The following is a 144,179-nucleotide window of genomic DNA, read 5'->3' as shown; positions in this document are numbered from 1 at the left end:
ACAGATTATAATTGCTGTACGCGATTGCATGTGATATACATTCAGTCATGTAAGATTGATACCCACGACCCGACCTGTGAAGCGGGCATCCTGCGCAGCGCTACTTTCAAGATGAAAAGACATCGCCCGGTCTGTGCGTTACTAGTGATCTTTAAAGATCACATGCTGCCCTATTAGCATGAAACTAAATGCGCACCATGATTAGCTCTCATTAACATGAGGTATTTCTTAACAAGGTTGTTAGCACATCCCAACCCTGTGCTTTGACCCCTCAATGCAGGTGCTGTCATTGCACCAGATCAGGCAGGTAATTAGGCTACTTAAATGTGTGTGTGTGGAGGGGTTATTAGTGGGGTTCATTAGCCCACCCTCCCACTTATCTACCCTTTTACCCAACCCAGTTGATCTTTCCAAGACCCCACCTCCCCTTTCTTTCTTCGCGTCCTCTCTCTTATCTCCAGCTGCATTACCCCTGACCCCCTCCAGCCCCCTTATTCCCCCCAGTGGTGGGTAGGGTGGTTAGGGGTGTGTGTGGAGGTGGACGGGTGCATCCATTGGGGGCGGCTGATCAAAGCCTCGGGGATCCCCAGGGAGGACATTTTCAGAGGCAGGAGGGAATTTAAACAGCGGTCTAAGCCAGGAAACCAGAGCTGAGGTGAGGGGAGTTATTGTGGCTGCTTCTCACCCAGGAAAAGGGCAGCCCCGTCTTTAATCCCCCTAATGAGGGAGGGGATCTCACCAAGGCTGCTTTCACCTGTAAAGGGCCCTAATGTGGTTTGCATGGTGATAACCCTTGAAAGCTATTGGTTTTTTAAAAGAAGTGTGAGATGTGAGAAATCTCTGGATTTGTCAGAGCAGCGTGAAGTGTATTGAGGATGACAGAAGCATCAGAAACAACAAAGTGGTCTCCAGAGGCTGGTGTGTGTGTGTGTGTGTGTGTGTGTGTGTGTGTGTGTGTGTGTGTGTGTGGTGTGTGTGTGTGTGTGTGTGTGTGTGGTGTGTGTGTGTGTGTGTGTGTGTGTGTGTGTGTGTGTGTGTGTGTGTGTGTGTGTGTGTGTGTGTGTGTGTGTGTGTGTGTGTGTGTGTGTTGTGTGTGTGTGTGTGTGTGTGTGTGTGTGTGTGTGTGTGTGTGCGTGCGTGCGTGCGTTGATGCGTGTGTGCCTGTCTGCTAAGCTGAGCCTCTTTTTGACAGTGTGCATGTTGCAGGCCGCGATGGAGCTCGGTGTGTGTGCGCGCCTGTACAGTCTTCATGTGTGTGTGTGTGTGTGCGGGGATGTCTTTGGCCTGTTGTGCGTCTGTGTGTGTGTCCGTGTGTGTTCTGTCACGTCAGAGACATGACAGGCGCGAACGCTGATTCAGTCTGGCGGTGGAAGCGTCTCAAAGCGCCAGGGAACCTACCGGGAGCAAATGATATTCATTGGTCTTAAACGCTCGGGTTGGCCGGCCGGCCTTGTTGCAACCGCTGGTGTCATGTTACATTATGACCTGAAGATGACGGGGGACGACACCGCTCCAAAAAGAGGAGAGAGAGAGAGACAGAGAGAGAGAGAGAAAGAGAGAGAATGAGGCGGCGATGCAGGCAGGGAGGGATGAGGAGTAGTGGCTGCTCAGCTGAGGTCATTTTAAACCCTGGTCCACAGTTTGGTCTGCTATGTGCATTGTGGACTGACACAGATAGATATTCATTTTTTTTTCATCTAATAAAGTTTGCTGTATATCTAATCTTTAAAATAAAAACGTTTTTGAGAGTGATATTTCAATTGCTAGTGGGAATGCAAAGCTTTTATGGACTATATAGCTTTAACCTTAAAGGTAGGGTAGGTAAGAATGGAGAAACCAGCTCGAGTGCGCGAGAATTTGAAAGTACGTAACCGAAAAAAATCTGCCCCTTCCTTCAGACTTCCTTACAGAGCCCCTCCTCCAACACACACGAACGCGCACATGACCAATGAGGGCACGAGATAAGTGTGTGCACGAGATGGAAGGCTGACAGGCAGGTAGGCCATCCAGTTATTTTAGCCGGGCCGGCTCAGATGATTGGTCGTGCTTTTTACAGCGCCACGGCTTCCACAGATGACATATTATGTATGTATTTATTGTCAAAGCATTTAATATATTCATTGCTATCGGGATGTTAAGAGCATTCCATGGAATATAACAAAAAGTGTTTCTGAAGAGAATTACCTACCCCACCTTTAATGTTGTCGCTGACTCTTGAACATGATTTATTCAATTAACACAATATATGATGAGGCAAGGACTTCTTTTTAATATAGCACATTTCAACAGCATTCAATTCAAAGTGCTTTACAAAAAACCATTAAAAGCATTAAGACAAAGGGCCAAAAGCAGCAATGATATTAGAAAACTACAGTTAAATACATTGATTAAAAAGTTAAGAGAATATAGGTGCAAAAAGACAGGTAGAAATTACAAGAATGAAAGTTACAGTGCAGTTTAAGATACGAATAGTTGTTTGATTGAATACAAAGCATCAGAAAATGGAAAAGTCTTCAGCCTTGTTTTAAATTAATTAAAAGTTGCAGCAGACATATAGTTTTCAGTTTGTTCAAGTTATACGGTGCATTATAACAAATGATATTATGAAATATAAATAAAGCCATTGTTGGGAAATATCACATCAACAGGGGGTGCTGCACAGCAGTTCATTGGATTGTTGCTTTAGCTTTTGAGAAAATTTCAGAACAAAGTATTTCACTGGTTATTCACACATGGAAGCGTTTGACTTCTAATCTATCTTTAGATTGTCTTTGCATCCGTCATGTGTGGCTTATTCCACGGGTGTGGCCTTCCCTTTCTCCTGCTCTCGCTGTGTGTGTCCGTGCAGAACCAAAACATGGGTTTGAGGTCCGTTTGAAGTGTCTGGAATCTTCTGCATCTCTTTCAGAGCCTAAACTTGGCTTTCATATAAAAAAAAGATGAACCCGATAACATTTTCAGATAGCATTGGCTAGTTATTAGCAGGGTAAGTTTTGCCTCTTTGAAAGGACTCTTTGAATTCCTAGCTGAAGTTTTGATTATGTTGTTTCACAATAAATGACTAGAGATGACACTTGTAATGCCATTGGGCGTATTGTCAGTAGAGACTTTACAGAGACTTTTAGGCATGAGTACAAAATGAGATTTTTCGATAGCTAAAATAAAGTAGAATAATGTTTCATGTAGTTTTAGCATTGGCATGTTCTGTAAACTCGCATAGCTACGTGGATCAGGGCGACTACACAAGAAAAGGAACAAAATATCATCATTGTTGAAACAAAAAGAGGAAAACTTCGCAACTTGGTTGGAAACAGAACAAAAAAGCGTCTGTGCCAAAGAAGACAAATCTTTATGAAGACCAAACAATGGTGTCAAGCTAAAACAAAGGCAGCGTTTATTTGTTTGTGGCACTGAATGGCAGAGGTTTGATTGTGTACGGAGGGGAGGGGGAACAGCTGTGTGTCTTTACAGTATGAAGACGAGACACTGAGATCCTTTATTGTCACTCCATACCTTGGGCATGGATCAGTTTTGACAAAGCACCATTATTCGTCGTCACCTTGCTCTCGTCGTCAGATAATGAGGATGTTTTCACAGGCAAACAGAGAAACAGACTGAGAGAGTCATGAAATAAAACAATGTTATTGTGGAGCCAGTTGCAGTTGTAGAGGCAGAATGAATGGATTTGTCTCTTTTTTGTGGTGATGCAGTTTTTCTGTGGATTGTTTGTGCCTGTGCCAATGTTGACAGCTCAGTTTCAGTCCCGGCCTTGGCACGACTTTCTGCCAAAGCTTCTGCTGGAGTCTATTAAAGCGCTGCTCTGCAGGACCTTTCACCCGCAACCATCAGCTGTACTGATCCAGACATACACTGAAAACAGAGTGGGATTTTGGGGTGAACGGAGTAGGCCAATTGAGAAAATACAATATTTACAGAAACATATTTGACTTTTTGGATTTTTTTTTAACTTTTTGAGTAGATAATAATGGTAGCTGATCCAGTTTTTGTGGCTGCTTTGGACAACTTTGCATGTTGGCAGATCCAAATAAAATAAATTAGAACGTGTTACAAAAATGCCAGAAATCCTATTATGTTCTGCTCTGACTTCTTTGACTCTTGCGGATGCCAATGTTTAACAGAGGGAAAACAAACATAAATATGAGTTACGTTTTGTAGACAAGTTGCTGCTTTAAAGTACATTTTTCTGTTTCTGTTGGAGAACTAAAGCAACCACAGCTGGCTAAGAGTGTGTGTTGCAGTCCAACTTTGTGTTGAAGGCAAATGATGAGGGATTATACATACAATCATATAAAGTGGATCTCTTAATGCCTTTAATCTAACTTATCATGCACTTCAGTCTGTACTTGACTTCTTTACTTTTTCTTCACTCGGGCAGATTTGACCCCTGCCTCGACCTCTAAATCAGTCAGGTGGATGAGCTAGCTCTACAGCTAGCGCCGCAGTACCCCTCTCACAGTCTGTGCACGTCTTACGCTAGCCGTTAACCCGGGCCTCTCTTCTGCGCTGCAGCTGCGCCAACATCTGTGCTCTGTGTCTTCTTCGTCCGCCCCATTCCCTCCAATAACCTGCCATCCCTCTGATGGGTATGAATAAAGGAGGGAACAATCTGGATACTCTGTTACACAACATGCCGCTGGGACCCAACACATATCAATAATAGATTACCCAGCATTCACCTTCTCCTTTGGTCGCTTTTGCATCTTATTTTGTCAATTGGGAAGAAGTTTATATAAAAATATACATTATATAAATCCTTTAAAGTGCCTTTTTTTTACTTCTGCAGCTCGATCCTTAGCCCTGCTTGAGGCTCGCAGCTCAAGGCTAATTTAGCTGCTAAGTAGCATAACACTCAATCTTTGAGCGATAGATGGTGCATTGACGATAATGCAGGTGATGAGTTTTGACAAAGTAGAAAGAAAGGGAAAATGTTGATAGATGTCCTTGTCAGTCACCCTCTCTGGTGTCTTTGACCCCTTCCGATTGTATTGAAGTCTATGAATAAACAATCCTATTTCTCTCTTGATTTGTTTCTTCGGTAAACAAATCACTTGATTGTGTCTAATATTAGTTCCTCTAAATATGGCAATATGTTCCTTTTGTAAATGATGGTCACATTTAAGTAAAAAAGACCATAAAGCATGGTATGCTTTAGGGCGTGGCTTGTGATTGACAGGTTCCTACCAGTGTGTTGTTCAGTTTTGGTGCCATCCATGTTCATCTTGAAACATTGAAACTTTTACACATGCTCCACCCTCTCAGGTCCCTTCTGGTTTAAAAAAAAAATGATATGGTGAACACCAAAGTGCCAGATGTGAGCCTTGAAAACTGAAATCCACAAACCAATGGGTTACAGTATGACACATGCCCCTTTCACACCAACGCGGTTCCCGTTCTAGCTCCGTGCTAGAGCTTTTCTGGTTCGGAACCGGTTTTTCTTTTCAGCCCCCGTTTTGTTCACACCGCCCAGAGCCTGGACTGGTGCTGCCGCGGCTGCGTCATGACGTCACCGGTTACGTCGCTGATTTTCTCCCCAACGGCGTCGGGTCGATGATCGTGTTGCTTTTAATCATACGAAGCCAGATTAAATTAAATAACGACTTCTCCAACCTTATACTTTTCTCCAGAGTGCCGTGGTTCATTGTTTATTAATGTGTTTCAGCGGCATTTACCGACCACTGTGGTGCTGCCCGCTGTTTGGCATCACAACGCTGTTATGAAAGTTTCTCTGGTATAAAATGGGTGATGTTAGCATAGCAACCGAAGCTAAACTGACTCTTGACTACTTGTTGCTATCCTATTGTGGCATAAGCCGGCACATTTTAACGGCGTATTTTTCATTATGATTTGTTAGGATTTCTTAAAACCCCGAGACCAGGATAAACTGAAAAGAGCCCAAGGAAGCTTATAAAAGTTAACAGCATTTAAAGGTGGGGTAGGTAAGTTTGAGAAACCGGCTCGAGATACACTTTTTGTTATATTCCATGGAATGCTCTCAACATCCCGATAGCAATGAATATCTTTAGTGCTTTGACAAAAAATCCATAAAAAAATGTCATCTGTGGAAGCCGTAATACTGTAAAAAGCACGACCAATCATTTTAGCCGGCCCGGCTAAAATGACTGGATGGCCTACCTGCCTGTCAGCCTTCCATCTGTGCACAAACTTATCTCGTGCCCTCATTGGTCATGTGCGCGTTCGTGTGTGTTGGAGGAGGGGCTCTGTAAGGAAGTGGCAGATTTTTTCCAGCTGTGTATTTTCAAATTCTAGCGCACTCGAGCTGGTTTCTCCAAAATTACCTACCCCACCTTTAATTAAACAAAATAATGCAATGATATACAAATGAGACTCTGCTTGGAGGCGCTCTCCCCATTTAGCTGTTGCCTGTCGCGTGTGGGTCAGCTGGGGTGAAAGAGATCGATTCTTCCTGTCCATCACGAGTTATCAACTGTAGTCTTCTCCTATTGGCCGGTGTCGACGGGGGCGTGTCCAATGCAAATCCTGCCGTTTTCTGTTGCTAAATGACATCATTCTAATGTCTGTGGTTATTTAAACATTCCCTAATAAACGTTTTGCAGCGTCAATAAGTGAGAGTTAAAGACAGTGTGTTTAGTGTACAACACCACATGTCATTTCACCTTGAATTCACTGTTTGAAAACGTTAGCCACATGCTAATGCTAACCGGAAATGAAGAATTTTCAGAATAAAAGTTTTAAGTTAAAAGTTAGTGTGAACTTCCGCTTTTTCAGAATAAAACAGCTTTAAATTAAAACCCTGTATTTAATTTAAATTACGCCATATCAACATTGATTTTAATTTCTTACAGATTCTACTTGTGATAGTCGGACATGACAACCTGTGTAGCCCATGTATTGATTCCATCCGATAGCTGCTATAATACAAAACAAAACGTCTGCCTGCTCTCCACAATGATCAATAACAGCGAACGGATGGTCAAAGTAAGGTACAAATAAACAGAATCACACGAAGCCTGGTTAGTGTTGCCTGACTTTATAAAGTGCGTTTTTTTTAACAAGTGTGTGGTTGCGTTCTAGTCACTTTGCTCAGCGCTACTGCTTGTTACAACTTTCATTTGCCGTACTCGCCATCAACTGTTATTGCTCAGGTTGATCCCGCCCCCGCCCCCGCCATAAGCGTGACGTATGCGGTTCTTGCTTCTAGACCGACCATTTTTTTGGGGCTTGAAAAGCTCCGCTGCGGTGTGAACAGGAAAACCGGTGCTTTTCAGGCTCTAGCTCCGAACCGGCCCTGGAACCGCGTTGGTGTGAAAGGGGCAACAGTGACTTCTTCTTGATCCACACTAAGCTACTGTATAGGACCATGCTTCCTACAGTTGTTGATCCCTCACTACTCTTTTGAATTTGCTTTTTAATCATCCTATAAGACAGCTCTATTAGAATTTGAGGGTTTAGTTACCCTTTAAAGGCATGTGAATAAACTGCTGAGCTGCTGTAAAATCCTGTTTGGAAATTATTTGTTTGTTGAGCGCCCGAAAAAGCACATTCTTGCCCTACATGATACGGCACTTGGTAAGGTTACATGCTGAAAAATCCCTTTTAGTTACATCTTGGCACTGCACAAATTGGCATGTAGGCGGGACCATGTTAATATGGTGTGAGACTGCTAATGTCTTTATGATTGGATAATTAGAGGAAGGTGGGTAATTAGGAGTAGTCTGTGCTTGGCTTCCCTGTTGGAGTGAGTAGGAACAGGAAGACTCCCTGCTGGCTGTTGAAGGGTGTTTATGTGTGTGAGCGGGTAAGTGTGTGTTTTTGGATGTCATTGCCACTGGCTAATAGTATAAATCCTCGCTGTGCCAGTTTAGGATTCCAGACATTAAAATAGGGTTGTGGTGAGTCGGAGAAAACTAGAGACTGTGGCTTTACCGTACGAGTAGCTAAGCCCTGATGTCCATATACATTTAATTTATACAAAAGGCAAGGTTTCTGGCTTTTTGCCTTGACTCAAGCTCTTGCATTTTACATTTTTATTTTATGTTTTATTTTGTTATACATATTTATTTCCTAATTGTGATTTTTAACAACATTTTTGTTAAAGGTGGGGTATGTAATTCACTTCAGAAACACTTTTGGTTATATTCCATGGAATGCTCTTAACATCCCGATAGCAATGAATATATTAAATGCTTTGACAATAAATACATACAAAAATGTCATCTGTGGAAGCCGTGGCGCTGTAAAAAGCACGACCAATCATCTGAGCCGCCCCGGCTAAAATAACTGGACGGCCTACCTGCCTGTCAGCCTTCCATCTTGTGCACAAACTTATCTCGTGCCCTCATTGGTCATGTGCGCGTTCGTGTGTGTTGGAGGAGGGGCTCTGTAAGGAAGTCTGAAGGAAGGGGCAGATTTTTTCCGGTTGTGTACTTTCAAATTCTAGCACACTCAAGCTGGTTTCTCCATTCTTACCTACCCTACCTTTAAGGTTTCTCTCTGAGTTGCTATGTGATGTTGCACATAGTTGATTTTGTTTGAGAGAAAAACAATAAGGGTAATAATTATTATTAATACTAAATAAATAAACACTAATTTTTATTTTAACACAATTGAATTTTAATGGTTGTCTTTTTAACCCAAAAATATTCACTTATATGATTATTCGTCTTCTCTAAAGCAGACAAATACACGATACGACAGCCCTCAAATCAAGAAGCATTTTTCAGATTAAAATGATCTCATACCACATTCCTCCTGATGACAATATGATTTAGGAAATTCTCCAAATTTGGCAGAATTTCACATTTTCACTCGTTCTGGTCCCTTCCAATTCTCTGGTCCAGTCTGCTGCTTTAAGAGCGTGTTTTTTAATCCTTGAGAAAATGACTGTGTAGCTAACGACTTCTCCCTCCGCCCGTCCACCATCTCCAGACATCATTAAAGCCAGGCTATAGCTGCAGGCTGCACATGAACCCCTTCTTCAAACTGTACACTTTATCCATAATTCAGCTATCTTCCCTGAATTATTCAAGCAAATAGTGGGGAAAATAATGGAGTTCACTGAATCTTACTTACACATAAAACTATTTTAATGTTGATTTGAATTTTTGAGGCTCTCTGATGCGGGGGGGGGGGGGGGGCTTAAGTAGCACACATGGCCTCAAACCTGATCAGGGGAGGATGCGTTAGCTCATAACCACATTAGCATTGTCTGGTTAAAATGTTTAATTTGAAGTATAAAGGTGCATGAGTGTAGACACACATTCAAGAATAAACAGAGAAACATGCAGGTTTGAAAGCAAATGTCCTTTATTTTTTTGCTTTTCTCCTAAATTTGCTGACCCAACATTTAGTTTGTGCCTTATAAAATATATATAAAAGGAAATACTAGATGGGTAATCCAATCAAAGTTTCCTCAATGCTAGAAAAGCTGACCCAACAACTTCATATCAGTTTTTAATGCGTGATGATATGTAGCATGACACGCAGGGCTCCCTCTCTCTTCCCCTGGTATAGCCTCTCCTTATGTTTAAAGGGGACAGGAGGGTAAATGTAGCAATGCCCCTCACTTGATACCCTATCAGAAAAAAGGCTGAATTAACATTAGTTGCTTACTTACCATACCGTAAGCCTCGGTGTTAAATCATTTACTCCCTTTGGAGTGGGTAAGGCCATGCAACTTTTATCACGGGAAAATAATCAGAATTCCCCGGAAAGGAGAAGGGTGGCTCATGCATAAATAAAGCATACAGTACATGTTAGCACTATAACCTTGCTCAGGGGTTTCGCTCCAAGCACAGAGCGCATTACTGAGAGGTTTTTATACGGTATCATATAAAAAGCTGTAAGCCCGTGCTTTATAAAGGGGCCTTTGGAGGAGAATGCATCGGAGGCAAACTCAGGAACTTGGGAGGACACACGGGAGAATATCCTTAGGTCATACACACCATCACACTCCTGTGAATCCCCTCTTGTGTTTACTTGTATTCACTGTCCTGTCTATCTTCTTTTTTTCATCCAAGAGGACACATGTACGCATACAGACACTTACTGTACACTGTAGGCTACCCTAGCTACTGAAAGCATCTGGTATCATTTGATTCCCCCTCTTAGCTTCAGCACTTGTTACATTGCAAGAAAAATAGGTCCTTTAATATCTTTGGATTTATTGTGAATGAGCCCCAATCGCAAATCAAGTTGTTTCGTATCACTAGAAGGAAATGTTTAAATTAACCTTTCCTTAAAGGTAGGGTAGGTAAGAATGGAGAAACCAGCTTGAGTGCGCTAGAATTTGAAAGTACACAACCGGAAAAAAATCTGCCCCTTCCTTCAGACTTCCTTACAGAGCCCCTCCTCCAACACACACGAACGCGCACATGACCAATGAGGGCACGAGATAAGTTTGTGCACGAGATGGAAGGCTGACAGGCAGGTAGGCCATCCAGTTATTTTAGCCGGGCCGGCTCAGATGATTGGTCGTGCTTTTTACAGCGCCACGGCTTCCACAGATGAAATATTTTTGTATGTATTTATTGTCAAAGCATTTAATATATTCATTGCTATCGGGATGTTAAGAGCATTCCATGGAATATAACAAAAATTGTTTCTGAAGTGAATTACCTACCCCACCTTTAAGGTCTGAAATACTGCGTTGTTCACTGGCTAGAAGTATTCTTATTGTGTTTCTTGGCACCTTACTGGTGGAAAACTGAAATTGAATGCAGGCAAAATTACTCTACCTCAAAAGACAATCTGAGAAAAGCAAATAAGTTGTAAACAAGCCCATTTCGTTTGATATAGGGTAGGCGGTTTGTTATTTTCAAAAATTCAAGGAAAAGAGAAAATATGATGTTGTAGATTAAGCATCAGATTAAGTCTCATAATATTTAAGCCAGAGATGAACCTTGTAGTGCCCATGCAACAGAAGCAGAGCACTAATACGTTTCCTTTTAAACAAGTTGATATGACAATGCACCTGCTGTGTACCGACATTCAGGTTATTACTGCGATGAGCTAAACAATGCTCCTACCTTCTTAACTACTGGAAATACCTCTTAAAGAGACTCAAATATGTGAATCACACAAAACAAATGTTCGGATTAAGATCTACCTCTGTCCCGGAACGGCCCTTCGGTGTAGATATATGAGCAACAGATGAGCTTGTACCTTCATCCGCACTTTTATCATTTCATCTCATCGTTGTATGTATCTATATGGCTGTATAGGAGGAGAGAGAGACGAGGGACAGGGTCACAGGAGGAATGGAGCGCTGTGTGTGGGTGGATTGGTGGATAAGACTGACTGGGGTGTAAAGAGCAGCGGAGAGAAGGGAACAAGAGATCACAGCAAGGTGGAGAGGAATGAGGCCCAGACGTGAGAACTCATTTGACACATTTGCCCAGAATTCCTGCACCGTCTGCCACTATCAACACATTTACCCTCTTTGTCTTGTTATCGAGGGAGATGAGGCCTCTCAGGTCCAGCATTGACCTATGCCAGATCAGAGAAGGTGCTTTTCCAATAGAGGCAGTCATCCAAACACTCATATGAAAGAGACAGAGAGATAACGCTGAAGAAAAGTCAGTCTGACAGTCATTTTCCTGTACCAGGTAGGGGGTAAAACGTGACTAAATGGTATTTCACCGTATCGGAAGCACATGAGGTCTGGCTTGGTTTCTGCCTAATGTCTGTTTTAATCACATCGTGTCAGATTTTCTTTTTCTTTCTTACCTGTCTGAATGCTTGTATTTGTTACGGTGTTTCAAATCACTTCCAAACTTCATTTAAAGGAGTCGTAACAGCAATCTCTGATATCCTTTTCATTATTATCACGTATAACTTCCATTTAAAAGTAAAGCGCAGTGATGATGAAGTCCATTAAGAGAGTGTTAGGAATCCAGATGTGGATATGTTTTGGATTTAAATGACTCCTTGAATCACCTTCTTTCCCCTCATCAGTTTGGTGGTTTCATGGTGCAACCTGGAGAGCTGCTGAAATGCCATCTAACCTTAAACTATGGTGACCAGTATTCACAAGGTCACCACAGGCTCTGCATCAGCACTTTGCATTGGCATGTGTTCTTATTCCTTATAAATAATGCTTGAATTATGACCTCATCATGAGAAGGATATTATAGGGAAAGGTAGGTACTGCAGGCGCAATGGTTCATCAAACTTCTGACTGAATGCGTGTTGAAATAGAAAATAAATTAGCTACAGTACAAGAAACCTCTAAGGAGCATTTCCCAGCCTTTACAGTACCTGTTTTTTAAACTCCTTTCATGTTAAATAACCACAGCTAGTTCCACTGTGTGCACACCAAGTCCCCAGGAAGTGCGCCGGACTCTGAGGAAAATATTCGTTGTGGCCAAACGGCGGTACTACACTTCCGTTAGGTTGCTGGGCCCGGAAACACTTTTTCCCATTGACTTACATTGGGAAAGAGACGTCTGTAAATCGTTGGATATTTTTTTTTAACTAAATAAACTACCCAGTATGAACATTTGTATAGCCCTTATTAAAAACATTCGGTCCTCAAGTTGTAAAATGTGCTAATAACGTTATTCTGAGAGTTATTTTCCTCGGCATTATGAACGCGCATCTGAGAGTGGGAGCTCGGGGGCGGGGCTTAAGGGGCAACTCAACTGCGCATGCTCTATGAGCGCACATACGGGTACTTCTGCTCTGACAGCCAGGCATGACGATGATGATAACATCTCAAAATGTCAGAAAAAACTACATACGTGTTACACCTTGCAGTTAAATGTGTAAATTAAAATACTGTTTGAACCAGATAACCAACATGTTGGACAAATTGAAATATTGACCTGATGATGGCGCTGGAAAAATGGGATAACATTATTTGAATAACAAAGACTAGAAGAAGAAGAAGAAGACACACTTTATTAATCCCTTACAGGGAAATTTCTTTCCCCACTCTGTTGTGTTTACACACATTACACACACAGGGGAGGATATACATGCACAAACACAGAGGATATACATGCACACACACAACCACATGCAGATCGGAGAGGTGGCAGAGCAGAGAGGCTGCCAGGTACCCGGCGCCAAGGGAGCAGTTTCGAGGTTAGGTGCCTTGCTCAAGGGCACCTCGGCAGTGGCCTTGGCGGTGAACTGGCACCTCTCCAGCTACCAGCTCGCTCCATCTTTTTTTGGTCCGATCGGGATGTGAACCGGCGACCCTTCGGTTCCAAGACCAAGTCCCTACAGACTAAGCCACTGCCGCCCCTATGAATGTTTGCAGCATATTGCATGGAAGTCAATCTAACCCTTGTTGCTACTTGACGAGTCACAATATATTAACAATCAATCAAATGATTGTTAAGGTATTTCAATCTGGTCCAAAGTGGTGGAACCAACAAACCATCCATATAGCTTTTAGCATCTCTCAAAACAACACCAGGATGTTAGCTCACAGAAGCAGATATTCTTACAAAGACTTACCTACGGTATGTATCCCCAAATCAAACTCTTTAAATACCATAAAAAAAATCTTAGTGTACTTTTTGTGGATACTACACTGTTACATTATTAAGGAATTTAAGTGCAACACAGTCAGTCCAGAAATATCGGAGCTGCTTCTGAATTCCACGTCTGATTACATCCAGACTGGAACTGGAGGGGCTTTGTCGCTGCAGCTACATTTCCTCGCTAGCCGAGCCTCCTATTAGCAACCTTTGTCTCCCGTAATGAGATATTCACTGTGAAATGTTAATTACTAAACACAGGGCCGAGTGGCTTCCAGTGCTGACCCCATTCTGATTGAACTTGATAACAATTACTGTAGCTCTCTGAAAAAGTGGGTTATGAGAAAATTAGGTTGTAAAGTGGCAAGAAACTCAACTATTGAAACAAAGGAAAAATACATTGTCCAAGTTTTTTTCAGTTCACTGTGACTTAATCATTACAACAAGCCAATCATGAGGAGATAGGTTGAAATTATTTTGTGATGACACTGTTTATACAGGACTGACAATATCTTATTGTTGGTTTAATTGCTTGCACAAACATATTATCATTCCTGTGTAAGGGATAGACATAAATCATTTGTTTCTGCAAACAACATGTGTAGGTCTCAGTGAGTGTGTGTGAGAGCTACCAGGGGAAGATCGGCAGCTATTTTCTCCTGTTTGTATAGCTCTAAATCCACACGTATCTGCATGAATCCGGCCCTGTGTGCTTCTTAATGGCGAAGACCTTCTCTGTTGGCTCAGCTATGAATAACAGTAATTGTTCAACCCACTCCCCGTCTATTCCCTTTGTGCCCCTGCCAGCTGGCATCTGGTGCCCGCCGACAGTAATATTCACCCTCCACCCCTGCCATCATGTCCCCTCCACACACACACACACACACACACACACACACACACACACACACACACACACACACACACACACACACACACACACACACACACACACACACACACACACACACACACACACGCACACACACACAGTAATACATACTGCTATACATCTGTGGTCACATGGCCCACCAGCTGTGTCTATACTCACTACATGAGCTTAGATGACGTTTAGTTACGATACTCTCATATACAAATACATTAACACACACACACACACACACACGCACACACACACACTTCATATACTGCATAAGATGTAAGATTGTACACCCATGCATGTAGAGTATGCTTTTAAGAGGCCTACTAAGGCAGAACACCTGTAAATACACACACATGCAGCTACACACACATGCATCCACACACACATGCATCCACACAGATGACTTTTTACACACTTCACTTATACACACACACACACACACACACACACACACACACACACACACACACACACACACACACACACACACACACACACACACACACACAGACATACACACACACAAACACACAGCTTCCCTCCCCATGCTCTCAACCCCCAGTCCAGCGTTTTCCAAATGATCTCATCAGATTAGCCCCAGATTGCTACCTATTACAGCCTCCCTACTTATTTAGCAATTTAGCTAGGGGGAAAATTGCCCCCCGCTTGATGGCTAATTTTCAGAGGTGACATTTTGCTACATTGGGCTGCAGTGCTGAGGGGCCTGTTGTTAGATAGACAGGGGGTCCAGTTGTAGTGGAGCCATTAGAACTAAATGATCCCCTCTGACGTGATTTACTGACAGCCGTCTTCACATTGTTGAAAGTGTGGACGGAGCAGTGTGGAGGTGAAGGAGCTGAATGGTGCTGCTGTAGCTGTTCAGACCATTTCTGGATCAAGCGCTGCATTTTATGGCTTAATGTGACTCAATTTCGTGTTGGTCATGTGATATGGGGGCTATAATGACAAGAGGTCGCAACATATTTTTTCATTGGGCTTTCATTAACAGAATGTGTTAGTTCAACATTCCCAATCTTAAGGAAAAAGTAATATTTTTATTGTCATTTAAAATCTTATGGCCCTTTACAAAATTAAAATAATAATTTAGTGCACTATATTGAATTGAATTTTCGACCAAAAATGAAAGTTCGTTCAAATGTCTTTGTTTTTCAGTCTGTATTTTTCAACTGCACTTAAAATAACCAAACTAGAGGAAATTGAAACATAAGACGTGTGTTGTATAATAGCTAAAAGTGTTTTGGTTGTACAGATATAACCTTTTTTATCCTGATTCTCTCAATCAATACTTCTTTCCGTAGATTACCTTGACTGCACTTGCAATAGCACTACAGTATATAATAGGCTCCCCGTTATTAATAAAAGTATGTAACTGATAGGTGAAACACAGATTCTTATCATGACATCTGGCCAAATAGGCCATCTGCTCTATAAGGTCGGTATCATCTCCCATACTGATTCCATAATTTAAATGTAAGCGTATGTAAAACCCCTAAACTTTAATGATTTCATCTCTAATACAAACATGGGTCACATAAGGTTGATATTTGTCTGGCAATTGTTTGATGTACAATTTAAAAAGGCAAGGGCCAATGTGCCCAAATTGCAGGTGCATCAGTAAATTGCAATACAATTATTTGATATGCCATGGAGAACAGTTCGGAAAATCATAGTAATGAAATTGGAACGTAATTTGACTGACCTGTATGTTTTGATTTAGTTTTAAGTCTTCATAAAGTGCCTAGGTAATTTTTTTGTACCCCAAGTGCGACACATGAATATGCATATACATACAGTGGTTTGAGTGGTAGAATAAACCCTGCCAGTTTAGTGGTTTGATTGCCCTTGCAGCCTTCCACACTGAGGATATATTTACCCCTGATACTCTTAAGGGGCATTGGCTAATGGCATCTGCTGCACCAAATGGGAAATGTTATGCTGATGTAAAAGTGCATCAATAATCCCTGGTGAGTTATGAACTGACCATGATTATGGCCCTGCAACTGCAGGAAATCCGTTTGAGGCAGTAAAATATAAAACCATGACATTATAAATATGCAGGCCGTTAACAACAGCCAGCTGACATTGCCAAAAATAACCCTGAAATATGGATTATCGTCTAATGCAATACAATTCTCTTTATATCGTCATGATGTGGAAAACTCCCTCTGCTCCCATTTACAATGAATGGATAAAACCTAAGGATGTCCATGGGGGGGGTCTGTGTGTGTGTGTTTGTGTGTTTTTCCGTATTTCCTTTGAGATTATTTGTAAATGGGGATCATATTTAGAGAGTAGGTACATTGAAGTATCCAAGACTCAACTAATTTCATTATCACATAATTAGTATTGTCTAATTAATCCATTGTTGAACACGGGACAGAAAGAAATATTGTGTAAAAAAACATTGTGCAAATTAGAAATCCTGTGCAAAAGTTAAAGTGTTCATACAAAAGTACTTGTTCCAGTCTTTAGCCATAAAAAAACGTGCCACAGTGGAACATATACGTTATCTTTTAAAAAGTATTTTTAAGTACAAATGTTATGTTCTGTTGCCAAACAGGATATTCAAAATCTAAAGGCCAGATCTTTGTATTTCGAAAAAGACAGTTATGTTATGGTTTCGTGGAGTACACTTCTACAACAAGGTTCAGCAAACACAAGAGTCTTTTGAAGTTGTTTTTTGTATCATTGTTAGCCCTTGATTAAAGGTAACAGATTGAACACCAGATCTCACCAGAAGATCCAAGATATTTTCAATGCCTTGTTAACACAAAGTTTGTTGAATCAGAAAATGTAGCTCCCCAAAGAATCTCGTTCTTATGGTTTTGTATGCAGGGCTTAAGTGACAACCAGCAAATTCGATCAAGCTTTGTCAATGAGTGCAAAGGTTGGAGGGTAATTCCTTAATTATCTTTGGTCCTCCTCACATACGACTTGTCCCCTGTGAAAAACAGAGAAAGGAGTAACCTTTTTGCACACGGATTATCCCGGCTGAGGCATTAGCAGAAGCAAAACAGCAGCATTATGGCTCTAATGATGACCAATTTGAAGACCCCTGAGGACCCCAGCTGTGTCGGGGGCTAGACATATTGGCTCATGATGGGCTAAACCAAGCCTATTTACCCATGCTCTTTCTCCCCGGCCACTAACAGCCAGCCACACGCAAACACATATGCATAATGGAGAAATAATGGAATCTTCTAATAATTTGTTTGGGCCAGGGAGGAAAGCAGAGGGACTGAGAGTCGGAGGCTGGATTTCTAAATGACATGCCCCTGTGGCTTAACACGATTAGAATTTAAACTATGAGACCAGCGAGCCCTTCTTCAGGGGTCGAGATGAAATATTGAGATTGACGCCCTGGCTTTTCGCTCTTCCCGGCTTCCCGCGACATTCCCTCACTCTGACACTTGTCTGCCAATCAAAGTGATGGACAGCTAACACGAGGAGAACAAAGGCGAGGTCCGCCGAGCCAGTTTGTTTTAGTCGGTTTGGTGGTGAAGGAGGTTGAGTGACACCTCGACGCTTGGAGACACAGTGCTTTACTGAGGGGATGTTGTGCACTTTATTTAGTGGTAAGATCATGTGGAGGAAATGTTGTCGGGCTGAGAGTTCATGTGCAGGAACGTCTGTCAGCTTTATTTACTACCAAAGAGCAATAAAGTATTCGTACTTTTGTTGTTTTCTTACTCCAAAGAACTTGACATTTGCAATCTGAAATGCCATAGAAATAATTCAAATGAATATTGTTTCTATTTCATTTTGTTTTAGTGACAATGGTTTTCTCAGCATATGCAATGTTGTTGTCGTCTTGACATCATTTAATGTAATTTAAACAAAAAAATGTCTGGTCAATCTTAGGTGTAATATAGATGAATATATAGTGTGTTGGTGGTTATAATTTATCTCTCTCTCTGTAAGAGTATTAACCATAGAAGCAGTGTTTGGCAGAAGCACATAATTATTTGAATATTTTCTCCCTCATGAATATTACAAAATATTGTGTGTGTGTGTGTGTGTGTGTGTGTGTGTGTGTGTGTGTGTGTGTGTGTGTGTGTGTGTGTGTGTGTGTGTGTGTGGGTGTGGGTGTGGGTGTGGGTGTGGGTGTGTGTGTGTGTGTGTGTGTGTGTGTGTGTGGTAGGTATGGTAATCCCTCCATATTTTTTGCATGTGTGTTTTTTTTGCAAATGTATAAGTTTTATTGCACATATATGTGTGTGTGAGAGTGTGTAGAGGTTAAAAGGTTGCCAGCTTCCATTCTCCAGGGTTCTTTGCTGCCAGTGAACATATGTTTGTCTCTGTGATCTCCCGGCCCAGCAGCCTCGCAGTGTGTGTCCCTTCAGACTCGCCACTGCCAGGAGAGCAAACATGTTGCTGTGAAGACGCTCCCAAAGACAAGCTGCAGCAGCAACTTGGTGGGTAGATGCTTCAGGTTTAGAGCCCTCATCTGCTGTGTGCCTTAAAGTTGTGGTCCATGTAGTAATGTGTGATCCAGATTAGATTTTCAGTCATGGCGGGGTCTAGTCCATGAGCTACTGGGAGCTTACTGTAGAGCAGCGGTTCCCAACCTTTTTCAACTCTGGGCCCACTTAAGAATCCCAAAACGTTTTTACCTTTTCGGTTTGCTCACACTGGTCTCATAAACTTCATTTCCAGATACCTCACAGAGCGGTTTCCAGCAAAACATTTGATAAAGCCCTTCTAAGCTATTACACTAGCACTAAAGGCAGACTGATACAGGTAACTACTAGCTAGTGAACATAGTGGAGCATTAAAGATCAGAATACTTTCCTAATGAATGAGTGAAGACCAAACCAGATCTACAAAGACAGTGATAAGGGTGTGGTCAGCAATGTACTTGTTAAAAATGACTCTCTAATGCCGAATAGTAATGTCCAAAACTTGTACAAGCAATGGTTTGTTTATTTTGTTTCATTTATACCCTGTCATCTTCATTGCAATTCTTGTCTCAAAGTTGATTGCTGAAATCAGTGCAAATGTTTTTCTTTGGTATTTTACATAAGAGTGTGTTAGGATGCCCAACAGCTCATAATACAGCTTTAATATATGCAATTGGGAAGTGCCAAGAAGGGTGATGTCTTTGAACCATGGAAAGTACTTGAATAATTAGAAAGTCAAACTACACTTGCCACAAGCTGATGGTTGGCGTTGGGATTTTACATGTTTAAAGATCCTTCTTGACAGACTAACTTGTGATTTTCTGACCATCACGCTGCTCGCATTACTCTGTAAAAACAACAGAAGGAAAATAAGTGCTGATCAACGATTACTTTCACATAAGATGATAGTCCTGTGGTTGTAGATGTCATTACAGTTATTTTAGTTTGGTCTGCAATACGTGAAGAAGGCTCACTGGCGGTGGAAATCTGATTTTTAAACCACTTTTGGGTACACAAGAGGGGGCTAGGATAAATATAATTGTCCATTTCTTACTGAAACTTTGTCAAAAAACAATCCAAAACCAATTTAAAAAAGGAAATAAAACACCAGAGAGAAGCTGAACTTAGGCTCAAATGATTATTTTCTTTTAGCAGTTTATATTTCAGTGTCAAAGTGTTTAATCAGCATTGTTATTGCACTTGAGTTTACTGGTCTCATAGGAACCATAGAGTGGGTCAGAAAAACGTTTTTTATCCCAGAACTCCTTTCCAAAACTGAGGCACTCGCCCACTTCAGAAAGCTGTTTAGATAGAGACATCCAGCCCGTTTTCCGTGAAAGTCATGTCTCATTTGTGCTAACTTGGCCTCAATATGGTCAGAGAGGAAGGGAGGAGGGGGAGATGCAGGGCTGGAAGAAGAGAGGAAGAGAACGGCTGAAGGATGGCCAGAAGACAAGGAAAGAAAAGAGCCGTTTCTTATTCATCTGATTCTAATTTGGATGTAAATTGCAGGCTGATGTCACGGCGCAGAGGCATGTTGCTGGGTAATCACAGAGGAATCCAGGAGAATGAAGCCAGAAAAAAGAATTGAGCTGGACAGGTGCACAACAGAGCCGCTCAATAGAGCTGTCGTTGTATCTGCGCTATCTATCTGGCAGTGGACAGAACATGAGTTGCATACAGCGGCTCCAACACGCTGCCTTACAGTACAAACCTCCAGTTCAATCTGGATCATTGAGGTCTGAGCAGCTGTTCCTGCCAACAGCTCACTCTCCTTCCTTTCTTCTCCTTCTCACTTTCCTTCTCTCGTGCGCACACTCCCATACAAACGCTTCCCCACCCTCATTCTCATTCTACTCTTTCACCCGTTTCTTTTTCTCCCTGTTCCTTTTTTGCCTTTACTACAACCCATTGGCCCACATCGGCCCACTTCTGGGCAACGTTCCACCGTCACCTACTGATTGTTCATTATCAATTAATAATCCTGACTGTTTTATTAGAGCCAGGGTGAAAATCTGACGTCTAATTGTTTACCTCGTGTGTGATGTTGCTTTCCCGCCGACACACGCATTCCTCCGCCCTGTCCCCGTTTGATGATGTCAGAGGTGGATTGTGGGTTTTTTGGTTTAGGGGGCAGCGTATGGCTAAGTGACTGCGAGAGCCCTCAGTAATCCCTCTGTTCACGATGGGGCCCGCTGGGGCCCAATGAAAGATGTAATAGGATCCCTCTGTATGCCTGCTTCCCCTGCAGGGTCGGAGATTAACACTAGTGTCATATTCGGCTCTGATGCCAGAGATGGACCTCTGTGTCACACTCCTAACAAGCCTGAACATTCACAGGCTTGGGAACAAAAATCTACAAAGAGTATTTCAGTGTTTCTTCAAGCTTGAGAAAAAGCATCAACATTTATATTTGCTACTTTATGCAAGGATTTAACGATAGTCGACAGATTGAGAATATATATTTTATCAATTAAATATAGTAAATTGGCTTTAAATAACATTAATATCCAGCACAGATTAAATGAAATATGCAAAGTTGGAGCTTTAACTGCACTTCATATATTGATGTAAGCGAACAACCTTCATACCTAAAAGGCCTCCCTCTTGTGTCGTACTTATTTTTCCAGGTTCGCCTTCTCAGCCAGAGAGCAAAGGGCCTACAACATCATTTCCTGAAGGCTGGTGACGTCTGTGGAAAAACAGAACAACAGGAGAAGAAAAAGGCGTTGGTTGAGGGTTAAACTCTGGAGAGTAACGGTGACTGTCCCCAATGTGACGTCACGAGGCTGAATGCACAGGACGGACTAACGTAAGTGTCAGTCATCCAGGGTTAGTGTGAGGGCTCACACTTCCATACTTTGGATGCCAGTTGTCTGAGTGAATAAAACACACTCGCGTCGTACAGACCCAGGCATGAAGAGAAATAAAAAGTAAGGAGATACAAGGCTGCCAACATTCACTGCCAACAGCTCTGGAGCCGCTGAAACAGCTTTGACCAGTTCCAGTGGCAGCAGTGACAGAGAGCTGTGGCTTCTGAGTAGAAACACAGTCTGCTGCAGTTTGGCAAACCCCCGGACCTTTACAGTGCGAATGTGTGTGAGCTTGCTTGTGTGTGTGTGTGCGCAGAGTCTCCAGTGCTGGAGAGGCTTCAGAGAAAAGAGAACGTGTGTGTGTGTGTGTGTGTGTGTGTGTCAGTGCACGGCCACAGTAGTCTGGCAACCTACCATACATACGTGCACATAGGGACTTAGTGGTGGGAAAACTCCTCTAACATGTGTGTATGCACGCACACACACAGGCGTGCACACACAGTCAGGAGTCAGCTGTCTACCCCTGCTTCTCAGCTCATTAAACCAAATCCCAGGGACTGGACTGAAGAATTTAAATGAGACCCCCTCCTCCTTTGAAGTTTTGCCCCTTTCAGTTCACCGTAGTTGCGCTTCTAGCCTCAAACAGGTACAACATGCCCACTTTGTCAATACTTCGTGTCCCTTTCTTCCGTATTACGTGTGGCCTTTGCTGCACCGTTGGGTGTCACTGGCAGCTCGTGCTGGCGAAACTGACGGCCCCCTTTTTGCCTTGGCTCTGACCTTGGGGAGGGGGAACTTAGTTTCAAACCCTGAAATCGTATATATGTGTAAATCCGACAAAAATCCCCCGCCCAGCCCACGTTTGTCTGTGCCTTGTAGCTCCAGGTCCCCACGGAAACTGGATAACTGCAGTGTTTAGAGGAGATCTGGATTCATTTGGGATAACAGGGCTTTCCCAACAGGCTGAGGGTCCGGCCGTGGTCTCTTGCAACAGTAACCAGAGGGAGAGGGGTGTAAGAGAGAGCAGATTAGAGGCTTAAAATGGAAAGACTAGCAGTAACTGTTTTGCAAAAGAGGCTGATCCTCTTGTTTACCTCACTGCCACTAACCCTAACAACAAAAAAACACAAGTGCAGTGCTTGATTTTGTGTGTAGAGAGAGTTTCATGACCCTTGGGTAACATAAACCTGTTCACACCCCTCTGTATCCTAAACTTTGGGAACCAATTAGCTTTTATTGGGTTTTACTTGTGTTATACTGCTATATGGTTCATCTCAACCCTTAGATGCATAAGTGGGTCTTTTTTGACCCGGTGAGGTGGTTTTCTTGAAGTATCTTTGTAATTACATTTTTTTATCATTTCATATTCCAGCTTTTCCTCAAAAAACATGTTTTGGATATAATTGTATACATTTTAAGAAATTGTAGTTTTTGTATTACTACCCCAAGCTTCCATAAGTGGGTGAAAAATGACCCGCATACATTTTCTATGGGATCCTCTGGGAACCTTTGATTCTTATCACCTGTTGCTGTCAGGAATACATTCACTGTATACCACACAGACTACATCACAAGTGACACCTCTCAGGAAGATTATTTTACACAGCAAGATCTGATACCTGTCAGTATAATAATAATAATACATTATATTTGTATACGGCTTTTCAAGGACTCAAAATCGCTTTACAATATAAGGGAAGGTTAGGGTGGGGGGTATAGGACTATCAAACTTGATCAACCGGCATGGATTGATGGGGGGTGGGCTATGAGTAGACAAGAGGAGAATAGATGAGTTTTGAAAAGGGACTGGAATACTGTGAGGGTCTCAGAATAGCGGAGATCTTTGCATCAATATGTTCAAAACTGTTTTTTTTCAAAATGTAAAAAAAATGTCTAAAATTATAAATAGTGAAAAATGTAATATAAAATATTTCTAGTGTGAACCAACATATAGTGATTTTTCTTAACCAAAATGACACAAATGGCATAAAAACACATATTATTCTAATACGGGTCCTTTTTGACCCACTTATGGAAGAGTGTAGGGTCCAGTCACTCGGGCATCTAAGGGTTAAGGAGGAGATGAGAAAATACTTCAAATGTGGGTTTATGTCAATGAAAAGACTTCCTTGTAGTTTTCAATGGGCATCCTGATAGTTTTGACAGCTGTAGAAGTCGTCAAAGAAGACACAAGTGAGCAGTTGTCTCGAGCAGAAATGCAAAAATATTCTCAATATGATTCTTGGATTCAAACCTTGATGTTTCCCGCAATGTCCTTTAATTCTTTGCGTTGCTTCTTGGCTTTCACAGACATAATGTAAAAGTCTCACAAGAAGCAGCTGTCTAACAATCTGTGTCTCTATTTGATTTTTTTTTCACTGTCTCCAATTCCTTTGCCATGAACTTCCCAAGACACCCCTCCCCCTCCTTCACACGCGACCTCCGACCCAACCTTGATTCTTCCATTTTCACCGTTTGCCAACGTTTTTGTTTTCCTGGAAGAGGCCATCCCTGGCTGTTTTTCTATAGAACTATCCCACCCCTCTCTCCCCCCCACCCCCCCTCAGCCAGGCATCATCCAGCAGCCCTCACTCTCTGTATCAGCTTTTTGTCAGGGATTTGCCTCCTCAATCCCACAAATCAACAGAGGATAGATGCCTATTGTGCCTAATCAAAGCACTTCCTCCTGGGGGTAATCCCTCAATTTGAGCAGGAAGAAAAGCCCAGTGAAGGGGGGAATGTTCTGGATCAATCCTATGAAGGGCCCATATTATACACTCTCATTTAGACTTCACCAAAGAGACACAGCCAGCAAACGTTCTTAACCCCCCTCAAGCCTCCCCTCCAAGCACCTCCGACTGCTCTCCTTTTCTGCTTGTGTTCATCTGTATTTTACTCCCCTTTCTCTCGTTTATTAATCTGTTTTTCCCTTGGTGTTATTGTCAGCGAGTGTCCTGGCGTGGCGGCTGGTTCGCACGTGGCGGCTCTTTCAGCGCTGCTTGTTTACCGGAGGAGGGTTGAGGATGATTGACTTGTCGCTGGCGAAAGCTTGTTCGTACAGTGGATGTAGGATGACAGGAGCATCAACCTAGATGTTTCAGTCAGCCTGCACACAAAGGCCTAGCCAGCTTTCGCTTATGCATAGGAGATGTTAAGACATGTGTCAGGTTAGCTTCATTGGGAACTGAGCATGTCATTTTGGTCATTCATGCTGAGATAAGTAGGAAATGTTGTTGCATCGCTTCCATTTTGGGTGCTATTTACTTCCCTTCTCAATTTATCAAAGACTCAAGATCACATGGAGGATATTTAACATTCATTATAAACCCGATATAGGAAAACCTGATATCCTTCAATCAATAATTTATACCTAAGATGATTCTGTTCCCTGTAACACAATCAACCAGATGGAACAATTTCAAGAGGACTCAAACATTGATAGAGGATTAACCACATCTGTCAATCATGGATAGCACCATCTTTGGCATCCAGTAGAAAGCTTGCTTCCAACATACATAAGACTAGGAAACAGAACCATATTTTTAAAAATAATATGGGTGTAAGGTGGATTTACATATCAAACATGTGATGGTATTTGTAAAAGTGTAACAAAGTAAACTGTACTTGAAGATGGATGGGAAGGCAAACTTGAGTATGTACTGATGGCCAAACTCAAATTCTGGTTGAAAAGCAACCACAGAGAGCAGCTAGACACAATAATGTTACAATTGTGCTTTCTTTCGCACTGTTGGAAGTCATAGTGTTGAACCTGGTTGTAGAAAAATTACAACTAGTCATGTAAAGAAAGCTTTAGCGAACAAAGCATATGTGCATATAGCTCGCTTCTTCATCCAGTGAAAGCTTGCCAATCGCTGGCTGCAAATTTAGATTGTCCGTTCTGGGAAGTGGTAAAAAGAAATCGACAAATGCAGCCGCACCCAATTCTGAACTCGTGAAGGGAGTATGGGTTTTTTTCAGACATCATTCGGCCAAATGACCAGCACTACTATTGAAGCATACTGACCCCTTTAGTGCAGATTTAGACCTTAAACAGCTTTGAGTTTGCAGGGGGTAACATTTGTGACGGCATGTTGTTTGAGTTCTGGTGAGACAGGATGTCTTGAGTCCAGTTGGAGTAACATAATAATGCATTTATTTAAAGGCCTCTCAGATGCCAAAACATCGAACAACTGTTTTTAATTCTAACAGACAGGACTTTAAAACTCTGGAAAGTGACCATGGCAGCACAGTAGAAATACTGCGTTCATGTTACAAAATAATCCACCAGGAATGTGCTCTTTGACGTGTGTGATTGGCCATTGAGCGCCTCGCCGAACGACCCTGCGTTGTTTTGTCGGAGCCTTCTGTATTGGTAACTGCACTGATGGACTGCCGCCATTCACATTAATGAGAGGGTTGTTTTTCTCAAGCTGAGAAAAGCTGGTCTGAATGTGGCAAGTCGTTTGTCTCTGTTCAGGAAAACTCTGACTTTTAGCTTAAGTCACCTCAATTAAACTCAGTTAGCTGGCATTGTTGTGCGACTAAAATAAAAGGCAGTTTGGGGTTTTGTGAAATTCTCATTTTGGAATAAAATTAGGTACTTCACAAAATTACTTTTTTTTAAAAACTGGAGTGAAGCCTTGCATACTGTACTGTGTTACTGCGTGTGCTGCCAACAGCTCTGCAATAAAGCACATCAAAATATGTCTATTTTCATTCTCAGTGAAGGCGCTGCAGCCTTGTCCTGCTTTCAGGCTTTCTTGATAAGTTGCTATGTCTAGACAGCAACAGATGTTCCTGTTGTGTCTGTCAGATCTTTAAGTAGTTGTTGTGTTAAGTCTTTAGGACAGCTGCCGTCGGTTTCTGTGCCGTGTCTGTCTTGAGAAAAGTTTTCTCCGCTCGGTTGACTAACCAGGATAAATAAAAAAGTTATAAGAATATAATCTTTAGACTCCATCTGTTCCTTCTCCTTCTCAGCTTCTTCTAATGCTTATATAATGTCACATTTCTCTCTATTTTGACGCCTTTGATGTTAAAGTCTTGTCTCTGTGGAATATCTCTTTTCTCCCCTCCGATGCTGTGTAACCCAAACTCAGGGTTTTGTACATGGGAGCCGCATCAATAGATGTCATTGAACAAAGCTGACAGAACATGACCTTTACCGGAGTTCTGAGGTTACTGTTCTCCAGCGGAGGAAGTCAAAATAGATGAGTGGATTAAGTGAGAGCCGACGTCCCCGGAGACTCATTAGAATAGGGGAGAGGAATAAGGAGAAAGAGAGAGAAGGACCGATCCCAGCTGGACCGACTTCCCGTCACATCTGACCTCATCACAGCGAAGGCTTCATGGACGTCCATCTGGTCAGGTACCCAGAGCAGACAGCAGAAGAAGCTGTGTTGTATTTAATATCTTTCATGTGTTTGTTTTGTGCAACTACAACTAATGATATTTCATTTACACTGATCTTAAATCAATTAAAAAACACATTCTTATTCATTTTTAAGCTGGAAACCAATGACTTTTGCTTCATGAACAACTTAAACATCTTATTGCTTATGAATATAGGTCGGCAATTCAATAGATAAATACCTAATCATTTAATTTGGTATATTTCTGTCCAACCCAATCAGAATCTTGATAACATTTTGTCATGTTACTTCTTAATACACATATGCACAACACATTCTCCAAGTCGGCTTTTCGCAAAAACGTCATTTCAACTATTTGAATTTCAATTGTCCATGACTGTGCATGGTTATAACACATTTACACATGTGAGCTACTGTATTACTGTACCGCCACAACCTTCTGCTATTGGCCTTTAAACAGCTCGACCATTGTGAGGCTTCACTTCATCAGCGACTCTGCTTCTATACGCTCCAAGTTTAAGGACAAAACTTCTCACAGAGCCCAGCCGTGTATCTGAGGTCCAGTGTGAGATGGCAGCCATGTGTGGGCCACATTGTGATGATGTGATGGATGATGTGAGTAATTCTCATTAACTGGGAAATGGCACATTAACATTTATTACTTTTGAAATACCTGCGTGTGCACTGGTTAAACACAGCCCTGTGTGCAGACACTTTAATTCCCAGATTACGCTATCCTCATATATACGCCTTGTGAAACAGAACACACGACTGCTTTATTTTCCTGCTAGCTGGCACTTCCAGTAACTGCTGTACATTTGAAGTCCAACTCCAAGTGTTATTTCTTTCTCCTTGCACCAGCAACAGAACATTTTTCGAGCTTTCGTGTGTGCATCTACTCAGCATACTCTCCTCTACTGAGTCCGGCTCTCTCTGCTCTCTGGGGCCCACAAGTGTCCCAATCCCTTCCTCCGGCCTCGCTTTCTAACCTAGATCAAATGTTAGGCTTTAAAAAGCTAAAGTTTGATGTGGATGAGCAACTGCCTATGAAACACTTTAATCCGCAATGCTGTAATGTATTTAATTTCACACCCTCTGATGGTGTTGCCCCTTCTTAGGATTACCCAAGGGAAGAAGGAGGTGGGGGGGCACAAGGGCATGGCGAGAGAGGAGGAGGAGGAGGAGGATAGGGGGGGGGGGGCAGTCACTGAAGCCCTTCGTAAGAGAGAACAAGACTTAAGAAAAGCCGAGAGAGGGAGAGGCAATCAAGGGAAGGTGGAGAGTGAGAGTAAACAACAGGAAAAAGATGCAAGAAAGGAATAAACAGAGAAAGAGAGTGAGAGTGAGAGTCAGGAAGAAAAGAGTGGTATGTGAGGGGGGGAAAAGCATTTCCTAAACCGAAAGAAATCTCGCCACGGAGCTGGCTTCACAGAGGAAAAGAAGAATGCCACTTTACAATTTGGAATGCTTGTATTCAAATAGGAAGTCGGAGCTTTGGAGCCGGAAGAATGCAGCTATATCTGCATTGTCACCCCCTCCCCCCCCCGCTTGGATAAGGGGAAAAGACACCCTAGCAAATCCCATTGTAGAGCTTGGGAGCTTCATAAAAGTTAAGGAGCGATGGATATAGTCTTGGCCCCCTTATGAGATGAGGATCTATCTGGCCTGGCTTCGGAAGCCCCAGACGCAGACGCAGGGATATTGCAGGCAATAATTCCCCGGGACGGGAGCACACACAGGCTCCTTTATATCGGCCCCTAATATCCAATTTACGGGCTCAGGCCCTCCGCCAGAGCAGCCCCCGAGAACTTAGAATGCACAAACGCCAGCGTGAGATGGAATTAGGGCCAAGTTCTCTTTTCTTCTGTTTGCCAAAAGTTTGAGGCTTACAGAAATATGAAACTGTTTTTTTCCCTCTCTCTCTCCCTCCCCCTCCCTCTTCTGTCCGTTAACCCAATTCATCCATTAAATAGACAAGGAACTGAAAGCAATAAATAATTTGGGCCTGGGATGGAAAATGACTTGATTTTGTGTGCTTTTGGTTAATATACGGCAAGCTTGTTCCAACACGGTGAGTAAGAAACAGGCATCACTGATTGGAAATAAGACGCTGTTGTTTGGTTTACTTTGAAATCTGTCAGGCTTCGGGTGTTATGGCTGTGCCAATAAGGGAAGTATGATTATCTAAAGGACAAATGCAGCGGGGTGAGGGGAGGCTATGCTCAGATGAGTGGGGATTTATTTAGGTTTTGGGTGAAAAAGTAAAAGTTAGAAAGTGTATACATGCTTAAGAGGCGTGATGTTCCCCCTCTGCTGATCTCCTTATCCTCTCCTTAGCCTCCCTAAGCGGTATGTGACACACACACACACACACACACACACACACACACACACACACACACACACACACACACACACACACACACACACACACACACACACACACACACACACACACACACACACACACACACGCACACTGATTTTCCCTCTGCCATTGCTGGATGAATCTCCTGTGAACCTTGCCAGCCTCTCTTGCCTGTGGATGTATTTACTCATAACAAGGGCTTAGGCCAATAAGAATATATGGTGATTTATACTGTGACCAGCAAGGGATTGTGTTGCCCTGATGCTTTAAGTATTTTACACTTTACTAAACTCTCTGACACCTCCATGGATAAATACCCCCATTTGTACAAGCCCCATCTCCGCCTGCTCACAACTCTGCACAAAGCATCAACTAGACGAAACTGTGATCAAACCTCGAAGCAACACGAGGCGAGATGCAGCTTACACTGAACAGCTCCATGTAATGAAAGCAACAAACTATTGCATTGGTCGTTTCAACAACTGCCCCGAAATGTTTACGTTTAAGTGGCTTTAGGAACAAGACTGTCGTCAATGGGAAGTTAAGAAATAAAGTAGTATTAAGGAAATCCAGTTACTATAAGTCCATAGATGGAAGAGGTCAGGGTGGATTGAGGTAACAACAACGTTTTGGACTTAAACATGGCAGACTGTATGGTTAAATAAACCAATTGGTTATTATTTTAGCCATGTCTACACCGTTCACCTAAGGTTAACGGTGTAGACATGGCTACATTTTTGCGACGCACAATAAAACAAGCAATTTAAAAGCATAATTTTGCTCTCTGTGGTAGACTTTTTCACAATTGTATAACATTTGTTGATCAATTCATGGAAAAAAACGTCATAGTAAATACGAAAAATAATCATTAATTGCCACCAAGTAAAAAGCATTGCCCTTACAGTAGATAGTTCTAGACTACAACACAGGTATACTAATATGTTGTCTCATTGGAAGGAGTTGTACGAGCCCATTTGATCTTTAAATATCACCTGAAAGCCATCATCTAATGCCTTTAATAAGGTAACCAGGTTCATTTTATCTTTGCTTTACACTTTGGTATGTCAACCAAAGACAAGACTGATCTCATTATATCCATTTTCTGCTGTCATTCATTTTGTAACTGAAGCCAAGTAGTTTCCACAAGGCTGATAATTAATTTTGTAGAGACTCTTCATATTTGATCCTTTACTTGACACCGAGAAGTAACTCTAGGCTACCTCTCATGGCGGCTATTCATCTCCATCAAATCTGTCTGTGTCTTAATTTCCCAGGTCATTCTGGCCAAACTCTCCAAATGGCATCGCATTCGAGAACACGATGCGGATATCATCTATCTACCTTTCTCCCAGAAAAGGTCAAGCAGAGTGTGCCTGATTCATAAAAAAAAACCCCATCTCATTATTTGAGCATTTCTCCGGCCGGTGGCAGGGTGCAGTGCAGTGGAAATGGAATGATGTATCGGAGCTGGTCAATAGTCGATCTATAATGACTGTGTTGTTGGGCTTTCACTTTAGAATAATTTATATCCCCGTTGATCAATAACTAATCTTGGGCATAGTCAGCGCTGAAATAAAGAGGAGAATGATGATGGCATGGGGGGGAGAGGCTCTGCTGGAATGTGTGGGAAACTGATGCCCCCCACCTCCCAACACACACACACACACACACACACACACACACACACACACACACACACACACACACACACACACACACACACACACACACACACACACACACACAGGCACGTACGCAGGTCTCTGATCCACCCAGACACAAAAAACCTTAAAAGTTGGGTCAGAAAGTTCACTTTTTGGAGAGATATTGTCGATGTTGTGTATAATAGTTCTGATTTAAGTCATATTATAGAATGCATCTTATAACTATTTTTGTGTGATCGTGTGTGTGTGTGTATATGCATGTTCAAACATCTTTGCATTTTGTCCATATGTGCGAGTGCATGAATGTGCCAAACTTTCACGTTTTTCTTTGCGTGTTTACATGCCGAAAGCATTTATGTGTGTACCTGGTTGTGCGTGTGTGTGTGTGTGTGTGTGTGTGTGTGTGTGTGTGTGCGTGTGTGTGCGTGTGTGTGTGTTGGCCTGTGGAGCTGAGGGGGCTGAACCCTCTGCCCTCAGATTAGCCCCTGGTTGATAGGATTAGGCTCTAATGACTGGGACTTGGAAGACAAAGGGAGTTTCTGCAAAGAGGCTTAGATATGGAAGAATTAGCAGCAACCTTCCATTGCTCTTTCTTTCTCTTTTTCTCTTTCTTGCTTTTCTTCTGCCTTGTTCTCTCCTTCTCTCCCTCTTCTTCTTCTTCTTCTTCTTTCTTTATGACCTTTCCTCTCATTGTCTCCTACACACACATTGTCTCTGGATCTTAATCTAATGCTTTCTTTTAACTGTTTCCCTTCTGGTCCTCTGACAGATTAACGCACCTGTCAAAGTGTTAGAAGTAGTGATACTCTCCATTTTCTACATACCTAAACCTTCATTCAAAAGATTGAAGTTGTAGAGGTTAACACATTGCCTTATATTTAAAGTTTACAGATAACTTTTAACCACATCTCTGTGCCTGCTAACAGTTCGGGTTTTATCGCCATTTAAAAAAAGATATGCATACCAGTTTTGGTGTTTGAAATGTCCTCATACATTTTCCATTTATGTCCAAGTTTCTTACATGACAGAGGAAGGCTATGTCCTTTTTTCATTTCTACAGCTGGTTCTACAGTATAGCAGTTTCTCTTAAAGACTTGCCAAAAGACATTGGACATTTAAAAATATATCACGGGAACAGATGCGAGTCCTTGGAGATTGAATTCCCCGCATTGACTCCAGAAAAACGATCCCAATGCGAGCTCTCCCTGGGAGAATCAAACATCTTGAAGCTCTTTGATACGATTCAGTGCCGTCAAATCACCTTCAGCGCTGCAGTGCCAATAGGTCTGTGCGTTTCTCGATAGCCACCCTTATTAGCCTCTATGCTAAATGGTCTGATGCCCAAAAGGCCCCGCTCAAGTTATAATTGCCTCTGGTCTCAGATGCTCTTCGAAAGAGAGCACTCGCCGAGACGTAACACAACAACGGCAAAAGAGAGGGATTTAGGAGATTTTCTGCCAGCTTACGTAAGAAGAGAGGAGAGCGGCTCCTTCTTTTAAGGCTGCATGTGTGTTTATTCGGCAAAGATGAAACCATTGGTGGATGAAACCATTAGAAGAGTATTGCTCAATAAGCCTTGGTGTTTTAATTTGGAGCAGGGCGTGTGTGTGTTGTGTTTGGAGAGCCTTGTGTGAGTTGCAGTGGAAGGCCGTGTTAGCGAAGAAAGAAAGCCCAAAATAAAGGCGGGGTGGACGTCGAGATTTGTTTGGGAAGTCATGTTTGGTGGTGTGAGTCCGAGGGCCGAGTGTTGGTTTACTGAGCCCCAGCTGGGCACTAATCCGTCCGACTTTCATAAACCTGACTGGGCAGAGCAGGCAAAATCACTCACATTAGCACGAAGGAGGCACAGTGAGGTTGTCCTCAAGCCAATCTCCTGTCAGTCGTAATCCCGTTATTGAGCTGTTTATTTAGTGTGTTGCCAAAGCCATCGTCTGAAATTCATCATTTAGAAAATATAAAGGGCCCTAACTGAATATATCATTTACTAGTAACATATTGATCTTTTTAAAGCAACATTGGAGGATGTTTGATTCAGCACTTTGTTTCTCTGTTGTAGCAAATGTCCCAAATATTCCTTGAAACTTAATGAAACACACACTAAGTGACTAATAGGTTGACTAATTTGACCTGATGTGTTAATACTTCACTTTGATTCTCAGTAAAAAAGTTCAAAGCCTGGATGTGGAGGTGGGATCTGTGAACCAGCCTCGGCGCACATGTCGGACTGCACAAATCCTCAAAGCCAAATCAACGGCGTTTACAGTGTAATAACGGTGACATCATGCCGTTTTCCTAACCATCCCCTGAGTCATGTTGAGTCCAATTTACCCTAAAATGCTTACATACATGCACACACACAATAGTCACGTATGTGAACATGAGCACACACACACACACACACACTTCTCCCCTGCGTTGTACACTCGCTGCCTCTTGGCTTTTATCTTGCGCTGGCCACTAGATGAGGACCATATGCCGCCGCAGTGCAATTACAGTGTGGCGAATTGGTAGAACAACAAGAGGGCGTTTTAACGGAGCAGTAAATTCAGGTAAAGCTTTATTAAGACGGATCAGGTTGCACTGATGTTGTCAGACGTAGACTGACTCTGAGACGGGCCGCGAGTGTGTGTAGATTTGTGTTTGCCAGCAGGATTATGTCATGTGCTTTGGAAAAACAGAGAAAATATCTACCTGTTTTACTTTGAGTTACTTTTGGTTTCAAACGGCCCGACAATGTGACTTTCTGCAAAAGCCTGCGCCACGCATGCATACAATTTACCTGTCTGAATGTCTGAGGGAAATTGCTTGTGATGTGTAATGGTTTTGGACGTGTAACCCCTACCAGACTTTTTTCTTTAGTGCCTTATAGGTTAAAGGTCAATCTCTAAAATGTTTATGCGCTGCCCTGTGATGTTGACTCCCTCGGGAGACTCCGATTAACCCGCACTGCTCCTAAACCACCGGGAGATTTTGTGTTTCCACTGGGAGGAACAGGGAGACTTTACAAGCACAGGTCAGAACATATTTGCAAATAATTCTAGCACTTAGTCCGACTAGATTTGTGTCACAGGCGGGCATTGGCAGAGAGGTTCTCAGATATTTCACTTATTTAAAACGAGTACTGCAGTCCATGTGAAAGTCCTGCAAGCAAGAAAATACTTCAATATCTCCACCAGAATATACTAGAAGTAAAAGTACTAATTTTGCTTATTTTTTGATTGTTGTTATTGATGCATTAACGTGAAGCTTCAATTTAATGTTAAAGTTGTTTGAAGCGAGTCATTTTTGCTACTTTTTGTGATGTTGTGTGATTTAATCTATTAAGATGCATCATATTTTGTTTGTTTATCATACAACATCTCAAACTAAATTAAAGCAAATTATAATGTAGCGTAAAATAGTTAAACGACAAGTTCCTCCATTTTTGTATTTTTGCCATATAAGCTAATTTACCTCCACCACTGCAGATGGTTAAAGTTAGCTATATAATGTGAGACTAATTTATTTCTTATTTTATGATTAACACTGTAAGTTGTCCTGATGCAGTAAACTCACTTATCTGATACTTGAGTGTTAAACAAATGCCACAATAGAGTTTGTCAATACTCTATTGTTTATATACTATTACCACTGCAGTCTACATCAGCTTATGGGTCCCATGCTGTGAGTTTGTGACACTTTATACGTAGAGTTAATTAGATTTTTGTTTTTATTCCAGGATTTGGTGAAAATAACAGGAAGTGGGGAGTTAGAGCCGCTGCAGTGGTTTGGTGGTGAGAGCAGATCCAGGACCAGCGTAATCACAGCTCACATGTCAATCAGGACTGATTCATCCTGTCACTGTTTCTGCAGGAAATCTCAGTTTTCCCCATCGGAAAGCACAGCGGTCGGCCGCAGCCGCTCCGTTTCTCTCTTTGTGGAACTACAGCAATACTTAGTCTGTTTTCAAGTTTAGTTATGTTTACTCAAAAACTACTAATCAAAAATAAATTGAATTTGTATAACTCAGGTCAGAGAAAAACCATCTGTAAGATTTTTGATGAGTGTTTTTTGAGTAAATAGTATTTGTTATTATTTTATATTTAAAATGTAGAAGCTACAAGGTTTTTAGTGACAGACACTACCACACTGCTATTATAGAGTCCTTTTGCATTCAATGAGACTTTTGCAAGTAGGTTTTGCTGTGTTTGTGTAGGTATTTACTTAAATAACTTTTGGTCATGTCTTTAAATACCCTTAAAAAAAGCTTGAATCTATGAAAACACCCTAAGTTCAGGCAAAATGTTACATTCTTTGAATCAGAAACATCCATCCATCCATCCATCTTCTCCCGCTTATCCGTGGTCGGGTCGCAGAGGTAGCAGTTCCAGCAGAGAGCCCCAAACGTCCCTTTCCCTGGCCACATCAACCAGCTCTGACTGGAGGATCCCAAGGCGCTCCCGGGCCAGCGAAGAGATATAATCCCTCCACCTGGTCCTAGGTCTACCCCTCGGTCTCTTCCCAGCTGGACGTGCCTGGAACACCTCCCTAGGAAGGCGCCCAGGTGGCATCCTTACTAGGTGTCTTGTGATAGTGGTGGTCTAATGGATAGTGAGGTGGGCTGAAGATCGGAAGGTTGTGAGTTCAAATCCCGCCGGGAACACCACCACTAGTGTGCCCTTGAGTAAGGCACTTAGCCCTCAGTTACTCCAGGGAGAATGTCCCTGTAATTAGTCATTGTAAGTCGCTTTGGATAAAAGCGTCAGCTAAATGAAATGTAATGTGTCCGAACCACCTCAACTGGCTCCTTGCGACGCGAAACAGTCAAACCAAATCTCTAAAGATTCGGAATCAGCTGAAGCATGTCTGTTGTGCCAGACATTGATTATACAAATGCTTTTACAAACTGAATGTAATGAGGGTATTGAACATTAATATTTCACATTCTTGGAGGTTGCTACTCAGTTTAACGATTAATAAAATACTGACCTTCTCCATTTGTTGAAAATAAATGCACTTATAATCTTAGTTGTAGAGGCTAATTTCCAACGTGAATGAAAAAACATATCCTACTCTTTCAAAAAGATGTATCGAAAACTTTACAGCAAGGCAGGTAAAGATCCTCTATAATTCAGGTTATCTTAATCACAATGTTATTACTTTTTATTTTCCTTGCAGAGTCGATGCAGAGCATGGCTCTTGGAAGAGAAATGTTCAAATGTACACGTTCACGCTTTTAGAAACTCAAGGACGACGCAAAAAAGTGAAGAATAATGATGTGAGGCAGGTGTTGTATAATGTGTGATAAACACAGAAGGGAAGAAAGAGAGGCAGAACAAAGGGTATGAAAATAAAAGTGTCAAACATTAGAGCACGTCATGTCGTCTGTTGTTGTCTTTTGATGGTTGTGACACTTGTGATAATTAACAAAATCTAAGTGGAAATTTACAGCAAGCCGTTCTTCCTTGATTCGTTGACAGTTAGCGTGTGGGTGCAGGAGAACTTTTTACAGAAAACAAGTTTGTGTCTTATTGTGGAATAACTGCTTCCATGTATTGCCTCTGTATTTGTACTGTATCTCTGACATTTGTTTTCATGACAGGAATGTATGCTTTGAAAGCTTCTTTATTGGGACTCTGCGAGGTCGTACAGTATACGAGGGATCTTAGACGAGATGATGTGACCGCTGACCTCTTCATGAACTTCGGTAGTGATAACTTTGTTTAGGGGAGATGGCTGTAGGTCCACTAGCGACCGCTGCAGTCAATCAGTGTGTTTGGTAATCTGATTCAGTGGGCGCCCCTCCGCTGAACTGCTGCGCAACTATCTGACCTGACGTGTATATATATGAAGACAAATATTTGTATCAGTGTCGTCTCAACATTTTACACACTGATTCTAATTTACTTTGAGGTTCCACAGTGTAACTTTCCCTGAACCTGCCTTTCATTTTAGGAATATTATCAAGGTGTCTTAGAGGTATACTGAAAGATATCATTGTTGTTATTGAAGTTTGTATTATTGCTATATTCCTATTTCCCTTTATCTGTTAATCTATTGCATTTATTAGATGTTTTAGCGGTTAAATGTGAAAACCACTGTTTTACTGCAACAGAATAATTTACCAAGCCTCTCAAAGTTAAATCTGAAACCGTTCCCTCTGCGCTTGTAAAATAAATGCATTAATTGGTCAACAGCATAGTGTAAATCAATTTTGTTGTTTAATACTTTGAGTACAGCACTGCAGTTTTGTGGTGTGTGTGAGTGTGTGAGAGAATGTGAGTGTGTGTGTGTTCCAACTGTACTTTCATGGTGTCCGTGTGTTTTCTGCAGGCTGGGAGATACAGATCAGCCACAAGCCAAATGCCGCTCGTGGTTCAGACTTTTTATACTCCTACCAGCCGCCTGGGCAAGAATGCGGTCATCATCTGGAGGAACGGTTTCACTCTGAGAATCCAAAAAGAGTCATTGTGGCACAGTTTGGCCGTAAAGCCGGAGGAAAACAGAGATATCCATCATCTGAATTAAAGAAACGTGCGAAAACAACACACAAACAACGTGTTGGGGGTTATTTAAATCCTCGGTTTCCAACATAAAAGTCCTTTTTCTGACCAAAATGAAAGATCAGCTGCCATATATTGAACACCCAAGTTGAATGAACACTTACTGTATTTTTATATTGTGGACATGTATCAAACCATACAGGAAACTTAAATTAAAGGAAGTATTACTTCCGTTTAAATCTGCACTAGACCTTGCGTATATTACTGTTTATTGGAATATTCATTCAGCTTAATATTTCTTTTTTTAATTTTTAATTTAAAAATTATTTATTTATTCTGTGGAATTTATTCTTAAATTTAAGAAAGTATTACCGCGAAAACATTTTTTTATTTAAACTACAACCTGCCTCATTGGCTGTTTTTATGGTTTATTGATTTAACACTTTAATATATATTTTTTAAATATATTTGTATTCAGATTTTGCTCACTTACTTTTTTTAATAAATAAATATATATTTAAAAATAAGTACATACATCAGGCACAGAGATACACATGTTACAACGTCATTCACTGAGTGCTACTTGGACACACTACTAAAAAAGTAAGAATATTAGATTGTAGAATAAGATAAAATGAAATAAAACGATAAATAAATTGCAAATTGCCTGGACCCCGTGTTGACCACAGATTTCAATATGTTAGTTTTTGCACATTTTAAGATCAGACGTCAAACTAACCAAACAAAATATAAAAAAACCTCACAGCACAAAACAACAACCTTTGAGACTTTCAACACGTACGGTTGTAACAGCTGTAATATTGAATTATTGACCATGGAGTTCAGTAAACACGTCCCACACAGACTGAATATTACATTTGGAATCAAAGCCCCTCGTGTGATTCCCTTAAAGCTCATAGTGGCTGTTTTCTGCTGCTTTATTACCACTAGGCTATGCTGTGCTCCCAGACCACTCTCACACCCATCCAGGAAAAGATGAGTCTTCACACCTCCTCCCCCCTCTCCCCCCTCACTATCGCTCCCCCTCCTGGTTTTATAGCTGGGCTCCAACACCCAGCTTTTTCCACTTGTTCTCTCCTCATCGTCATCCTTCATCCTTTTTCTCACTTCCTCCCCTCATCTCTCTCTAAGGTGCTGATCAATTCACAGTCTCCCTGGGAAGTGTGAGAAACCCCCTCCTCATCCTCACCCACTGCCACCCTCGCCCCTCCAGCTCCACCCTGACTGGCCGACACATGACTCCCCCCACCCAAATCCCTCACCCCTGGATTTTTGGGCGTCCGTGTGATGATGATGATGATGATGAATTCTCTCCATCTTTTCTCTCTTTTCCATCCTCCCCTTTTCACTCCCCCAGCAAAAGTGTCTGCGATGCCATTAGCACACCTGAAATAATAGCGGCGGTGACAAATGCTGCTAGGAGGGGAGGGCGAGAGACATTGAGAGTGTAGGAGAGAGACAGAGAGAGAGAGAGGTGTGTGAGGTGGTGTATGTGATGGAGTGATGAGCTCTCTATCCGTGGGGTTAATTCAGACTCGGCAGCTTTTCAGAGTAAAAGTGGAGCGGCTGACCCGGTGGCCGGTGGCAAGATGTGAAAATTGACTGGCAGCATTCAGCAACTATTATTGCTGTGTGTGTGTGTGTGTGTGTGTGTGTGTGTGTGTGTGTGTGTGTGTGTGTGTGTGTGTGTGTGTGTGTGTGTGTGTGTGTGTGTGTGTGTGTGTGTGTGTGTGTGTGTGGTGTGTGTGTGTGTGTGTGTGTGTGTGTGTGTGTGTGTGTGTGTGTGTGTGTGTGTGGTGTGTGTGTGTGTGTGTGTGTGGTGTGTGTGTGTGTGTGTGTGTGTGTGTGTGTGTGTGTGTGTGTGTGTGTGTGTGTGTGTGTGTGTGTGTGTGTGTGTGTGTGTGCATACATGTAACGATATGTGTGCATCTAATTTCACACACTTCTCACCATATAGGAAAGCAGCTGTTCATCACATATGTCTCTATAGGTGTGATGCAGGGACCTGTCACATCCAGCAGCGCTCAGATCTGTTCAGGTTCAGTCGCTTCTTTATCATCAATCCACATGTTATCGTTAATGTAACACCTGCATATGAAGCGTTCAGCGAGACAGCTGAAGTGGTTTTCTTACTTTGAGACACTAACAGAGCCCAACAAAGCTTTGAATAACTTGTGTTTATTATTAACATGTATAGATACCAGTCTAGAAAGAAGAAATGTGTTTTATTGTAGTATAGTTGGTGCACCAAACTGAATCAAATGCTTAATTGTGCCCATCTTTTGAATGTATTACCTATTTTTTTATGTTTGTAGATCAGCTAAATCTCAAAGGTTGATCCTAACAACATTTTTCTTATGTTACTTGTTGTAGTAAATGCTGATTTATTTCTCTTCACAGTGATTACATCTAGTGTAAAATAAAACAAACTGGAAAAATAGACACCCAAATAGACATTTGCAATAAAAGGCAACACACCAAAAGACAACCACGCTTTAATATCTTTTATTAGTATGTTAAATTATTTACAGGAGCAATAATCATGAGCAAAATAACAACCAATTCTTACAGAGTATTCTGAATTCAAATCAGTTGAAGAAATAATAATAAAAAATATGTATTATTGCAGGATGTTTTTTTTACTTAATTATGTGAGCAGGACTCTTCCTGTCTTTCTGCATCTGGTGTAATTTCAAACACTTCCGGTAGGAGGCGCACATGATTAAGCATTAATGTGTGTGAGCAACATTCACATTTGAGCCAAACAGCAGAAGTAAAAACTCCCAGAGGAAAGCGTTACCCTTGATAAAAAAAAATAATCATGTATTATATTTAATATTAAGACACTACTATTGGCATTATATTGTTTTCCCCTTCAGACAAAAGTCAAATTATTTACTAGGACGTTTCTTGGTAATTCTCCCGAGATATTGAAGCTATTATTTAGTTTTTTTAAACCATCAAACTTTCTAATATAAATAAATAAAAATAACACACCTAATCATACTTTTACAATAGTTTGAGACACTTAATGTACCTTTAATACACTTAACAACAGTGTCAACGATATGATCAGACTATAATTTCTAATATGACACTCAATAATACCTGATAGCTAATTACACTAAAATAAATCTCGAGAGAAATGATTTGCTTGTATAAACTTTCTTTCTGTCTGAATAATTTCAGCCCGGAGCTCCCTGCTGGATATTCTGACAGGCGATAATATACTAGTAGTTAGTTTCATATAATTAGATGATCTGTGAAACCGTGCAGCAGGTCTATCTGAGCTGCAGCAGCGACACAAAGCAGAGAGCCTCTCTTTGCGGATCCCAACACGTTTTGGCGCAGAGCTGCGGGGCTGCAGAAAGTTTGACCTCAGTTTGACTCCCGGCTGCAGCCAGTTGCTCCATGTTCCTCCAAACAGCAACAGACAGGCACACATCACAAAGACAAGGACTCTCTAACCATGGAGATGTTGTCATTTATTAAAAAATGCACGTATTTAAATGAATATTAACATTTGCATTATTCATCAGAACGTTTTCTGGCCTAAAAATAACTTACAGAGACTTAAAATAGAAATATATAACATTACACATCCTAGGCTTTGTGTGATTTAAGCCAACATAAAGTACCTTTGTCTCATTACAGAAACAAACAGGCAGAAATCACAAAGACTAGCACCCGTGAAACCATGGAGATGTTGTCTTTATGTATCATTTATTTGTTTAACTTTTATTTATTTGAATTAATATTCAAATTTGCAACATTATCTGACCTTAAAATGACCAAAAGATACCTAAAATAGGAACATGTAACACTACACATCTTAATCTTTGTGTTTTAAGGCAACATAAAGACTGCAAGTTGTCTTTGTCTCCTAACAGCACAGGTCACGGCGCACAGGCCGTCTAATAACACGTCCATTTGTTTCGGCAGTCAAACATGCTGTCAATTTACATTCAGCCGTTTGAAAGTAATACCTGCTGATTTTATTGGAACGACTGAAAGCATTACCGTCATCGCAAAGCGGATTAAACAGAAATGACGGTATTTGCCCCCCTGCTCTCTTTCGGGATGCCAAAATGCGCTGACCCTCACGAAGGAGCAACTCCAGGAGAGAAAGTGGAGCTGCAGTTTGCTTTTATAGACGCTAATTGAGGTAGCTTAATTGCTTTATAATGCCATTGTAGTTATTTTACAGTGGTCAGGCGCTGATGTGGTCTCCTTTCATGTTAATGTAGCTTTGCTTTTTCTCAATGACCCTCTACATTTTAGTGTGCCTTGTGGTGCAGTGAGCTATATAATCCTGTTTACGTTTCACTAAACCAACACATTTCTCTCAAAGTGGATTCAAACAGCAGCTTCTCAAAAATAGCGTCCCTTTAAGAACATATCAGTGACAATAATAAGCTTTTAAATTATTTAATAACACCATAAAATAAAAAAATAATGAAGAAATTAGAGGTTATACTCACCAATAATTAATTGACATAACAAATTCGACCCAAAGGCTGTTTATTAATTGATCCGGAATCTCTGTGCGTAAAAGTCCGTGCGTCCTGTCGGCTCCGTGGCTCCTCTGCTGCCCGCGCCCCGGAGCGTCGCTGGCCGGACTGCACGAGGCTTTGATTGTAATTTTATGCTTGTAAATGTCTCTCCTCGGATCCCATCGCTCGGGCTTTACCACAGGAATCACCGCAGAATGTGTGAAGCCGCATTATCGTGTTATGACACTGTTTCTGGCACCGGGGGCAGATGATCAATGAGTGGACGGGCTGCACGAAAAAAAAAAAAAAAAAAACTTCAAACAGGCTGTCACCGACCAGCAACACCTTATGAGCATAATCAGGAGATCATGTGGCTCTTTTACACACACTCTTTTACTAGCTTCACCTGTGATGGGCTGAGAAATAAATGAACAGTATAGTCGATGATCATCATGTGGAAAACAACTAGAAAAATAGACAAAAATCCACTCAAATATTCTGGAAATCCCTCAGCGTCTTACCTTAAAATTTAGTCAATCCACGTACTTTATCCCGTTTTTACAAGACTGCATATGCCATGAACTATATCATAAATATTGTATGCAAATGTTGAGGCAGTTATGCTCTTTTCTTAATTAAAAAAATATTGAATGACTAAATTAAATAAGATTTCTACGCCTTTATATGCCAGTGAAGAATGAAATATAACGAGTGAAAGTTGTAAATCCAAACTATTTTGTTAATTTACATCCACACATTACTCAACGATATCATTACTTCTTTTGGGAAATTACTGGAGAATCTATAAGTTTCCCCTCCACAAATTAAAGCTCATCAATATTTGACCAAACTTTTACAACCTCTGCTCTGCAAACCGTGAAATGTTAATTATTAAGAGACAAAAGTTGAACTAATAACTTCTGTGGAGAGAAGAAAGTTGTGTTAACTGTTTGGTTTTGAGTCGTTTAGTCAGAGTGTGAGTGCACTTAGAAGTTATTAATGAAGTTAGAGATGTGAAAATGTGTGTTTTTCCGCGTGTGTGTGTGAGAGACAGAACGAGGGAGAGAGAGAGACGTCTTGGTTATATCTATATATGTATAAAATATTCTCTATTTCAGTGAATTTACAGGCTGTAGAAGTTGACAGAAAACACAGAGTGTGTGTTTTCTATTCGCAGACGATGTTTTGTTTTGTGCCTCGTCGCAAATGTGGCCTAAAACCGATCAATCAGCCCCGGATCGATCATGAGGGGAGCCAATAGGGGGCTCCCATCCCTGAGCCTCTCTGCCATTGGACAGCCCGGGCAGACTGGAGCGACCCATTCAGCGCTGCAGTGGGGGAGAGGGACGGAGGACATGTGAACTGTTATTTAGACCTGAAGATGTTTTAATGACTTATTTCAGCATAGCATGATCCAAATGTCAGTATGTTGACTTATTACTGCTTTTACACAGATAACACCCCTTTGTTAAAAAGCAATATAAACAGTGATTCCTAATTACTTGAAGAAAGTTGTATATGTTGTCCTTTCTCTCTGAAATGTGGCACTTTACCAAGCAGTTTATGCTGTGTATTTCCAATATTTAACATTCTGTACGTTAGGGAGTAAAAAGGCTGTATTGAAGTAAAAACTGAGTCCAAACTGTGTGTTTGGCTCCAGCCTCCACTGTGGATATCATGCAGACATGCTGTTGACAGAAGCTGAACATGACTTTAAATCTGTTTTAATGAACTACTTTCACCTTATGTTTATAAATAGGAATACACACAAAGTTAAATCCAGTCTTATTTTACAAATCCAACCATATTAGCTGTTGAAAACATACCTGACAATATCTCACATCAGAGTTGAAAGCAGGTCGTTAATAAACTGTTTACAAGAAGAGAAGTGGATGCTGCGCGTAAATCCAGATAAACAAGAGTTTTTTCCGGTATATTAAAACATCTCCAGAGTGAGAATTAGAGTCAGTTTCTGAGAAAGAGACATGAAGCCGGAGTCAAAGGTGTGTATTCGCGGTTTATCCCCGTGTTGTTGCAGCTCGCGGTCTCGCTGGGTCCTCCCACCCCCCCTCCTCTCCGCACGACTTGCTGCAGCCCGGTGCGTTGTGTAAGACGCGACCTGTTATGGCCACCACTACTTCCGGGTTTCAGCAGTCTGGTCCAGATCCTCCGCTCCTCCTCAGCTCAACACACACATCCATTGTACACAAACGGGCAGGCGGCTCACGCATACACATGCACTCACACACATGCACACGTATATACGCACACACGCACAGCATCGATCGTGGCTCCTTTAAGAAAAGCCTAAGCCAGAATTATCACCCCACCTCCTCTTGATCTCCTCTAGTTGCGTTTGCATAAGAAAATCAAGCCGGGAGCCGAGAGTGATCACAGAAAACCAGAGGAGAGCAGCTTCATTTTTTAACTGTGATTGTGACCATTAACATTTAGCTGGTGCCGATCCCGTGGAGACGCGCGTCGGACCATCATTCATCCGGTACTTTTGACAAGCCCTCGCGTTTTGACTGACAGGCGGAGTGACAAAAAGCCATGAGAGTCGCCACTTTTGTTTGAGGGGCTATTTTATTTTCCTCCTGGTTTCGGAAAAGGAGCCTGGCTGCCGCTGCCCCGAGGATAGCCGAGGACCTATTCGCCGCGCCTGGGCTAAACTTGCGCAGAAAGCGGGGGCTGGCTCACCGTTCCGTGGAAGAAGAGGCATACGGGATTTTGTTGCTGAAACATCTTCCCATTTATTTGGATTTTCTTTCTTCATTTCGTCTCCACCCTGGCCTCAGAGGGGATTTATCTAAACTGAAAGGACGACCAGGGAGTCAGGAGGGTTATGGCGCAACGGGTACGTAGGGCAATCCCCCTAAAAAAAAGTTTCTCCAAGTCTGCTGTGCCTGAATGCGATCCTGCGCTGTAAAACGTGGCTTAATGACACACGGACATACACTCGTAGCGAAAGTTTCTGTCGTCCGTCTGACACATGGTGACACAATTTCAATTTTTGCCGTCTTTTGGCACGGTATTACGCACGGCCGCACTCGTTCGCTCCACAAACCGGCCCGCTGAGGGACATTGGAAGCGTGATCATATCTCACATCGGCTATGTTTTTTAGATTAGTTATGACAGGCCAGTTACTGGAAGCGAAATGGGGGAGGGCATGGAGGCAAAACAAATCTCCACATTTCTCCCTAGACTGTTCCATCATTATTTCATATTGAGTGGAGCATTTTTTAACAAAACAAAACTCCTTATTTCACAATCAGTTGAGCTTCGTCATTCAACTTTACACTGCCAAAAAAAGCTAAAACATGCAATATTAGCATAATGTCAGAGAGGCAGTTTTTAGTAATGAGCTGATGACAATCGCTTTGATTCATACACTGGGATCTTCACAGGTTAGTAAACAGTGTAAAAGCAGAGATGTTGGAGACACTGGACATTTAGCTTCTTAGTTTGACACTGGAGCTGCAGCACACTGGGGTTTGCACCTCTTTGCTCAGCTTTTAAGTGATAATGCTTTTTACTCGGCACTTGTTTGTGACTTATAGAGAGCACGATCAATAATTCAAGCCTCTTTTTTCATCTGTAAAAGTAGCAAAACTTTTTTTTAAAGCCCTTATTTAGTCTTTTGCAAACCTAAATCAACACGTGTGCTTTTTAACGCATCATCTAAGTGTTTAAAAACTATTAAACCACAATGTGGACGGGAGATTGTATAATTCAACTTAAAACTTGAATACAAAAAAGTTAGAAAATCTAGTTTAACATCGTCTAGAAAACACTAAGCGTTTCCTTGCGTTTGTTGCATTCTCACAGCGTGCTTAGTGGGTGAAAACATGTTGCACAATTATGGGCCTTTAAAATTAGAAAACACTGCAATTAACAAGTTTAAGACATTTGTTGTTGAACACGGACAGAACACAGTAAACCAGACTGGTGGGGTTAAAATAGCACTTATAATGATCATAATAATAATAGATTTTTTGTTCTCCCAGTGTTTTTGAACGTATTGGATAATTATTATGTATTTGAGCTACAAGGGTCACTGAAAAAGTTTAAAAGAAAAATAGTTTTAATGTTAGAATAAATGCTGTATTCTTTCAACTGTGAATGTCCTGCTGAAAAACACATACACATCAGTCTTAAAACGTATGTTTTCGTAAACAAGTATAACATTTTAACGACCGAGATAAATGCATTTATCATGTTTTTCAGTGTCAGTATTCTGAAAGAAAGCAGAAAAAGGGCAGCTCAGTTCAGTTGTGTCAGTAAACCGATTTGAATTAAGAAAAACGTTAAAACAAGTCCATTTGTTTGGAAATTAATGAAACTATTTCGCCGTGTTGGCAGATATTTACTTTTTTAACAGAAGAAACACATGACTTAAACTCTCACTTTTGCTTCTTCAAAAATATATTCCTAACTTGTGGTTTTATAGCAAAGTTATATCCAGAGTTTAACACATTATTGTGCATGTTTTCACTGTGGACTGTGTTTGTTGTGTGCAGTACGAAGACTTGCCCCACTACGGGATGGACGGGGTGGGCATCCCGACCACCATGTACGGAGACCCGCACGGAGCCCGCTCCATGCAGGCGGTGCATCTGAACCACGGGCCCCAGCTGCACTCCCACCAGTATCCGCACACCGCCCACACCAACACCATGCCTCCCAGTATGGGCACCTCTGTTAACGACGTTCTCAAGAGAGATAAAGACGCTATATACGGGTAGGTGTCCGCGGGGAAACTCGCTCTGTGGCGGGCAGGCCTGGAGGGGGCAGTCGGGGTGGGCTAGTGGTGCAAAGTCTGTCCCGTAGCAAGAAAAACACCGGCTCCATGCCCGGGAAGCGTTTCAGCAAAACACTGGAGCCCAAACTGCTGCAGAAAAAACTAACTGCAGCCTTTTTGTTCTCCAAACAGTTTGTAATGTTAGGCTTTTAAAGTCAGTCGCTTTAATTGCGCATGAACAAACACTAAATGAGTAAATAAAGAAATAATACTTTTCTTATAGTGTATTTCTTACGAATTTGCTGCCATTTAATTCCCTGAAAATTGTATTTTGACTCTTAGGAATAATTATGACACAAAACCACTTTAATTAGAACTTCTAATATTTTCAAAAAAAATGTAGCTTGCTTAATTTCTTATTAAGTTTCATCGTTTATCACGTGGCAACAAAATAATTAACTCCTCTCTTTCACCCATTTTAATTAATTGTGTGTAATGTTCCAGGCTTCAGCAAATTAAAAATATATCATGTTTAAAGGAAATCCCACATAAGCATGTCATTTATTAATTTACAGGAGTTAATTAAAAATTCTAAGCATGATGTCTTCACGGTGGCTTAACATGCCAGTAACAGTTTCTTCATATTGTCCCATACTGACATAACTTTCAACACATCACCAGTCTAGACATATTTACTCTGCTGACTTAAACAATAAATACTAAAACACAACTGTGCGTACACACGTAGTTTCAGAGGCTCTCACCAAACACACACACACACACACTGGGATCCAAACGGTGTGCAAGAAATTGTTTGACTGACTCTAAAGCTTTTATGCTATTAGGCGCGCCTAGATTTAATCACAGAAGTCTGCCCGCTGTTTGCAGCCTTTCTCCGAGCTCTGCATAATATAATAGCCCGGGCAGCAGCAGTCCCCATGGGCGAGTTGTTGGAGAGTAGCATGGCTGGCTAAACCTAGCCCGGAGTAGTCTTGACCCCGGCGCTGTTCTCTCTGGTGACATTTGCTATTGTGTGTGTTCCCAGGCACCCCCTGTTCCCCTTGCTTGCACTGATTTTTGAGAAATGTGAATTAGCGACGTGCACCCCCAGAGAGCCCGGGGTGGCGGGCGGAGACGTCTGTTCATCGGAATCTTTCAATGAAGACATAGCAGTGTTTGCAAAACAGGTCAGGAAACTTTGACTTTTTTTAAATCTGCATGCTCGGGCTGGTTCAGCTCTCACCTGCATGCATTATGCGTAGAGCTCTTTCTTATGGACCTAAAGTTGATCTTGCATTTAGAGAAAATAAAATAACATTGCCTCGTAAAAAGTTTTTTTAAATGTTTTAATTTCTTACGCTGTTGCTGTGCGTAAAGTATACATTAACACGACACCATGCCAATACTTGCATGTCATATTTAATCTACGTTATAAATATATGTATTAATATAACTTATATATTATATAAATATATTATACTAATATATTTTGTAAACATTTGTTTTTCTTCTAGATTCGGGCAGAAAAGCCTTTATTTTCATCGAATCCAGAATTGGATAATCTGGTAAGATATACATATATATTTATCTTGCATACATGCCAACTAAAATGTGCTTATTTTCTTGGAGTGTCTTGGAGTACACCAGCTGTTGTTTGCCTGTTTATACCGGGCTGTAGGTGTCAGAGAGCCCTGTGGTTCTGAACCGTCAGGATGATGCTCCTCTGTTTGGGCTGTTTGATTCCATGATGGCCCCCGGTGTATCTGCAGATGAAGGGCCGCTGTTAGACAGCTGACACAAACCTTTGAACTGTGCCTGGGAACTTATTCTCTTCATGCTCCTCACTTTGTACAGTTTGATAGTGTGACTGTGATGTGAGAGTAACGTTTTCCTCACGAGTATCTGTGCTAATAGATCTGACTGAGGCTTATTGCAGCGCCAGCCTGTAGCCTACTGTATGTCTGCTCTCCATATTGCAATAACGTCCAAGTTTAATATCTGTTCCACATAAAATCCATTCATATGAATATTTTTCCTCGTCTGCAGTTACTTGTATTGAGAAAAACGTGCCTGTTTAATATCAAGAGATGTGAGCAACTCATTTTTTATTGTTATTTAAATTTTTCAGATGATTCAAGCCATTCAAGTTTTACGATTTCATCTTCTGGAGCTGGAGAAGGTAATATTCCCTCACCATTTCTCTGTCCAGTGCGCCACTTCAGACCTAGGGGCTGTATTTGCAGAAATGTATTTTTGCTAGTCGGTTATAATTAGCGTCAAAATCATCATGGGGCCATTTCTCTTCCGCGTTTAATCACGATGCAAGCTGTTACAACTGGAACGGATATCTCTGTGCCCAAATCTCCCTGCATGTTTTAATGAAGTTTAATGCTGGCAGAAATTGCATACAAGGTGAAACATATAGGCGAACTCTGCGGGATTTTAGAAATAATTCCTCGTGGAGGGCAATAGGCCCCATGCAGCCATCTGTGGATAGAGGCAGCAGTGGGTGTACAACTCTGATTTGTTTCACTATCAGATGGAATACAGTAGCATGTGCAAATTAGCTTTAACCTATGGAACATTATCAAAACTGTTAAAGTTTTAAAAGTTGGTTATCATGCCCTTTCTTGGATAATGTGCTTTAAATAGATAGTAAACTGTGCAAATATCAAGAAAATGTTAATCAAGTTAAAGCTGGTTTCTCTATATTTCTCTGCCCATCTGACATTTGTTCTTCTCGGGCGACACGATGCGCATTGGCAGTGATAATGTAATAAGTCTGCGAAATTAAACAGTTTACCTTAAATGTCAGTCATGCGGGTCATCCTGCTCTAATGGCCACTACCCGGGGCTCCATGATGAATTTAACACGGGTGTTGAGTGCGTTGTAGCCCCTGAGCCCTCTTGTCACTGTCAATTTTCGACGATATCTCTATTTTGAGAGGAGACAAAATTAAGTTACTATCACAGTCCGGATGGAGTGCACGGGAACTGGACACACTTTAGCCTAAAGGAGTCCAAATGTATCTTATTTCAGTTTTTACAATTTAAAATCAAAGGTGAATCAATTTAAATGTGCAAAATAATAAATAAAATGTGAGTTTTTGATCATGTTAGCCAAATAATGTATCACAGTGCCAATACGTTGTCAGAGATCAGTCACGCTTCATGTTTAAATATTTTAGATGCAACAACTGCGCTGTGATCTTCGGGTCTGCCAAATTGCCTAAAAACTATTTTGCATGTCAAAGGCTGCCATGTGTGTGTGTTTGTGGTTGCACATGTCACTGTTGTGTGATGATGTCCTCTTTTTTGGGGTGAGTGTGTGACGCCTCTCCTCTATCTCTCTGAAGGTACACGAGCTGTGTGAAATGTCTGTCACGGTACACAGCGCTTGAAAGGAGCGAGTGCCCATCAACTTGGACAGCGAAGAACCGGTATCCAAATAAGATCATAGGCCCTGGAAACTCCAGACATATCTCTGAGGCATATAAGATCATCGTCTATGATCTAAGAACTCTCTTGAGGGAGTCATCTCTCTACCTCTCTCTTTCGTCTATCTTCTCTCTCTCTCTCTCCGCTCTCTCTATTCTCTCTCTCTCTCTCTCTTCTCTCTCTCTCTCTCTCTCTCTCTCTCTCTCTCTCGTGTGTTTCTTCGTGTGTGTGTGTGTGTGTGCGTTCTCCCTGCTGGCTATTCAGCTATTCTGGGTCACTACTCCGCTGCGCTGTTATTTGCATATGATTAAGGCTGTTTTACATTCCGTCCATCGGAATGAATTTTTTTCCTGGATAATGTTATTGGCCCATTAAGAGTTGAACCCGGAACCGACCTGGGAAGATTAGCTCGAAAAAGCATCGCCATAAACTTGACCTGTTTCATGTCGATTTTAATTTAGTGCTTCTCCATTTTCCCCTGTACTCTGTGTGTCTTTTTTTGAAGCGAAGCGTTATCGGCTCCTCTGTGTAGATGAGGTATGATGGGCTTCAGTCTGTGGTGGAGGTGCCTTGGTTTCTCCACTGTGGAGTTCACGGTTCATTACGCGTCTTGTCAGTATTTTTCCTTAGACATGAGTGCACATTGCTTATCGAGACCCCTCTTCCTCTTCCTCCTATATTTCGCTCTGAGCGCGCTGATTCAGTTGCAGTAAGAAGGTTTTATTTTCCAAAAAAGCTACAGAAGCAGCGGGCATCAAAGGTAGATTAGGGGGTGTTTCCTTTTGTGCCGATATCAGAGATAACCCCAGCCTTCATTATGTGCTCCACTGACTGTTGGTACTCCGGAGACATTGTAGTGTGCGCGCAGGCATGACCCTAATGGCCCGTACACTGCCGTTAAATAATGATAACAGCAACCAATGATTAGAATTATGCAAATCTGGATTTTTGACCAGTAATAGCTCGAGTCATTTGTGCAGGAGACAGCGGAACATGTTTCAATAAGTTAAACTATCCCAGAGTTTTAAGGAATGGTTTAGGAAAGCAGCCTATGGATACCGATGAGGGGAAAAAATCAAGTGGGCAAATTAAAGGGATTAGTTGGATAGTCCGACATAAAAAGTAATGAAGCGATTAGGCTAAATAATTTAAATCCGCGGACTTCCATATGGTTGAGTGGCTGGTCTGAGTAGAGAGAGGCAGCCACCGGCTTTAATGTTCAGGCTGAATGGCAGGACTGGGAGCGGACTGGGAAGCCTCCCCCCCCCCCCCCTCCGCGCATGCACTCCAGCCCTTATGTCTGATTATGGAAATGAGAAAGATCACCCGGAAGATTATACTTCATTTAATCCGGGAACAGAATTAAATAACACAGACGCCACTTGTGCATTTAAGTGTCTCTTTGAACGGCTTGTTGTATACTCTCGGGGATTCAGTTGTCAAAAGTTTTTTTTTTTTTAATAGATAGGTCAGGACATAGAATGAAGTCTTATGGTATATAGATATGGAAATAGACTTTGTTAAATCCCATGGGTTTCTAGGTATATGAAGAAAATGATGTTGTGCTTGAGGCTCTGATGCAGATCTTTAATTGACTGTAAGATGAAGACATGGCCTATTTTAATATAATGATGGTCCCTACATAAAGCAAATTCAGGGCAAAACCACATAAGCCCATGTTTACTCTGATGTGACAGAATAATATAAATGACCTACAGGCAGAGTTTGCATTGCAACACAGGGAAAACTTTTTGACACATGTGTATTATTGAGGGGTGCTGTAGGATAACATTGAGACTGCCCACAGTGTGTGTAAATGAGCATATCCAAACAGGCTGCATGCCTCTCACTGCTGGATCTAATGGCACTGCACTTCAGAACTTACTTGCGGCTGAATATATCTTTTTCGGTTTTGCAGGCTATTTTTGTGTGACATCTTATCTGCAGTTGTTAGGCAGTGACATCCTTAACAAATTTGCGTTGTCTGTGCATTATCTCTTTCCATATGTATTTTTAATATATGCCCTCGGGCATAAAGTTGAAGTGGACTGGAAAAAATAGCTGAGAATTTGCACAAAAGAACAATGTTAACAAGACGGAGAAAGCAGGCTCATTTATTCATAAACCAATTTATTCCAGTGAGGCGACTGTAGCAGAGGAGGAAAAAAAATGTCAGAGGAAGAAATACTTTGAATTTATTAAACTCAACAATCCAACAATGCTGACTTTCTTGCTGAATTATGCACCCTTGCTTCATAACAGTAATTTTCAGAATAGTCTTTACATGTCTTTACATTGCTTTGTTAGCCTGCCTATGCAGGCGAGTGGAGGGACGCCGAGCGCCCCTTTCAAAAGAAAGCAGAGCATAGCTGAGAGGTGAAAAAGTCAGAGAGGCTCTGCGCTGGCTTGTGAATGCAGCCCAGCCAGTTTGGGCTCACCCTCCTGTGTTTGTGTGTGCCTTTCTGAGAAGGTGTGTGTGTGTATCTGTGTGCAAAAGTGCATGAGCTGTGTGCATGCATCTGTCTGCAAGTGTATGCATATGTGTATCTGTGTGTGTTTGTGTTTTCACTGCTGTGTGCATGTGTGTGTTCAGACTGGCCTGATAAATGCAGCACCCCCCTCAGGTGCTATGTGAGTGGAGTGACTGGTTAGCACCAGTTGGACGTTCTTAACCCTTTCCCTGCCGCTCCCTGGAGAGATTCCCACCACGTTTGCCTCATTTCTTCACATGAGCAGCACATTTCCAGTTGCCCCATTAGACATATACATCCTGCTTTGAGTTCAGATGTATATAAACATGAAAGATACAATAAAATCCCAGACTGATTTAGCAGAGGCCTTTAATGTGGAAAGGCTTGTGCACTGACTATGGCTGCAGTTCTTGTTGTTGTGGAAATGTGGCAGCAGTTGCTCTGCTCGCTGCGTCCCTATTTGTGCGGCTCGCATGCTCACCTCAATCTGAAGAAGCGGGGAGGTATTTCCACGCCGCAGAACGTCATTTGCACATTTGCCTTTAATTGCGCAGAGAGCACCGGGAGGGGCGCAGCAATTTGCTAATGAAGTCGGAGGGCCGGGCTCCGCTGTAGAGCAGAACAGTACTAATAGTGCTGAGGACTCACTCCAAGTCTCAAGAGCTCCTCTACTTGATTGAGCCATGCAGGCTGAAGTGGTGCTGGAAATAATTGAAATTTCCCTTAAAAAATATTCTCCACCTGCCTTTTTGTGAATGTGAGAGAGTCTTAAACGATTATGAATGCCCTGCAGTTGATCTGTTGAGTCAATTTAGTGAAGAGGTATTTTTATAACAAGAGAAGCTGTGTGACTTTTCAGAGTCAGATTTGTTTCTGTTTAAATCATGTAAAAAGAATGTGAAATAGTCTTCAATCTGAAATAACATCTATACATTTGGGATCCGTTTCTGTTTTTCTTCTGGCCCGCTCAATCTTTCCTAAACAAACCATGCTTGTGTGAGCTTAGTGTTGTGGTCACTGTGTAAGAATTTGCTCTTGATAGTGCTATCGCGGTATCTTTTCCCAACAATTGGCACTGTTATGCCATACAAGTGCTGGTTTCCAGGTCAGTGGGACCCAGCAGTGTTGGTTTAGGTAACTCTGGCGGTCAAAGAGTGACCCCTGGCCCCCTCCCCTCCTAACTCAATGGAAACCCTGACCGCCGGGGTCAGCCACTATTTTCCTAATCAGTACACCGCTATCGCTAATCTATCCGCTTCTCGTTGAAGTATGGATCAAGTTACACCCGACTTAACAGGCACACACACTCGCCCTCTTTTTTTCAGTCCCCCGCTCTCCTACAGTGGCACGCTGCTGGTCGCAATACAAACTTTTGAATCATCGCGGTGATTGTTGGTAATGGCAGCTTTTGTAGTTGAATAGAGGAGAGGTTTGACCCCCACTCGCCCCCTCCCTCTTCTACACCCCCTTCTCCCTCCCCTCCCCTGAACTCCCCTTTTTTTTCCATTGGGGGAGTGAATGCAGGGCGGCTGTTAAGGATTCAACAAGTGATACAAAGAGGCGACCACGTGACTTGTGTGTTTCTTAGCCTCTTCATTATTGTGCTGGAATAGCAAGTAGGGTGATTCTGATTAAGCAAATCAAGGCCAGAGTGACTTCAAAGAACTCAAGTGTCTTATATACTTTCATACATTTTCAGATAAGAACTTTCTTTGTACTTAGTTCTGGATTTTTCTTATTATTAGTTGTTTTTAAGTCATGCACTTTTGCTAGGGTTTAATAGAGCTGCAGTGTGTTATAGCTTTTCTCTTTTGATAGGGACCAAATCCCAATTGCAAATAAAGTTCTTGGCTTGTGTCTCGTGTTACTTATGATGGGCGGCCATGTCTGTCCCCGAGGCCTGCTGTGGTTTCTTTGGCTAAGTAAACAATAACCTGGCTTAACACATGTGTACTTAGCTAATGGAAAGTTCCTCTCCCCCTTAACCCCCTGCAAGCCTCTGACAATGGCCACCGTCACAAACAGCCCGTCTCCAAGGGATCCACGGAGAACATCCCAGCGCAGCGGCGGAAAGTCAAGCTAGGCTAACGAAGTAAACCGCAGCAAAACATGTCATTAAGAAATCACGACCAAGTAAAAAGGGAAAAATGCTTTGTTTGGGGTGAGATAGCGGCGAGGGGAGGGCACTCGAGTTAATGTTTTTGTTTGGATTTCAGCTCACAGAGAGTAAACAAGGAGTCTGCAGCGAGAAGTGAAGTGGAAGAGGCCACAGAAAAAAAGAAAATCAGTTTGTCAGTTTCCGCGAGTGTCATCTAAATGGACTTTGAAAGCTCTGGTAATTATCTCAAACATGTAATTATCTTTGGTTGTCTCTATGAGGTTAACCCAGCAGTTTGAAAAAGCCGACTGAAGAGTACCTGACGGCTATTCAGTGTAGCATACTTACTCAAGAGACCAAATCCAGTTCTCTCCCTCACCCCCTACAGCAATTATAAGGTTATTTCTTCTTTCTTTGTCTATTGTGAAGAGTTAGGGAGGAAGGGGAGTGCAGAACAGAATGGGAGGGAGGAGGGTCTTTTGCTCTCCCACTCCCCTTTTTTTTTTGCATACCATTATCAGCCCCTCTTTTCATTTTGGAAGCACTAATATTGCTGCGAGGGGAGGAGAGGGGTGGAGGTGGTTGGGCCGGTTATCAGAGAGGCAGATCCTGCTTTATCTAGTCTCAGTGCACAGCAGAGTAAACAAGAGTTCACAATAGCTGGCCTTTCAGCCCCTTCACTAACAGCTTCCCCAGCAGCATTCAGCTGAGTGGGAGAATGTGTCCGCGGTTATTGCAGGCCATCGCGCCGCTGCAACACATGGCATTCTGCAGAACTCAACTGGAGGAAGCAGTGCTGTTGCAAAGGTCAAAAACGGTGTTAAAGAAAACAACCGCAGAGAACATATGCACCAAAGCATTCTGGGGGATGGACTAGCCCAACTGTCATCTTTGATTCAGATGTACCACCCCTGAAGAGTGTATGTGTGTGGGGTTATTTGGATATCTATGTCTGTGCCGTTAAGTATGCACATATGATTATTCCTGCACGCTCGCTGGCACAGAGTGAAAAGTAAATATCCATATCATCACAAAAGATATTTCAGAGTCAGGAAAGGCAGGGCGTGAGGGGGGGAGGCACAACAACCTTAACCATTTCCTTTATTATTGCAAATGAATTGGCAAGGCAACATATCTTGCATGAGTGCTTGTATGATATGGGGCCTGGCACAGCGAGAAAGGGAAGCCCCCCTCGCATCTTAGATGCGGCACAATGAGAATGCATTGGATTGGAATGCCTCGCCGATCATAGCGGAATCAGAATTTCCAGCAAGGAAAATCTTTTCATGGCGAATTAGGGTGGTGGAAGGAAGAGAAATGCTAATGAAAAAAAAGGTATGCATGGCTCACAAACAGGGTTCCCTCGGCTTGGCGCGGCAGATTTAAGAAGTTTAGCTAAAGCTAGGCAGAATAGAATGTGGAAAATTGAATTTACCAAACAATTAAGCACTGAATTAATCTACATCCCGCACAAGAGAGACGGAGAAAGAGTTAAAGAGAGGGCGGGGGGAGACTGGGGGGAGACCATGGCGGCTCATTAAGGGGACATAGAATAAATCAAGTGTGTAGCTATGTGTGCAGAGGGACAGCTCACTCCTTCTCTGTTTCCTCCAGCTCTCTGTTTATACATCTATTCATCCTGTGGATTACCATATCCCGTGTTTTAAAGGTGGACCTCTGCATTGTGAGCTGTAGTCTCATTGGCAGTCGGCACAGGGTGTGTTTGTTTTTTTTGTCTCTGTGTGTCTTGTGGTCAAGGTGTGTGCTTTGTTAAACAGAGAATGTGAGTATGGCAGTTCTGTGTTTGCAAAAGGTTGATAAAAGGTATCTGTTTGTGTGTGTGTGTGTGTGGTGTGTGTGTGTGTGTGTGTGTGTGTGTGTGTGTGTGTGTGTGTGTGTGTGTGTGTGTGTGTGTGTGTGTGTGTGTGGTGTGTGTGTGTGTGTGTGTGTGTGTGTGTGTGTGTGTGTGTGTGTGTGTGTGTGTGTGTGTGTGTGTAACTGAATGTATGGATGCTGTGCGACCGGTGTGTGCTGGTATGTGTGTGTTGTGTGATCTCAGCCGTGTGTGTATTAATTGAGTGTTAGATCAGTGCCGGGCCTGTTCCATCCAAGGGCGGCCTGTGATTATAAATAAACTCCCCGTCCCCGCGGAGATGCCACCAGGCCCGGCCTCAGCCCCGCCCCCTTTCCCATGGGGCCTCAGCGGCCACCTCCCAGCAGGCAAAGCACTCTTTTGTTCAATTACAGCTAATGCAGTAGTTTGTCATTTCCCCTCTTCCATTTTGTAATTATATTTTCAAGTGCAATTTGTGACAGAATTAAAACAAAAAGAAAATGAGAAAACACCCTTTTTGCGTGCTGAGGCTCTTGGGTTTTTTGCCGTTTGACATCCCCTGGGTGCAGTGCTATTCTTTTTTCACAGAGCTCTGAATGAACAAGTTTTGCTCATTTTTAAAAAGCTGCACTTTTGGAGGAGCTGGCAGAAGCCAGCGTTAACTGTTTGCGTGCTGAGCATGTGGTCTGGATTACCTCACGTCTGATGTTTCTGGAGTTGCTCGGTCATGCACGGGTGTTTCATTTTTCAGCGTTCTACGGTCAGCAAAAACGAATTTGTAAGAAGTGGAAAAAAAAGCGCCTCTTGGTATCTTATCCCCCTTTAAAATCAACGTTTATCCTCCCAATCACAATCCCCATTCTTTCTGGGGGACTTTCCTTTTTTATTGCAAAGCCTCAAAGCCTAATTTGAAAAACAACGATTATATTGTCCATGTAAGCACAGGATTATAATTTCATAGCCCAGGAACATCAAACGGGTTCTAATAGACCCCAAATGTGTTGAATTTGCTGACTTGTATATTCTTTTCTGTTATTCTATTCCTTTTACATTTTCTTTAAAACAAACCCTGTCATGAATTAAGGTCTACTCCTTTTTTCATAATTCTCAACTCGGCTCTGAACCTCCTCACACAGTCTTCTAGTATCCCAATTGAAACCAGTTGTTCCCCAGTGGGTTTCTCTCTTCTCCCTCCTCTCTTCCTCCATCTGGGTTTCTATCACTCATTTCGTCACGTAGCCCTAAGAGCATGATGCAAACACCACATTGCCCCTTGATATCGGCTTCATTTGATTTGGCAGAGCAAAGATAGACTCACACAGGCATCAGAGTAGGCTCGACTTAGTGTGTGTGGGGTGTTTTGTTTGTTGGGTGTTTGCTTGTGATAGCTATCGCTGCGTGTGATAAGACATTAGATTCCATTTTCGTCTATTTTGAAGTCTCTTTTCTCTCCTGTCCTCGGCGGTAATGTTGCTTTCAGAGGCACTGAGAGATAAGAGGTAACATCTGGTTAGGTTTCAATAATATGCAGCAGCCTCGTATGGGGCAGAGTGTGTGTATATGTGAATGTAAATGTGTGTGTGTGTGAGGGTACTAAATATGTTAGTATTATTAATGTGTGTTTGTATTTGATGTCTTCTCACCTGAGTGTTTGTATCCTTACTCCCCTGTTCTCTGGTGTGCAGCTGACAACTGTCCTTTACCCTTACACACACACACACACACACACACACACACACACACACACATACATACATACACATACACATACACATACACATACACATACACATATACATATACATACACACACATACACACACACACACACCTTACTATATATAACCCAGGTCTCTTTTGTCTGGTCAGCTGCTTGTGTTCATCTCTGATGTTTCTTGAAGTCGTAGAGAAAGGAATGAACTTCCACTCTGTGGTAAAACCTCTTTTGTTTAAATAAAGTTTGAAGTCGGCCTCAGTTTGGTCGGTCGTGCGGTATTTGTTTGAGAGAAGTTGTGGGAAAACTTCATCTTATTTGGTTATGTTTCTGACTTGGCTCTGCCTCCCAGATGAAATTTAAATCTGCATTAGAGGGATTGGTCATTTTGTTTCATTTTGGACAAAACACATGATTTATTCTTGTGTAGCAATACTTTGAGTTATTTACCTCTCTCTCTCCAAGTCTCTCTGGTCTGTTCTGCTCGAATGACATCACTCTCTGGCGCTCGCTGCGGCCTATCTTAAGTTGTAGCTGTTTTGTATTTTCATCTGCTAGTGGTTTGAGCCAAATGGAGGCAGCCGTGGATTGCATGCCTCAGAAAGCTGGGAACTAATACAACATGTTCGCTCGCTATTCGTCCGCTCTTCATGCAGCCCCCATAATCCTCATTCCATAAGATTGTTGCGGGGGTCTCACACACTGCGTGACTGGGCTGAGAGTTGGCAAATTATACATTTAGTTTGGAGTGTGAGTTTGTTGTGTAAATGTTCCTTTCACATCACGTACAGTATGACCGAAGCTTTCCGAACATGGTTATAACATATGCCTGCGTCAAAAATCACGATAACACATCAAACGACGTCAAGAAGTTGAATTTGACTGATCTTTCTCTCCTCTTTCTTTACGACAGACGTCCTGGAACAGAGATCACGATGACACGGCGTCCACACGCTCTGGAGGAACGCCGGGACCGTCCAGCGGAGGACACACTTCACACAGCGGGGACAACAGCAGCGAACAGGGTAAGAGACTGACTTTCTTTCTTAATGAAATGGACCAGAAGGAAAGCACAGGGGCACAGTTTGCATGTTAACCAAGACATGTCAAAAGAACGTTATTATGAGTTCAGATGAGGATTGACGGGCTCATTCAGGATATTTGAAGTTGGATTACGTTGGTGCAACAGTTGCTCGTAGCTCACATGGAGGTCAGAGGTCATGGTCAGCTATATTAGAGCACTTCTGGACCTGGTAGGCGTTCACTGTCTCAGGGACACGTCGGCAGAGCAGACATGAAAACGTCTCATACCCGAGTCTGTAGAGTGGCTTCTGTCTGACTGGTGCCCTTTTGGCAATTGTTTGTTTAATGCTATTTAGCATGCAATCTGCTTCACATCTGAGCATATTATGTTGTGTTTGTATGCTTCTGCTTTTTGTATATCCCAGACCACACAGTTTATATGGGCTCTTTTACGACTTAGTTTGCAGATCTCGTTATTTTCTGCTGTCATAAAAGAGTGATGGGGATTTTACTGTTTTAGTATTTCTGGAAGGATTTCATTCACCTTTTTGAAGAATTTAAACGTAATAGATTGACTTTATTGACACTAATAATGGCTTTGAATGTTGCAACTGTTACTACAGGCTGCTTGAATATGTTTACACACCTGCATTTAGACTAAAAGAGATGTGCAAAATGTGAAATGTGCAAAGAATTGAATTGAATTGAGGTTTTTTTCTCGTTGGTATTATGTTTATCCTTCATTTATAGGGTCAAACACATTTGTCCTCTCTTGGACCTAATAACTCTGCTCAGGCCAAATGTGTATGCATTCTAAGAACATGTGTGTGTGTGTGTGTGTGTGAGAGAGAGAGAGAGAGTGGGAGGATGGGTTGGCCGTGGTGTGGCGGCGTTGCAAACAAACTGTAGGCAAAAAGCAACTTCATATATTATTGAAGGCGATGTCAAGGCGAGCGGTTTGCAGGGTTGCCAGTGCCAGGAGGCAGAGCCTGGGTGGGAGCACAGAGCCGCCATGCTTCCCCTCCGATGAGCAGCCATTTATATAGTCAACACACACTCTCTGTCTCTCTTTGTCTCTCTGTCTGTCTCCACACTGTCTCATCCTCTCTCTCTTTCCGTGTCTTTCACATTCTCTCCGTCTTTTCTCACTCGTCGTCATTAATGCTCGACAGAGGAGCTGAGGGACGGAGGTGAGACACGAGTGGAGACCAACATAAAAGATAGACAGATGACGTAGAAGAGGAGAATAGACTGGGGCGAAATTACAGTGAAACGGAGGAAGACAAAGCAATATGTGTGTGTGTGAGTGTGTGCACGCCTCTTCTTCTGATGACTAATGGTCTGGGGCAGCCAGGCAGGATCTGATTGGTCGCTCTAATGAGCGTGCTCTGTGCCGAGTTTGGGCTCCTGCTTCTGTGACCTTTGCCCTCTATTGACCAAACTGACACTTCATTTTTCACATCTTTCCAATTATAGGCCCACTCCTTATGTTGGCCCACCTCCTCTCACTCTCTCTGTCTCTGCCTCTCATCATCTCCCTCTCTCTACCTCCACATATCCCCCCGCTATTGTAGGTTTTTGTTTGTTGTTGAAGTTCATTAGAGGGTAAAATGTGGGCTAGTGTGTGTATACATGTTCAAGTTTGTGTGTGTGGATGCAATGAATGAGGTGCTTTTGAGTTGTCTGAGTGTTACAGGAGAGTTTGGAGCAATGCACATTGGCTAAGTTAGGTCAATTTAGGACGATAAAAAGTCGAAAAACAACCTATAATCTGCTTTTAAAAGCCATATTTTTATCATATTTATTACCTTCAGTGTCCAGTGTCAAATAAATACAGATATTAGGTAGAATTATAATATCTAAAACACAGACTATTGTGACTGTATTATAATTTCCGGTTGGTATCACTCCCCTTTACAATCGCACAACTTTCATGAACTATTATCAGCAATTATTATGCACATACTATGGGGCAAAAAACAAAATCTGATGGGTGTTACGTTCAGGTGTCCACATACTTTTGACCATGTAGTGTATATTTCCAAATGTAGACTTTTAAATTGAAGTAGAGCATTACACAGCTTTCCTATGTTTCTCTCTGAGGCCTGCAAAAGCATGTATGTGTGTAACTGCTTTGTATCTGTAGTGTTTCTATGGACACACACACACACACACACACACACACACACACACACACACACACACACACACACACACACACACACACACCATGTATACATCACTTCAGGGGACATTACATTGACTTACATGCATTTCCTGGAGACTTATCCTAACCATAACCAACACATGCCTAACCCTAACCCTAACCCTAACTAAGTCTTCACCCTAAAATGAATGATTCCCCTTATGGGGACCTCCTTTTTGTCCCCATAAGGGAGGCGAGTCCCCACACGTGACTGTGTAAACAGATTTAGGTCCCCACAAGTATAGTAATGCTAGGACACACACACACACACACACACACACACACACACACACACACACACACACACACACACACACACACACACACACACACACACACACACACACACACACACACACAGTGAGGACACGGTGACAACAGTAAACACCGGGGGACATGTTGGACTGCGTTCAGGTTTATATGGGTTAAGAGCGATCACTGCCACGTCACATTGGCTCTGGCAAAACAGTGTGTCAGTCACTTGGTAATCCCGGTAAGCTGGTTATTTATCTGTTTGGCACTTTGCTCGCTCTCTCCCCGACAGTTTCACCCCACGTTCTCTCCCCCCCCCCCCCCCCCCCCCCCCCCCGCCCCTCTTTTTTCTCGCTCTTTCATCTTTTGCATCCTCCCTCTCTTCTCCAGTTTTCCCTTGTCTCCCACCTACTCCTGTGTCTCCCTCTTTCATTTTGCTCTCTGTCGGTTTCTCTCTCCTCGTGTGTGAACCCCCGTGCTTCTCTCTCTCTCCTCCCACTCTCTGTAAAACACTACCTTTTTGTTTATCTCTCTTCCTTCCCTTTCTCTCACCTCTCTTCATTCACTCCTTCTCAATCTTCCATTTTTCACGTCTCTGTTCCTTTTGGGGAATATTGTCTTTCATCTTTCCTCTCCGATCTGTTTCCTTCTGGCTTTGTGTTGCTCTTCATCCCTCTATGTTGTTTATCTTCCACTCCTCATCTTACCTTTCCTCCTTCCTCCTTGCTTCTCTATTCTATATTTACTCCTCTCCCCTTTCCCTTATTCCCTCCTTCATGTTTCATTCTCGTGTTTGCCCCAACCTTTGTCTTTCTTCTACCTTTTACAGATTGCTTTCTCACTGACCTTTCCCTTCCTCCCTCTTGCCTGGAGAGCTGCAACGCTAATGGCCATCTTTCTCTCCTTCCCTTGTTCTCTCCTTCTTTCCCTTCAACCCTTAGACTATCAAGCCACCTTCTCACTCTCCTTCCACACCTCATCCCTTACTCAATCTTCTCTAATTCCTTCCCTGTTTGTCTCCCTATCCCCCCTCCCCCCTCCTATCCTTCCTTCTTCCCCCTCCAGCAGAGCGAAACAGCTCAGAGGAAGGATGCTGGATGGTCGAGGGCCTTTAACTAGTGAACTCCAGTCTCCTCTCTCAGACTTTTTTTTTTTCCGAGGCTATTCCTGAGCACATGCTCTGCTCTGCCCTCTTCTCTGCACGGTTCACTGCGCACTAGTAGACAAATCCCCGTCTCTACCTGGAAACGTAGCATCCTCACTCTCCAATGCAAGAGCTGCAGGAATAGTGAGGATGACTCTTCTTTACGTAAGATCAGACGTGTCCACAAGCACTCAAATGCAGGAGAAGCTATTCATTTAATGCAACCGAATCAATTTGATGATTATGTGGGTTTTAAAAATGAGATATTTATTGATAGCTCTTGGGACGTGTATTGATCAGCAGGTGTTTAGCCGTGATCTGTGTCAAAGCAAGAATGTCAGCAATTACAAAGAAGATGCTTTTTATTTTTTGCTTGTGGTGACGATGCTTAAATGCTGAGTTGGTGCTTGTGGGTGTTTTTTTGCTTTGACCACAATGCCATTGGTATTTTCTAGCGCTGAATTCCACAGAAGAAAATGGAGGGAGGATCACATTTGCTTCACACATGTCATTAAAATCAGTCCTGGGTGTCTCCTCTCTCCCTAAAAGAGCAGACAAAGAAGAAAGCCTCTTATTTTTCTCTGGGAGGTCTTTGTAAACATCTAGCCAGCTCCGACAGGGAGAGTCGGAGAGCCGCCCTGTAGTTAATTAGTCCCACTCTATTAGCCCAGCTGTTTGTTAGCTTGTTCCTACCAACAGGGCCCTTTGTTTAATACCCAGAAGCCCTCTGGAGAAGCCCTCATTGTAGCTGTTGTTGCCTTGGATCATGCTTCTCTGTGAAGAGTAATGCTCCAAGCGCAGAGGAAAAGCCAACAGATCATATATGCCTTGCGATGGAGGATGAGGAGGAGGAGGGGGGGTCCCTTACGGACACAAGCGGGCCCTCTCTTTTTCTCCCAGTATAAAGTACTCTTCTTTGCCTGTGTGAATTTGTAAGGACACCCCTTGGCTTCTCCGAGGGCCTGGCGTGCGAGGGAAACAGAATAACATTCAGGCGCTGAATCGGGCAGCTGCAGCGATGTGGAGCTGAGGAGGCTTCGCTGTGTTTTTGAAAGCTACAGGGTTTCCCTCTCCGCTTGTCAGAAGCATCCAGGGAGCGAGGCGTTGACTGGCGATATTAGATATGTATCGCCAATTACCCAGACCGTTTGTGAAGAGAACAGTGAGCCGCGCCAAGGCAAACAGCTCCCTGTAAGGCAATGTGTTAGTGTCTGCATACACTTCTCCTGTCTGAGTAGTGGCCTGAGATTTCTGGTTGTTTGGTCTGATATCTAGCTCTGAGAGTTAGTTTTTTTTTTTTCATTATTATTGGCTGGTGTAGTTGGAGGAATGCTCAACATAAAATGTATGTGAATATTTGCCATTTTATGGTCGTAAACCGTGTATATGTCGAAATAAAATATATGGAAATCCTATTTTAATGTAGTTTATTTCTTCTGCACATTGAACTAATGCTCCAGTCTGGACAATGACAATGACATTCGTTATACTTGATGATAATAGTGATTTCAAATTTGAGATATGAATGAACCCGGAAAGCAAGTCTATCAAGAATATAATCGAAAAGGAAATATCTGAGATTCCCAAATGACCAAAGAAACACAGTTGATGGAGGATGAGACACTTGTTCTCCTCCTCCGTTGTGTTGTGGCCCCAAAAACACATTTGTAAAATCAGTTCTCCTGTTTTGACGTGTATCTAAATACCGTGTCCTAATGCAGCTTGACCCCATTCATTCTGAATCCCTATATATAACTTCTTCCATTGGCTTTGAACATCGATCAGAATATTCCTGATGTTGTCACCCACTGTCCGACCTCTGTGCCCCGCAACAAGGTCAGGCCAACGCAGAGGAGCTGCTGCTCTCTGTCTGCTCATTGGTCAGTCGCCAGGGCCGGGGCGAGGAAACGGGGACATGGACAGGGGTGCCAGGCAATCAGCAGCCAGATCCAGCTCGTCCAATCACTTGGCTTCACGTGGCCCCTTCAAAGTCACCGATTAATTGGTCCGATGTCCAGTAGACTGGAAGAGAGAACTGTGTGTGTGTGTTTTCCCCTCGCTGGAAAGCTTTTATCTCCCAGTAGCCCTGAGATGCTGTTGAAAATATTCTGTTAAAAGTAATATGAGTGTGAATTAGCTGCATTGGCACACATACAATAACCTCTTAATGGTTTTAGAATGCTAACATAGCACGAGGTGAACCTCCAGCTAATTGAGATGATCATAACATATTTGGATTTAAGTAACAAGCATTCATTTGTGCACATTTAAAAAAAACTCTAAGTGTTTATTATTTTGGCCAAACTTAAAAATAAATAAAAAGGGGAGATATAGAACATACGAGAAACATTACTTAGTAGTTGTGTCTGGTTGTCTAGATGTCGTCTAGACGTTACTGAGGAAGATCGTTGGTCCGGTAATTGTCTTACTGGTGTCCAGATTTCCTGGTAATCTGTTTAAATGTGAGGCTATGTGGGTAGATAAAAGGTATGTGGTTCCCCTGATTAGTCTGCAGTCTGTATAACTGGAGGTGTGTGTGTAAGTACAGTAGCTGGCAGAGACAAACAAGATCTCTTTGATTTCCTCAGAGCGTGAACACAGGGGAGAGAGGAAGAAGAAGAAGACAAAAGTGAAAGAAAGAAAATGAGAGGAAGATGAGGAGAGGGTTTCAATGAAAACATTTTGATGCTGACTGGAGCAGTGTGTGGGTGTGAATGACTGAGGAGAAGAGAGCGAGACAGAGCGGTTATCCCCGATGAGTGTGTTAAGTGCTGCTGAGTGTTGTCTGGGAGTCTATTGAGGTGCTGCTAGCAAACAGCAATATCTTCTCTGAGAGATGAGAGAGCTGTGACCGGGCCATCTGAAACTCACTACATGTCCCATAGCGGGATAAGTGTGTGTAAGCATGTGTTCAAAACGGTTTCATATCTGCTGGGTTCCAAAAGCCTAACTTTCAGTTCACATGCTGTTTATTAAAATCAATATTTGAAAGGCATAAAGGGTAATGTGTCTCAGAACAACTTGAGATAACATCCCTCCACAACCCGGTAGGAATGTTTATTCAGCCTCGACTGGATTTACTGCATCTCAAACATTATTATCTGCAGTTACCTGGGAAAATAAATGTTTGTGCCTTCCAATCACGACCCTCCCCCACCCCCCTCTATCAGATTCACTGAGATCTTTACAGCCATCGCCGCTGCTGACGCGTTAACCAACATGTAAAGACTCACATTGGGAAAATGATAGCCCTCAATGTGTTTTTATTGCCTCGTAGGCAGTAAGCAAACTCGGAGTGGCCTGAGTTTGCCCCTCTCGGAAAAAGAGGAAATTGTATCAGGTTCCCACAGCAAGGGGCCAGTTTGCTTTAAGGATTAGGACCGGTGTCACCCGGCCGCTGGGGTCATTGGATGAAAGAATCAGAAACACAAGTCAACAAAGTGACTTCCTCCAGCCTCGCGGACCACCTCCTCTCCGCTGCCTCCTTTTCCCACATGAGAGGATCATCTGCTAAGTCAATCAGGATCCCTAACTTGTGTTTTATTGGCTTGTGTGAACGTCTCATCTGTGAGAAGATAATGGTTATAAAACTGTTTGACAAGGTGGCAGAGGCTATTTGTCTGTTTGCCTTTGGATTTATGTGCTGCTAGTGTACACATCATCATGTGAGCCTCATATTTGCACATATTTCCTCTCATAGCTTCTGTCTCCTTCTCCTTTCTCTATATGGCTTTTGCTCTTTCTGTCTCTCTGTTACATTAAATCTCCCCTGCTCTCTCTCTCTCTCTCTCTCTCTCTCTCTCTCTCTCTCGTCTGTTGGTTACATGTGGGCATGTTTGCATGACCAAAGAAATGCAAAGTCTACCCTAGACCATTACAATATGCCTTGTGTGCACAATTTACATGAAATACATATTCATTCATGACATGCATGCACACAAAATAGCTTTGCTCTCTTTCCTGCAGTTATGCCTTGAATCTGTGCGCTCGCTCAGGATGTTCAGAAAGTCTGCCAAATGAAACCATTGGCATCTTTTACGTCGCTTCTTTTTTACAAAGCTGCCTGTGTTGCATTTGATCTTCCTTGTTTTAGTCATAAATGCACCTGGAACGCACCCTGTAGTTTGCTGCTGCTCCAAGAACAGCCGCTTATTTAAAAAAAGGAAAAGAGGGTTCTACTTCATTTGCTTCAGTGAGGGAGAGCAAGCGGGAGGGAAATGTATCTTTAGCTCCCATGTTATAATTGTGGCACGCTAATGATGTAGACACATTCCCGCTGTCTGTTTACAGGAAGCGCTCTTCTTTCATTTGCGACTAGCGTGAATGCCAAATGCCTATATCTAATTACTGGTGTTTGCTAAAAGATACTATTTACACACACGTTTTGCCTTGTAGAGGTCTCCTGTGTGTTGGGGTGGAGAGATTATCACAAGAAAAGTTAAATTCAATTCAATTCAAGTTTATTTATATAGCCCAATATCACATATTTGTCTCAGAGGGCTTCACAAATCAACAAACACAATGGGCAATGTAACACAATGTAAAAACAACAAACGTATCTTACAAGATCAGAATCAGAATCAGAATCAGAATACCTTTATTAGTCCCACAGAGGGGACATTTGCATCGTTACATCAAGAAAGAGCCACAGACAGCTTAATGTTACCTATGTTAAAAAAAAAGTACTAAGTTATGATATAATAAAAAATATAATATTAAAAATAAAAGTAAAAGAAAAATACTTTCCAAAATACAGATCCTGTAACAGTTCTTAGGATTTAGCAGCCATGTATATATTACACAGTTATTAATGGCATATGTATATAATGTATATATTGCACATATAGCACATATTGCACATAGTATGATGGTATTTAACTGCAGCAAGTTACACAATTTACAAGATGCAAAATGCAAAGAAAACACACCTTGTAACGGATTAGCAGCCAGTTATAAATTACACAGTTATTAACGGCATATATATATATTGCACATATAGCACATATTGCACATAGTTGATTCAATGTGAAAATACCAAAATGTTTAAACGTGGTTGAGACATTTTCTCGGTTTTATCTGTCATTTCCCCGGGCGCCGTTCATAATGGCAGCCCACTGCTCCTAACACTAGGATGGGTCAAATGCAGAGAAACCATTTTGTTACATAGTACCTGTACTATGTGATGACAATAAAAGTGAAAAAAAAAAATAACACTTTTTCAGTCTGTGTGCAGGGAGAGAAATTAGAATAAGAAAAGCTCTTCTCCACACATGACTTGTACATTTAAACATGAAAATGCTTTGGTTCGGAGCCTCTCAATTCAAGATCTTGTTTGAAAAGTGTCAACTGAGGACTCCATTCAGGTTTATTTCTGTATGAAGCACCATAATTTGCATCTTTCTGGTGTAATCATGTCCTAAAAGAAGACACCACTTTTGTCAAATTACTGGATATCTCCTTTTGGAAGGAATTCCTTCAGCTGTGATTTGTCAATGTAAACAAGTTGAAATGTGGTAATTCCCTTGTCATGCAAATTAAAAGAAGCAAAAAAAAAAAGGGGAAGCGTGCTCATTCACTCGCGAAATGATTTGTGTTGTTTGTCGGGAGGGTCTTGTGTTCTTGCCCTGGGAAACTTCTCATAGTCATTCCTTATTTTGTCTGTTTCCAATTCAGCTCAAATAGCCTGGAATCACTCAGGGAAACACACAAACTGTCAGAGACTAAAAAAACGCCCTGCTTCTTCATCCTGGCCCGTACAGGTTCATAGGGAATCTCAGCACCTCATCACCGACGTGTCACAATGCATCACATCTGGCCGATAAAACAACCTTAAACTCTCTCTCCTCTTCCTATCATTCTGTTTCGGACTCTGCCTTCCTCGTCCCTCGAAAAAGGATCTGAGCTCAGGACCCAGGAGGCCTCTGATCAGATGTTAGCTTTGTAGAGAAAACCCTCATATCAGGCTGGAGAATTCACATGATCACCTTGGACGACAGGAGTAAAGAGTCAGATGAGAGGAGAGCTTCTTATTTGAGATGGATAAGATACATACTGTACTGTTGGGCATTCACTTGAATGAAGGGATAGGAAAGAGAAGGAATGGAGGAGGGAGGGGGAGAGCAAAGAGACAGGGTATTAGCACTTTGTTGAGTGGAGAAGCATTGTTTGGCCCCTTGGCACACACACACAAATAAGCAACTCACACACATGCATCCACAGAGCACCAATGTTTATTTAAGCTTTTGATAAAGAGATTAGCCCCATCATCCTACGCTCTTAAGCTAGCCGAGGGGGTCCGTGTTCAGGAAATCCTGGCTTTCCTGACACATGGGCTTATAGGGGAACCTGGCTCAAGCAACACTTATATGATATTAATACAATTCCTTGTGGTCAGATTAACATGATTCGGTCTTAAAACGAAGGGCAGTTTGGTCGGATAATTCAGTGACGAGGGAAAAGGAGACGGTGGACAGAAACTTAGTAAGAGGAAAAGATGGAAACAGAACAAGGAGGCGGAGCAGTTGTGCCAGCTGGACTGTTTTTTCTTCTTTTCTTTATTATTAGCCCTATCAGAGTGGTTGGAGTCCAGCTTAAAGCTACAAACAGCAGAGTGCTAATTTTAGCCTCCAAAGAGGATAAGGATAAATAGCTTGCTGCCAGTTTGCCATATGGTCCCCGGCCGATTATATTGTGTCAGGAATATATCCACCCCACCCCCACCCCCACCCCCACCCAAACATATACACTTATACACACAAACACACACATGTCTATTGTTTAAGCATTACTGATTCCAAAGGATTTCTTAATCTCAATATTTAGATATGAGGGGTTCAATTGGCGTGATTTGGGAAATATATTAACAAACAAATGTTCTTATTTAACACATTTAAGTCTGTGAGGGTGCAACTATTCCTCTATTGACAATTCATTGTTTTTTATAGTTCATCTCTTTGTACTGTAAGAAAAGAATAAGTATCATTTTCAGACAGGAAGTTGTTGTTGTGGCATGGCGGACTCAACCAGCCGCCTTTTCTTAATACACTATAGCTTCCAGCTGCAAGGTAACATTTGGCCTCTTCTGTAATCTCCTGCAACTCGGTTTATATTCTCTCTTGTAAATGTGAGCCCCCGTCGAAGAATAAAAATGAGACTCTCGCCTTCGCTCCCCTCCATCAACACACATGCATATGTTCACATGTAAATGCAACACACACTCACACAGCCACTCTCCATTATTCTCTCACTCTCTCTACCTCAAATTGAAATAATTCAATTTATGGACACAGTTCCAGACCTCCCTGGCTAAGACCATTATGCATGGAGCCCCCCCCCTTTTATAACAAAAGAACGGGAGAATTTACCAGCCGGCTCTCCAAACGACACCCACACAAAGCCAATTTCATGCCCGGAAAACACCAGCAGTAGCGCCATTTTTGGTCAAAACCAGCATCCCTGGGGACTCTTTTTTTTAAATCTTTGAATATGGGTCGATGCTACTTTCATTTTTCTTAAGGCTTATTTTAGAACCCCGATATGACACATGCAAGTCCCTTTACTTCTAACATTCAAACCTGGCCATTATACTGTTGTTTCAAAGTAAATCAACAACATTCAAATAGTCTGTTTCAGCGCAGGTTAAAAGCATGACATGTATCACACAAGGTGACTGCGCATGTTTTCAACCCAGGTAATCTGTGACGCAGGAGGCTAGTAGTAAAGGATGGATTTAATGTGTGTCGACTGGACCAAAGCTTGACCCTCAGCTAACCCAGACCAAACATGCTGCCCCCTGAGGCCCCCTCCTCTTGCTCTGTTTGACATGGATACCTGCTATAGGGATTTGACTGAGAGATAAAGACCTCTGCAAGCTTTTCTAAGAGTTTACAGAGAGAGAGGAAAGAGAGGGCTGGATAACAAATACCTGTAGGTAAACACAGAGCAGCAGGGTGGGCCAGAGGGCAGCATCGGCGTTTACTTTGTGTGTTTGCAAAGCAACACTATAGGCATGCCACTCGCCGCACACACACACTCATGAAACACACACATTCGGATGTAACCCGATTCTTGCTCCGAGCCAGCGAAACTCAAAGAGATGAGCAGCGATCGGGGGGCTGAGATTCTCACTAGTGATAACCTTTTGAGTGAGTGTTAAAAAACACACACCAACACACACACACACTGGTGATATATTGTATACACCATCTCCCATGGGCAGCTCCAGGTCTTTGTTCCATTGAGATTCTCTTTAAACAGAGAGGTCATACTTTTACAGGAAGTCACCCCCAGAGAGGGTTGCCTCTTTCAGGAAGTGACTTGGTGGGACTGTGTGGCGAGAGCGCCGGTGTCCATGGGGGGCATATCACTACCGTCCACATGGGCCCATGCTCCACAGGAAATAGGCCCGCTGTAAACCCACTCACTTCCTCTTCCTCTGCCCCTGTCTCGCAACGCCTTATCGGGGCTGCGTATGGGGCGACTGATAGGACTACAAATCCCCCACAACCCCTACAACACCACATCCTGTGCCTATCAAGGACACATTGAGAAGGAGGAGGAAGCAGCATCATTTTGGAGAAAGTTCATTTTATTCTTCAGATTGTGAAACAGAGGAGTTATGGAGATATCCGAAGTGTGGATCCAGAGTCTGAAACACAATTGAGCGTACTTGTTTACTCATTGAAAATCAGCTAAGACCCTAAAATGGTAATGCCCCAACTCAACAACCGAACATATTTAAATAGAGTAGGTTGTTGCTCTGATAATGACTTATCCTGTTTTCCTACCACCCCTTCAGTAACCTGAGCTCGTGGGTGCGACCATATTAAACTCCTTCATGGTACTAAAACCTTCTGTTATTCCAAAAAGAAACTCACTGGAAGCTAATGCGCTATTATTAGCCTGTGTCACCGCAGGGTTGGCGTGCCTGCATTATCTAACATACTGCAGTTTAACTGGCGCTGATAGGCTACCATGAGTGGGAAAATCCTTGTGTATTATAAGCGTTTATCAGAGTGTGTGTCACTCAGATATCACTACGTGGAAAGAGAGCTGCTCTGGAAAAATAAACAGGGTGACTTGAGTTTGGTTATTGGAACTATACCCTTACACAAAGGCATGATTACAGACATAACAGACTGGTTGTTGGTACTGAAATGATACATATCCACTTACCTTCAGTCTATTTTTACTGATTGCTTTGATGAGTTGGTTGAAGACATAATTCAGGGATATTTGGATAGTTTATTAATGGGCTTTCATGGGTAAATGTAGCTTTCTTGTGGTGAAAACATGTATTTTTAGTGGATGTTAGTTGTGACAATGTGTTTTTCATGCACAACAAAGTTTAAATAAAGGATGTTTTTTACTTTAGTTTATCTGAAGGTTCTCTCTTTTGTTCCATGTCCCCATTGAAGGACTTTTGAACGCCCTTCAGCACATCAGCTGACTTTTTGGAAAGGACCGCCGTACCATTGTGCTGTTAAGTGCTCTTAGCTTTTGTTATAGTCCTTGTCCTCTCTGCCATCCCTTCCCCCCTTCCCCTCTTCTTCCATAGTCCATTTGACTCCCTCTCCCTCTCTCTGTGTGTTGGTGGTGGAGAGTTTGACTGAAGCTCGGTGAGTCGAAGGTGTCAAAAGCCATCTGAGAGGCAGCGAAACAATTGAGAGAGTGAGAAAAGCTGCAAAAGAGGCACGATTTCAGGATTCTTACCATCTTGTGTGTGTGTGTGTGTGTGAAAGGGTGTTTGTGTGTGAGTGTGTGTCTGAGGACTTCCCTTCACTGGGGCGGAGAATCTGTGGGCCCCCCTCACAAGTGCTCCCGTTTGAACCGAGTCTGGCCTTCTATCTTCAGGTTAGAAAAAAAAGAAAACGGCAACACAAAGGCAAGAGGGAAAAAATCAATAGTTACACAGCAAAAGTGCTCAACATGAAAGGGTGAATTCTTCGCCTTACACTTTCATTTTAGCGTGTACCGTCTGTCTCCCTCTCCCTTATTCTTTCTCTCTTGACTGATCTGGAGGTTGGAATAAAAGGCAGTGTGTCTGTGTGTGTGTGTGTGTGTGTACGTGTGTGTACGTGTGTGTGCGTGGAGGCATACTGCAGTTTAATGTCGTGGCGGTGCCTTGCGCTTCTGGCAGTTTCCAGCGTGTCAGGCAGCCTGTGGTGATGACCCTTTACGGCAAAATGGCACAGAGAGAGCAGTCACATTTACACTGACATTTTTGCCATCACCTATGGCTATGTCAACAGGCCTGAACCCCCCCCACCACCACCCCCACCCCCCCACCTCTCTATCTCTCACAGCCGACTTGGTTGGGCGTCAGCCATAACACAGAGAAAAATATCATAAAAACAGGTCTGATAGTCAATATTTTGTAAAAGGTCAATCATTTGTCATGTATGTAAAGGGTTCTAAAACAGTGCCAATACCCTGAACAATTTCCCTAGGACTAATGAAATGTATCTACATTGCTAGTTTAAATAAATGATGTTTTCTTCATAAGCATGTAGAAGGATCACATTTCAGAAGAGTTTTTATGTATCGACTAATTGGTCACCTGTACACACGTTAATATGAAATATATGGGAAAGGCATGCACCAATGTCAACTTACATTTGAATACTAACAACAATGCACTTAATCCATTTCAGCAAAAGCCACTTGAATATCACAGACCTGGAGTTTAGCGACTTTTAATTAACTCATACCTTGGATGTTTTTTCTCTCCTGTGTTGTTGGTTAAACACAATCCCTGTGTCTGGTTTCCTGATCTCCTCCTCATCAGATCACCACAAATGAAATAATTGCTCCTAACTTGGCTCGCATTCTCACAACAAGACGTCTCCAGTGGGCTTTAATTACAAATAACCTCTGTAAATGCCTCACCAGTTACTGCCATTATTGAATCTGTCAGCGTTGATCCACAAAACTGTCATCATTCAAAGTAACCCGCTTTGTTATTGCAAAGCACTCGTTATTTACTGTAATTACTTCAATGGAATTGTGTTTGATTACAGGAAGCAATTACTTATCTCTCTCTTGATTGTTTACCTGGAAAGCCGTATTTCTTTCTATTGTAATTATGACAACTTTCCTGTCTATCTGTCTATTTATTCATTATGTTGTATGTTCTACAAAGAGATCTGTCCCTCAGAGTGTGTTGGCTGAAGTTATGTCCAAAGATCTGAAAATAGTGGAGTGTCTTTCTGGCAAAGGCAGGAAGGGAAGTCTAGACTAGCCGTATTGTTTTGCCGACAGCGCATGTCATTATCCGCTGAGTAGTCGAGGGGATTTCTCTGTGTCTCTCCTCCTCCGCGGGAATAAAAGGGAGGCGAAACAGCATTGGTCACAGAGAGTGTTTTGTATTGAAGTAAGTAGTGTGTGTGTTGGTTTAGAATACTTTGCTAGTCATTATTGGAAAGTTGCCTCGTGGAAGATCCTAACAAACGGGTGCATGTGAGTGTGTTCAAGTGTCTGTTTTCCGTGAGGTAAAGGGGAAAATACGCTTTTGAATACGCTCTTGCCCCTACTTGGGACTTGTATTGCAAGAAATTCCTGCATGTTCAGAATATTTGGAGGTGGGAGGGGCCTCCAGAGCCATGCAAAGGGAACCCCCCACTGCCTGCAACCCCCCTGTACTCCCCCTCCCCAAGTCTAGAGCTTATGAATGGCCTGAATACAATAAACGCCACTTTTTTCTTCCCTCCCTCCCTGCTCCCTCCCTCTTGCGAGCCCTTCTTTACCTCTCTGAGGATTTCTGGGAATGTAATATGTGTGTATGTGTTTGAGACTGGGTGTGTTTGTGTGTGAGTGCCACAGACAAAAAAAAAAAGTGAGAAGGAGAGCACTTTAGTGAATGTACATCAGCATGCGTGTGTGAGCTTTTTGTATCATGTTTAGAATGTGTGTATGCATGAATTTCTCGCCTGCCAATATGAGATGTGTGTATCCCATGTGGAACAGGATAGCTGGTCCCTGAGGCCTGGGCCTTGCCTGGGCAGCCAACCCAGGGTCATGTGAGCTTTCTGGGGTGTGAAACTCTAGGAGTGGCCCATTGAGGGATCAGCTCCAGGTCACTCGCACTCGCAGCGAAAGACACACTCTCTCAGTCTCTTGCAACAAATAGCCTTTAGAATAAATGCGCTGTCATAAACTCAAAAGACCTGTCTGCATTCATTCCCCCTCTGAGTCAATCCACAGGCTATAAAAGCTTGCAAAAACATCTCTCAGTATCCTCCGAAAACCATCTGTGAATGATTCCTCACACGGGATCCCTCCCATGACATCTGGCATAAAGCTAATATTCATAACCCTTATTCCTCAACCCAGCAGTGCCTCTATGAAGACAAAATGATTAGAAAGCTAAATGTCATTATTCTCTCGCGTTTGTGCTTGAAGCGGCCTGTCTGACATGATCGCAGTTCGCAGATGACTGACTGGTGAATCCCAGGCTGTTAATTTGCCAGGCAGCAGAAAAATGGCTGACACCTCAGAATGGCACATGTGCCCGTGCAGAGGGGGCAGGTAGTACCAATCTCTGTCTTACGCTGAGAGATGGTTCATAATCAGATCATAACAGATTAGCCTAGATACTGCTTGATAATGTCAGGGTATGCCTTGAGACAGAGAGATGTAGAGAAGTGATAAAGACACAGGAAAGGAATAAAAGGAGACAGAAAGCATCATTAGTACTCAACAGTTGAAGAGGCAGGTTAGAAATGTCATGAGGAAATGATACAATGTTAACCTAGTGTTCCTTCATATTTAATAGTGCAATATCATTTACCCATGAAATATCGTTTGTTTTAGAAGGAAATAAAACGTCAAATCTAGTGGATAACAATAACTGATCTTACATCCCTAACCCTGCAAATATCCTCCATCCCTACACTTCAACACACAGGGAGGAAGTGGAGAAAAGTAATGAAGTAGGAAGCAGGGCAAGTCAGGAATGAAACATGAAGTGGTGCACAGGCTTAAATAGAAGCCATCGTAGCTGAATGAGCATGGAAGTAAGTGTCTGTTTAGCTAATGCTAACGAAGGTAAAAATGCATGAAGAAAGCTAACCTAGTTTTTACGTCATTATCTGTTTGCTCGCAGTGAGTGTGTGTTTGTGCAAGTGTGTGTACAGCGTGTGAGGGGACTGATAAAATATTCCTTCCCTTGGTTGGCCCCGGGGCATTTCAACTGCCCCTGGCTCCTTCCAGTCACTGGCCTGCTCCCTAATTGCCACACACACACACACCCACCCACATACACACACATGCACACACATGCACACACTCGACATTCAGAGCTTCTGTGGCTGGAAACACATGCATAAAGAAAGAGAGAGATAAACACATATACAGACCAATGCACACCCATGCATGCATGCCTTCTTCACACACGAACATGCGCCCCTGCCACCCTGCATTGATTCACCCCCCCCCCCCCCTCCAACTAGTTGCAAAGATGTTGTCATGGCCGATCAGGGGGCCAGGCCCAGAGTTGTGCCTGTGGCTTCTCCTCGTGGGGAGACTGGAGCTTGCTAGCCTAGCTGCCCCACGCTGTATGTATGCAGCCCAGGGTTACAGCCTGCTGACGCTCCTAATGAGCCTGGCAGCCTGTTTATGGAGAGTGACGACTGCTTCATTGGCTGCCTGGCTAGCTTTCTGAGTGACTGGCTAACCGGCTGATTGACAGGCTGCTCTATGGATGGCTGACTGACTTGGTGGCTTTATAGACTGATGCTTACTGGCTGACTTGATAGTTTACTGGCTGACTGAGTGGACTTCAGAGTGGTCAGTGCCTGACTGACTGACTGAAGAGAGTATTGGCTGAATGATGACGTCACTGATTATACTCAACCAGATACCTTTAAAAAACAGCTGCTTACATGTCAGTTTTGTGCCCATTTTAAGCATTGAGATCCACTCTGACTCCACAAAAGAGTACACAATGTTTATATCTGGTCTATTGAGTACACTCAAGAAGCTTTTGCCATCAGCTTTAAGGACAGTAGACACCAGTGGTGTAAACACTGGTACCCATTATTTTTTAAGTAGCCACTTGCGAAGTTTAAATGGCATGTGGCAACTCTCCAGAAAATCTCAAAAAAACTCCACCGATTGTTAGATAGCAGCAACTTTAAATCTTCTGTCTATATGGCAAATGTATTTTGTGCTACAGGCGTCAATTATTCAATTGGTTGTCCTTTTCTCTGTGTTATAAAATGTCAGCTTCAGAGGCCAAGACAGAGAAAATGATCTGCTTGTCCTTACTGACTGTCCTGCGTATTATTTTTTTCAATTGATTAACTCCAATGTGCCTCAGAGCATCTCCTCCATCTCCTATCCATTATTTTCTCCTACTTCAGTGGCTTTAGTTTTATCATTTCTTTCATTTTCCTGCTCTCACTAAATATTCCACATCCGTTCCTCCTCTCCTTCTCTTCTTACCGTTCTTCCCTCTCTCTCACAAGCTGAGGTAACACCATTGACATTTCCCCAACATGGCTGCCAGACACAGCTTCAACACCTTCCCTTTCTTCACCCTTTCTCTTTTCTCTCTCCCCCCGCCCTCTCCCTATTCCCTCGCTTGCTGGAGTTAAAGCAAAGCAGAAATTAGCCCCAGACCTTGCAGAGGTGATTGGTATCAAATTGCAGTGAAAATGGAAATGCCAATAAAATTGACGGCCCTTCTCCAGCCCTCCTCCTTCCTTTTCCCCTCCAAGGTAAAGTGAGTGTCTTTAGGTCAGACTTTCTCAGAAGTATCGGGAAAGGAGAGGGATACTCAGAGCTTTTAGGGTTTCCCTGTCTGGCTTAGGGCTTGGATTATGCATGATTTAAATGGTCAGACTTTGCCTGAAATCTTTTAAATCGCAGACAGCTCAATGGCGGCTTTCTTATTTTTATTTTTTCTCATATGAGTTGAGGAGATTTTATGTTTGTTGGATATAAACACCAGTAATCTTTCTGTGTTTTTTCCCAAGGCTCATGAGATTGTAGAGATTTAATGCAAACGACTTCTCTCACATTATGCATCATTTTGATATTTAATTCATTATTGATTAGCTATGGTTATTTAATATGCTGTAGGGTCATGAATAAGAATCCTGTATCCTTGTATCTTACATACCATTTAATCCAGCATATATCAACAGATATGATGTATTACTGTGATCATAAAGTACAGTATGATATTATACTATATTGGGCTGTGGTTGCCGAGCAAGCTTGTGACTGCAGGTTTGATTACCAGACTGGAAAGAACACCTGGAAATAGAGCATTGTACTTACTTGTAGAATACCATAATACAAGAAATAAAAACATATGCAGCAATAGTGCTACTTTATACAATATTAGGAAGAAGCCATATGCAGGCAACACACCCAGAATCACTTTCTCGTGCAGTTTTCTCTCAGCATCCACACTTTTCTGACTTACTCTGCTCTGTCTGACTCCTTTGTGTTTTCCCTCTCCCTTGTTTCCTCTTCTCCCTTTCCCCTTCTCTCCATGCTTCTCACGATTTCTCACCTCTCCCTGAGCTTGCCTGCTCGCCCACTCTCTCCTACTAGCTGTCTTGCATGCATACTTCCTCACGCTCTCACTCATTCCCTCACTCTCTCATTCACTCACTCACTCCCTCATGCTATGAGCTGGCACTCCGGCCGTTTGCTTCTGTTTCCCCAACTCACATGGGACAAGCCCCTAGGTTTGTTATTGTAGGCTTTGCTGAACATGAGCCGGTCTTTACAACGGATTGAAAGCATTTGCTTCCAATGAAAATCTGGTCTTAGATTACAGGGCCTCGGCTCTGCTCACCCTGCTTCTCCAACAGGCGGAGAGGAAAAGAGAGGACGGAGGGGAGGGTGTATATTAGCCCTGAAACAGTAGGCAGAAGTAAGCCACTTGTTAAGCTCAGGCTGCGTTTGTCCTAGGCTAATGATGTAACTGAAGCCTGCAATGTGAGTGTGTTTTTAGACAGAGAGAGGTCTAGAAGCGGGGTGTAAGGGAGTACATTGTCCTGAGTGTTTTTGGGCGTCAAATTGCTGGATTAGTAAAATGACAACAACTATTGATTATTGTTTATAAAGACAAAATGTAAAAGATTCCCTAGTCAGCATTTTTAAATGTAAGGCTTTGCCGTTTTTCTCTGTTTAACAACCTTGCAAATGGAATATCTTCTGGGTGTTGGACTTTTTTTTTTCTTCTCACATTTGAAAATGCTAAACAATCAATTAATCTGACAAATTAATGACCAGATTATCCAGTGGTTTACAGTAAAGACACAGAGATTACTGACTGATTGATATTGCCTGAAACCAACTTTTGACCTCTTGGTGGTGTTACAGTTCCCCAACTCTACCAGCAAAAGTACATGCATGCGGGCATAATTGATGCGCAGTGGGTGGTGTTTGAATCAGTATCCATGAAAATCAAGTGCTTTATTTTATCCCTCCCCCACCCTCCATGGCGTCACCTCCGCTTCTACCAGAGCTTCATTAAAAAGCCTTCAATATGTGTGCATATGTATCTCCTTCTGCCAGAACAGTCGGCGAGAGAGAGCGAGAGCTAGCCAAGTGTTGTTTCGTATGGATCGTTGCGAGCCTCTCTCTCCTAATGGTGTATATAATTCAGGTGCCCTCCAGGCATGCTTTCAGGAATTCTTTTGCCCGAGGTAATGGGGAGCAAAGGCCTGGGTTTTAGACCCTTGATTATTCCATTGATGTGGCAGGCTGGAAAAAAGTCATCTCCAACCAGATTAGTGCCAACATCCCCATTAATTATCGATGAATCGGGGGCTTAGGGTTTAGCTAGGTGCTGGGTGTCGCCCTGTGCAAGTTAGCGGAGCGCGGGCTTGCTCAAATGCAGTTATCTACTCCCGTTGCAGTGAATAGACCAAGAAGCTTTAGAAGTGCTTTGTGTGTAATCAATAAATAACTGGATCCAATTCTGTGCACTGCTTCAGCATTTTCTTCCCCTTCCCCTCACTTCCAGTCGAAAGACGCATACAAAAGTCAGTTATCAGCTGCTGAAATTTCTGGCAGTGAGGGTGCACTTGTTTACCTCCGCCTCATGTTTCTTTTATGATTATCGTCTTCATTGAGGGTGGCTCGCATTTTTGAATAATGATAATAACAATTAGGCTTTTCACAGCCACAGATGGGAAGAGCCTCTGGAGCTGTATAGAATTCGTACAGTAATTGGGTAGTTTTGAATATGTGCAGTGTGTGTGTGTGTGTGTGTGTGTGTGTGTGTGTGTGTTTGAGTTCATGTTGTTGAGTCTGAATGCAGAGAAAAGGCCCATGGAGCGTCTTCTTTTCACTTTTCCTCTCAGTGCTCGAATGCTCTAAGCTGTCTCAGTGTTCCCCTAAGGTGAGGTTAACTGCCCTTAATAGAGCCTTATCGAAGCCCTACAGGTTGCTGTAAGCAGCCATGACGCCATTGTTATGAAAAGCAGCTAGCTTTGTTAGCGCTGTTTGTGCCTCTTACTTCCCTTTTTCCACATATTTTCCTTTTATTTCCCGCCTTCCCCCTCCTCACAACCTCCCCTTTTGTAGTGCCGTGTTACTCTTTCCACCTCAGGTAAAATGGCAGAATGCGCGGGGGCGACGCTTCAATAACTATTTTCCCCTCAGGATAATAAAGACTAAATCTCTCTGTCATTTTCAATTCTGCGCAGGCTTGGATGGGAGAGTGGGGAAATGCGACCTTACAAGTCCTTTGTGCTCCCCTTCTCCCTCTCATTCTTGCAAAAAAGATGCAGAGCGCTTGCTGTGTTTTCAAGAGGAGGGGGGTGACAAATGAAAGGCAGGGTTATTTATAAATGTATTAAAAATGAATGCATTTATGAGGTGCTGTTTTCCAGCCATTCTTTGCTTGCCATTGTTGTGTCTCTATACCCCTCCGTCTGTGCATACAAAGCCCTCCAGAATTCCTTCGAAATCGTATTTATTCCCTTTGAACGCAGAGGCGCATCCAGTGCAGGAAGTAAACAAACTGTGTGTCTGATCTGTCTCTTCCTGTTTCTTGTCATGTGACAGGTGATGGCATGGACAACAGCATGGCCTCGCCGAGCACAGGGGATGACGATGACCCGGATAAAGAGAAGAAGCGCAACAAGAAGAGAGGGATCTTCCCTAAGGTGGCCACCAACATTATGAGAGCATGGCTCTTTCAGCACCTTACAGTGAGTTGAATGAAACACCATTTGTTCTCAGTTGCTCTCAGTTTTCATTTCACGTGTGCACATTGAACTTCACCCACAGGCTTTTTCTTGCTCTTATTCACACATTTTCTATCTTTCTGGTTCTGCTCCTGTCTTATTTGATATACTTGCACTCAAAGGAACATGTACACGCACACACCCACGGACACACTCATTGACGCTAACACCACCGGAGCCCCTCTCTCCTCCGCCATGTATTTCAGTTCGTACGGTGAACTCTTCAAAGACACAGGCCTGTAATCTGCTGGCGATCTCAGCAGCCTGCTCATCTGCTCAAACTGAATAAGGTTTAACCAAGGAGAGACGCCCGCGGCCATAACTGCAGATACATAGATGAACCTTATTAAGAACAAATCTGTCATTATTTAACAGATGCCTGGGATGCTGTAAAAGCTCGTGGTTTGGCTTTATATTTACTCAATTAAAGCGGGTAATGTGAAAACCGTTAACAGCTGACAAATTGCTCATGAAGAAATAGTGTGGGAAAAATATATTTTGATGCTGAAATACAGCAATGTGACTGTGTTAAATGAGCAAACAGTCAATTTAATTCTCTCTCCACAAAGTTGCTGAGGCTGGGGGAAACAATTTTGCTGTTTGATTATGGATATTGCATGGGCTTCTTTATTTGTAGATTCATATCATTGATGTTAATGGTATGCATTGCACATTTAACAGTGCTAATGCATATTGGAGGAACTTCTTTCATTGCGTACACTGTAGTGTGGCATTTGGCCGAGACATATAGTGTATATCTATGCACAGAATATATACACACACATCTCACAAGGCTTCTTATACTTTTTGTTTCTCTTTGTGCTATCCCCTTTCCATCGGACCCTCACCACCTCCTTTATAAACCACCGGCTCTCCATCACACACATAACACACACATCATCACACATACTCACTAACCTCTCCTCCAACTCCCTGACCTCAACCCATACACCTTCGGGGCTACAGAGGAAAGGTGTTTGAAACATACACACATCCTGTCTGTGGAAATAGAATTCAGCACACACTCGGCAAGTGAAACACACACACAGCAACACATGCACTGTGTCATATTACACCATGAGGGAGGCTTCTTAGATCTCAAACAGGGGATAAAGAAGAGGACGATGAGGACGATCCATCATCTTTTTTTACCTGGAAAAAATAAGAAGTTGACCACAATGGCACATATGTTATATTGCTTTATGGCAGAACACAGGAGGAAGCTCACAGTGACGTCACAGTGAAACATTTCAGGAAGTCGTTGGTGGAAAAAATCACTTCAAATGTGTCTACCCTCTTCAGTAAAGCTGAAAAAGAAATGAAATCCAGCCGGACAGGAGCACCGTCCTGATTGTTTATGGGAAATGTGGTCTTCATTTTGAGAAACACTAGCATTAACAATACCGCTGGTGTCAGATGGTCTTATATGTTTACACTTATCATTCTTGTTGTCACCATTAATCTAATCACCAGATATCTGTGTTTATAAATGCTACACATAGCACCCCTCGTGCAAAAACATTTACAGTATCTCTTGCACTGGCAGTATGTTTCTGCTGGTACAAACATAAACACAGACATCTGATCCAGGCTCATCCATCAGCTGGCCTGCCTTTGTTTCACAGAAGGATGGAGGATGAGTCTGGCCTCTCAGAGATAGACACAATGCCAATTAGGGACACACAGACACATGCATACACACACTAATTCATCGTGAGTGCTGTGGCTAAACGCAAACCTGAATACAGGAGCTGTTGTTTCTCAAGTATAAAAGATATGCAGGATTTGACAGTAGAGAGACGATGGAGCAGAATTGGGTAGAAGTTTGGATACCCACCTTGATGGTTTCTTTTGTTATTCGCCCTCACATTTGGACCCTCAGGGGACTTCTCATTGTACCGAAGCGGAAGGGGAAGGTGGGTGGCTTCATACGGTTGTTTTTTAGGGTTGCTTTGAAGACATTTCTGCATCTCGCTTATCCATCAAGAATGCTAATTTCCAAAGGCATGCTATAGACGAAAAAGGATATTATTTAAAGCAGCTATGTTTGTTATGAGCATGGACACCAACAGTAGTACATGTTGTATTACCTAGATTCCTCGAATCAACACTGGCAGGGTCAAAACCACAGTACATGAAATATGCTTCTCTCTGTGGTGTGATGTGTGCAGTGACAGATAGAGCAATGGTATTGAATTTGTGAGGATGACGACAGTCGCAGCACGCCGTGTTCCCTCCAACACGCCCAATGAGCTCATGTGTTGTCGACAGCACTTGTGGTGTTCATCATGGGAAGAATTTGGCTGCTCTGACTGGGAGCGACTAAAACGTTAGTATTAACCTCCTGTCACCGATGGCTCGACATGCAGCTGTAAACTTGGTAGGGAACCAAATAAAGCTCAGGGGGGGGCTTTTCCACTTTTATACTCATCACATTTCAGTCATAATTGAGATTCTTCATTAAAACATTTGTTATGATAATCATTTTGGGACCGAATGGCGCATTTGACAAGATAAATCTGCAAAGAATCCTTGATCCAATTGATAAACTCACCTATATATGTGCTTCTATGAGAATCTCTTTGAATAGTAGATATTGTTCCATAGTGTGCAAATTATTTCTTCCCTCATAAATAACAAAAGAGAAGATATTTAATGAATTGTTGAATAATTTTTAAACTGATAGCATAACGGGCTGAGCTGCCTTGCTTTGTGTTACAACCAAAGAGACAAGCATTGAGATGAACCAATAGCTTTTACCCAATCTCTATTTCCTTCATCCTTTCTATTGTGCAGTTGAAATCCACCTCACCCCTACTCACCTGCCCCTCCCTCCTCACAAATGGTATTTTCTTGTTTAATTTAACAAGAAATGAGTAGTAAATGAAGGCTCAGGCCTCAAATCCCCAACGCGCCCTGTGCTCTGCTCTCCACTCCCCTATGAAAAGGCAATTTGTGAAATTATGTGATAGAGTAATTAGATGGAATTCACCCCCGCCTCCCCACTACACACACCACTCGTATCCCCCTTTAGATTGTTGCCTTGCTAAACTGAAGTAGGTGTGTGTGTGTGTGTGTGTAGGGCAGGGGGTTTTGGCATTCAGAGTGTTAGCATCGCTATATTAGCCTGGCAGACTGATACACACACACTCTCATACACATTATCACTAACACTCTCATTCTGGCTCTCCTCCCCTCCTATTTGTACACAGACTCAGTGTAACGAGGGGCAGCCGTGATCGCAGCTCGTAAAAGAAGCCAACCCGCAAACCCTCAATGAGCTGAGCTTTTTTCTTTCTCCTCCTCCTTTCTCCTCTTAAAACGTGCAAAATGCACAGAGAGAGAGAGTATAAAAAAATCCAACTGGAAGGCATAATCCCCCGTTAATACAATTAGAGTCTAATTTAACCGCTCGTGTACGCAGATGTAGCCGAGCTGGGGAGCTCAGTTACCCCCCTTGGAAATGTTTTTCCTTTTTTTTTTTAAACACAGCAGCGTGCAGCAGGCTTTTGAGCAGAAACAGGTGTGAAAAGCAATATAATTCATTTCTGCGCTGGCAGAGGAGGGCAGGAGCCTCGATGTCGTGGGCCTTGTTTGGTGGAGGAATCCAGGCTGGGGGGGGGGGGGGGGGGGGGATTTGACAGGAGGTGAAAGATGGATGGATGAATGAGTGGATGGATGGATAGGTGCAATAATCGTTATAGGCAATATTTGTGTTCCTCCTAATGGTCTTAATGGTTTTGGGTGGAGTGTAACAAAACATAGAAGAACAGGTCAAAGGACACTCAACTTTTTAGTCAAGATTTTAGTGGAAAATGTGCATTTTATTTCTGATTTTAGTTGCACTTCCAAGGAAATGAGCATCATAAATGTTTTGTATGGTTAAGTCAAGTGTTGTTATAATGGTCATACAGTGACTCACTAATGTGTTTGGTCTGTTGTGAGTAAAGAAATGATATTCAATATAAAATTCAACACTTTGTTACTGCAGCGTGGTGTAAAGTCGAGACCTATCACTTCTCAGCTATAGGAACACAAACCAGATATGTAGAGCCTCGTCTAAACAGCAGAAGTGAGGGGAGAAAAAAAACGTTGGAGGTCAGAGTTCGCCATTGCCTCAGATGCCATTAGTCTTCGCCTGTTTATTGCTGGAGCCTGGACATGTCAGCACCCTGGTCACCCGCGGCAACCCTGACCCACCCGGCAACATTGGCTCGCAACGGCAACCCAGGTCTGGAAGAAGGATGTTATCCTACTGGTGAAACCAAATGTGTTCACTTAAAGTTGTCCCTGTTCTTAATAATAATCTTTAATTTAATTTGCAAGAAAAAAGAGATATGACAACAATGGTACATGTTTATAATTACGGTCTTCCTGTAATTATTGTAAGACTTGTTGTCTTAGTTATCGACTGGAAAACTTAAATGTCCTCATGACAACTTATTTCCATTTCCTCATTAGTGTCTATGAAAAGACAAAAGGAAGCTAGCTTTAAAGGAGAAAATCAGCTGACTAAGTGTTTTCATTCATTTATTCATCAACGGCAACAAAGGCACGATGTCCGTCTTGATACTGTAAAGTAATACAGTGGCCTATGTGGCCTGGCGTCTCCGATTAGCTCTTAATTTAATCTAAGTGGCAGCAGAATCTTAGGCGCCACCGCATTAGTATTTCAAAGAGGTCTTAAGAGACGACAGACATACGGACAGATCTGCCAAAGGCCTGGCGTGACACTGTGATGAGACAGAGAGGCGGAGCAAAAACAAGAGAACAAGTTAGTCTTATTCTCAGCATTTTATTATTCGGTTTCAGATTTATCACCGGGAATGAAAATGTCTTTGGGCTCTGTCTCTCTGTGTGTGTGTGTGTTTTATCTTAAAGGGCTAGTGTTTGGGTAAATGTGTTTGTGTGACTTCTTTAGTGCATGGGTGCCACTAGAAGTGTGTGTCGTTAAGTTTGTACGAGGTCATTTTGAAGCAAAGACTTGTACGTATCAGGAGTGGTTGGTGTCAAAGAGGAGGCAGCTGAGTCAACCTGACTACCCCCACATCACACACGCACACACACACACACACACACACACACACACACACACACACACACACACACACACACACACACACACACACACACCACACACACCACACACACACACACACACACACACACACACACACACACACACACACACACACACACACACAAACACCACACACTCATACTGTGCCCCTACCCCCACATTACCCCACACCTTGTAATGAAAACATCATCAATTATCCCTCTTGACAGGCCCAAGGGACCAAAGGCAGACAGCGCTCTTTGGGGGCTTCTCTTTGTGGACTGACCCTCACAGACACACCGACTTGCCACTCACACACTTTGGAAACATTTAACAAACATGCATGTTTATTCTAATATGTGTATTAAAAGCTGATGAAACATCCTCTCCAGGTATATAGTGGTGGAGGAGGCAGAAGGTGTGTGTGTGGTGTGTGTGTGTGTGTGTGTGTGTGTGTATGTGTGTGTGTGTGTGGAGAGGGGGTTTGGTATGGCCGGGGCAGAGGGAAGCCATCAGTCTTGACACGGACTCCTGAAAGGCCATCTGTTTCATGATTGATGGACAGAATGATGGATGGATGAGTAGATGGAGAGAGGGATACAGTAGATGGGTAGACAACTGACACATGGCAGATGTTGGCAGTTTGGAGGATACATATTAGTTTCAGAAAATAAAATTGTGACATTTTATCGTAATTTATGACATTGGTCGATCATATGCTAAAATGATCTATTCATTGAGTATTGTTTAGAAGAAAAAAAAACCTATATGCTTTTGTTTTGTATTTTTCTTAAATCAAATAGTATCAGTATCCCATAGTTCCTTTTACCTTGGTAGAGATGTTGCTTCCCCCCCCCCCCCCTACTTTATAACTTTGAACCATCTTAATGCATTTTGTAATTTTGGTTTCTAAGGACAGTTTAGCCGGTTCAGTGTTTCTAACAAGAATCGGATTAGGTGATAAGATTTATCAAATGCTAAAGAATATACTTTTGGTAATTTCTTTGACATTTCCCTGGGATTGTTTAAGTCATTACAGAAAAATCGAAATAAAAGGCTGAGCATTAGTTGCTAAATATTTATATTGTTCAGGTCAGGTCAGCACACAGTCGCTTTACGTCTCCATCAACACTTTATTTCAGGGTTTTTTTCCACTTTCTTCTCTGGTTCTTGTATCGTTTTACCCCTCTATTTAAAAGCCCTCAAGGGCAGTTAACTTTTAATTCATGCCACCTTTGAACTTCTCCAAAATGTCTGCCGTAGATCTGGTCCAAAAATGTCTCTGTGTGTGTGTGTGTGCGTGTGCGTGTGTGTGTGTGTGTTGATCTGGCCTTAGTCAAGGGGCGGGTTGGAGTGTTTCCTTGAGAACGTGAGAACTTTACAGACCCTCAAGGTCGGTCAGTAGCACTGGAGGGGATCACCATTCGCAAGAGACCTAATATGGCTCCCCAATACACACACACACACACACACACACACACACACACACACACACACACACACACACACACACACACACACACACACACACACGAACATGCACACGTTTACGATCAGAATCTCAATGGTTGTTGTTTTTAGTGTTTTAAATGAAACATGTTTAAATGATTAAACATCAGACTAAGAGAATACCATCATTACGATCCTATTCTTCTTTTGCCTTCTTTTTATTTCCTTCTCCCCTCCCCCAATCCTCATATAATTTCATAGTTGGGAAACTATGGAACAGTTTAGTGTGTGGTTTCATTGTTGTACGTCTGAGTGATTGATGGCTTCATTCTGAAGCTGTGTTTCGCACTCGTTCCATTTTTCATTATCAGCTGTATGTGATGTGTGTGTGTGTGTGTGTGTGTGTGTGTGTGTGTGTGTGTGTGTGTGTGTGTGTGTGTGTGTGTGTGTGGTGTGTGTGTGTGTGTGTGTGTGTGTGGTGTGTGTGTGTGTGTGTGTGTGTGTGTGTGTGTGTGTGTGTGTGTGTGTGTGTGTGTGTGTGTGTGTGTGAATGTGTGTGTCTTCAGAGTGGACAAAGGCCCAATAACTGGGATGTGTGAAATCGTTCTTGGTTTGGTACCCACTAATCAGTTTACGATCATTTGGAAATCCGAAGAAGGAGCTCACTCTCACTCAGACACATGAAACCGTTCAGATGCAAACACACACACTTACACACAAACACACTTTTGCATAGGCCCACAGCAGTGATGTCAGGGCCTGGGTGGGGTGTGGAGTTCCCCACCATCACTGTGGTATTTATTGGAGAGTGAGTGGCAAGCTGACTTATGGAAGAGTCAGGGAAAAATATTGTCATAAGTCTGTGGTTAGCTTGCCATGACTTTATCCAACACTTAGAGATTAGCAATGCTAGCACTTTAGCCTGTAAGCAAATACATTACCTCCAAGATTCTCCCTTTGTTCTTTCAAAACAACTCTACTGTAAACAAACTTGGGTAGTAAAATGTTCACCTTCCAAGAAACAGAGTTTAGCAAAGCCTCTGTGCATAGCATGATTTTGTTCAGCCAGTGATATTAAATCTGCTAAGTGTGAAATCACATTAGCGCTAGCTGTTAGCCATTATCCATTAGGCTGTGTTTGGTGATCCAGAGGATTGTGGGATCTTTTCTGGCTGGAGTCAGCAGCTCAATACCTTTTACTTACAGCAACTGCAGCAGCCTGCCCTAGATACATTTGGAGAGTGTGTGTGTTATTGCATATGCAGTTCTGCTATTATTTGTATGTGTCAGCTTCATGTCTCTTTTGTAAGTGCTGTGTATGAGTGTGTGCGTGTCTTTGTGTCTCATTCCATGCGTGTGCTCGATGGATCCTGTGGCTTTGCCGTCGTGGTAATCAGTTTGCGCCTTGGCTGAACTAATTTATCAATTCAGTTCCTCCCACTTGTATTCTCCCCCATGCGTGAACCCTCTCTCTTTCCCTCACACTCTTACTCCCCCTCAGACAAAACACTTCTTTCTGAAAAACCATAAGGGTTTCCTATCTTTTATGCATGCCTTCTGCCTCTCTGACTTTCCTCTGCCTCTCCCCTTTTTGCCATGACTTCCCCTCACTCAATGTTCATATAATGTACAGCTGCCTTACATTTTAATGGCCTCGAACCATGATATCATAGCAATATAGGTGCGCTATTTCAAAGGCATTGGGAGAGGGCTATGATTCATAGATGAAATGTCATCATTTTACACCGACTTGTCTTATAATGTTATCATTGAAGCTTTCTTTATAAAACACTGTTAGGCTTATATTGCATTACAGCCAGGTGGCATTAAGGGTATACCCAAAGGAAGGTGGTGTTGTTACACTTGCTGACCCAAAGTGCCCCTGTTCAGTGGGACGGTCAGATGTCTGTTGTTGTGCAAGGCGATGTCTTTGACACAAGCACACGTATCTATGTTGAAATTGTTTGTCTGTAGTATGTGTTTTTGTAAGAATGTGTGTCCGCTGGAGTGAGTGAAATCATAGCTAGTGAACCAGGTGGTGAAGGCAGACTGGCAATAACTCATGGTAGAGGAGTCTGACAAAGCTGAGGGCTCGGGGAGGAGATGTGGTGGGAAAATCCACACCAACGCACTCTTTTTCTCCTAACTTTTCCGTTTTAGTCTGACTCCGTTTCCCTTATTTCAAGCATTTTTGTATTCCTTCTTTCATCATGTCTTTCTTTTTCCTAATACCTTTGTCTTTCAGCACACTCTCTACTTTATCTCATATCTTGTCAGCTTTGTTCTTTTCTCTCCTTTGACTCTCTCTGAAGCGTGCTGTTGTAGTGTTAGCGATTGCGGGGGGAAGTGAACAGGGCTGAGGGTGCTGCTCACTTGTTTGTTACGACAGATTAAGTCATTGATTTGTAAAAGTGGTGCACTGATGGAGAAGGCCCTCCACTGTTGAAGTCGAGGAGGGAGAGAGAAAGCAGAAGGGGGAGATGAAGGGCTGGCGAGGATATTAAAAAGGAAGGAAAAAACAACAGCTAACAGTGAAGAGGGGAGTTAAGTGGAGGTGGGAGAAGAGAGGGGAGAAAAGGAGGCAGCATGAGACAGTTAAGCAAAATACTAAATATAGAACAGAGGGGGCGAGACGGGTGAGAAAGATAGGGAGATACAGGAATGAGGGGAAGGAGGGAGGGGTGTAGCTGTACTTTGAAAGACAGAGGTAGAGAGAGGAAGCTTCATCGTTCAATCGCATTGGCTGTGTCCTCCTTCCCTGTTATGCTTGCCGCTCTAAAAAGCATAAGGGAGCAATTGTGAAGTATCCTTACCTAGTTTCAGCATTCCCCCAACACAGGTTCGTTTCACCCCCCTCGGGGCCAACGGTGAGTTTCTAATTAAAACGTTGAGGGCAAAAGGGTAATTATGATAATAACATAATAATATCGTCAGGGTTATTAGAATGTTATGTGGTCCCCAAATTGCTTCCTTGGAGAGATCAGATTTCAGTGGCGTTACGTAAAGTCAAATTTCCTTGAAAGTCAGGTGAAATGAAATGGATTCCCCCGTGGTCGAGGTGCAATCTGACAGTCTGATTCCCAGCGGCTCTGAGTCTAAAAAAAGCCCTTTTAGTTTCTCCTCACAATGACATATCCAACCCCCCTCCTCGCTTACTTCTGAGCTCAATTTATTCAGGAGAGTTCATGCGGTTAGGAAGTCTACTCGTTTGTATAATAGTTTTTGTTTTGCTGCTGTGAACTCTCCCGTAATAGCACTTTGTTTCTCTGCCCTGTTTAACGAGCTCTGTGTATTGTAGCTTTGTGTTACAAGAGGAAGTTTGTTTTCAGGCTAAAAGATCACTGCTACAATGCTAGCTCCAAGCACTGTAGCTCGGAGCTAGCATGCTGTTGCTTCGAGGAGTTACCCTGCTGTTTTCTCTAAGCTTTCTGTGGTACCTGACTGGGATGAGGCTTTGTGGATCCCCCCTTCTCCTCATTTACACACCCCCTCCATCTCAGGCAGCCCTGAGGCAGCCCACCTCCAGCTGTGGCTGCCGTTCACTGCGCCGCTTGGTGCAAGTACCGATTGCTTTGGAGTGCCTCCCTTCGCTCAAATAGGCAGTAATTACGGGCTTAAAGAGGTTTAGTGGTCCAGCAAACTACATAATCACCCCCTGAATTAGCCCCAGCTCATCAGCCTCAGTCCAACGAGCAGCGCTTACCACTAGCGCTAGCTAGCATGTTGCAGCCCCTTCCCTTTATTGCACAGAGGGAAGCGCAGCAGCAGGTGTTGTGCAACATCCGGCCCCCTTAATAAATTTAGCGTCCCCTGAGCTGGAATGGGGAGGACTAATGAAGCACGCCCTCGCTCTTAGAGAAACAACCACAGTAGAGACACATACAGCAGAATTAGATAGTTTTGCATCACCAGACCTCACCCTTCTATGTTAAAGAAAACAATACAGCACTTTGTCAAGACTTGAGACTCGGTCATGTGCATGCATGCTATAAGCTTCAGTATACATACAGGCTGGAGACCCACCCAACTGTAAAGCACACGGATCATTGTTCACACCCTGCAGCTACAGCAGGAACCGATCCAGCGGTGGCTGCCGCCGAGCGTTATCTTATGTGCCCTTAGAGTTTTAGAAAAGCGATGAATGATGCTAATCATCAATTATCAGGGAAGAAGCTGGTAATGCTGTACATTGTCTAATCCACTTTGTACTAGAGCTTTAATGACATACTTTTCACCCTTTGCCTCACCAGCTAACTCGATTTATCTCATTCCCATCGGCAAGAGCGCTGTGAGATTTCCCTAAATCAACAAAAGCTGTTTTTTGAGAGGAAAAATGCTCATTAATGAATGAAAAGCCCAAGAACATCTGTTTTTTTCCCCTCCATATTTTATCTTATGGAGAGATGGAGAGATTTGATGACAACAACAGTTTGAAAGGGGGTTACTTTGCCCTATCTGGTGCATATATCGGGATTCCTTACAAAAAAAGCGGTGATAAATTATTCATGCCTGAGCTTTAAGTTGGTTTGCCTTAGTCCAAAGCCATAAAATAGGCAGTTTCCGCTTTTTTTTGCGCTTTACAGCACTTGCGCAGACTTTGCAGACAAAACTCTCATCCGATAGTTGGTTCATTTTGAGTCGCTCAAAAGATCTGTTTTTGCTCTGTTTTGTTGTTTTGCATTGGAGCAGCTCGAATCAGAGGAAATTAGGTTAGGGGTGCTTTGTTTTCTTCTGTTGTTGTTTTGTTCCCTCTCACTCCCTTTTCTTTTTTTACTTTAATCCCCCCTTTCTCCCCCAGCCAGCTTTGTTGCTGGGTCCCTGCTCCCTAATGAAGTCAAAGGGATGTCAGTCGATGCCACCTACACAGAAAGGAATTTGAAATGGCGTAGCTCTCACAGCGCAGCGTGAGCACGCAGACAGAGGATGAAACTTCCACTCAATGAGCAAGACGTTTTGGAAATTGGACGCTTTTTGTATGAGATACAACAGGCTTACAGTTTGGAACGTTTGTTTTAAAGTCTGCTTGTGCTCAGGGTTCTGGGCATTTGTTGTTAGCATAACAATGTGCTCGCTCCCCAAATATTTAAGGTAATCTCATACATGTCTGGCAGCAGCAAGGCTACACTTCCAGTAAATCGTGTGTGTGTGTGTGTGTGTGTGTGTGTGTGTGTGTGTGTGTGTGTGTGTGTGTGTGTGTGTGTGTGTGTGTGTGTGTGTGTGTGTGTGTGTGTGTGTGTGTGTGTGTGTGTGTGTGTGTGTGGTGTGTGTGTGTGTGTGTGTGTGTGTGTGTGGTGTGTGTGTGTGTGTGTGTGTGTGTGTGTGTGTGTGTGTGTGTGTGTGTGTGTGTGTGTGTGTGTGTGTGTGTGTGTGTGTGTGTGTGTGTGTGTGTGTGTGTGTGTGTGTGTGTGTGTAAGACTTTTTGGTATGATGCCCTTTTAGCCAAAAAGGCCCCCGGATTAGCCATCAGGCATTCCTGATGGGCAGCTCCGTTTCCACAGAGATTTGACCTGGGAACAGTTAAGGGAACAGACCTGACTAAGAAAAACCCTTTCACTTTTACCTTAAATCAAATCAAATCAAGTTTTATTTATATAGCACATTTTTAAAACGATTTTTGGTCGAGCCAAAGTGCTGTACATATAATAAAAATACCTTACAATAAAGACACTTTTACAACAAATACAACAGCACAGTTTGTACAGAATATCAGTATGAGAAAACGACACCCTCTGTCCTTTAGACCCTCACATCGTACAAGGAAAAACTTCCAGAGTAAAAAAAGTTTAAAGGGGAAAATGGGAGAAACCTCAGGGAGAGCAACAGAGGAGGGATCCCTCTCCCAGGACGGACAGACGTGCAATAGATGCCGTGTGTAAATCGAAGAGATAATACCTTTTACAGCGTAGGTAGACCAAATGTTTGGAAATGCATGTGTCTATAATAAGAAGACACAATAACAATGCTAGTTGTTGGTGTTTTGGGTTGTTTGAGTGTATGTGTCAGGATGGGTTGCGCTTCTTTTGCTAACAAAGTATTGTGCTGATTATATAAAAGTAAATTACAGTAAATGTGTTAACCAGTTGTTTACTGTGATTCATTGCATTTTCGGGCATTCATGTGCCTCATGGTTAAGCCAAACCATCTGGTGGTAAAATAAGCTCACTTGAAATACCATTGACCCGCGTCTGCTATCCACAGATTGTGCCGTGTCATGGCCTCTTTTTTGAGGCACGTCACATGATTATGACAACATATGATTTCCCTCTCTTATTCTTCCCTGCACCCTGTTTCATGGTTGCAGTTTTAAAGCGCTAATGTGGCGTGTCAAGCCTTTTTAATGGGATGCACGGAGGCTCGGAAAGCGCGGCTTTAAATAGAAATATATGCAGCGATAACACCATAACATTAATGGCTAAAGAAGGGAATAGGTTTATAAAGATGGAATCACACACATTACCAAGGAGATGTAATATTTAGATGCCCGGTATCATTTAAAATGCAGTATATGTGTTTTAGGATTAATATATTTAAATATTTCTTGGTTAACAAAAGAAATCCCTTATGGAAGTGGACAACAGATAAGATTCAATTCAAATATTACCTCAAGTATGTATAATGTAACCTTATTATAAGAAGCTTTAATACAAGTAATTCATCAAATATATTAACTTTATACTATTTTTGCAGCACTGTTAACTCTAAGGGTTGACTTATACGCCCTGTCCAGAATAGTTTCTCCTGTTAGCAGGACGGTGGGAGTAAAGAGGGGTCTCGGAGGATATTTATCTCTTTTTTTAAACCCCTGGGGCTCTAGATATCAATTTCCATGCCTCCTCCCCTGCCTCCTTCTTCCCTTTTCCTCTCTTTCCTCCTCTCCATCTATCTATCCCTCCCTTGTTCTTTTTCTGAGGGGGTCAGAGAGGAAGACGGTCAGACAGGGAGGGGATGTTACTGATGCTCTGTTACTCACCCCCCCACACACACATCTGCACACACACACACACACACACACACACGCACACGCACACGCACACGCACACGCACACGCACACGCACACACACACTGATGTATGACCAGGCACAGCTGAACTTGTAGGCCATGCAAGCTCAGCGGCTCAGATGAGAACAAACACACTCAAACATAAACACACAGTCTAATGTCTGCGAAGAGCAAAAGCAAGGTCTTGGACTCAAATGGACACACACCAAAACAGACATGCACACACACACAAGAAGGTTTGATAAGACACACTGAGAGAAGGGAAAACACACACCCCTCCTGGCACCCACATGCTCAGAGAGCGGCGAGCAGGGTGGAAACTCTCATGAAAGGAGTTGTATATTTGGAGAAGACATATCATTAAGATAGGCGGAGGAAGAAGGAAGGGAGGGAAGGATGCGCAGAAACTTTCCATCTGCTCTTTTAAAGAACATGTTATTGCTTTTAAGGTCTTCCTCTCTCTCTCTCTCCCAACCCGCTGAATCACTGCCAAGGGCCGTTAAGGCACCAGAATCACTCACAGACAATATTAAAACTGGCCGACTTGTTGCAGAGCGAGAATCTAAATCACAGTGTTTTGACAGATAGGAGCTAATTTGGTGGTTTGAAAAAAGGAGGACAAAAACAGATTTGATGAACTGGCTTTCAGACCATGTCTTCCTGGTAACTCTTCCATTAAGTGTGTGTTATTTTGTACGTAAAAAACACATGTATACTTTTCTATTAGGGGCAGAAAGCAGTGCTGGAATAAGTTTTCAGATCCTTACTCAGATAAAAATAGCAGTACCACGATGTAAAAGCACTCATTACAAGTAAAAGTCCTCAATTCACTTGTATACCTAAGGAAAAGTGGTATTCTAAGTAAAGTATATACTTGCATTCATGTTTAGCAAGCATTTCTTAATGCAGCTGATGCACTCGGAACAGATTTGATGAATTATATAAGCTGTCGGTTAGATTTCCTGCAACTATGAATCATACAACAACATCATAAGCTTACTTATTTCCGTACTTTAATAAAAAAAATGGGTTATAGTCCACAACTGTCGAACAGAGCACGCAAACACATAATTCTCCTGGCGAGTGCTGATGTCTGAGATTGCGTGCGTGTCTGACTGTGTGTGACTAGTTGCGAATATCTGTCGGTCTGAGTGTGTGTGATGGGACGCTAGAGGGAGGAAACGCTGAAACAGGGTGTATTTGTGCTCTAACTGTGTCCCCTGGCATGGCCGCAGACCCCCGATATCACGAGGAAGACACTCCTGCTTCCACTCCTCTGCGTCACGTAGAATAGACACATTGATCTCTTCTTGTTCAATCAGCTTAGGAAAGATTTTAAAGACACATTATTCACATGATTAGCTTCAATAGGTTTGCAGTAGGAGTGTGTGTGTGGTGTCTATAAGTGCTCAATGAGTCAAAAACATCAGATGACACAAGCCCTGAAGAATAATGCTTTCTCACTTCACGTGGAAGGCGCCCCAGATGAACAGATATTTTAATATTTATATTAGCTGATCATTCTACAGTTTGAAAGATAGTGCGCACACACACATCCACACACAGGGCATGAATGAAAGGACTGTTCACATGCACGTACGCACACACATAGACATAACGACACACTCAACTGGTTGTAGACGAGAAGTGGACACAAATTTGGCCAGAGGCGACAATGCAATTATAACTTAGCGCATGAAATTAGCCTCCTTGTGTTCCCATTCCCCACAACCAATCACATGGACAAGGGGAGGCTGGGAAAAATCTCCCTCTGCTCTCTCTCTGCTGGGTCGTCCCAGCATTAAACACAATCCTGTTCATTATGCGCTGAAAAAACTGTGATGAAAAAATGAAAACGCTGGCGCCGCACTGATTTTGCACGTCTGATTGACTATTAAGTGTGTTTTCTTGTGAGAGACACTATATTTATTATACAGTAGCCACATGTGTTGTTGGACACCATAAGAAGGAAACTAGATAAGGGTCCTGTCAGGGGTGGTCTGTTATCATCAATCTAATAAATACTTTTAAATTACAGAACAAAATGTTTTGCTCTGATTAGACAAACCACTCATACAGACCGGTTGTTTTTATTGTTGATTTTTAAGATTTGTACTCGATAATGTGTGTGCTATTGCTACGATGTTAGCATCCTTAAAGGTAGGGTAGGTACGTTTGAGAAACCGGCTCGAGATACACTTTTTGTTATATTCCATGGAATGCTCTTAACATCCCGATAGCAATGAATATCTTAAGTGCTTTGACAAAAAATCCATAAAAAAAATGTCATCTGTGGAAGCCGTGGTACTGTAAAAAGTACGACCAATCATCTGACCCGGCCCGGCTAAAATAACTGGATGGCCTACCTGCCTGTCAGCCTTCCATCTGTGCACAAACTTATCTCGTGCCCTCATTGGTCATGTGCGCGTTCGTGTGTGTTGGAGGAGGGGCTCTGTAAGGAAGTGGCAGATTTTCTTTACACACTGATTACACACTGTTGTTATAATTGCACAAATATCACTCAGTAAAATGCAATATAAACCCTGCTTGGCAAAACACTAAGGAGCTTTTCATGTATTTTCATGTAAATGTATACATTGCATTTTTTTATATACATATTTCCAGTTAAAGCTATCCTTTCAACAATCTATTCTCTCCCCTCCTCCTCCCTCCTCTCCTCTTTTATGGCCGGCCATGGTGTTCAGCACAGTCCACGTCTTGTCTCAGTCATGAACAGCACATTGTCCTCCATGAACAAGGCTCTGTGCAACTGTGATACCCCCCCCCCCCCCCCCCCCCCCCACTCTAATGTAAATCAACACACTCCACAAGTTCACATTTATCCAATTTATTCATTCAATATATTTAAACAGGTGGCTCGACTTTAGCTATTTTAACGAACGCCGGGTATGAGGTTAGTCTCGGTTGTTTTCCCCACATGAACTCTGTCTATTATGCATGTCATCTTTATGAGTCAGATACATATAGAATAATCTCAGAGAAAGGTTAAGTCATCTTGTATCAGTGGAAAATGACCTCCTCTTATGTGGTTGGATATAAAAAGAGTTAAGTTAAGACCATATAAAAATGGAAGTTTAATCATCTCTGTGTGAAAATCAATTAACATTATATATAGATATATAACATTGCTCCACCCTCTCACTGCATGGCAGATATTTTGACAGTTAATATCTGAAAAATTAAATTAAATGTCAAGCTAGGGTGGAGATAACTGTTCAAAAAGGATGAAACCTGGAGCTTTTCTGCACTTACGGTTTCATACAATCAGTAGTTAAACTGCAAAAATGATTACACCAAAGTGGTTAACTTAACAGAGTTATTGTACCAACTGTAATAAGGATAAAGGCAAACAGCAGCAATAAAGAAAAGAGGTTTAATATTCTCTTGTCTGTACTCCATCGGGTTAACGTTACATATTCCCCGCTCACTGATTACATATGCAGCAGGGTGAAAGGGGGGCCGTCGACGCGAATATATTTGTGTAAGAGGCTGCCTAATTACCAGAGCTGGTTCTCCACTTCACTTAACTTTCTAATTGGCTTGCCTTTTTGGCTGCCATTAATTACAAGATTTCATATTCCATTAATGATCGGGTGGGGGGGGGGGGCGTTAATATGCACACACTCACACATACTTACCGTATACATCCATACAGACACACACATACTGACACCTACGCATCAATGAACATGAACACACATCTCATTTTTTTACCTCTCATTACGCTGTATGATTTTGTGTGTGTGTGTGTGTGTGTGTGTATAACCTGAGCCCTACAACAAGTATTTCTGTACTAAAAGGCACATCAAACCCTTTTCTTCAACAGCCAGGAGCTTCATTAAACAATTTGTGTCAGCCTTTTCTCATAGATGTTTTTTTGAATGTCTCCTGCAGCATCCCTACCCGTCAGAAGAACAGAAGAAACAGCTGGCGCAAGACACAGGCCTCACCATCCTACAAGTGAACAACTGGTAAGTCATTTCAGGGTTTTCATGCAGTCGATTTTAAGGGGTTTTGCGCCCCGAGGCTATCCAAGTTCTTAATGATCGGAATGAATGCCTGCACTCCGCCCCTATTTCCCTCCTACACACACACAGAAACACACACACCACTTACCGAATCATCCTCACCTAGATCAATCCGTCTAAAGAGATATGGCCTGGAGTGATTTTCCACACCAACAGCCCAAACTCAGCCCAAACATGAGCATCCATGTTAATTAAGTCAAACTACCATCTGAAAACATCTAATAAAATCATCCGACATGCAAGTTGGATGATTTTATTGGATGTTTTTCCAGTCATACAAGAATGATTACTGAAACAGTGGTAGCTCGGAGACTAATTATATGGTTTATTTTGGTGTGTATGGCTTTTTGTAGCAGCTTTTACTGTGAATGACATTAGTTGAAATCAGTTGGTGAACATCTCATTCACATTTAACCCTAGTTTATGAACTGTATTGTCCTTGAAGCTAGTTTAAAGTAACTTTGGTGTGTGGTGACTTGCAGCACTTAGTCCGCTTGCTCTTCTTTATCCTGTCTCTCTTCTGCTGTCCTCTCCAAAAAAAAAGGGAAAAAAGAGCCACACGCTTCAGAGGTAGTTAGCCATTAACAATGTCATATTTGTTCTCCAAATGACATTTAAAAAGACGGATAAAATTGCTGCTGTAAACTTAAATTATTGCACAAAAATTACCCAAATGTGCAGTTACTTTTGGCATCACATTATAGCAGCAGCTGCTCATTATCCGCTGCTCATTAATCTGTTAAAAATAATTTCATTGGTTGTCCACTGACCATATATTCTTTTTATACATTATAATGTAGTACTTTTTATTAACGCATTTAGCATTTTAAGTTGTCCTTGTTAGCAGGGAGCCTGGCTGGGAAGATCACAGCCTGATTTCTATCTTGCTTTTTGCAAATGAATGCTCTGTAAGTGCCAACCAGCCTGTTAATTGGGCACGAGCATGGCTGGCCGGAGCCATAAAATAACGTTGCTAACTAGCCGTTTTAACCTTAGCTAGCACTGTAAAAGGTAGAAAGGGGGCCTATGTCCTTGTGCAGCTAGTCTTATCAGAGAGATGGCTATCAGCACATGCTTAGTGTTATTAGCCGTGTCTAATTAAAGGGGCTGCAGTCTGGGTAACTGAGGCAGGGTCCAGGCAGAGGATGTTTGATCTGAGCGGCCCTTAAAATAATCCTTGAAAGTATCAGTTAGTTGCTCGGTACAGGCATGAAAGTGGAGACTTCAGAAAGGCAAAGAGCAGCAGAAGGAGAGGGAGAGTTAAAGAGCCAGACGGAGTGAAAAATAGATGAAGAGAAAGGAGAGAGAGATAAGGAGAGACGGAGAGAAAGAGATGAGACATGATAAATCCCCATTACCAGCAGTCTAATGATGTTAACATTATTCCCAGCCATTGTTCAATCTGAGACCTCAGAGACAGACAGACATCAGATTAGGGTATGGTGTATCAGTCTATGGAGAATTCATTTTATACCGGGCCAAAAATCATACACATACACACATACACACACACACACACATACACACACTACACACACACACACACACACACACACACACAGACACACACACACACATACACACACACACACACACACACACACACATACACACACACACATACACACACACACACACACACATACACACATACACACACACACACACACACACACACATACACACACATACACACACACACACACACACACACACATACACACACACACACACACACACACATACACACACATACACACACACACACACACATACACACATACACACACACACAACATACACACACATACACACATACACACACACACACACACATACACATACACACACACACACACACACACACACACATACACACACACACACACACACATACACACATACACTGGAAGAAAAAAGGCATCCTGACCATAGGGAATCCTGTAGAGGTTATCAAATCACGTGACCCCTCTGAAATCCACAGGGGATCAATTCCTACAGCTGAGATAAAGCTGTGTGTGCGTCAGTGTGTGTGTGCGTCAGTGTGTGTGTGCGAGAGAGTCAGTCAGTCAGTCACATGAACAGTAGCTTGGTCACTTAAGGCTGACTGTGTGCTCTCTGTTTGTTGTGTTTATTGGTAGGGGGATAGCAACGCACCCTGAAGGTGTGTGTACTTATGCATGACCAACACACACTGTGTAAATCGTGGGAGGTTAATCTCGGTTTGTGGAAGATGTGTGTGTGTGTGTGTGTAAGAGAGGGGAACCGGGGGTGGTTAATCTAAGGGGTATTAGCTGTTAAACCCTGCATGCTGGGATCCCGCTGCCCCCTCACATTTTGTTGTATACAAGTGTGTGTGTGTAAGTGGTGTGTGTGTGTGTGTGAGTGTGTGTGTGAGTGTGTGTGTGAGTGTGAGTGTGTGTGTGAGTGTACGTGCTTGTCCAGAGGCACATTTCCATGCACGGTTGTTCGAGCAGGCGAGCGTTACAGTGAAGCGTGGAAGGGTGATTGAGTAGGAAAACAATAAAGATGGGGTGACAGAGAGATAAAGACAAAGACATGGAGAGAAAGAGAGAATGATGAAGAATAGGAGCAGGGATGAAGATAATAAGAGAGTGAAAAAGGTGACAGGAAGAAAGAAAGATAGATGGTGAGACAATCAGAGAGAGAGAGAGATAGGGAGAGGTTACATTAGGGGAACTGCCATTTCGCAGGCGTGTTGTCGGTTGGAAGGCCCCGTCATTGGGTGTCTCCATAGCAACCCCCGGTGATGTTACCTCCTGACCCACTGATTTAGTGAAGTCAATTTCCCTCGCTGTGATTCTGCTGTTGATGAACACACACTCGCTCACACACACAAATGTGTGCATGTCTAAATTCTAAAAGTGATACACACACACATTTTCTCATGCGTTCCCTTGCATCGAATCAGGTCTATAACTGTGACATCAAGGACTTCAGAAAGCATAAAACACTTAGAGGCAGCGCGTTTCACGGTCATATGCTGGCCATCGGCAATGGATTCATGTCGAATGGCCGCGGATGAACTGTGGGTCCTTCCTGTGTGTTGTCCCAACACAATCAAAAACATGTCTGACTGACACACAAAACACACAGCACCGTCCTGTCACATGTTCCTCTCTCTGTCTGACATACACACACACACACACACACACACACACACACACACACACACACACACACACACACACACACACTCACATAATCTCTTTACTTACGTGTGTGCAATGTATTTTCCTTCACATTTAAGCTCACACACTCCTACACCCACATACAGTCTCTCCTTGCGCGCGCACTCACACACACACCATAGATGTGTTAACACACATGTCGGTGTGTATTATTGATGAGTGAGCACGCGGTAGGGCTCAACAGATTAAATAAAAATGCTAAAGGCCAGCAAGGGGGCGCAGATCACTCATGAATTATTGGCAGAAATACGCTGCACAAGGGAATCTCAATTTGAATGGGAAAAGTGTGTGTGTGAGGTAATACGTGTGCACATTTACACAGCAGAATCTTACATACAGAACGTACACACACACACAATGTACACACCCATATGGAAATACCTTGACATGTCCCTACATAGATGCCTGTACAGTATATACACACACAGAAATGCCAAGTCACACACAGAACGTATGGACAGGTATATACACACGAGGATAAGAGTGTATTGTTTCTACACACACGTACTATCAGATAAGTCACCACATGACAAACAGACACAAATTCACAGGTAAAACTCAATAGGCTTATTTTACTAAATACACAGACATACAGTTACACAAGAAACATGCGTGATAGATTCATATTCATTATCCTGGACAAAACAATTAATGAAGAAAATCCATTATTTTACTCCAAATTTGTATTCCAAAATGCATTTTGGAGAGCCACAGACAGAAGAGAGCCTCCGAATGATTAGTTTATTCTAAGTGTCTTTAAACAATACGACCCTTTACCTACTCACACATTGTAAACGACTCTGCAAGGGCAGCAGCTAAAAGCTTCAAGCGGAACAAATAAAACGTCCTTCTCTCTACTTTCCCTTTTCTCCGTCTACAGTCAGTATCTCTCTGCTAAGTTCTCCTAACGCTCCGGTGATGTAAAAATCGATGGCAAGGTCATCAGGTTTCCCTTGTTGGCCGCCCCTCCCCTTCCTGCCTGCAATTTAATAATGCCCCTTTAAAGGCAGTGTTTAAGCCTCGCCGAGCGATTGTTTTGTCAATAAGACCTCCTTTTACGAACGTCTTAAAAGCATAGACAGGGAGAGAGCGAGAGGAGAGAGAAAAAGACAGAACGAGAGGTAGTATTTAAGAGGGCAGAGTGGACGGACGTTGAAGCTATTTAGGAAGGAGCGGCGTGGCACGTACATATATGCCGCTTATCGAGTTTCTGAAAGGGGGAGATGAGTGGGAGGTGGAGAAGTGGGGCAGGGTGAGAGGAAAAAACATGACAGCATGGACAGAGAAGAAGCCAATAGTACTGTACAGTTTGTTAAACATGGATGTAACTGTGCATAATCAATCAAAGGATAATTCATCTGGGGTCTTATTTTCCTAGGTCTGACCATTGTTTTGTGAAGTTATGACAGCAATGTACTGCAAACAGCGTGACAAAGCTAAAACAGGATTCAGGCGGAACAGGAAACAAAGTCAGATGATCAAACAGGTTTTAAATGAACTCCCAGTTCAGGTTTTGAAGAGACAATAGAGGAGAATGTGGAAAAAATTCCATAAGTGGTCTGTTGTAAATATTCCTTACATACTATTGGTGTTCAATGAGGAATTCAAAAATCTAGCTGAACTAGTTCACAGCCTCTGATAGCATCTGACAAAGCTCTGAGATGTTGCCAATAGATATTCCTTAGAAATTCACTGCTGAGCCCAATGTTGTCATAACTAATAACATTTGTTAATTAGATCCAAGGTGGTAACAAGACTAAGAAAAGATCCTTGAAGTAATCTGAGCAGGAGACAAACAGAGAGATGCTGGAACTTGTTCGCAAAAAGACTTCTGAGGTGTGTGTGTGTGTGTGTGTGTGTGTGTGTGTGTGTGTGTGTGTGTGTGTGTGTGTGTGTGTGTGTGTGTGTGTGTGTGTGTGTGTGTGTGTGTGTGTGTGTGTGTGTGTGTGTGTGTGTGTGTGTGTGTGTGTGTGTGTGTGTGTGTGTGTGTGTGTGTGTGTGTGTTCTTATGTGTTTTGGAATTAGCAGGCCCAGTTTCAGTCCATGCCCTAAAGCCTGTTTCATACACTGCAGCTCTGTCATGTTGCTTCAGCCTGAAACTCCCCGACATTACAGCAAATACCACACACACACACACACACACATGAACACACACGTTTCAATATGACCTCACTTTCATATTTCAACACCGATTTAAAAATCATTTAAAAAAACTACATTTTCTCCTGAAGTCTGTTGCTACTAATAGCCTTTCACAGGAACCTTTAGCTTGTGTAGACACAACCCTGTCTTTATTTTATTTTGTCAACAGAGATGTGTGTAGCGTGTGCATATACATATATAGGTGTCCATGTGCAAAGACACATCCCTCCCCCTCCTCCCCCTTTCTTCCTCTCACTCTCCCTGTTTCTCTTACATCACAACACGCCGCCCGAGGCCAAACCTGCATTTCTCTTCATTCACCTCCCTCTCTCTCTCTCTCTCTCTCTCTCTGCCTTTTTTGTTCCCTCCTCTTTCCTCCCCACTCCTCTCCCTTGCTTTTCAACCTTCTTTTGTAGTAGTAGAGGAGGGGTCCAAAACATGAAAGGCGGCAGGACGTGAATGCCAGGATCTGTGTTGCAGCACACATGGTCGCTGTCGTACTCGTCGGTTCTTGTTCTCACACTGACGTTTTTTCAATGCTGATCAAACGTGTTGTGAACGGAATGAGCCCGGACACGGAGAAACAGTCTGTGCCAATATGAAATATCTAGGAAAAATATCACTCCTTCTTTCTAGAATTTCCTGGCACAACACTGACATTGACTTCATGTAATTTAGATAAATGATGGTTATACGGAAATATCTTGTTGACAAACCATAAAATGATGACGCAATTCCTGCATGCAATAACACAGTCATATGGAAAGTGTCAGCAACCATTGATATCAAATAACTAAATTAGGGATTGTTCTGAAATCCAGCAGAGATATTCACCACAGTAAAAGTCTTAATGACTATTATAAAGCTGAGACTCTTATTAAATTGTCACTTTGTATTTTACAGATATTATTAAACTGATCTAGAATATCTATAGATATGCTGTAATTTCGCTGATTTTAACAAGCTAATTTTCAAATGTGAGCAAGTTTCATTGTCCAGTCGTTTTTTGTTCGACTGTTGCCCTCTTTTCCTCAACTCCACTCCTTTGGTGTTTGCTAACTGTGGATGTCAAAAGCCTGAAACTGCCTTCACTAGTTTCTGGGCAATCAGAGGGATCCCCATAGCGATGGCTGCTGTGAGCCAGCGGGGGGAAGTGACACGCGCAGAGACAGGATATGACACGGGCAGTATGGGGGGATTTAGGTCAACCACTCTGTGTTTGCAGCAGTCCACCACCGCAAGCCCTGTCAGCAATACTGACTCTGTGTGACACTGGTCATCGTGTGTGTGTGTGTGTGTGTGTGTGTGTGTGTGTGTGTGTGTGTGTGTGTGTGTGTGTGTGTGTGTGTGTGTGTGTGTGTGTGTGTGTGTGTGTGTGTGTGTGTGTGTGTGTGTGTGTGTGTGTGTGTGTGTACTGAGATTTTTTTTTCTCAGTGGCTAGTTTGTGTATTTATTTGTGGTGAACGGAAACACACACTGTTTGTGTTTGCGTGCAAAAACATTTAAAGAACACAAGGAAGCCTACTGCTAACAGAGCTACACACACACACACACACACACACACACACACACACACACACACACACACACACACACACACACACACACACACACACACACACACACACACACACACACACACACACACACACACACACACACACACACACACACACACACACACACACACACACACACACACACACACACACACACACACACCCCCACACACACACACACACACAGAGACAGACATACATTACGATCCAAGCCCAAAGGCTAAAGGACACAGACTCTGTCCAATGTTGTGTTTGTGGAGTGGGTAGCACAGGACAGCCATGTTGTTTCTGGGTAAAGCCAGGCTCCCAGCCATGCCTTCTCTCTGGCATTGATGGATGACCGGCTAACTGACTCCAAGATGTCTGAATGTGTGTGAGGGGAAGCAGGAACCGATCCCATGGGACAACTACACACTCTCTTATGATGTCTTTATTTCTTTGTTTGGCCTCTTCTTTGTCTGTTGTATTCTGAACTCTCATTCTTTCTCACCCCTTTCTCACCCCTCACTCTCTCCCACCCTCTGTTTTTATTTTGCCTTTTGCCAAGTCCTTTTTTAAAGTCAGTGCATGTTGCTAAACCCCGCCCAATCAGAGCCAATGAGTTCATGTATGTTTTTCAAGTAACCGAAATGTCTCCTCTACAACTCTGAGAGGCACCTAGTTGTCATGGACACACACACTCACTCAATACACACACACATACACACTGAGCTCTTCCTTAATTTGTGTGTGTGTGTTTGTGTGTGTGGTTGCCCAGTCTGTCTGTCCACTCTGTAAAACCAGCTTTAGAGGAAGATTCATGGCTCTCGTTATGGACACTGTGCTCTTGGGTAGTGGAGCAACAGGGATTGTGTGTGTGTGTGTGTGTGTGTGTGTGCTCACATACTTGTATTTTATGTGTGAGCAGTAATGGGGATTAAGTGACCCCGTGGCTGCTCTAGGTCTAAAGCTCCTTTTAAATTTCACACTGTTTTCCTATGTTTCCCTCAACATGTGGCACGGGATCCAGCTAATCCACCTCATGTTATTAGGAGCTGGATCAGCAGGCCAGCAGGCTCTGATCAGTGTGTGTGTGTACAGCTATGCTTACATTTGGAGATGGTTCAAGGAAATATTTGCCTGCCTATAAAGACCCATATGTATGCTGCCTTAAAACACAGGCTGCCTGTCTAATAACAGCCTAGCTGCAGCACTTGCACTAAGTCATGTGACTCCCACATGACCTCGCCTCAGCCTTACTTGTCAAATGAGAGTGTGTTTCATAATGTTTCTAAGGGTCTGTGCAGGTGTGAACATGCATGTGTTTTTATGTCTGACACAATGCCACAGTTAACCCCAAGGTGATATCAAAGGTACCACACCTTCCCCACAGAGCTATAACTCACGCCGCCATTTTCCATAAACATAGGTGTGTGTGTGACACACTTCTTCTCCCTGGCCTTCTAGTCAGAGTGGAGCACGACTCCTGACTTTTCCCTGTGTTTTTTATATATCTGTTGTAATTTATTGTCTTTTATTGTGATTGTAGTAATGTGTTTTTTTTATTACATGTACAGCACTTTGGCTCGACCAAAAATCGCTTTTAAATGTGCTTTATAAATAAAGCTTGATTTGATTTGATGATTTGATAGGCTAAGAAGCAGAGAGGATCATGGGAAAGAGTATGTTAGGATGTTGGAGTGTTACCAACCTGCAACATGCAGCTTTTTGTAGCTGTTTGATTTGCCTGGGAAGCTTTCAGGAAAACAGTAAGAACGATGCTTCTCGGTGAGTGCATGTAGCTGGATGAGTGTGATTTTATTCTGTGTATACATGTAGGTTTGTACATGTTGTGCGTTGCACGAGTAAATGAGGAAAGTACATTCTCTTCAAAATATTAGGTATTGCATTGAAAATTCGTCTTACGGACATAGTTTGAATGTCAAACTCACTAGAAATCACTAATTCATATCTTGCCTTTTTACCTCCATCATAGCAAATATTTCTAAATATTAATAAAAAATATATTTAATGATTTGCTTGTAAAAAGACTAACACCAGCTTTTGTAAAATCACTCTTTTTTTGTTTTGACTTCTGTGTCAATTGTTTTAGCAGTATAGGCCCAAATACAATTCCTGCAAACTTCATAAATGCAATGCAATAAAAGCAAATGGAAAAACTACTGATGTTTTGTGATCCAAATACAAATATAGTTCTGTAAGCAGCTACATTAGTTTATTCAAACTAATCTGAGCCATCTAATCCTGGCATCTGACCTGAGATCGACACTGGGGAGGAGAGAAAGAGGGGGAGGGAGGGAGGGAGATATGTGGGTCAAACGAAGGAGGTGATTTATGATTGAACTCGTCAAATGAGGAGAACAAGGGGAGAAACTCATAACTGTAATTCCCTCACACACCCACATGCAGTACACTCATTAACATATATATGCAGTGTGCAGGTACATTCAGAGGCATACACTTCCACCCCCTGCTGTGCATACGAGAACGTGGAGCTGTAATAAAACAAGTAATTAGTTAAGAAGATGGAGATGTGCTGGGACACGGGACCTGATAATAAAGTTCTGCAGGGATGCAAAGTGTGACATAAGAATGGGAAAAGAGTACATAATGTGTGTGTGGTGGATTCAACAGGCTGTGCGAAAGCTTGTCCTTGATTTATGACTGGCAACTGCATTTGTGTGTAAGACTAATTTGAGTACAAATCACTTTTTAAGAAACAAAATTGGTCAAAAAGTGATCTGCAAAAAACTATTCAGTTCAAATAATGAATTCAGATAAAATGACAGAGCAGTACGCGTGTGTGTGTTCAGCAGTTAGTAGGAATGATATATGGCTAGGCGTTAATTGTGGTTGAGCAGCAGACAATCGATGCTGCCGCGCAGTGACAACCTGATGATAAGCTACATGATTCTACCCGTCAGAGCTTCCTTTCTTTTTAGTGCTTTTAAATCACATTGATTGGCAGCTAGGAGGAGTGTGTGGTTACACAGTTATTTTAAGCGGCTCTCAGATTTGAATATGCATGTAAACCTCTGTCAGCGTGCACTGAAATCCACCACCAGGTCCTGATGCGTGTGTGTATGTGTGTATAAATGTGTGTGCAGGCCTGTGCATGTGTGGGTGCACATTTCCTCAGATTACTAATGTAATATTGCCAGTGAGTGCAGAGGACGTGTATTTATATCTGTATGTCTATGTGTGTGTTCATGTGTGTGTGTCTCATATTACTAATATGATATTGGTGGAACGCTCACGAGATGTGTGTGTGCTACAGAAATTGAGAACTCCACATGAATTTAAATCAACGAGCTCGCAGAGTAACCTTTTGTATATCCAATCTGCATCTTTCCACTGCTCGTTATTAAATTATCCCCTAATTGGTCACGCAACAAAGGCAGCTGATGAAAAAGACAATTTCTTGCTTTTAATTGGGCATTTCACGTGTGCTTCGTGTACACCTGTGTGCGGCTGCCTCGGCTCAGTGTGTCGGGGACGTGTGTGTGTGTCCCCGGGTGTAATGAGAATAGGACATTAGCAAGGGCTTGGCAGACGCCGTCGCAATCAGTTCCACTCTTTCCAGAGAAGGAGGGAGAGGGGCGGGAGGATTAACCAGACATCAGCAATCTCAGAAGGAGAAATAGATTGAAGGCAGAACAACAAAGAATAAAATTAACCCAGTTTCCTTAATGTGACTTTTAAGAGCCTTACTTCTGGCGTTACATGTGGCAGGCATGTTTCTCGATCCACTCTGGGTGCATGCTTATGTCAACCACATGTGCCCTTTGTGGGAATCAAACGTATCCCCCTGGTAGTGTTTCATTCCCTGAACTCTACAATTTTTATTCTAAGTCATTTCCCTTCCTCCTGCTTGTGTTTTGGTGTTTTTCGCCCAACTTTAGGCGTACCACCAGTGGTGTGTCACGCCAAAATAGCCCAGCTATTGTTGCAGTGAGCGGAGCTGAATAGTGCAGCTCATTGTGTTGTGATGGGAGGCAGGGGAACGAACAGGCCATAAACACTGGCCCTATAGCACCCAGGGGTCGTGCAAAGGTGAAGCCTCACTCCCCCTAATAGAGCAGCTCCGCTTTTCTCTCCCTTTTCCTCTCTTTCTATCTCTCTCTGAGTCTTATTTCCTCTCTTCTAATTCCCCCCTTCTCTCTTCCTCACCCCTACCTCTCCCTCTCTCTCGGTCAGCTTATTAACGGTCACAGCGAGAGTGTCTGGTTTGCAGAACAGAGCCCCTTGCATTTTTTTTGTCCCCACTCTCTCACTCCTCCTTCCCTCCCATTCTCCCGCTCTCCATCGCTCCGTTCCCCTGGCTGCTATTATGAGAGGCATTTTATCCTTTGTTCCAGCCCCCATGGTGCATCTGGCCTCAGATATGGGGACGACAGGGACAGGAAACCGGCGAGAGTTTTTGCGAAGAGGAGGGGGTTTGGTGGGTTCGTTGCTGGGAGGTGGGCCGCCAGTTTCCACCATACAGGGAAGGAATGATAAGGAGAGCAGGAGAAGGAAACAGATACAGAGGGGGACGGAGAGGGAGGCAGATCTGTTCTTTCTGGAGCTGCACTTGTAGGCCTAGTGGCAGCAGTAGCAGTAATAGTAGGATTATGACTTCATTGATACGTAGTCTGGTTAATCCTTAGAGTAAATAAGCACTGGTGCCATATTTCTGGGAGGTCAGATCAAGTAACAAGTCAATTACATTCCTCTCTGAGCCCTATTGTAGCAGGAACAAATGCCAGACTTCCTAACAAGTGCACACCTATTGGCAGAACAACCTACCTTATCGCACCGGTGTACTTTTGAGGGAGGTAGAAGGACGAGGTTTTTGCAGGAGAGAAATAGGAAGGAGAAGGACAGGTCAACAGTTAGCCAGTGCTGGCCTTCATATGACCTCGTCCTTCTATAAAGGGCCTGCAGAGGAGAGTTAAAGGAATGCTCAGGCCTCCTCAACCCTCCTTGCCCTCTCTCCTCCTCCCATATCTCCCCCAGCAAAACAGGGTAGCGAGGGAGGAAGGGAGGGAGGGAGGGGGTGTTGGTGATAAAACTCCAGACGTTCTCTCATTTGATGGTGCTCTGCCATGTCAGTGCATTCCTCCCGAGCTCTTTCTGTCTCTCTCCCCCAAATTCCAGTTCTACATATTGTAACGAAAAGACAACAAAATCGCCAAAACACCGAGGTTTCAAAGGCTTCAGATCCCCGTCGCTTCTTTTCCTGTTCTTTCCCAGAACATTTCACCTCACAGAAAGCTCCTGTCAAAAATTTAACAATTTCGCTAAAGCGGATTATGAGATATAACAAAAACAATGCAGGGACACAATTAAGCTTCAAATCATTGTGCCTTCCTACTGCTATCTGTCTCTGCCACTCTCCGTCTCCTCATTACCCCGCAGCTCCGTCTGGAGAAGGTGATACAGGATAGATAACGGACAGAAAAAATCACCATAAAGCAGTTAGAGAAGGAATATTAGTAAAGCCATTCACTTGTTCAGGGGTCAAACAGACGCACCAGCTTGTGTCCTTTTGTATCCGTCCCTCTCCTTTCTTTAGAACTCTTAAATGCTCCTTTTTTCCAGCGTTGCACGGCTATTGTTTCCTCAAAGTTCGGCTAATGCTCCCCCTTTTAGAGATGAAATAGAAGTGTCCGGTTGGGCAACAGCAGGAACACATAAATCAAGTCAGAAGCCCCAAGAGCCCTCTCTCCTTGGGGTCATTACAGGTCAACAGGTCATTTCAAAAGGGGTTAGGCTGAGCAAGGCCAGAGCACGGCCTGTGTGAGTGTGTGCGAGGGCGTGAATGTGTGTGAATGGACGTAGAAGAGGGAGAGAGATTAAGAGTGAGTGTGTGTGTGCAGTAGCAGTTTTAAATACGAGTAACAGTGTGTGTATGTGTGTGTGTGTGCTCAATAAATGTTCTGACCCTGTGCTTTTATTGGAGGTCACGGGGTAAACGAGGTTTTTCTAAGCCTGTATGTACCAAATCCAGCTCCTGTGAAAACACACACACACAGTCACTAAAAAAAGCTCCTGCTGTCACAGAGTAACACATGGTCACCTGTCTTAACAGAGTATCACCCAAAACAATGCCTCTCACCAGTGGCAACGTGACATGTTTCTGTCAGCAACACTTCCCACACTGCCACGCTCCAAGCCAAGTGTGTTAAACAGTCAGCAATCTCAGCTCGTTGTGAGGTGGAACGTCCCGACAAAGAGAGATGGGTCGACATGTTTCAAACAGGCTCGGAGAAAATCCCGGTTAAGCCTCGCCCCACAAAGACCCCAGTGTTCAGGCCCATGCTTCTGCATATGAGCTGAGGCTGTGCAAGTTTATACAAGTCGTGGACTTTTTGCAAGCCTTGGTAACGCTGCTAAGATGTGACTCTGTTGGGGCTTTGCCGGCTCAGGGTTGCTTAGTGGAAAATAATTTCCCTATATAACTGTTATGGTTTACTTAAAGAAGGAGACTGCTTTGGCACTGTTTTTGTTTTCAAGCTGTGTGCCAAGATTTCCAAAGTCTTAGTCAGCAATGTTTGTCTGATCTTGTTTTGGGAAATACACTGACAGTGTTTCTCTTTCTTTGTCCCCTCTCTTTTCTTCCTCTCTCTCTCTTCATCTTCTTCAGGTTCATTAACGCCCGGAGGAGAATAGTGCAGCCCATGATTGACCAGTCAAACCGTGCAGGCAAGTCTCCTCTAGTTACTGTATTCAAGTCGCGCAGGCGAAAGCCGTCCTCAATCCATGCACCCGGAGGCCCCTCAGCTGGTAAATACAGGCCTGATACCCCATCCTGGAATGTCCAAAACCTGGAGGGGCTTTCCCCTCCTCTGTCGTGACTGACCACTAAAATTAAGAACCAAAACATTACAACATTAACAGCAACCATTAATCCACTTTGACGTGCCATTTGGGGTGAGAATTTGCTCATTATACAATATAATAATTTGGCTGAAAATGAGTTAACGACGAGTGGATTTATTTTCTCAGCCTGTAAACAACACTAGCTGTGTTCTCAGTAAATGTGCTCTTAACCCCTTCCTCCCCCCTTTCGCCAACCAGGCAAAGTAAAAAAAATAAAAACACTCACCCCTTCCTCCCTGGCTCAAACCAAAACATAAAGAGAACGACACCCGTTTCTTTTCTTGGGTGACCGTTATTTGGCTTTTTGGCTCCAGACCTGTTTTTACCCCCCCCCCCCTTCTCACTCCTTTAAACTCCCCCCTCAACCCTATTTGCGGCTGTTTTAGGGAGCGAGGGGAGTGAGCGGTCCCCCTGGTGCATGGCTTGGTTTGGACTGCCGTAAACTTTATTACCTGTAATAGGGGTCAGGGGTCAGGGTGGCATTAGGGGCGCAGTAAAGTTCAAAGGCATTCAGTGGGGCCGAGGTCTTGCTTTTGCTTGACTGACCCCCAAACAGCCTGAATCGAAGGTAAGTGGATTTCTATGAGAGCAGAACAATGGAGGCGAGGGAAAAAATAGGAACCCTATCAGGTTTCACTTATCGTAGCTGCTCAGTTATAGGCAGTATTTATTAGAAAGAGCATTTAGGTAGGAGCGGATTCTGAAGCCACTCAGCAAGAATGACTTATTGTTGACACAAATGATCAGAGCTTCAGCCTGGGACTCGTTTGATCCTTTTGATCATGTGTGTAATCATACATTAATAGGAGCAGCAATTAGGTTTAAGGCCATAAATATAGCAGTGTTAAAAGACAAAGGGTCCTTTCTTCTACATAACAAGTCGTGATAAGTATTGTCTGAATAAAACAATTTTAACTTTGCATTATACAGCAGCAATGTTTTGGATTAAAATTCATAAATTGTTTGTACTGTAAATGCTTCATGAACTTGTTATTAACATAAAAAAAGAAAGAAATCTCCACGTTTTTATATTTTAATTAGTCTAGAGATCCAATAGCTTTGATGAAGAGCTAAAATTAGCTGCAACACAACATATAATACTATCAAACCCAAACCGTGAGAATTAAGATGATTTTTACAACCTTACAGCTGCTTAAAAAGATAAAAAATGTAGGTTAAGTAAATAAAACAATCATTTTCCCCACACAAGGAGTCATTTTTATTGGCTTCCTATCAGTCATTGTGTAAACAGTTCTTCCAGATGGCTCAAGTCTCACCTTTGTGAACTGTAGTGTGTGTTGTACTCTCTCAGTCCGATCCCTATTAGTGCATTTAGACGCATTAAAGTCTACCAGGGGCTTACAGTGCAGCGGCTGGGCCGACTCGGAGCAGGACGGCTCCCTGTGCGTGCACCGGCCAACAGATGATCCCGCTTCGGCCACTGAGCCTTAATTAAAAGTACTAATTGACCACTCCGTCCCCTCCCTCCCTCCCTCTGTCTCCTCCTACATCCACAGTAAGTCAAGGACCTCCCTACAATCCAGATGGCCAGCCGATGGGGGGCTTCGTCATGGACGGCCAGCAGCACATGGGAATCAGACCACCTGGTAAGGCTTTCTCTCTCGCGTGTCTGTCCCTTTCTTTCCTCCCTCACTATGCCCATCTTCCTCCATTCTTTCCTCACTGCTCATTTTCATGCATCTACCCTCCTTCCCCCCCCCTCTTCTTCCCTCATCAGTCCTTCCTCTTGTATTTCAAGTCAAAGTCAAAGTTATTGTCAATCTTCCAGTTTGTGTGTACAGACAGAGAGATCGAAATACTGTTTCCCACAATCCCAAATACAAATATGTATAAAAATATATATAAAATATGTATTTCCGACATACAACACATTTATACATATGCACACATTAAGATACAAACACAACAATCAATATATACAAAATAACAGTCACTTCAATATCTTTGGGAATGAACAGAGCAGTATCTCTAGGTGTCAGAACATAGAGTATCTGACATGTTTGTGTTTTTTTTCTACTAGAGTACTTCATGTCTTTTCTCAGCACTTATAGTCGCTGTGTGTAAGCTGTACAGTATGTGCACCCTCACACACACACTGTACACACTGCTACCTCCCCCTCCTTCGACACACAAACCAGAACAGGTGTGGTCAATCACATTACACAACCATCTCCTTCCTCTCTCCCACTCCCTCTGCTCTCTCGTCCCTCTCTCTCTCTCACGCCATCAGGTCTAATCCCAGAGTTTGTCCATAAGCTCCTCTCCTCCTCCTCTATCCCCTGTTTTCTGGGATTCTCTCAAGTCCCTAACCCTATCTCACCCTCCACTCAAAGTCAGCAGGTTTGGATAAACTGTCAGGCTACTTAACCCCCCCCCCCCCTTCACTGCACCTCACTACCAGATTTAAGCCAGTGTGCTTCTCTGCTATGTTGTGTATAAAGTTAGTTTCACAGGAAACCGATCACTGGTACAAACCTATGTGTTTTCCAGTGCCGTGTGCAAACATTTTCCTGGTCGCACTGACTTCATAAAAGCATTATATTTTAAGTGTTGCATCTAAATGTACTCTCTCTGTGTTTCTCAGGAGCAATGGGAGGGATGGGCATGAACATGGGCATGGAAGGTCAGTGGCACTACATGTAGCCCCGCCCCAATCCGACCAATCGCAACACAAAGGAAGATGTAAGACACACACTGACTAACACATGCGCTGAGACGTGTCCACAATATTTTTAATGTGGGGCCCTACAGTACATTATTCATGAATACATTAACTGCAGATCAGGACAGGACATTTTGCACCAATGTAAAGTGCACATGTGATTGTTTTGCAATTCTTAGTTGGTACTTTTTTATTTGTTACAGTCCTTCCCTTGTTCTGGTGATAAGAGCCTTTGATCACAACCTTGTACTTGTGTGATGTGTGTGTGTGTGTGTGTGTGTGTGTGTGTGTGTGTGTGTGTGTGTGTGTGTGTGTGTGTGTTGTGCAGCTGTGTTTAACTCTCCCACATATCCCATAGCTACAGGACAGGAGGAAAATAGAGGAACAAAAGCAAAGCGGGAGAGATAAGAACAGACAATTTGGACATTTGGGTGTACACATATACAAAATGTTTTGGAGTACTACAACTAGACACGTGTAATGGTACAAATGTTCGTGTGTGTGTGTGTGTGTGTGTGTGTGTGTGTGTGTGTGTGTGTGTGTGTGTGTGTGTGTGTGTGTGTGTGTGTGTGTGTGTGTGTGTGTGTGTGTGTGTGTGTGTGTGTGTGTGTGTGTGTGTGTGTGTGTGTGTGTGTGTGTGTGTGTGTAACATATAGTAGTACAGGGCAAAGAGGAGAGAGGATGAGAGGGGTGAGGAGAAGGCGGGGATGGGGCGGGACGGGGCGGGTGGGGGACTTGGGGGGGTAGGGGGGCAGGTAGGACGTTGCCATGGCAACAGACTGATTGGCAAAAATGTAAGCAGTCGTCGCTGGTGCAAGGAGAGGGAGAGAAGTGAGCGCCCCTTAAGTGTCATAAATCTGCCGGGTTGCTGTTGATGCATGAGCCACATTAATACACACACTAACCAGCTAGAAGAACAACTCCCCCTCTCCCCCCCCTCTCCCCCCCTTTCTATCTAATGCTCCCTCTGTCTCACTCCCTCTTTGTGGTTTTTCTCACTGTCAATTTTTCTTCCTCTATCTCTTTCACACAAACACCTTTTTTCTCTTTCTCTTTAATTCTCTGCCTCTCTCTTTTTCTCTCACCTCCTCGTCCCCCCTTCTCCCTCCCTCCCTCCCACTCTCTCTCTCTCTCTCTCTCTCGCCCCAGGGCCAAATACACTCCCACATAATTCTGGATGTGTACAGGCTTGGTGTTACAGTCACAGTGTGTGTATAAAGTGGCTATGGGTCCAATTGTTGTGAAACATCATTGTTTAGTATGTCTGTGTTTGTATGAATCCTGTGTGTGTGTGTGTGTGTGTGTGTGTGTGTGTGTGGGTGTGTGTGTGTGTGTGTGTGTGTTGTGTGTGTGTGTGTGTGTGTGTGTGTGTGTGTGTGTGTGTGTGTGTGTGTGTGTGTGTGTGTGTGTGTGTGTGTGTGTGTGTGTGTGTGTGTGGGTGTGTGTACCTGTGTTGGTATGAACACCATAAACAAACATGCATCTGCCCAAGTACGACTGTATGTGTGTGTATGCATGTGTGTGTATGGTAATAGGATTACTCCTGGCACTGGGAGGGGACACAAACTAGTGCAAAATGGAGGAGGTAGCCAGCAGGGTATGGAGCTTAGCTGGGCCTAATTGACTAGATCCAAATTAAATATGCCATCACCAGAGGTGTGACCAATGGATTTGACTTATTCAGTTTACAAAAATAGAGACCATTAACCCTCCACGGAATGTGTGTGTGTGTGCCACGATGAAAATATGCCGCCCTTGTTTCTGTCAAATGTCCCCGACAAAGCAATGACAGAAAATCTCACATCGAATGGCATCTTTCAGGTTTGAAATGCAGGGAGACATGGTAATAGAAAGGCTGTGTTTCAGAATGAGACGTGTGTGTGTGTGTGTTTATGTGTGTGAGTGTGTAAACATGAGGGCTGGTTCGCCGTGTCCAAGCTGCCTCTTTCCAGCAGCTGCTAGCCTTCCCAGTAGACCTTGCTTTAAACAGCCTCAATTTGCCTGCTGAATCTCGTAATTGGGCCACCAGAGGAATCCTCTGCGAGACGGGTAAAGCGCAGAGAGGACGAGCAGACAGCGGAAGAAAAAAGAGAGAGGGGTAGACGGAAAAGAGGGAGGGGCGGATGAAGAGATGGCAAGCGAGAGAAGCGTAAACGAAAAGAGGGAGGGGTGGAGGGAGTAAAAGAAAGGAGGGAGGAGGGAAGATGGTAGAAGCTAGGAGAGAGATGGTGTCTTCACAGCTTCACTAGCTTACCATCGCTAGCTGCTAGCTTGCCTCCATCAAATACTTTCCTTTCTAGGTCAATTAAATGTAAGTGATGTGTTATATTCTTTCATGACCAATTAAATTAATAGGTTATTACTGGAAGGGGGGGGGGGGGGACAGTTATCTTATTTGATTACGAGAGCACAGGTTCATTATATTTTATAAGCAATTTTCATTAGCAGAGTTGAGGTTTTGTTACCGCGGGGCTAAATCGAGCGGTTATTGTGTTTGGGAGTGCTGAGCCTCGATACAGAAGGTGTGTCTAGCAGTCACTCTGAAACATTAGTTAAAACTAAAGCCAATTAGTCCTGCTTAGTGAGGAGCGTTATGCTTTCCAGCCGATGATGATTACAGAGCTTATATCCCCTCGCGAAACAATACACCTGTCAGCAGAGATGAAGCCCAGCAAGTGAAGCAGAAGCGAGCTGAGCCTTTGATAGCGACGAGAATGACTCTGGGATGACCCTTACCCCCTTTCCCTTCTTCCTCTCCGCTGCTTTCCCTCTTCCACAAAATTAGCCAGGGGTGGCCCCAGAAAACTGTAATTTTCAGTTTCAGGACAATAGTTATCACAGAGTGGAAGAATTAATTATGGCGGAGAGCGTATGGAATTTTTCTGGCCCTCCCCGCTCTCAGCTTTACCCAAAATGTCGGGCAGAACGCTTGAGTGAACGCTGCCTGTAACCCCTTTCCTGCCAGTCTCGGCTGGAGACCCTTTGTCCCAGCATTCATTGCTCCAATCATTAAGCACAAATTTGTTAACCTTCTGCTGAGAGGTCAAGATCCCCCCCCCCTACTCACCCCCCACTTCCACGCACCCTCTCACCATCACCCCCCTACCCTCAACTTCTCTTTCTGGTGGATGAACTTTTACTATTAACGAACATCGGGAAAAAAACGGTCCCAATGGGGATTTTGTGCCCCCTCGTATTGTCCATGAATGTAGGTCCCTGTTGAGTTGGCCCCTCTGAAATCCCTCTTGCAGTCTGAGTGAGGAGGCCAACAGCTCAATGTATTGATTGGCTTATTAAGTGAAAAACCTTATTAGCAAGTGTGCTCTTTCAAGCACGCATAGTGTTTATTAGTACCTCGACATGGATTGACTTCAGTCCTCGGGATGCTCTCGTTAACCAGGGTTAAATATGAATGCAATAAACAACTTCACATGGAGTCTTATTGTATTGTTTTTATTTTGAGTTGACAATGGTGAGTGTTGTAGTGTTAGGCTGCATGTCAATCAAAGAGTGACTTCTGATTAAAAAAAAACAGTTTTCGGAAACTTAAACTCAAAGCGATATTCATTGGGAATGTAATGGATCATTGCTTAAAGCATGGTCTGCATTGAAGCTAGCATTGCTAATGGTTAGCTTTGTTACCCTTGGTTATGCAACACAATGGAAAGGTCACATGTTTGATGCAATTAGGTCCAAAAAGATATGTAAACCCCAACCTCCTAACCTCATTGAAAGCTCTCATAATAGCTCACCCTTCTCTTACACAAGTCACACCTATTCTCCCCAGGTGAGAGCTGATGGATGAGGGGAATAAGAAATGAGGACCCTTGCCTTCACTCCTCTGTTGTCCTCTCGCTACACCCCATTGTTATTTCCCCTGCCTGCCATTGTGTGGTCTGTAGTGGCCCTCTTGTGTGTGGTGAACGCGTGGTGGAGCTCTCAGGTGACGGCGGCCGCGAGCCTCTCCAGCTCTTTGGTTTAGACAACAATGGCTGCGGTTCCTCGGTGGTGACGTTCCACCAGCAGAGATGGATGGCAGCTATTGTTGGCTGTAAAGAGAGGAATGTAGGGAGAGAAGAGGGTGAAGATAGATTTGTTTACTCCATTTGTCATTATATGCAGAGGTTTGTTGGCATGCAGCAGGTTGCATCAGTATAAAGGGTTACGGTTGACTTAGGCTGTGAGATTAAGGCTTTGTTCATGAGTTTAAGAATTCAAAACAACATTGCATTTTATTTCCTGTTATTAGTAACCTGAAATAGTTTGCCTGATGATCAAAGACTAATTTTAAATTCCCTGTACAGTTAAACAGATTATACAGGAAATGTTAAGTACATGGCCTCTGTATCACCTAAAGTCGATCATGTGTGTTTGGTCTGTAAGTCCTCTGCTACTTTTAAAGTAGCATTACAGAAGGTGTAGGATTAACTCACTAAATCCTCCAATGTATCCACGCATTCTTAGTAAGGGCAGGTTTAGTTTGTATTCTGACCCAGATTAGCATTTTGTTTGGTCTGCAGAAGTTCCCACATAATACACTGCTTCTGTAGAGACATATCAGCCGGGCCGACCATGTTCAAGTGCTATCAGCCTAAAGCTGTAACATGAGTCTGCTTTCAGAAGTCTGGTGTAATCTATTGTGATATTTAATGAATGATTAATGATATCGAACTCATTCATTCATTTTGCAATTAAATGCTCTCTGTCCCAGCGGTGCTGACAATATGCCAACTCAAGATTCAATATAAATAGTGCAAGAAGAAACAGAAATAGAAAACAATTCTGGAAGTTGAACGTGAGCAATGTGCAAGTAATTACGGTAAACATGTTTATAGCTTAATAAAATGTGCGTGAATTTGAACATACACTCGAGTTTTTTAATGTTTCAACATGACCAAATGTTCATACCACTAGGGGTTTCAACCCATAGAAACTGAGTTATTCAAATACAAAAAACATAATTAATAGAGACTTTTGCAGACTTCAATCTGTTGTCCAAATGCAATCCATTACTGATCCAAAACTGATCATTGGTTAACCCTGTTGATCTCCTCTTTCCTCAGAACGGCAGGGCAACCCGGGGATCACCTATCTCACCGAGGCCTACGGAGAACGGGAACAGGGCTCCTTGACTTCCTGATGACAACAACCAACAGTAACCCCTCTGTCCACCTCCAACACCCAACAACATATTATTCGGCTGATATCTGCAACATGGAAGCTTTCCATGACTGCCTTCAACCCTTCCAAGTCTATGTGTCCAGCGACGGTGATGCACAGAAGATCAAACTATGTCCAAACCAGATGATCCCCTGTCCCGACTGACCCCTGCTTCTTCTTCTTCTTCTCTGGTGGGCACTAGACTTCGCCCCCTTGCCACTGCCCACAAGGTTCACATGGACTCCTCCATTACAAGTGATTGTGATTGCGATTGCGAGCATAGACGACACACGAGAGACACACTGTGTCCTTTGCCTGTACCTTTGGCGAATGCAGCACCTGGTGATATATTCTAGACTCTTTGGTAAACAAGAGAGAGATCCTGTGAAGAGCACTCCACTCTTTGGGACGATGGAATTGGACCAAGGAGAAGCCAATGTCTGTATCTGACAGGACACTAACAAAGCAAAAGAGGTGCCCTTTAAAAAATATAGTGGATTGAAACATGGAAGGAGGGAAAGCAAGAGAAAAGAAATAAAAAGTATAACTATATCAAACCCTAGTTTGGGAAGCGAGTGGAGAAAGAAAATATACTGTATACTGATGTAAAATTACGCTGGACTCTCACAAGAACTGGGAATTTAAGTATTGTAAATGCTATTGTATTGTTCTGCATATTATGTTGTTTCTAATAGATTTTTTTTAAAAAGGATGTGAACTTTTTTCTCTTTTTTTCTGATTTCTTTCCACACTATGTGTGTGCCGTCTCCATCAAATTTGACCTCCTGCCCCCTCCCTTCATTCAATCACGATGCATTTTTAAAAGAAAAAGAAAGTGAATAAACGGACAATTCGATCAGTTTGTCATTTCTCGCAGGCCTTTATTTGGATGGAAAGAGAGTGATTCAGATGTCCACTTGAAACTTGACTTGTTTACATCCAGTGCACACAGCCCATCCACGTACATACAGGAAGCAACTTACTTGCTGTTGCTGTGTGACTCCAATTGTGATGCCTTTTTTTTAACATTTTCATATCATTGGATTATATGTTCTTCTGCTGGTAGAAGGTTTTAATTGGAATAAACATTTACTGACCATTTGAGGACATAAACCCTACAATAACTCATTAGATTAACTCCAAAAACAATGACATCAGGCTAAGCAGAGTTTCTGAGAAGCTAACATTTTGGATTAACAAGGTTTTTAATTATACTGCCATTGTCCAATTCATCCATATAAATAATGTATGTGTCAACATGGTTTACATCATGACAGGCTAACATGATAAAGAGCTTCAACTGATGCTCATAAACAAGCTAAAAAAGTAACAGCGGATGGGAAACTACAAGTGTGTGTCCTGCAAACACATTGTTTCCTGTTGTTCTCCATGTGTGTCTGTGATTGAGCGACACTGGACGTCTATTCCAGTGTCCGATTGATGTGTTTATGTCACAAGGCTGTGCACTCGCATGGCCAATGGATTCTCTTCCCCTCAGTGTTTAATGCGGCCTGATAACAGGGAGAGGCAGAGGCTATGGGAAAACACCTTTTCCACCACAGTCCATTCATTTTTGATTAAACCAGCTGATGTTATGCTGATCAACAGACAGGAGAGAATGTAAAAGTCACTGTGTGTGTGTGTGTGTGTGTGTGTGTGTGTGTGTGTGTGTGTGTGTGTGTGTGTGTGTGTGTGTGTGTGTGTGTGTGTGTGTGTGTGTGTGTGTGTGTGTGTGTGTGTGTGTGTGTGTGTGTGTGTGTGTGTGTGTGTGTGTGTGGCAGTATGCATGTGAGGGGGGAAAGTGTGTGTGTGTGTGTGTGCGTTATCAATGCATCCATTATCCATTGCTTCAAACATGTATTACGCACATCTTTAAGATTCCTTTGAAGACAAGTCATGTTTCTTATGCTTTTACTTTGAAGGGTATATATGTAAATCTGTGTTGTAAATAAATACTTTTTGTTCAAATAACAGAACTCACAACTAGTCTCACATTATATTCCTACAAGCAGAAATATAATAAAATACTAGTTTCAAAAAAGTGACAATGTCCCTTGAAAGAAAGCAGAGGTCCATGTATTCTTAAAGAAACATGCACTCAGGTTCTCCCATTGCTGTGGATAATGTGAAGCTAATGCATGCGTTATACATTTTCTCACACATGGAACGAGGGGCTCGGCGAGAAAGCGAATTATCCTTCATTTAGCATTTAAATTCATTTAGGTAAAATTGCTACAAACATGTAAATGGGAAGATTAGTTCTCCCTCACGCCTTGTTGCCCGCAGTCAAAGGGCTCCGCTTGAACCCAGCGCTGTGCAGCCGATGTTGTCCCCGGGATTCAATGCACCTCATGAGGCAGAGCCGACTGAGGAGGCGAGGGGAGAAGAGCCGAGCGACTTTTGTCTAATTGATACATTTCGGAGAGCAGCCCTGAATCCCAAAGTCTTGTTTTTTTCAGACCATCGAACAAGAGAGAGTCTGTTTTATCCATAACAATATGCGCGTGTAAATCAATACTCTCCCATTCTCCCTCTGTATCTCTCCTCCGCGCAACTATTGTGTTTTTACTGCCTTTGCCGAAGTGAATGCTATTTACACTAAAGAAGAAGAAGGAAAAAAGACACGCTCTTAAAAAACCCAGGCGACGTTTTAATTGCTTCGCCTCTCCACCATGGCTGGAAAATCCGAGGCTGTGAAATGTGAATTCCTGAGCCTGTGGCCGCTGGGAGCTGTGGAGACAGAGGAGAAAGCCCATGCTTGACTGCCCTCTTTAGGGAGGCCTGGTAACTGTCCGGGGCAGGGACGTTTGGAGATGGCGCACAGAACCACCTCTCCTTTTACGCACGGACGTAAACCACAAAAAAAGCGCTTGTTGAAGTTTGATAAAAGTGGAAAAGCTGAAAAGAGATTCAAAGGAAGTGTAGCTGCAACAAAATAGTGTACTGATAACAATAATAATTTCAATTCAAAAGAAAAGTAGTTTAAAATATGTTTTGTTTTTATATTTCAGACACAAACGACATGTTCAAAATATTACAATTTTTGAAAAAAAAGTGCCAGTATGACGAATGATTGTCACTGTTTATTTATTTATTTCCGTTTTAACAAATGCCGATTTCTTAAGAGACAACACCAATCATTTGTGTCCACTAGAATAAAAAGGACACATTTGCCTCCAATAAATTCCTGGAATAACTTGATTCGTCTTATTCCATTAATAATGGTAACGGTTTTGAAGGATAAATATGATTTAAGACTCATCAACTCGTTAAATAATAACAATAATAATAATTATAGACATGTTTTAATCTACAAGGACGTCCTTTTATGTGTATTTCTGCTAATTGTCTTTATTTGTTATCAGATGCACTTTGACATGGTCATGATTTTGCATCTTCGGGAACATTTTGGTCACAGTTGACCTATATTTCTGCTGAGATGTGAAAGTTAGTTGCCTTTTGACCGTTTCCTTCTTCCGCCCTTTAAAATTATTTTGTATCCATAAAAAGTTTGACTTGTGCTAATTTTCAAAAACTGAGAGTCCTAACGTAACTTGAAGTTAATGATGATGGTTGGCCACTTGGCCTCCTCCCCTCTGAGTCTCACACACACACTGACCGCGGAGTGAACTGTCAGTAATGAATGGAGCAGAAATGTGTTCCAGAGCAGCGGAGGTGCCCGGACAGGCCTGTCTTCCTCCCACAACAACGCACATTTATGCGCCAATATGTTTCAAACAGGGAGCTCAGACAAGTAACCGCGCGCCTCTTGGTCTCTGTTACAGCACGAGCCATGACAAAGCTCGGCGGGAATAATGTGTGCAGGTTTGTTCATTAAAATCACCGGTTGCTGAACGCCGAGGCCTGCTTCTCAAACCTTTCCTCAGTGTGTGCTGAGAGCAAATGAAATTGTATTTTATTTCATGCTACATTTTAGACGTATGCACTTTACGCCAAATATTTGTCTTTTGTAATTGTAGTCAAGTAGTAGTAAAGAAAAGCTGCAACAGAAGGTTATGTTGTGGAGAAAAACACGGACAGGACGTGGGGTGCAGACAAACTGGATTTATTTAATACATATACTCAGCACAGGTCAACATTACAAATCCTGACTGTGTTCTGGTCTTCATTGCCCTTTTTGCTTTTTGTTTAAATTAAATTTAAATGCAATTTATGCCATAATTACAAAAGACTAAAACAGGTTGAACAGAAATCGAAGCTCTCTCTATATATAGTTTATTTTATTTGAGAGCCAGGAGTTAAATATCCCCTTATATGGCCTCCATTACCTCCAGCCTCCATAAGGATCCAACCCGAGGGGAAAATAGAGAAGATATTTCACGCAGCAAAACAATACTCACCCAATCAATTCCCTACATCCTCCAAATCGAAAATCATTACGCAGGAAATACACATATGGCTTATATGACATGCCAATATCTGAGCCACTTTATGAAATCGATATAGACACATACAGAAATTAAACAGAAGCCTCCAAACGCCTCGCAGGACAAACTTTCCAAACCCCCCAAAAAAAACTCCACCTTCAAAAGGTCGCGCAGCAGCTGGTTTGGAAACAAAAGGAGGAGGAAAGAAAGGAGGGAGAGGTGTTGGAGGGGAGAAAGAGAAGAGAGGAGGACTGTTGCGCCATTTTGGATGTCATCTGTCTCCTTGGCGACGGGGCCCTCAAAAGCCCCTTGGGCGCGCGGATTGTTTGAGAGGAGCCCGCTATTTTCTGCAGCATCATTTATCACTGTCACCACATAATGATTCCCCTCGCAGCTCCTTATTGATGTTTGTAATTGCATTATCTCATAAGGGGGGATGATCAATGGAGCCGAGAGGAGCATGGAGGGGTCAGGAGATGCCGGATTGCTGTTTGTCCATTTAATGCAACCAGGCTCTCATTATCTGCAGCCTCTCTAAGTAACGTTTGCTCTGCTCGCTTCTGAGGTTTCAAAGAGAGGAGAGCTTCATTTGTTTAACCCCAAGGAGAGAGAGGAGAGTGAAAGTAACGTGATTAAGTGTTATGCTATTAGTTCCATTAAGTCTGAGCAACGAGATTCTGAATTAAAGTGCACAGCTTTAGGCTCATGGGCATCCGTCTTGTGGTGGTCATATAACTTGAGATGATTAAACATATATAACAATATGCCCTCGTGATTAAAGCAGGATGCAGCGTCATGTTGGTGTACTAGTGCAACTTGTCTTCAATTTGACCAGTTGTTCAAAGCTTGATGATGTTGCGATTATTTTCACAGCTGACATATATTTCTGCAGAAAATGGTAAATTAGTTGCCTTTTTAGTTGCTAAACTCCTGAGCTTGCACTATTTGTTATTGTTTTGTTGTTGTGTATGTATTATATATTTATATTGCACTGTTTAAGGAACCTGTGACCCAAGTTGTTCATGGCACAGCTACACTCTAGCTGTGCATGACATAACAACCTTTGAAATGGAAACTGTTTCTGTCTTCTACATTTTAAAATGAGTTTTTAATCCAAGTTTGACTTGTTGAGTGCACAGCTTTAGACTCTTGTGCATCCGTCTTGTGTTGGACATATAACTTGAAATGATTAAATATATCTATAATAATATTCCCTCGTGATCAAAGCATTCAAATTGACCCGCATGTGGAGAGAACGAGATAAAACGAGATTTTGGCGATAAAAATATTACAAACAATAAGCTTTTTATTTATTTTTCACCGTATGCAGAAATGGTAAGTTTGGGATCATAACGTTTTGGGGTTTTGAGAAGTGGATCATCAGAGCCAGTCGATGCTGTTTGCAGAGGCTCGTGTTGGGGGATGAAGTCATGAGATCCAGTTTCAGAGGCCGACTGACTGAGGCCCCCGCGCCCAGCAACACGCGATACTCTCCCTCCCCTGCAAACGAGCACATACCGTAATTACTGTGACGTGAGTGACTTCAAGTGACACGCACGCACACGCACACGCAGACACACACACACGCAGACACACACACACACACACACACACACACACACACACACACACACACACACACACACACACACACACACACACACACATTTTTATCTCTAAAAAAGGAAGCACGATGGCGTCATTTTGCAATAAACAACCAATTAAATTTAAATATAAAAAATATATATTTGAAAAACTCTTTCATAGCAAATAATATAACAATCTTAACGACTTCTTGACTTACTTCTTTAGAATAAAAACGGATCAAGTTTTTAGAAATAAATCGTACAGAAAGTGGGAAAGCAACATTTTGCCCGTTAAAATTGAGGCTGTCTATTTAGTGATTTCCAGTTTTTCCTGCTTAATCATGGATTAAAATGTATTTTTGCTACTTTGGATTATGTCTAACACTTCTTTAGAACACTCAAAATGCTCTGTAATACAACACAAAAATACATTTTTGGTGCAGTGTAAACCGGCTGCTGTGTGACGTCCTGCAATCCTGTAGTAAACGCACTGCTGTGGTGCACAATGGGGGCCTGTCAGCAGGTATGAGTTTGGATATGAGGGCCAGGAATTGGAGACGTGTACTAGTTTCAACCGGACACAGTCAGAGCCGGTGAGAGAGAGCCTGGCCCAGAGAGAGTCCGGCAGGTAACAGGTAAACTCCTCTGAGGCTGGTTTGTGCAGAGTTTACGCACAGCTCATTCAGAGCAATGATCCTGAGCTCGGGATGTTTTGTGGGCGCGTGGTGTGTTCCTCCACTCTCCAGCCCATGACCAGAGACATCCGGTTGCTTGGGATAACATATTTTTGGCCTCGGTGCTTTCATTTCTGGTTGCTCCTGCTGCGGGGAGGGATACGCCGCTGGCAGCGCACCTTTCATGGGGAGAGAAGCAAACCGCGGCCGGTTCATCATAACCAGAGATGTTTCTGTCAGCACCTTCCTGAATATCCGCCTCTCTCCCTCCCTCCCTCTCTTTACCTCTGTGGAAGGTCACCTTGGCAGCGCAGGGCAGGAGGGCCAGAGGAGCAGGAAGGGGGGGCTCAGCTCACCTGGTGAGACCAATCCAACACACGTTCACGCACCACAGCCCCCCCCCCTTACTCGCCTTCCACCTGCTATTGGATCTGATAATAACGACAGATTGGCACAGAGTGAAATAATCTATTCCACACTTTGCATATGAAGTGTTTCCTTAAAGGTAACATTTATATTATATAATCATCATGCCTCCTTCCTCCATTTATACTTGAATCTCGCAATTTACCATTTATCAAGATCCTTGATGCACGAAAACATAAAACAGTGACTTAAATTAAAGATATAATAAATATTAAGGTCTAATATATCTTAATTTGACCTTAAATTGTATTTAGGCCTGTTCGGAAAATATTCTATCACTCGTTTGACATTAAAAAATGAACTGTTGAATATTTTTTATAGGTATCATTAATATTTCATTATATATATGCAATTATCTTTATAAAAATAATTCCTGCATGTTTCAAGCTTTCACAATGTGATTTAAATTAGGAAGCATGCCTCGAGATGTCAGCCTGTGCGTTCACGTCTTGATGGAGAGCCACCCTCGTCAATTAGCTCGTGCATAAATGCATGGTTGAGTTTTAATTCTCAGAGTCCCGCCTCCACTCTCCTGTGAGCGGCTGCAGGACTGACTGCTGGCCTCCGAAAGTAAACACAGAGGAAGCAAGTCGAGACAGGACAGAGGCTGAATTCCAGCCACAGCACAATACTGATAAAGCTTTGGCCCCGAGCCACGTCTTTCATTAGTTTATTTATATGTTGAGGCTACTTCACCATTCATCACACAATCTGTGCTGCAATCTGAAAATGTGTTTGGGGTAGTAGGGGTGTTTTTCAGGAGCATTGAGCCGAAAAAGAAAGTAAAATAGTAAGCTTTATTACTTAGAAAGTTAGTTGGTAAATGTAGGGTTTAGGTGTTTGTAGCAGCTGTTGAAAGTGCATTAAAACATACAGAAGTAGATAACCTACAGTAGTAGTATAATATGTCATTAAAAATCATAGTATAGTATGGTATAGAAATGCTATAGAAGTCATAGTATAGCATGTCATAAAAAGTCACAATCTTACTCTCTACTTCAAAAGTCACAGTACAGTATGTGATACAAATTGTAGGTCATATAATATCATACCAAATAGGATGTCATAAACATTTTTTAAACTAATAGTATATTGTGTCATTAAAAAAAGAATGGTATGTTGTAAAAATGTCATAGAAAAGATACAGTAGTATCGGATACATTTTCTTATAAAATAAGTCATTGGATAGTATGTCTAATCCTAAAAGAATCTTAGTATGTTTTGTCATTACAATTGTCATATATCACGTCACTAAAAGTGTCAAGAACATGTCATAAAAACATATAATAGTATTTCATAAAAATGAAATAAAAAGTTATAGTTAGGTATATCATTAAAATGTCATAAAAAGTTAAAGCATGTCATAAAAATAGCAAAAAAAGTCATGTTATCAGTCAAACGTCTGTCACAGAAATGGCAAACACAGATGAGAAATACATTTATATTAATAAAATCACAAGATTTAACGATAAGGAGTCAATAAACACCTCGGTCAGAGCTGGCAAATAAGGTCACAAAAGAGACACAACATGTAGTTTTATTAAAAAACATTATTCCAGGCATATATAATATCCTTAATTGAATTTGAATCTGGATTTAAGTCTAATAAAAGCTGGAAAGGGAGGAAAGTTTGTGAAAAATCTCCCCTGCTCACTCTTGCTGTAGTTTTTGATAAAGAAGCGTGGCTGTGAATGTGTTACCCATCTCACGTATTCATCAGCCTCACATCACTGATGGGGAAAGAAAAATGTCAGCCCCTCCCTTTCTCACCCTGTCAGTCGGCTTCCACCCTCCGACTGTGACAATGTGGGTCTTCATCACTGCTGTTGTTTTGTCTCCGTTTCCCTACGCAGAGTCAATGTGTGTGTTTGTAAGTGTGTGTGTGAGAGAAGAGCAGGGACTACTGTGAAAGCAGCTGACCTTTTCATTCAGGTATCATTTAATAATATTGGCAGAGGACTAAGTACAGTAATAGGACTAAGCAGTATATTCAGGAAAAATGCTAAATTCCCCAACACACTATTTTCTGTCCTTCCCTTGTAATCTCTAAACTTGTTCTAATAAAGTCAACGTTCAAGCTTTGGGAGAAAAGCTCCTATTTCTTTATTTAGTAGTCTCTCTTACGCAATATATTTTCTGTACGGTAATTATTAATATGTTTGATTAATCACGGTTTACTTCTTTCTCCCATATCAACCAGTTTAGTCAATAAAAGAAAAAGTCCTCATTGCTGCAGATCTGCCACTTACTTGAATTGTTCAGCATGTTGTTGTTGATATCAGATGTGTTGTTCATTGCTGTGTTCTCTTTTAAAGTGACCCTTGGTTATGAATCTTATGGTCTTTAGTGGTACTAGACGATTAAAGTGCTTCAAGAACTCCTCCTCTAGATGAATTGTATTTAAATACATGGCGTGCAGGAACCATGATTCTTATTTAATTCATGTTTTCAAATCATTATGTCAAAAAAAGGAACAATCCTGGTGACAACTGATGCTATCTATGTGTTGCTGTGTCTCAGGGGTCAGATCCAAGTTCCTTTATAAGCTACCAGGAGAAGTTTCCAACGTTAAAAATATTTAAATCCTATATGTAGGGGGCTTCAATTTAACATAATTTATTCCATAGTATGACAGGATGTGAATGAGCGGATTCACAGATTGGCGTGACGGTGGCCATGTTGCATTTCAACTTCACGAGCCACATGTCACATTAATGCAACAGCATATATCTAACTTAATATTTATATATTTAACAGTATGTTTTTTTTCTAACCCCTTAACAATTATGAATGTTGTTTATTTACAAATATCAGGAAGTAAGAATAAGGTTGCACACCCAAATTGGCTTCTATAAATGTAGCAAAGCAAGCGTATCTTTCCACATTCTTCTTATCTCTTACCATCTTTACCAACAATATATATGCTTGTTCATGCAGAAAGGGAATTATTGTGGCTTCTGCAGAGTTGAATGATAAGCACACGCCTTGGCAGAGTTTAAAACTTTATCTTCCAGACAATTTTTCAATGTCCTTTTCTAAACCCAGGGATCTCATCGCACAATTTACTAAGCAAATGTCAGCAGGGCACAGAGAGGAGGGGGGGGGGATGTGCGTGTCCCTGCAGGCCGACACTGTGCAGTGTTATGCCTGGCGCTGCACAATTTATGGACCATGGACAGTTTATAAGAAGCAATGTAGTCTATCAGAGAGGCAGGCGCATTGAGGACAGGGGGGGGGGGGGGATCGTTTCCATGCAGGAAGCTGTGTTTTGGAATAATATACTCCTTGATAAAGATGTTTCCCCCGTGATGTTAAACAGCAGGGAGCACCAACGGCCACTTACTATTCCAACCAAATATGAAGGAGAGTCTTTGAGCCGCCATACTTTTTTATTTTCTCTTGTAGGCCTAGTGTGAAATGTTGAGATAGTGGAGCTTGTAGCTGATTAATCCACAAAAGCAATGTTTGGTAGCATTCGGATGTAAAGGGAGGCGTGTGGTGCAGTGGATTGTGCGTTGGTGTTCGGATCAGGAGGTCACAGGTTCAAACCCCACTGCAGTCAGCATGGCGTTGTGTCCCTGGGCAAGACACTACACCCCAAATTGCTCCTGGTGATTGCCTACAGTATTGAGTATGTAAGTCGCTTTGGATAAAAGCGTCTAACAAGTAACATGTAATGTAATGTGGATGATTGCTGAAAATATCATATAGACGTAAAGAAATTGCAAAAAACAAGCCCCAAAACTGTAGCCACTTTTTAAATACCACTGCTACCACGACTGCTAAATGTGGATTTGTATTGTAGCAACTAGACCACTTACTGCAATGTAGTACAATTGCTTTTATCACAAAAACACTGCAAAAATAATCTCCTTGTAATTGAGTCATTATGCATGTGATTAAGTCCTCAAAACAAGTTAAAGATGTTGACAAAGCGGGAGGATTTGGCAACCTTTTTCAAATGCAAATCCACATGTTTCTAAAATGATCTTTTCTAGTGCTGCAATCTGTCACGATGATTCTTATTTCACGATAGAGACACACATTTCTCATCAGTTCTTGAAACAAGTTTGGTAACAAGTACAAAATAGGTACTGAACCATTTTGGTCAGAAGCTGCTTGCTGAGGTTGAGATTGTTGCATTGTAATAGTCCAAGAAGAGGCTTTAGACAACACCTTTGTACAGCCTGTAACAGGGAAATAGTTATTACAGCACATAATATGTCCTATATAGCTTATAATACCCCCAATGACTTGTTAGCTGAAACCAAAATACAACAGTTCTTTCATTCCAATAAAAACCTAGCATGAAACTTTATACGTTCCCCCTGAAAAATGATCCCCTTTTATTATGTCCTCACATGATGTTTATGACTGTCAAGTGCCTCCTCACACCCTGACGACTCCAGCAAGGCCTTGATGCGACGTGACTCACCTCGGAATAACAATGTGGACAGAAAGAGCCAGAACAAAGAATGGAAGGCGCTTAAAAAAATGATGAAATGACATGACAAACTTCCCTCACAGGGCTTGACATCTGTCGAGGCGTTTGGTGTCAGGAGGACGGCTTGTTATGCTAATGTGTGATGCAGACCCACGAGACACTGACAGGCCAAAGTGCCAGCGAGCTTGACATCAATGAAGACGTCTAGGTGGGCGTCACTTTCCTGCTCACACACTCCCTTATTCAACCGTCTATTTTTACATAAAGCCGCTCTGGTGTCAGAAAGGAAGAGAAATTGAATATAAGGCCATTTTTCATCAGATGGGGTTGCATCAAGTGTAGGTTATGGGAAAGATTGAAAGTGGGTCACATAAGAGAAATGAAACACAACTCCTAAACATGTCAGAGTGTCAGCGACAGGCCTCTGAAGAGCAACCAGTGGTGCTGAGGTTGTTTATGTAGATGTGGGAAATCCTTGGCAGAGGAGATATCAAACATCTGATAAGAGGTTTGAGAGAAAGCCGCAGATACACACACACACACACACACACACACACACACACACACACACACACACACACACACACACACACACACACACACACACACACACACACACACACACACACACACACACACACACACACACACACACACACAGCCCGCAGGTCTGCAGGTTTTACATGAAAAGCTTTTAGCAGAGCAGAAGCAGCTGAAGACACGGCTATTGTTAAGCTCCATGATGGATGAAGCCGAGGTCTGTTAGTGCTATCTGACTCAAACACAGCTGAATGTATTAAGCTCAGCTGGGTCACCTCCTCCAAACGGAACGCCAATGAACCAAATACCATTTCAAGGTAAATAAGAAGCATGTGTGTGTGAGGAGGTAGCATGAGTGACAACCTGAAAGTGTGTGAAGGTACATGTGTGAACACGCACACATGTACCATCTTTAACTACTTTGAAAAATACATTTCACCCACTCTCATATATTGATTGCTGGAATGAACTTAAAGTACATTATGGTTTAGTTTTATTGTAAAATCATCTAATTTGCCTGTTAAATAATACTTATTTTGAGGAGAGAATCATTCAGGCCTTAAATATAGCAGGAATTGTAATAACACCTTTTATTTCAACAAGTAATGAACTCTGCACATGCTCTGTTTATAGCATTAGATATCAATTAGTGTAGAAGCACGGCCATTTCATGCAAGAACTAAAGAATTCAATGAATAATAGTGAAATGTAACGTACTAAAATGAGGTATGAGGCCGTTTCCTTTAAGCACAATGCTGTGGTTATGCATAACATACATCACTTTATAATACAAATATCCAATGCATGTATATTTCTACCTGTTGTTAGATTAAACTACTTCTCTGTTTCCATATAATCCAACCAAAAGAAACCAGTTGAAAGTCCTTCATATGTATCATTTAACTTCATGTTGCAAGAGTCAAGAAAATGACATATACCTCTTTGCAACTAACGAACAAAAGACAAATTCCCACGTCAGTTCAAAGTGAATTTTGGTTATCGCACTACACTACAATACTTTTTAACAATACTTTACTAAACCCTCAAGCTATCAGCATCTTCTTTGCTCACCAAGGAGACTGCATGACGGCACCGGGGTAAATCAGAGTCGACTTTTATCAAGCTGCAGAAACCCCAACACACAAGACTTTGTAAACCAGGACCTGCATTAAATATTCTTAACACATCCTGACAGATCATCACATCTGGTTAAATACTCGCCTTCACAAAGTGGTTAATCAAGTAAGTGAGGACTTTGATTACAAGATGCCACATACTATCATGATTCAGTAATTACCCTGTAGGTGTGTCAGAGATCACTTAGTGATGCAGGTGACTAAATATAGGATGCAACCACCAGGAGAGAGCCTCAGATGATCTCAGAGTATGAAGACTGACATTACATTTGTACAGTAATGGCTTTAGTAACTTCATCTTAATTGTCTAACTGGTACGCTGCAGGAGACACTCTTTTAATCACACTTTTCCAAAGATGCCAAAGTTGAGCCAAGGACATGGAGTAGCTCACCAAACACTAACATTAACAACCATCTGAACATTAAACTGGTTCAACGTTTTAGTGACAAAAAGCTGCAACTCAGGGTCCCAATGTGACTTAAGGGCAACACACCAGATGCATGTGACACATGTCCAAACACAACTCCATGTAAGGCAACATTATGACACAACAATACTGTGATGCATTTCAGAAAGGCAACACTTTTATCACTAATGATAAATGTGTTAACATTTTGCAACCATGCAACTGTGTGCAATACAGCACTTATCCTATCAGAAATTAATGCTAAGCATCTGCAGGATGATATTAAGGCCGGAAGAAGATAATAGCCAACAGTTTTGAAGAGAAAACATTACACGTTTTTCCATTCATGATCTTAGAATCAACTGTCATGTGCAAAAAGAAAACACAAGACAGATATAGATAGTGGGAGGAATGGATTCTGATCTGCTTATTGGTCGTCAAACTTTTGAACCCTACATGTACACACACTACACATGCATTTTTTCTATAGTCACAGCTAATTTTCAATGTGCTTCCATTGGAGAAAAGCAGGTATAACAAGCCCTACGTTATCTAAAAGACCGCTATACTTTATTGTGTTCTTTCCTGTCCAATTCCACCCATATCTCTTTCTATCTATTACTTTCTGGATCTGATCTGTTGACCCAGCATTCTCCTCGTCCCTCCTCTTCCTCCCTCATCTTCCTCTTCCTCCGTGACCCTGAGTGAGCGGGGCAGCGGTCGACCTTGGCTTCTCTTCGTTATGGCAGCGCGCCCGTTAACAGCGGCGCTGAGTTGTGGCCTGGTGTTAAACTGTGCTCCAGCCATAGTCAATGTTTATGTCTACCAATCAAACGCAATGTGTTTATGTTATAGGGCATTATGGACAAGGAGGCTCTCTAAAACACACAGGCTGGAGGAGTCGATCCAAGACAAGAGGTTCATGGTCCGCTGAGCATCTGAGAAAAATGAGGCTGCTTTGACTTTGTGTTTGTCCATCTGGGGACAACTCAAAGCCAGAAATAGGGATTAAGAAACTAAGAGGGCAAACATATCGGATATTTGAGGACTGATATGTGATTACAATATTTCCAAATCCAAAAGTAGCACCGATAGAAGTGCAAGTGTTACATGGTGATGTCACTATTTAGGAGGAAAACAAAAGGAGTCCAATGGAGGCGTTGAGTGTGTTGGGGAGAAACTCCCTTTGAAGGGAACTTTGGGATTTTAGCCTTTGCAGACCATTTACATGCACCAACACCTAAATAACACTAAAGGGGAAACCCCAAAAAGCATAATAGGGCCCCTTGTTGTTGTTCTACCACCAATATGCAGGTTTAACCACTTCTATAGTGGTTCAATATTTTTCCTGTTGGACGGCTGTGATTATGAAATCCTTGCATAGTATGTAACAAACGTTTGTTGACAGTACCACTGGCTTAAGGCTGGTGCCCCACGGGAACGAAAACGGGTTGTATCCGCATATTTCTCTTGCGTATAGCCCTTTTTGCCACACGAGGCCGTAACGAAACGATAGAAACGGAGCCGCAAACGACAACGGGTCCAAAGGTGGATAGATCTGGGAACGGAGCGCTCTGGGGGGTCCAACGGCTCCGTGTGATCGCCTCTATATGATCATTTTGTGATAATGACGACACAATAGCCCCGCCTCTCCCCACCTCTGCTGCTCACCCCCGCAAAAGTACACTGCGCACTGAATTCAGATTATTTATCTTTCTCTCGATATGAACATAAACGTGAGTGAAGTCTAATCTGACAGGATGGAGACACGCAGCTCCTCCGGCTGTGATGCAGCGGGAGCAAAACACACACTTCAAGTCAGATCATCACCCGTAGCTATTTTAATTACCTCACAAACTAAACTAGTTATAAATATGTTTATTTTTTACTGTCGGCCGGGTCACTCATTACAGGATCAGCTGCTGCATGAGACAGACACTGAGGCTGTCAGAAGAGAGGAAAAACAGACAGGCTCTGTGTATTTTATTATTATATATCATTATATCGTCGTTATTCATTTGTTTTAAAACTTAATAAATAACAAAGAAGACCTTTGACCGGCACTTTTATAATTTTGTCCGGAAGATTTAAACTTTAACACACGTTGACCGGCGAAAAACTCTGCCCGGTTCCCTCGGCCCCCACCACGGTGAATAAACAGAAGCGCAACCATGACAACCATGCTTCTTCGCTGCTTTTTGTGGAGGAAGTTACAGCGCCACGTACAGGCTCGGCATATGTACTGCAGCTTTTTCCAGCGGTTGGAGCTAAACGGAGCTGTCTCGTGTGAACAGACACTATCCGGTGTATATTGCGTGTGGACGGAAGCTTTTTGGCGATTGCGTTAATCCTATGCGTTTTGCCGTATGCGTTCCTGTGGGGCACCAGCCTCAGTTGATTTAACTGTCCAAGAACTCTGTGAAGATTTGTGTAGTTACACAGATTAGGGGAAGAGATTAGCATCTCCTCCCTGTCCGGGCTTTACCACGAGTGTCTTTGTGAGTTTGTGTGGAGTCTCAAGCTGTTCTGTCTTTAGCGCCACGCAAAGAAAACACAGACTTAATCCTCCTGGATTCAGAGACTTGACACCAATTTGTCCCTCTAGGGGAGGGGGCCAGGGCGAGTTCTCTCTCGGTTCCTGGGGAAAAAATTACTTCTATCTCCGTCTTATTCCACTGTATACATACGGTACGGATGGATGACCTGAAAATAAACTCTTGAGCTGGGCATCTTTCCATGAATCAGCATCCGCCTCTGGAAACAGCTCTGTCACACCGTTTGTGTAAATTAGACGGTGTTTCCCCTCTAATTGCCTGTTGATTTGCCTTGTGATAATCTCAGAGATTGTTGTCTGTATATTGTGGTGAGATCCATGGTGATAAGGGGTCATGGATAGTTTCTGTAATTCATTAATAACAAAACTTTTTACTGAGAATAAAACAAAAACAAGCTGTAAGTAATCTGCACGTCATATTGTGAGAGCTTATGCTTACTTTAAGCACAGAAAATGCTTAGCCTTAAACCTTGTTTGGGTCTGAATCAGCTCTCATCATTTCCTCCAGCTGTTTAGTCAGATTCTCACCACTTGAGATAATGAGAGGGCACTCAGGGCAGTTTTAGAAAACATCTGGATGCTAGGGTCACATCTTTTTTCACAGTAAAGACTGCGGAGAAGTGAAAATGGGTTCATCTGATTAAACTTTAAAGAACTCTAGGAAGGTTTGATGAACAGTTTGTTGGTAATCCCTGGTTATTTACCCTTTTGTTACTGACAACCAGTGCTTGCTTGTATAAATGAACGTTGCAGGGCATACGTTGCAGGCTGAGATACTGCATGTGACAAATCAACAAACTACGGCAATCCATAACTCCTCCCTATTAGTTCCTGGACCGTAAAGTACAACGTTTGGAGCGGGGACTTTTCAAGGCCAGGAGCTACAGTCAAATAGCCAAAATGCAGACCCTGGTTGCTCATCTCAGAAACAGGAAAAAACATCCAGAGTTTCTAAAAAGTGTCAGGATTCCTGAGAAACTTCCTGTGGTGCCAATGCTTCATCTTCTTTGGATCATCTGATGATGAATACCTACATGTACTGCTCTTTGCTTTCTATCCAGCTCAAACTAGATACACTGTCCTGTTGTGTATCCCAAATCATTTGTTATTGCAGAAATTGAAAATGCCTCACTTCCTGTTTTCCAGAACAACCATCTGGTGTTTGGAAAAAACAGATGTAGAAACTGACAGAAATCATTTGGCTGAATCACTATTGTTTTGTATCAGTTGAATCAGCGACAGGGACAAATGCTATTGAAGGATGAAGGAACTTCTTTCTGATTGATGCTATTTTCCTTCATCATTCTCTGTCCCCACCATCTAGTGATAATGCAAAACCAATGAGTTTTCCATGGCCCTAGAAATGTACAATTTGTCAAAAACATTTCAGAGCATGTTTTGGAAAACAGTTCTTACAAAATATGTCTAAAAGATCGAAAAATCAATGCAATTCTATCTTAAAGTCAATCAAAAACATCCAGTTATATATAGTCCTTTTGGAACAAGACCATATTTATTCGATTTGTTTTATTCCCCACAATCCTGCCTCTGTCCTTCATCCAAATGCTTCAGTCTCAACCCAAAACAAAATGGATCAATTTATTGTACCCACACCCTATACCTCCCCAACTCTCTCCTCAATTCTCTCCTCGATTCCAAATATTCCTCCACTCAGAGTTGTTTGCCAGAGTCATAAATCCTCACAAGGTGGTTTCAGACAGAGTGCCGTAACTTATGTCACCACTGGAGCTAAATCTGAGCACAGCGGACAGCGCAATGCAAGCGTGTTTGAGATATACACCGGGGGATTTACTGTGTCTCATCTGAGGAGGCCGCGCTGGGACTGTTCTGATGTCTGTTTTGCACTTGTGGTCTGGGATGTCTTGATCTGCACGTGGAGAGGAACAGAGTTACAACATGTTCAAGTTTCAAGGTTTTATTGTCATTTGTACACATAGCTACAGTGTAGTTATGACAAAGAAAATGTTAGGTGACAGGCTCCTCCAACATCTCTCAAATGTCTAGATTACTCTTACTTGATTTGCTGGAGCGTTATCACTTGTATGTCTCTGTATTCCAGAATATTTGTACGTCAGAGCTAAATGAAGCTATAAAAGTTTTGTTCTGATTTTGAATACTTAAAATCAAATAAAAAAATAAATGTCATGCTGAATTCGGAATCTAAAAACGGTGTAAGAGCACTTGTGTTTGAAGAAAGTCATACAAAGTCATCACTGGACCATACAGTAAATGAAAAAGCTCTGTCAGTCATAAAAACTGTTTAAAATTAAAACACATCCACATATTAAATCCCATTTGGAGTATTTGTTTAACTTGAGGACACCATTGGCTTGAATCCTCAACTAAAGATCCGTTATCCATTACTCTTAGGCCATGTCATTTTGGGTTCACAGCGATATTATGATCTTTGCACTCAGACTTTGATTATACACCAACGATAAATACGCTTTTGGTTTAGTGTGTTCTGATCCTATTATTATTATTATTATTTTCTCAGATGGCGTCGTTTCAAGTTAAATGCGCTCGGTCGTTTGGTCACATATGCTGATGAAATTTTAAGTCCTTTCCATGAAAGATGAATCAGAGCTTTATGTTGCAACTGGTGACCGAAACATGTGGGTGATGTTGAGGGAATGGAGTGAGAGAAAGAGGTCATGGAGAGGCTACGAACACAGATACATGTGGAAAATAAAAATGGTTATACGGAAAACTTGAAGTTAAGAAGTTAAGTGCCAACTACCATGTGGGTTGTGGGTGTTTGTTTAAACATGAATTCTGATCAGTTCTTATGTAAGATAAACATCCTTTTTCTTTACATTTCTATCCCATTGTCATGATAAGCATTTCTCTTAGCTGTTAGCATGATGTCAAATCATTAGCATCGCTACATTTTGAATGCTAACTTGAAATAAAACGGGTAACGTATGTGGAACATGTGTTTCCTTGGAACGGTATGCAGACATTCTTAGAACTATGAAGTTCAATTAAATCCATTTCAAAATCCATGGTGCAACAAGAACATTCAATGTTCTTTATTTTAATAAATACTCTACTTGAAGTTGAAACAATTTGTTTTCAAAGTTAAACTAGTCATACAAAAGTCTCTTATTCAAGTTCGTTGTGTCTGCTTTCTTTTTCACCTCCTATTTCTGCCTTTTACGTTCCTAAGAAAAAAAACTTCAATTGTGAGCGCGAGGGGTGAGGCAGAGGACACGGTGTCTTGTAAAACATATGCACTTAATATTAGGGTCATAAAACTTGTAAAATTAAAAGCTATTTTGGAAAATAGAAAGAGAAATATTTATGCGTCTGGCTCGGGATAAAGGTTGTTTTATCTCGGGGCAACGAGGGCCCGCCGGGGCACAGGTAACGACTGTCAACAGGCGCTGGTTGAAGTGCAGTGGGGGTGCATGCTCTCCATGTCCAACCAGATGTCCACATGTGTGACTGGGTTTCCCCTTTTCAGTCTGCGAGAGTGGCCAATGTCGGGGTTTCGCAAGAGCCAGAGAAATGGAGGGAGTGAGAGAAACAGCGTCTGCTCCTCATTATGAAAAGAGAAGGGAAAAAAAAGTCAAGAATATTGGAGCTTTCAAACTTTTGCTTACGTTCAGACTCGAGTCACAGCTACGCAAGAGTAGCTACCGACACACAGAGCAGCCTCCCTGATGACAAGGGGAGGGAAAATGAGAGGAGAAAAAAATACAAAAACAATGTCCACAAAGTCTGGGTGATTGAAAAGCTGCAAAAAGCAATTATGATTGTGAGAATTTGCAGACCCCTCGTCTTAGCAGCCAGCAAACATCGTAAATCGTGCGGCGGTCTCTGTTTACGTTGTGTTGACCTCTCTGTGCCCTCTGGACCTGCTGGGCTCTCCCTGCCCTCAGCACTGTTGACATACACATGGAGGCTATTCATATATACATGAACTGTATGAGTTTAAAAAAAATATGTTTCAATGACTGGTCTGCATTTGGCATATTTAATACCATTTTAAGTTTCCATTCAGGTATTTTTTTATTTGGGAATTGCTCCTTATTGACTTGCAATGTGCGTTTGTACGTAATCTTGACTTTTTTGATATCAGTCAAGAACATGTCATATCTTTAACAGACAAGGATGCCTATGTGCTACCATCTCCCAGGCTTTGGATACTTTTCACTATTTGAATGTGTCACATGAGGATTTGCCTTGGGAAACTTAACTTGTCCATGTGTTCAGCTAATCAGAGTTAGCCCATGCTTGTTCTATGAAAGGGCCATCCCCCTCATCTACATGATTTCAGTGACGATAGCATAAATGATCCCTAGTGTCTTCCAATCTTCGTGCCAATTCAGCCTCAAATGACCACCTCACCGGCGTTTACGAACGTATTCATGATCTTGTTTGGGTTTGGGTTGGACGAGGTCGCCGCTCTGATCTGAGGCTGCAGAGGAGCCTGTAGTAGACTTTGGCTTGTGGACCAGTGGACCAGTGATCCATTGTTTCTGATGTCCATCTGGAGATAAGGAGCTGGATATATAAGTTATGAAGATAGAATGTTCAGTCAAGCTTTTCCCGATATGAATCTGATGTAGCTTCATTTCAAAGTTATAATTATGAGTGTTAGGTAGTTAGCTACAGTCCAACATGCATTTGGGAAATCCCTTTAAAGATTTTATTTTATTAACATCTTTAACCCACAGAGCATTTGAAAGAGTCAGAGATGCATATAACAGCAGTCATAAAGACAGATTTGTGTGAGAGACGCTCATGACCGCCTTTTGAACTGTAAAAAGAAAGCAGCTCTTTCAAGTAAATGTTTTAAGGGAAGACGAACGGATTACAATTCATGTAAAAATGTGTGGCAGTTACAGCTCTATTTTACTACATGCTTTTGGAGAGGGATATACACATTTTAAATGCATCATCTGAACAGATGGGAGCCCATACTTCTAACATATAACAACACAATATTTCTAAGCCAACATGGACATTTAAAAAATGGTTGCATAAATGAATAATTTGTAAGTAACCTCCTCATGTTTAAAGTAATATATGTGTACAATATTAGACATTAAGTGTAACTATACTCGAGAGTTGAAGGCATTTATTGCGACTTCACAAAGTGATAGTACATTTCAAACTGTATATGTCGTATCGTAGCTGGTACCTTTTAACAATGTCTCTCTTCAGCTTCCCTATCAGCTTTTGAACATGTGTTTTTACTTGTTTGAAGGAAACTAAACTGGAGCAGAAGTTTCATTCACAGTCTATCTGGTCATTGAGTGTGAATGTGCAGTATAATATGTAGATGTGTGTGTGCTTCTGTCTCCATACTGTACCACCTTGACACAACTCTTGGAGCGCCATTATGTTTTGAAATAATAAATACAAACACAGCCATTGTCTGTGAATCTCAGACACACACACACACACACACCAGACACACACACACACACACACCAACGGACATGGTCTTAACATACACCTCTGCACACCTCAGCACGGCCAAAACGCACTAAACATTTACGACCTTAACATTCCTGCAGGGTCAAGCAATTTATCAAATCCTGCACATTCTGGTTTCAATTACACAGCCGATTGTGGAGAGCGGTTATTTTAGCAGGTTCATTTGGCCCAGTAGGGGAGGTCGAGTCTTTTTGCTTAACGCCCCATCCCCTGAACGCAACTGGGCATTACTTTGTGGACAGACGCTGCCTTTCTGCAGGCTACAGATGGCAAGAGAGAAATGATCGTGCAGCTAGGATGTGAGCAGATGAGCCGCGGGTGTCATCACACAACTGTCTCTCTCAATTGCTGTCCTCCTCTGGTCTTTGTCTTCCTTCCAGACCTTTTTCAGAGGCAAATAATCAAGCATGTTGCTTCCTTCTGTCTCCCTCATCTGTCTTAAACGTTATGAGGGATAAAAAAAACCGATTCTATATGTTTTTCTTTGTCTCTCTTTGTATCCCTCTGCGGATTTCCCAATTTTCTTCTCTGCGTTCTCTATCTGACTTTCTTGATCTCTTCGTCCTTCTCTCCGCCTCACACCCTCTCCCTCCATCTCTCTCCTCTCTCCTCTCTCTGTGGTAGAGTGGTGATAAATCCCTATTTTATTGCTGGAGAATTCCTCTCTCAGGGCTGACAGCTCCCCACGTTCTGAGACACTGCTAGGACCATACCCAATCCTCCCTCCCTCCATCACTCCATCTCTGCCTCCATCTGGCCCTGATTACTGAGAGAGAAGGAAGGGTGGAGGGAGGCATCACACCATTACACCCCGAGAGAGGGAAAGGGAGAAAGGAAGGAGGGATGGTGGGAATGGGTATGAAGAGGAGGAGGAAGAACACCAGAGGGGATAAAGGAGAAAATAGGGATGCAAGAAGAAGAAGAAAAGGAGACAATTGAGTTTTTTAGTAGTAGAAGAAAGAACAGAGAGGAATTCAAAGGACATTTTGTATTTGTATTTCCTTAAATTTGATTTAATTTTTTACTGAAGTATAATCCGGTAGTGTTTCAATAAGGAGCCCTCTTTGTTGGGATTCATGTAAACTGTTGCTCAAAGGGTTAGTTATTAAATGGACAAGATTTAGTATCAAAGTTATAAAACATATATAAAAAGGCTTTTGTTTTGACAAATCTCCGAATAAGAAATGCAACGAGCTGAGAAACAGTGACAGAGGCGGATGAAAAAATACAGTCATGTTGTTATGGGGGCTTTAAAGCGAGGCTTGAAACAAATCAATAGGATGTTTTTTTCACAATAGACAAGGAAAACATTCCTGTGATGTTAGCAAGACAGTGAAGGATAGAGTGGGAGGCAGACAGAGGAAAGGAAATAAATGAAACAAGAAAAGAACAAGGAACAACAGGTGACTGCACCGAGACAACGGTTAAATAAACGTCCACACAGAGCCAACCCCCCCCGCTGTTTTTAGTGTGTATTCTCCGATATACAAGACAGCCCACAAGAGATGCAACACAGGATGATATGCATGCTGCCGGGCCTTTGAGGTGCTTTTCTTCTGCACTCAAACATCACATTAAGGATTGGTAGAATGTTTGTTGGAAACACAAATTAAATAGTTTTGGGATATTATGAATTATGCATTTTAATTAAACATTGCAGGTGTGTGAATTTCAGCTAAATGATGTTGGGTTGATATCATTTTTGGCTACATATTTTCAATGCAGCACAACCATTGAAAACAGCAGCTGAGTTCTGCTAATGCAATTGAAAAGTGATAATGGCCATCATTTGGGTGGAAAGTGGCTGAATGAAGAAGAGATTTGGAAGACTGTGCATGTGTGTGCATGTGTGTGTGTGTGTGTGTGTGTGTGTGTGTGTGTGTGTGTGTGTGTGTGTGTGTGTGTGTGTGTGTGTGTGTGTGTGTGTGTGTGTGTGTGTCCTGGCAGGCCGACTCAGTGCAGCAGGTGCCAGAGGAGTGTGTAATAAACACAACTGCTTTGGACAAGCTGGCCTCTCACATCAAATGATGTGTTTTGGGCGATGTCCACCTCAGCTGTTCACATGATCAACACTCAGCAGCGGTGAAGCTCTCAAGAAAACACAACTAATTAATAACACAGTTACAGCGAGTCAACATGTAAATAAAAGCCTGGTTTGGCTTTAGTTATGGCTGTGTTGGTCCTGTATAGTGCCTGTGAACAAGGAGATAAACACAACAATTATTTTGATATTATTACAAAAT

The 144,179-nt window shown here is 42.5% G+C and overlaps 1 protein-coding gene across 1 annotated transcript; it reads left to right on the top strand.

Annotated features, from left to right (window-relative positions):
- The first annotated feature begins 44,155 nt into the window (after nucleotides 1–44,155).
- Nucleotides 44,156–121,173, top strand: LOC117487211 (homeobox protein Meis1-like). The gene is made up of 15 exons (XM_034135881.1): nucleotides 44,156–44,858; nucleotides 46,523–46,743; nucleotides 47,789–47,930; nucleotides 48,258–48,308; nucleotides 48,872–48,922; nucleotides 50,100–50,129; nucleotides 54,649–54,725; nucleotides 54,891–54,987; nucleotides 59,212–59,323; nucleotides 80,954–81,099; nucleotides 98,559–98,635; nucleotides 112,234–112,292; nucleotides 113,987–114,076; nucleotides 115,075–115,172; nucleotides 120,216–121,173. Exons 1-14 carry the CDS (start codon nucleotides 44,847–44,849, stop codon nucleotides 115,131–115,133), a joined length of 1,224 nt encoding a protein of 407 aa, XP_033991772.1. The 5' UTR covers nucleotides 44,156–44,846; the 3' UTR covers nucleotides 115,134–115,172; nucleotides 120,216–121,173.
- Nucleotides 121,174–144,179: the final 23,006 nt, after the last annotated feature.

Source organism: Trematomus bernacchii, unplaced genomic scaffold (assembly GCF_902827165.1).
Source record: "Trematomus bernacchii unplaced genomic scaffold, fTreBer1.1, whole genome shotgun sequence".
Classification (NCBI taxonomy): domain Eukaryota; kingdom Metazoa; phylum Chordata; class Actinopteri; order Perciformes; family Nototheniidae; genus Trematomus; species Trematomus bernacchii.
Note: the sequence above shows the minus strand (reverse complement) of the source record. Positions and strands in the feature narration are given on the sequence as shown.

Coding starts and splice junctions, on each gene's coding strand:
- LOC117487211 (XM_034135881.1), top strand. Junction 81,100..98,558: donor GGCTCTTTCAGCACCTTACA/GTGAGTTGAATG, acceptor TGTCTCCTGCAG/CATCCCTACCCGTCAGAAGA. Junction 112,293..113,986: donor TGACCAGTCAAACCGTGCAG/GCAAGTCTCCTC, acceptor CTACATCCACAG/TAAGTCAAGGACCTCCCTAC.